The 112,458-nt window shown below is 44.2% G+C and overlaps 4 protein-coding genes across 5 annotated transcripts; all 4 read left to right on the forward strand.

Moving 5' to 3' along the window:
* The first annotated feature begins 6,125 nt into the window (after window positions 1-6,125).
* Window positions 6,126-11,395, forward strand: LOC147006461 (uncharacterized). Its single transcript, XM_085868761.1, has 2 exons — window positions 6,126-6,927; window positions 11,265-11,395. The coding sequence occupies exons 1-2, from the start codon at window positions 6,264-6,266 to the stop codon at window positions 11,393-11,395; spliced, it is 795 nt and encodes a 264-aa protein (XP_085724887.1). The 5' UTR covers window positions 6,126-6,263.
* Window positions 11,396-27,525: 16,130 nt separating this feature from the next.
* On the forward strand, window positions 27,526-29,507 carry LOC147006462 (uncharacterized). Its single transcript, XM_085868762.1, has 2 exons — window positions 27,526-27,538; window positions 27,701-29,507. The coding sequence occupies exons 1-2, from the start codon at window positions 27,526-27,528 to the stop codon at window positions 28,663-28,665; spliced, it is 978 nt and encodes a 325-aa protein (XP_085724888.1). The 3' UTR covers window positions 28,666-29,507.
* Window positions 29,508-42,303: 12,796 nt separating this feature from the next.
* On the forward strand, window positions 42,304-56,795 carry LOC147006463 (uncharacterized). 2 transcript variants are annotated; one of them, XM_085868752.1, is made up of 2 exons: window positions 42,304-42,880; window positions 54,288-56,795. In XM_085868752.1, exons 1-2 carry the CDS (start codon window positions 42,649-42,651, stop codon window positions 56,657-56,659), a joined length of 2,604 nt encoding a protein of 867 aa, XP_085724878.1. In that variant the 5' UTR covers window positions 42,304-42,648; the 3' UTR covers window positions 56,660-56,795. The 2 variants fall into 2 exon arrangements, 1 of the variants encoding a protein (XP_085724878.1); XR_015054820.1 differs by lacking the exon at window positions 42,304-42,880 and adding an exon at window positions 51,713-52,477 and having other exon boundaries at window positions 54,288-54,419.
* A 12,429-nt stretch (window positions 56,796-69,224) lies between these two features.
* LOC147006464 (uncharacterized) lies at window positions 69,225-104,078 on the forward strand. Its single transcript, XM_085868759.1, has 4 exons — window positions 69,225-69,508; window positions 69,754-69,891; window positions 82,694-84,214; window positions 102,036-104,078. Exons 1-4 carry the CDS (start codon window positions 69,373-69,375, stop codon window positions 102,650-102,652), a joined length of 2,412 nt encoding a protein of 803 aa, XP_085724885.1. The 5' UTR covers window positions 69,225-69,372; the 3' UTR covers window positions 102,653-104,078.
* Window positions 104,079-112,458: the final 8,380 nt, after the last annotated feature.

Raw genomic sequence — 112,458 nt, forward strand, 5'->3', positions numbered from 1 at the left:
TTCTAAAGAGAAACAGCTGTTTCCCAAGGGTGTGAAAGCTGTTTTCTCCCAAGGTTTGAATTAAATGTTCAAATTATTAATTAATCCCAAGGTTTGAATTTTCCCAAGGGTAACAGCTTTTTGAAATTATAATTTTTTTTTTTGCGTGTACGGCCACACACGAACGGGCAGCACGCACATACGGGTCTGTGTGTCTGTGTGTCTGTCTGCGACCGCTGTTTCTCGATAACCACTGGTCCGATCTAATTGAAACTTGCCATGTATATTGCTGGGGACCTGAGTATGTGCCTTTTCAAGGTATGATATTAATCGGACAAGTGGTTCCCAAGTTACGGCCATTTATTTGCCAACCAATGACAGGACACGGTGCTATGACATCACGAATGACGTCACAAATCCTTTTTTTGCACGAGTGACGTCACAATTCTTCTTCTTCGTTTGATATGACGTAACAATTGACACTGGAGACCTGAGTATGTGCCTTTTCAAGGTTTGATATTAATCGGACAATTGTTTCCCAAGTTATGGCCATTTATTTATTAACCAATGACAGGACACGGTGCTTTGACATCACGATTGACGTCACAATTTTTCTTTTATTTATTTATTTATTTATTGTTTTTTTCCACCATTGACGTCACAATTCTTCTTCCTTTGATATGACGTCACAATTGACGCTGGGGACCTGAATATGTTTCCCAGGTGTTTCCCAAGTTCTGGCCATTTATGATACGGTTGCTCCGATCTAATTGAAACAATGCCCCAATCCAGTCGTCGTTTACGAGAGCGAAGGAAAAACTCTGCACGTACGGGCACGCACCTACGGGTCCGCACTCGTACCATAAATCTTTCTATAATTCCAGCAATCTCTGTGTGTGTGTCTCTGTCTGTCTGTTTGTCTGTGACCGCCGTTTCTCGACGACCGCCTGTCCGATCTGATTGAAACTTGCCAGGAATATTGCCGGGGCCCCGCAGATGTGCCTTTTTGAGGTTTGATGTCAATCGGATGAGCGGTTCCCAAGTTCCGGCCATTTATCTGTCAACCAATGACAAGACACGGTGCTATGACGTCACAATTAATGTTTATTTATTTATTTATTTATATTTTTTTTTGCATGAATGATGGTTCGATCTGATTGAAACTTGCCAGGAATATTGCTGGGACCCGCGGATGTGCCTTTTCAAGGTTTGATATTAATCGGATAAGCGGTTCCCAAGTTACGGCCATTTATCTATCGAACAATGACAAGACACAGTGCTATGACGTCACAATGAATGTTTATTTATTTTTTATTTTTTAAATTTTTTTGCACGATTGACGGTCTGATCTGATTGAAATTTGCCAGGAATATTGCTGGGGACCCGCGGATGTGCCTTTTCGAGGTTTGATATTAATCGGACGGGTGGTTCCCAAGTTACGGCCATTTATCTGTTGACCAAAATCTGCGAGAGAGGGAGAGGGGGGATGAGAGTGGGGGCGAGAGAGAGGTGCGAGAGAGGATGGGGGAGAGAGGAAGGGCGAGACTAGGGGGGATAGAGGAAGGGAAGAGAGGGGGAGAGAGAGGGGGGATGAGAGTGGAGGGAGGCGAGAGAGAGGGGCGAGAGAGGGCTGCACATACTGCCACTCACCTACGGGCACGCACGAGTACCTCTAAATAAGCGATTTTACTGTGTGGTACTATCCCTTAACTCACTCCAAATCAGCGATTTTAAAGTGTGGTACTATACCTTAACTATCTATACCTTAACTGCTGTGTTAAATTAGGGTTTAAGGCTCGACAGAGAGACCGTGGTCTCTCTGTCTTCTCAAGGTTCATTTCTGGTCCTGCACCCCTCTGCCTTGCTCTGTACGTCCATCCCCGAATTTTGCTCCAAAGGGCTTTCTCGGTCTTCCAGTCACCCACTTCTGTTGAAGCTTCGAAAATCCAGGTTCTTTGCTCTCCTCGACTCATTTTTAACTCCTTTTTAGTGCCTGTGGAACCAATTTCCTCAGACTTCAATCTGACTCTTCCGTCTTCAAGATGGCTATTCACCTCCTCCCCCCAATCCATTCTCATGATCTTTTCCCCTCTCCATGCCTTCCTTTCCTCCCAAAGCACTCTCCAAAATACAAGCCCTCCACAAACCGTCCTCTTCCTTTCCAGATAAATGTGCTTTCCCCCCTTATTCCTCTCCATCTTTTCCTTATGCCATCTCCAGTTTTCCTTTCCCCCTCTTGCTGTGTTTGAGCTTGCATTCAGCTTGTTCACCCCTTTGTCCACCCACCTTCCTCTGATCTCATACTTCCCCATGCCCATTCTTAATCCAAGTGACCCTCCATTGTACCTCCATTCCTGTTGTACTTGGGTCCTCGCCTCCTCCCCCACCCCTTCCACGATGTTCTTTTTGTTCTGTTTTGTTCGGGTCTTTTCTGTGTTCATCGTCTCCCACGAGTGCCTTAAAATAAGATTGAAATTAATGATTGGAAAAGTTGTTTTTGGTTTTGGGGAAATTTTGTGGGGTTTTTGGAGACTTCTCTGTTCAATATGCAGTATTTCTGCATCCAACGGGTGATCATATTCCAAGCGTGTGTCAAAGAAATTCTCAATTCCTCCTTTACATTTGAGTCAATTAAAACAGGAAGAACAAATGCAAACATCGATATGGAGAATCAGGGCAACACAAGCAACACACTCTTTCCCCGTCTCTGCAGCACAGAAACTTTGAATTCTTATGTAGTTTTCAGTGAGACGAGGTCTGTTTCCCCTCCAATTATGCTGATGCCATCGCTGACATGTTGAGGGTTCAGGGAAGATTCACTTGCAGCTTTGTTGCAGCAGCCATCTGGAGGTCAGCTTAATTTTGAAGGGAGAAGGAATATTTATGAACTTAAGGTTGATTTTAGTTTTCAGAGGGGGTGAGATCATCCAACGATGTTTTGATTATCCTCGAGAAAGAATGGCATCAAGACTGCAGCCCTTTGGGTGCTGGGATGGATCATACTTGGCTCCTTGGTCTGGACGTCGGAAAGTCAGCCCTCATTGTAAAGACGAGGGAAAGATTTATAATCTGCTCTGGTGAGTTCATTCCTTGGTTGGTGTTATTGGGACCCAACCAGACCGAAAACAGCTGGGTCAGGAAGAGTTTTAAATCATCCATGTATCGTAGGTGTGTCACCTTTCCTTTTTCTTTGGTTGTTGTTCTCTTGGTTGTGAGGGTGTAACCATGTCTTTGTTGATGAGGTTACTCAGTGGGTCCAGAGCCAGACAAAACAAGAGGGGGGAAAGACTGTCTCCCTGGAAGATCCCATGCCTTATCTTCACATCTGGTATTTCGATATTTCCTTCTGAGTGCTGTACTATCAACGTGGTATTCCAGAGTTCCATTGCTTTCTCAATCAGTTTGATTACTTGGGGATTGATTTTGTATATTTACAAGCATTTTATCATCCATGAATGTGGAACTGTCAATAGCTTCCTTATCGTCCATCCAGGCAGTGGACAATTTGTTTCTTCACATTTTGAAATTTTCAAGTACGGCCTTGTTCAGTAGTGGGTGGTGGCCCTTTTGTTCTCGGTCTCAACCTCCTTGTTGGCTTCGGTGATGGATGATCATTTCTGTCATGACTCCTGTTGGAAGTTTGTTTGTTGTTCGTCGACATATTATTGGCAGGTATTTGTGAGGAAGTTGGTTTCTTCAGATTTTTATGTGAGAAATGTGTTTCCTTCTTCGACCCACTCATGCATTCCTTTTCCTCTTGGATCAGTTGTTTGAATGACCTGTCGTCGTGATTGTGGAGAGCATCAAGGTGTTTCAGCAGAAATTTGCACTTCCATCTGGGCCTGGATTTTAAAGTTTGGTGGCATTTTTTGAAGTTGTTTTAAATTATTTATTTCTTCATCGATAATCACTGGAGTCATTTCCTCGACGTACATGGTGCATCTTCTTTTCCAAGTCCATGATCCATTTTTCTTCATTGTTACGTTCCTTTCGATCTCCAAGAATTCCTTTCCAGAATGTTTCCCCATCTTTTCTTTTTCAGGGGGAGTTGACAAATTCTGCTTTTGTTTCCCTAATTTGTGGAAGAATCTTTTCGGGTAACTCTCAAACATGTGGTTTTGTTTTCTCCTGTGGGTTGCTTCCTCATACGGTGGTGTTTTTTATTTATTTATTTATTTTTAATTTTCTTGCTATCATTTGCAGATTGAGTTTGCTTTCATCACCCAAGCACTCGAGGTCTTTGTCTACAATTTTGTGTTTGTTTTTATCCCCTGCTGCGTGGTGGAAGGGGGATATTGTTGTCACCCAGGTCATCCGTCCGTCCAGGCGTCAACATTTATAGCTTTGAGTGCGATAACTCATAAACTGTTCGCCATATCGATTTGAAATTTGGGTCACACATGTACCACCTGAAAAGGAAGAACGCTATTGATCTTGGGCTTGGCCGGATCCAAGATGGCCGACTAGGGCGGCCATCTTGAAAAAAATGTTTTTTGTAATAAATGGAAAACCGCTTATCTGATATCAATTATTTTTGGTTGCTACGTTCCTCACCACCTGGGGAACTTTTTCGAGATGATGACCAAATGGTGTCTTGTTTCCAATTCACCTCCCTCATTATCTGGAATATGTATGACCTTTTTCATTCAATGGCGGGGGATTCCCCATCTCTGATGGTACATTTATTTTTTGAATTATCTTTTTGAGTTTTGGGTTTCTCTTTCCTTTCCTGAACTGTTGTATTTGTCCAATGTGTTCGGGGTGTCTGTGTGCGTTTGTGTCTGTGTGTCGATGTGTCCACATCTTCATATTTTCACTTTACAAATTGTGTTCTCTGTTTCCGCTTCTCCGATAAATGCAAATTTTTCAACAAAGGAGGAACTTCCGATGGAGAATTTATTTATTCTTTACATTATCGCCATATGTCGCATGCTGTGGCAGCCATATTGAATTGGAGGGAAAATTTGTGTATCATTAACCTCCGCCATCAAAGATCGGAGGTTACTGTTTTCACCCCTTTCTGTTTGTTTGTTTGTTTGTGAACAGTATTACGGAAAAAACTCCTCGACGGATTTCGACGAAACTTAGTGGGGGGATTAGGTATGGTGCAAGGATCATGCCATTAGATTTTGGACTTGGTCCAAAATCCAATATGGCCGCTAAGGCGGCCATTTTGAAATGATATTTTAATTTTTTTTTTTGCATTTCTACATGTTTTAAGTGATTTCCAACCCCCCCCCCCTCAAAAAAAAATTGTAAGAGAAAAACATTTTCTTCGCAACCTTTTTTTCAACAAAATTTCGATTGTTTTTTGCATTTCTACATGTTATCAGTGATTTCCAACAAAAACATGCCATATTTATAATTGCGGCTGATTATGGAACTTCAAGTGGATATACCCACGTAAAATCAATTTCTGTCTCAAGGAATCTCGTTATGACGAATGAATTGAGTCTGTAAAATTTAAAAGTAAAAGGGAAAGTTGCAAACTATAACTCTGCGAGCACTGTTGACGTCAAATTGAATGAATAGGATATCAGGTTCACTTGAGTGACCGAGCAGTATTGTCGGCGGAGGTTTTGCACTCTACCGAGTGCTCCCCCTCTGGTTTTCTCTGAAACCACTCAACGAAAATAATTGAAAGTTTGTGTATGTTATCAACTCCCCATGGGGTGTATCGGGTGATAATGATGAGGTCATCAGTGAAGTCTTCTTCCAGCCATGATTAGTTGAATTGAAATCCTTCTCTGAAAAATCTGAAACTTCAATTATCTGATCTATGAGCAGAATTGAGTGAATAATTAAATTTTTGACGTTCATAACCCATTATAAGAAACAATGTGATATGATGGGGTGGATGGATGATACTACCATGTGGGCCATGATAGTAGTGGGCGATAATTGTTGGGAGTTCAGTTAATAATGGTAATTTGTTCAGAATGAACGTGCAAGGTGAGACTATGTGCTCTACGAGTGCTGTTCAATTGCAAAAGTGATTATTGATGTTTTTGATTCATTCCTAATTTGCAGAGAAAAAATTTGAAACGTCTTCACGTGTCAACTGTTCGTCGTCATTGGACAGAGAAGTTTCTTTCGATCATCACCTGACAGAGACTTTTTGTCAGGATGTTGACAAGTTTAGGGGTGTGTCTTCCCACAACAACAACTGTGACAGGTGTATCAATGTCTTGCAACAGGAGAGCCAAAGAAGTGAGAAGACAAACAATTTTGCTGTTACAAACAAAGACTTTACCTCCTCATCGTGTTTAAAAGGATGTGTTGAAATGTGCACAGGTGAGACGTCACACAGGTGCACTGTGTGTCAGAAGGGATTTGATTATTTTTCATGTCTGTTGACACATCAAACGTTGCACACCGGTGAGAAATCCTGCAAGTGTTCACAATGCAGGAAGGCTTTTTGTTCTTCATCAAATTTATATCGTCATCAAAAAATACATTCGGGGGAGAAACCTTTCAATTGCTCTGTGTGTAACATGGCCTTTGCTTGTTCATCAACTGCATCAACACATCAAAGAATACACACTGGAGAGAAACCCCACAATTGTTCTGTGTGTAACAAAGCATTTATTCAGTCATCAACTCTGTTAGCACATCAAAGAATACACACTGGAGAGAAACCCTTCAATTGTTCTGTGTGTAACAAAGCGTTTTCTTCGTCTTCGAACTTCCATAATCATCAAAGAATACACACTGGAGAGAAACCCCACAATTGTTCTGTGTGTAACAAAGCATTTATTCAGTCATCAACTCTGTTAGCACATCAAAGAATACACACCGGAGAGAAACCCTTCAATTGTTCTGTGTGTAACAAAGCGTTTTCTTCGTCTTCGAACTTCCATAATCATCAAAGAATACACACCGGAGAGAAACCCTTCAATTGTTCTGTGTGCAACAAGGCCTTTCCTTGTTCATCATCTGTATCGCAACATCAAAAAATACATCAAAGGAAACAATTTCCAGGAACAGGTGCGAGGAGAAGATGCCACACATAGGAGAGAAATAACAACGAATCCAGCACCATCGATTGCAAAGAAGAGAAATGAAAAATACAAAAGGATACATCAACAAATATACACCGACAACTGGGAGAACGACAAAAGAGCAGGAAGATTGTAAAAAGATCTTGAAAGAGTTGGGGAGAGAGAAAGAAGGCACTTTGCGGTTGCTTGGAAGACGTCATGTTCACTGGGATGGAGAACGAGTCAGTCCATTATCTATAGAAAGTCCACACCCCCTTTCAAATTTTTCACCTTTTTTGCCTTTTCACCTGCAATTAAATCAGACTTTTTACGACTTTATTTCCACATCGTAACCCACAACTTCCAAGTGAAAAACAAATTATACAAGCTTCATAAAATTAATTAAAAACACCAAACTAGAATATCTTGGTTTGATAAGTATCAAACCCTTATAACGGCAATTGTAAACTAGCTCAGGTGGAACCAATCACCTTTAAAATCACACATTAGGTTAATTGACCTCCACCTGTTTAAATTGTCGTGATTCTGATGATTTCAGACTGAAATCAGCCGTTCCTGTGGGTTTCCACTGCTGGGTCGTGAATTTCACAGCAAATGCTCAACCATGAGCACCGAGGAGCTTTCAAAAGACCTCCGGGAGAAAGTTATAGAAAGGCACAGATCAGGGGATGGGTATAAAAATGTCAAAGGCCTTGACTATTCCTTAGAGCACAGTCAAGACAGTCCTTATTGAGAAATGGAAAGCGTATGGTACCACCAAGACCCTTCCGAGAACAGGCCGTCCCTCCAAACTGAATGACCAAGTCAGGAGACTGATCAGAGGCCGCCAAGATGCCAATGGCAACTTTGAAAGATGTACAGGTCTTCATGACAAGGACTGATCACTGGTGTCCATGTGACAACAATATCCCAAGCACTCCACAAGTCTGGACTCTCCGGTCACATGGCAATAAGGAAGCCATTACACAAAAAATCCGACATTTAAGTCCTGTTTGAGGTGTACAAAAATGCAGTCGAGAGATTCTGAAGCCATGTGGAAAAGTTTTCTGGTCTGATGGAACTTCTGGAAAAATGCAAAACGCTACATTTGATGGAAACCCGACAAAGCACATCAGCCAAAGGACACCATACCTTCTGTGAAGCATGGTGGTGGCAGCATCATGGGATGGGGATGTTTCTCATCAGTAGGGACTGGGGCAGTTTTTATCGTTTTTTTTCACACAAAGTCTACGCTTGTGAAATAACGAATACACAGAAACATATCACAAGGCAGGAGACAAGAAGGAAGTGAGAGGAAAGCACAAAATAGTGGGGGGAAAAGAGGATATCTGTGGAAGGGAGAGGGATGGGATGGGGTAAACAAGACCGTACTTCAGGGACTTTCAGGCAGGAAAACAGGAAATTTGAAGGAGCTGGTTGTGGGGTGGATCAACGTGGGAGTAAATATCAAGATTTTGGATGGGGGAAGAAATGAGATGCTGGTGAACAGCTGATTTGAAGACCTGGAGGAAGGACTGAGATTGAAGAGCGCGTCAGACTTTGTTCCAGAGGCAGGAAAAAAGAGTGAAGGTGAGCAGTGATTCATTATTTTGGCAGTTTCACCCGAAGGGGGTTTGTCAGACCTTGAGTACCCTGAAGAAATATAGTGGGGACAGATTACAGACAGAGCAGGGGCGGGGGCAAGGCCAGGAAGGAGATGGAAAAAGACAGGAAGATTCTCCAGTGAGAGAGAGAGAGAGATTCAAAGACCAAGCTTCATCGCGGGAAATACCAATGATCCTAAAAGCCTTGGTTTCCACAGCGTGAAGTCGAGCGAGGTGTGAGGCATTCACACATCCCCAGAGGGGGGGAGCAGTAATCCAGCAGACTGCGGATGAAAGCTTTGTAAATGGTTCGAATCTCAGGTGTGCCAAGGAAGGACAAAGCACAATGGAGGATGCCAGGTTGGCAATTGACTTTGTAGGCCAGCTTGGAGATGAGGATTTCCTTGAAAAGATCATGGCAGATCGTGAGACCCAGAAGCTTGAATGAAAGGATTTCTTAAAAAGGAATGTTGATAAAGTAGCTTGGTGGTGGAGGGGGGTTCCATGCGGTCCTTTCGGAGAGACATAGTGAGGGTATGAGTTGTCAGGATAGGACGTAAAATGGATGGAGCAAAATACAGAAAAACCAAGAGGAAAACCTGCTGCCCTCTGCAAGAGAACTGAAATTGGTACAGAAGTTCACCTTACAGAATGATAACGACCCGAAGCACACAACCAAAGCCACTCACTCTGCAGTGGCTGAGAAAAAAAACATATCCTTGAGTAGCCCAGTCAGAGCCCCGACCTTAAATTCAATCGAAAATGTGTGGAATGACTTGAAGATTGCTTTCCATCATCGCTCCCCACGCAGCTTGACTGAGCTTGAATAGTTTTGTGTTCAAGAATGGGCAAATATTTCCCAATCAAGGTGTGCAAAGTTGGTAGAGCCCAATCCCAACAGACTCACAGTTGTAATTGCTGTCAAAGGTGTTCCACCAAGTATGAACTCAGGGGGTGGACACTTATCCAGCCAATATATTCTCGTTTTGTATTTTTAATTAATTTTCTGAAATTTGAAGAATTTGTTATTAATTTGGAAGTTTTGGTTCCAGTGGGTAAATGAAGGGGGAAAAAGTCAACTGGAGGTTGATAGGAGTTTTCAGGGGGGGTGAGATCATACAACGATGTTTTGATCATCCTTGAGACAGAATGGTGTCAAGACTGCAGCCCTTTGGGTGCTGGGATGGATCACACATGGCTCCTTGGTACGGAGGTCAGAAAGTCAGCCTGCATTGAAAAGGTGAGGGAAAGATAGAATCATCTGCTCTGGCCAGTTCATTCCTTGGTTGGTGTTCTTGTGACCCAACCAAACTTGGGATTGATTTTGTATATTTACACGCATTTTATCATCCATGAATGTGGAACACTGTCAAAAGCTTCCTTATAGTCAGTCCATCCATGTGGTGGACAATTTGGCTCTTCGCATTTTGAAATTTTCAAGTACGGCATTGTTCAGCCGTGGGTGGTGGCCCTTTTTTTAGGTCATCTCTTCGAGCATGACCTAATAATATGGGTGTCGATGTCCTTCGATCCGTCCGTCCGTCCGTTCACAATGAAGTTGAAGCGGGAGATCTGGTCATTAGTGATCCTGATAGAGGTCGATGAGACTACAGGATGGTATGACTTTCAAGGTCACCGAAGGTCAAGGTCACGAGGCCTTTGAAGTTGCGAAAATGCCGATTTTCAAATTCCATCTCCTTCGCCATTTCTCAAGCGATCTTGAATTTTATTGTGGCATATGAATCTATGGGACAATGTCTAAATTTTGTCGGGCCGGATTTTCAATATTCGCTTTCGTTTTCGTGTCACGTGACTTCAAAGTTGGCAAAAAATTCGAAAATGACAATTTTCAAAATCTATCTCCTCCTACATTTGTCAAGCAATCTTGAATTTGATTGTGGCATATGAATCTATGGGACAATATCTAAATTTGGTCGGGCCTGATTTTCGATATTCGCTTTCGTTTTGGCGTCACGTGACTTCAAAGTTTGCAAAAACTGCCCTACCTTCAGGAGGCTATATATTTTCTCTCAGAGATGACCGTCACTCCCTCACGGGGGTAATTTTTTAGTTTTGTGTTTCTCTGTCCTTTCCTAAACTGTTGTATTTGTCCAATGTGTTCGGTGTGTCTGTGTGCGTTTGTGTTTGTCTGTCGACGTGTCCACATCTTCATATGCTCACTTTAAAAATTGCTTTCTCTGTAATTGCTTGTCCGATCGATGCAAAATTTTAAACATGGGAGGAACTCCCGATGGAGAATGTTTTTATTGTTAACATTGTCGTCATGTGTCACATGGTATGGCAGCCATATTTGATTAAAGGGAAAATCTGCATCTAATTTTCTCTGAAAATTCTCAACGAAAATAATTGAAACTTTGCATATGTTATCAACTCCCCATGGAGGTCAAAAGGGTTATAATGATGACGTCATCAGTGAAGTCTTATTCCAGCCATGATTGGTTGAATTGAAATCCTCTGAAAAATGTGAAACTTCATTTATCTAATCTAAGACCAGACGTGAGTGGATAATTAAACTTTTGACAATTTTGCTGAAGTGAGAAGACAAACAATTTTGCTATTACCAACAAAGACTTCTCCTCATCGTGTTTAAAAGGATGTGTTGAAATCTGCACAGGTGAGACGTCACACAGATTCACTGTGTGTCAGAAGGGATTTGCTTCTTCTTCATGTCTGTTGACACATCAAACGTTGCACACCGGTGAGAAACCCCACAAGTGTTCACAATGCAGGAAGGCTTTTTGTTCTTCATCAAATTTATGTCGTCATCAAAAAATACATTCTGGGAAGAAACCCTTCAATTGTTCTGTGTGACAAAGCGTTCAATCATCTGTCTATAATTTCAGCAATATGTGTGTGTGTGTGTGTGTGTGTGCGTGCGTGTGTGTGTGTTTGTATGTGTGTGTGTGTGTGTGTGTGTGTGTCTCTGTGTGTGTGTGTGTGTGCGTGTGCGTGTGTGTCTGTGACCGCTGTTTCTCGACAACCACTGGTCCAATCTAATTGAAACTTGTCAGATATATTGCTGGGGACCTGAGTATGTGCTTTTTCAAGGTTTGATATTGTTACGGCTATGGAAATTCGCAGAGCACCATAAAGGATATCCCCAATATCAGTTATATCGCTGAGTGTGTGTTCAGTTAGATTTCCCCACCGTTGTTGAAAGGGTCTGATTCGTGTGGACAGGGCTGTGATCTTTGTGTTAGCCGTTATTCTTTGCTATCGTTATTTTGGACCAACCACTCCACCAACCACCTTTTTTACAAGCACCCAACCACACCACTCTCACGACCACCACACAACGCCAACCACGCCACCATTACAACAACCACACCACCAATCACCTTCTCCACACCCACGCCACAACCCTCTCCGCATCAAAAACTGTCTGCAATGGAGAAAGAAGAAGGAGCTCGAACACCACGCATGGGATTTTCCCTCCTGCTTTCCCGCGCTTCGGGACGGGGGAAGGGCAGATTGAACCAGGGGTCAAAGGTGATGTAGGGTGGGGGCCTGTTTTGGGCGAAAAATAAAATAGGGCGCCCTGGACGCAGCGTAGAGAGCTGGGTGGAGAGAACCGAGTCGAGAAGCGAAGGGAGTTGGTTGTTGGTCGGTCGGTGGAGGTCTCGGTCTGGGTGGAGCAGTTGGTCGGTGAAGGTCTCGGTCTGGGTGGAGCAGTCGGTCGGTGGAGGTCTCGGTCTGGGTGAAGCAGTCAGTCGGTGAAGGTGCTTGAGAGGGTCCATCGAGGGTCGCCTGACCACGAGGGTGGAGGTAACCTGCGGCGGCTTCTGGGAGTCCCTTCGGTCAACCAGGCTCCTTGGACATAAAGGCCTACGGGTCCAGTCTGACTCCCTTGCCTTTGAGGGGGTCTTTCTTTGCTTTTATTTGTGTGAATGTTGTAGCACCATGTCCCGCAAGTCGAACAGTGTAAGTGCTTGAAAATAATAATCATCGATGGTTGTAGTGCTTTTACCTTGCTCGTGTCTTGTCCCCTTCCCCCATTCATTGCATCCCTGTTTACGTGTACATTATAGCACGCACCTACGGGCACGCACCTACGGGCATGCACCAGTTACAAATAAATGTCCTTGTGTGAATGTTAACCCGTTCGTCGTGTCCTTTTCCCCCCAATTGAACTGTTATCTTGCTTTCGGAATAATAGTGGGCTTTTTAATAGCCAATAAAAGAATTGGGTCCAGCGAGGTCTCGCGATAATACACCGCTCGGTTATCCCAGAACGGAACGAACCGCTTAAGCGGTTCGTGTCCAAGCAGACCTCGCTGAGCTGCGGTCTCTCGGTTGTCTACCCGCGCAAATACTTAGGTATATCGATAATTCGGCGATTGACTCTGTCGTGCGCGGATAGAGTGTTGACTAGGCCATGGTGTGCGCTTGGAGCACACCCGTGAGCGGTTTTCGGCGTTGTTCAAGAAAGTCGCGACTGAATTGTCCGTCCGGTGGTTGAGACGGCCGCCATTGGCGAAAGCGGCAGTCCGCACGCTGGGCGGGCGGGAGATTCGTAACAATATTAATCGGACAAGTGCTTCCCAAGTTATGGCCATTTATTTATCAAACCAATGACAGGACACAGTCCTTTGACGTCACAATTGTTCCTATTTTTTCTTTGCGTTTTCGTTTTCTTTAAAAATAATTTTTTTTTGCATGTACGGCCACGCACATACGGCCACGCATGTACGGGCACTCGAGAGCGAAGGAACGGCCTGTGTGGTTGTTCTGGCATGCAGTTTGAAAGTTTTTTTTCTCTCTTGTGTTTGTGTTTTTGTAGGCGTGGCCGATGGGGAAGAGATTCTCAGCCACGTTCCCCATTACGGGTTACAACGTACGGACTTACGGATAGTAATGACTTCCTGTATTCCAAAAATTTCTCGATTTCTTATCCGCATTTATCGATAAACACAATGCCCCAATCCAGTCATCGTTTTCGAGAGCGAAGGAACGGCCTGTGTGTTTGTTTGAAAGTTTTTCTTATTTCTTTTTTCTCTTCTCTTCTCTTTGTGTTTTTCCTTGCGACGACATTGCGAAAAGGCGCTAATTGAATCATTGGCCATTAAAACTAAATTGCAAATAATCCTAACTGCGATATGCGAACTTCCGGACAGTGACGACTTACTGTATTCTTTCTCGATTTTTTCTCCATTTTTTCTCCATTTATCGACTTGCTGTATTCTTTCTATCCCGATTTCTGTACTTTCTTGATTTCTTTCTCGATTTCTTTCTCGATTTTCTGAAACACAATGCCCCACCAATCCAGTCGTCGTTTACGACAGCGAAGGACGAAGCTGTGCGTCGTGCACGCGCAATGGAATCTGACGAAGCACGAGCTGCTCGCTTGACACGCGACGCTATGCGCGTGACAAGGCGTCGTGCAGCTGAAACGGATGAAGAACGAACTGCTCGCTTGGCAGACAACACTGAACGCGTGACAAGGCGTCGTGCAGCTGAAACGGCCATGCACGTACAGGCACGCAAGAGCGAAGGAACAGCCTGTGTGGTTGTTTCTGGCAAGCGGTTTCAAAGTTTTTTTTTGTTGTTTTTTTTTTGCACGTACGGCCATGCACATATGGGCACGTACTAGCTTTTCTCACTTTTATGGACATCAAAGGACACACACCGGAGAAAAACCCGGAGACACCTGGGGGAAAAAGGGATTTGGAAGCCGGGACCCCCGTGGGGGAAAAAGCGGCTTGGAACCTGGGACCCCCGTGGGGGAAAAGGGATTTGGAAGTCGGGACCCCTGTGCGGGAAAAAGGGGCTTGGAACGATTCTTCCCCCCTCCCCACCCCCCGAATCCCTTGTCTGTATTTTGCTGAAAGTAAGTCAATCCCCGATAAGGATAAGCATCTGCTCTTTTTCTCTTTTCTGGCATTTTTATTGATTTTGCCTTAAAATTTATTCTTTATTTACCTCATAAAATAAAAAAAATTTCAATTAATTTTATAACTAATAAATGATTTCTCGATTTCCAACCTGTCCGTGTTTGTCCTTTCCTTCCATTGGTTTGGAATTGTCAAAGAGATCAAGAGATAACATTGATGTTTTGCCGAGGGCGCGCTCCCCGCTCAGGTAACCACGTGACCTCCAGTTAAACGGTATAATTGGACGGTGGACACTGGAACTCGTGGTTAACTGGGTGGAGTTCGGTGTTTAAAACAACCCACCGAACCACGACAATTGTGAGCGATGGCCCCAGGTCCGGCTCGACCGAGGACAACCGGGGATTGATCCGCCTGAGTGACAACTGGTGTCTCGGTACCCGTGGCCGCAACAATACATTCCCACATACCTACATATATATATATATATATATATATATATATATATATATATATATATATATATATATATATATATATATATATATATATATATATATATATATATATATATATATATATATTGTTGCGGTATTCGCGCCCGCCGGCGTGCGACGGCCACGTAACTCGAATCGCGGCACGTCGCCCACCGGACGGACAATCCAGTCGTGACCCTCTCGGACTAACGCCGGGAACCAGTCACGGGTGGACCTTTCGGTCTCACCGCGATCGAGCCAATCAGCCCCCGCGTGGGATAGGGTTGCTCGCCAAATTCGACCTACCTAAGTACCCACGCGGAGGGTAGACCGGGCGATCGCACCTCGCCGCAGGTCGACTTCGGACACGGGCCACTTAAGCGACCCGTTCCGTACTATCAGAATAACCGAGCGGTGTTATCGTCGACCCCGACGGTTCGATTAATTATCGGGCGTATTCAGCCCACTACCAACCCTTTACGTGAAGCAAGATGAGGATTCAATGGGAGAAAAAGACGAAGCGAAGCGGGAAACAGTTCAATACAAAGCACATTTATTCGCGGCACACGGGAAGCACACATATTCAATTACACCAAAAGCACACAGAAAAAACACAATTCCATTTACACAAAAAGCAAATATAAAAGCGAAAACACAATGCAGAGCTAATACCGACTACCGAGCACACGGCAACACTTATACAATTCTACTTCACAGACGGCGCCGACAACACATACCCAAAACCAAGGAAAAGAAATCCCCCAAGAATGAGGCGGGCCTGAGGCCGAGACCGGGTCGCGCCTACCCGTCTGGTGATGAGACGCGGAGCGGCGATGGCGCCTCACTCCGCGGGCCTCGCGGACAGTATCTGGCAGGGGGTGGGAAAGGGGCCCCCTTGGTCGCACTATCTCAGCGCGGGGGGAAACAGGAGGGGGTTGCTGATGCTCGGGGTATAGAGGATCTTTATTATCCCTGGTGTGCGTCTCCACCTCGGCCAGGTCGCGCTGCCGGCCTTCCTCGGGCGTGCAGCTCCCGGCACTGTCGCGAGCACCCCTCGTCTGCCTTCGCCGCTGCCGCCTCTCCGCCTCTGGACTCTCCACCCTGGACTCTTCTTTGGGCTCTCCTCGTTCGACTCTCTTCAGCTTCTCCAGCTACTGCAGGCTTCGGGCTCCAGACTTCCACACGGCTCTGACTGACGAACACGGTCCTTTTATCCCCCGTAGCTTCGCCTTTGACCCCCTCCCTTTGACCTTTCACCTCGCTCCCCATTGGCCCGAGAAAAAGTGGGCGTGAAGGCTTTTTGATCCACAAATTTGCATATATCGATCGTTCTGGAGGCGGGGCCAAATCGCCCCTCGCTCACCGATTGGACGGCAAAAAGTGGGCGTGTGTCGTTTTTGATCCGTTTTTGAAGCACAAAATCCGTGATTTTGTACACGCTGTTCAACGTGCGCCCTGCACGAGTCCAACACCGGTACCCACAGCGGGGCAAGAACGGTGGCGATGCTACGGTTGCGAGGTGTGATGTGAAGGTCGTGGCGGTTGTGGTGAAGCGGTGTTGTGGTTGGTGGTTGATGTTGTGGTTGTGGTGGTAATCATGGCGGTTGGTCCAAAATAAAGATAGTAAAAGAAAAACGGCTATCCTGAAGAGTCGCAGCTCGCATAAATGACATGTATTCCTACTAGACAACGGGTTTGGGCCTAACTACACATATACTTGCCGAGATACCTCACTTAAGGGACCTGAATGGTGGTTTGCGAATTTGGTAACCACAACAATATATATATATATATATATATATATATATATATATATATATATATATATATATATATATATATATATATATATGTATATATCTCGGTTATGGAGGGAAGATTGTCGATAAATACAAAAACAGAAAATAAAGAACGTTGTTTGTATCGAGAAAATGATGATCGACGAACTCGGACTCCATTTTCCACTTTCACAACACAATCTGAAACACAAACAATCCGTTAAAACGAAACGTTCAATCCTTGTATTTATTTTAAATCATGGACATGTGATCTGGCGGAAACCAATCAGACACCGCGATCTCCCGGTTCGCTTTTTCCCCAAACAGCTCGCGCTCTTCACTCGGTTACCACAGCGTACCGTCCTTCACCCGACACGACGTGCGGTCCACCATGACCCGAGATCTCAGAGAGAACACCCCGGGACCCACGAGCGGCTCCGATGGAGGGTATGTGGTCGGTCCTGGAGGTTCTCCGGAAGACCGCGGGTCCATGGACGGTTCACCCGAGGATAAGGGGTCCAGACCCGGTACGTGACGTTCACTCCGTACCGAGAACTTGTGTTTCCCGTGCTGATCCGTGCTGTGTACTAACACAGGAACTCATTGATTTAGTGAATGTCACGATGTCTGGAGCGGAGCCGGAATTGAATTGTGAATGGAAATCCCATCCATGACATGTTACCCTCCCTCTTGTACATGTATGACATCATTTTATACCTCATCACTTCATTCGTCATTCAATTCCTTTTTAATCTCGTTTGCAACAAATCAGATGAAGATTTACTTGTGGTGATGGACCTCTCCACCGGCACACAATGGCCTGTTATTGAGGACTGCAGTGGCATCTTTAACCTCCTCGAGGAATCACTGGATGAGAGGACAAGAGACTTACCTTTGCTTTCAGAGGAAGGTATGCTCACTGATGCAACACCTTCCCTGTGCATCATCAGGTTGGAAGTTTATAGCTCGTCCTGTACCAACCTCACTTTAAGCCAAAATATGTTCAATGTTATATTTAAAGATGTGAAGGGTGAACTTAGTTACCACTAAACTAGTCCGCTGTTTGTAAAGCAGAGTTGGTGAGAGTTTATCAGGAAACTAATTCATTCTGCTCGATGGATCGAAGTCACAAGTTCAAGGTCAAAGTTTTACCCAAAAAACATTTTTTTACTAAATTTTAACCTGAAGCTGTGACGTCGACCTTTGACCTGCTGTATGAACTGTTATGAAACCATTGTCACGGGATTGGTGTGTTTGTACCAACTCTGTTTTTCTGTTTTGGTAAAATATAAAGGTATACCTGGTGTTGGTTTAATGGTTTGGGTGGTGGACTTGGTTTACTTGGGTCCTTCGTTCAAATCCACTTGGCTGTTGAATAAATATATATTTTTTAATTTTTACAAATTAATGAAAACTGAAAAGCTTACAACGGGAAATTGTCCGGTTGGAATGTAAATCTTCGCCGCAGTCGAAGGTCTTTTGCACTCTGAAGCAGTTTCTCCTCAAGGAGGAGAAGATTGGGACCATACTCTGTACAGAATGTTGGTGCTGCTGAAGCAGTCAACTTAACTCTTGGGCACAATCCTGGACGGGTCGCCACTCCGACACAGTATACCTGCATGCTGGGACTCACTCTGCCGACCTTGGAAGGATGAACAGGACGAGTTAACCCCACCTGGTATGAATTCATCTGCTGAGTGGGATTTGAACTCAGGACTCTCGGATGCAAAGCCCGGGAACCTTTCCATTCAGCCAACATCAGGCAGGCAAATTCTCAAGGATTTGCTTGTATTTGGCTCTATTCATTGTTCCCTCTATCCTTGCAAGTTTTCCAGTCCCTGCCGCTGAAAAGTATCCCCATCGAATGATGCCGCCACCACCATGCTTCATTGTAGGGATGGTTTTGGATGGGTGAGGAGCTGTGCTCAGTTACTGCCAGATGTAATGCTTTGCATTCAGACCAAAGAATTCCATTTTCGTCTCATCAGACTACAGAATGTTTTGCCTCTTGCTCTCAAAGTCTTTCAGGTGAGTTTTTACAAACTCAAGACTTGCTGTCACGTGGTTTTTTTTTCTCAGGAATGGCTTCCTTTTTGCCATTCTCCCATAAAGCCGAGATTTTTGAAGTGCTGCAGAGACTTCTGTCCTTCCAGCAGGTTCTCCCATCTCAGTAAAAGAACTTTGTAGTTCTGTCAGAGTGGTCGTTGGGTTCTTCTTTACTTCCCTGACAAAGGTCCTTCTTGCCTGGTTGCTCAGTTTGTTCGGACGGCCAACTCTCGGAAGAGTCTGGGTAGTTCATTTTCTTTCCATTTCCTGATGACGGAGCTCACTGTGCTCTTGGGACCTTTCAACACTAGAAATTGAGTTCATACCCTTCCCCAGATCTACGCCTCCTCAAAGTTTTATCTCGGAGTTATACGGACAGTTCCTTGGACTTCATGGAAGAGTTTCTGCTCTGGCCTGCTCTGTCAACTTTGGGACCTCATCTGGAAAGGTGTGTTTCTTTTTCGAAATCATGTCCAATTATTTGAATTGGCCACAGTTGGACTCCAACCAATCAAGTTTTTTTTGTACACATTGTCGAGGCTCGAATGAGAGCGAACACACAACGCACAACAAGGGGGGCAGGAGAGGGAAAGACAAAACAATGAGGAACAGAGACATTCGGAGATCTGTTGTGGGGTGAGGGATGGGGCGAGGAACACGGGGTATACAAGATGGATACACCACAGGAACTTTCAGGAAGGAAAGCAGGCAATTTGAAGGAGTTGGGTTTGGGGTGGATTAACGGGGGTAGAAAAGATCGTAGTTTTGGATGGTGGAAGATAAGAGGTGGAGGTGAACAGCTGCTTTGAAGACCTGGCGGGAGAACTGGGATGGAAGAGAGCATAGGAGTTTGTTCCAGAGGCAGAAAAAAAGAGAAATGAAAGAGTGAAGGTGAGCAGTGATTCTTGAATTTGGTAGTTTCACCAGAAGGGTATTTTTGGCAGACCTTGAGTACCCTGAGGAAATATAGGGGGGGGGGGCAGATCACAGACATAGAATATCAGGTGTGCCAAGGAAGGACTGAGCACAATGGAGGCCAGCTTGGAAATGTGGCTTTCGAGGAAAGATCATGCAGATAGTGAGAACCAGAAGTTTGAATGAAAGGACTTCTAAAAAAGGAATGTTGAGAAAGTGGCTGGGGGTGTAGGGTGGTTTCAGACGCTCCTTTCGGAGAGACATAGTCAACATGAAACGGAAAATGGATGGAGCAAAACACAGAAAAATCCGAGAGGAAAACCTGCTGCCCTCTGCAAGAGAACTGAAATTGGGAGTGTATTTCACCTTTCAGCATGATAACGACCCGAAGCACACAACCAAAGCCACACTGGAGTGCCTGAAGAACAAATAGATATCCTTGAGTCGCCCAGTCAGAGCCCCGACCTAAATTGAATCTAAAATCTGTGGCATGACCTGAAGATTGCTTTCCATCAACGCTCCCCACGCAGCTTCACTGAGCTTGAACAGTTTTGTGCAGAAGAATGGGCAAATATTTCCCAATCAATGTGTGCAAAGTTGTTAGAGACCAATCAGAGCAGACTCACAGTTGTAATTGCTGTCTAAGGTGTTCCAGCAAGTATTAACTCAGGGGGTGGACACTTATCCAACCAAGATATTCTAATTTTGTATTTTAAAAACATTTGTTTGTGATTTGTGGAATTTGTTTTTTTCATTTGGAAGTTGTGGTTACGATTTGTAAATAAAGGGGAAAAAGTCTGATTTAATGTCATTTAATTCCAGGCTGGAAGGCAACAAAATTTGAAAATTTTGAAAGTGGGTGTGGACTGTCTGTCGGCACTTTAAATACCCAACACCAAGGACACTTTAAGAAGATGGCCGGATGGAGTCAATAAGGACAGGTGCAGATTCTGTGATGTAGAAATAGAAAACACCATCACCTTCTCTCGGGATGTAAAAACCTCATCTCAGAACGTCTGCACACACAAAGGCTCAACAAGGTGTCGAGAGCAATCCACCGACACATGTGCAAAAACATCAATATCCCAGTCTCAGAGAACTCTTGCAAGCACGAACCAATTGTGATATCAGGATCTGAAAAAGGAACCTGGAAGTGAAAGAGCGCCGACATTGCAACAGCGATAATCAGAGCAAAGGGAGTGATTCTGCGACAATATAAAAACTAGAACAATTATCCAAAGCAATTTATGAGAAGAGAAAAGAGTGGAATAAGGATCTGGATGGGATAAAATCCCGAAAAAGGAATTGCAAAACATCAAAAGGAAATGCATTGAGGAATCGCCTGTGTTATGATTACATCATCACTTCACGGCATAATTGTTGATACACATTCAGATGGAGATTTCCATTTGATGTTTTATTATCTTGTTGACGATAATAATGTTTTTCATGGAAATTCGGGAATTTCTCTACATTCCAATCGGGAGTTAATATAATGTGGGTCTTCGGGATTTTGCGAACAATCTTTGGCATCACAGGCAAAAAATTCCAAAATGTCTGCCCTAACCTCACGATCCTCTTATCCCAGGGAACGACATGTGAAAGCATCAATCCACAAAAGTGTATCACTGCACCCCTTAGCTGGGCGTGCGGATTCGTTGTGGTTGGAGTAGATGTTGTTGTAGTCGTAGTAGTCGTGGAAATAGTCTTCGAGATTATCCATGGGATTCACAATTTTTGGTGCTTGTTTGGTGTTTGTGCTTCTCAACTTGATTTCGTTGTTTGTTCTTCGATTTTCTTTCCCAGCATGATGAGATGTTCCGCATCTCATGAACTTCTTTGTCATGACGTTTCGAATAATTTTACACAATGACGTCATTATGTGAAAAGTAAAAGTGAGTCATTAAATTTTGGCACCTTTGCCTTGCATTGCACTTCTTGATGCCATAGAAACCAAGTCCGTCACAATCATTAGAATCTCCCACGATGAACCTGAGTCTATGTTTCTCCTCCTCTCACACCGGTGGTCTATCTGTCTTCTCCAGGTTCCTTTCTGGTCCTGCACCCCTCTGCCTTGCTCTGTTCCCCCATCCCGGAATTTTGCTACAAAGGGCTTTTTCGGTCTTCCAATCACCAACTTCTGTTGAAACTCCCAAAATCCAGGTTCCTTGCTCACCTCCACTCATTTGTTATTCCTTTCTCCAGCCTGTGGAACCAACTTCCTCAGACATCAATCTTACTCTTCCGTCTTCAAGATGGCTATTCACAACTCCCTCCCTCCAATCCATTCTCATGATCTTTTATCCCCTCTCCAAGCCTTCCTTTCCTCCCCAAGCCCTCTCCAAAATGAAAGCCCTCCACAAACCGACCTCTTCCTTTCCAGATTGATGTGCTTTCCTCCCTTATTCCTCACCATCCTTTCCTTATGCCATCTCCAGTTTTCCTTTCCCTCTCTTGCTGTTTTTGAGCTTGCATTCAGTTTGTTCACATCTTTGTCCACCATCCTCCCAATGATGTCATTCTTCCCCATGCCCATTCTTTATCCAGGTGACCCTTCATTGTTCCTCCATCTTGTTGTGGTTGTATCCTCACCCCCCCCACCTCCCCCCACCTTCCACGATGTTGTTTTTGTTCTGTTGTATTTGGGGTTTTTCTGTGTCCAAGGTCTACCACGAGTGCCTCAAAAAACTCGAGAAATTAATGATTGGAAAAGTTGTTGTTGGTTTTGGTGAACATTTTGGGGGTTTATGGGTCTTCTCTGTCCAATATGCACTTTTTCTGTATCCAACGGTGATCTTGTTCCAAGTGTGTATTCCAACGGGTGATCTTGTTCCAAGTGTGTGTTGAAGAAATTCTCAATTCCTCTTGTACATTTGCGTCAATTAAAACAGGAAAAACAAATACAAACATCGATATGGAGAATCGGGGCAACACAAACATCACACTCTTTCCCCGTCTCAGCAGTACATAGAAACTTTGAATTCTGATGTAGTTTTCAGTGAGACGAGGTCTGTTTACCCTCTAAACATGCTGATGCCATAGCTGACATGTTGAGGGTTCAGGGAAGAATAACTCGCAGCTTTGTTGCAGCAGCCATCTGGAGGTCAGCTTAATTTTTCAGGGATGAGGAATATTTATGAACTTAAAGGCCCAGTCACACCTTGACGTTTAAGCCAGGAATGGCAACGTATAAAAATGCACGTAAAACGTTGGCGTACGCTGAAGTTTTGAGGTTTTTTTTTTTAAAGTTTTGGTCGTATTCATAACGTGTTGGTCGAATGCATAACGTATTCGTAACGGGCACAGAACGTTTCGTTGTGTTAAAGATAACTTATACCAACGAATGCTTAGCCTGTTGTCGGCGTTCACAACCAATGCCCAACGATAGTTTAACTTAGTCATAGCACGCTGCACGTATCGCCGACGAACTCGTGGCGTTCTCTGTTAAAAACCTGCCGCACGCAGATTTAAATCATAACCGCCTGAAAATTGGAAGTGTCAACATCGCAGTCACACTTTGACGATTTAGCTAGCTTATGCCGACCTATGAAAAATGTGTCTAAAACGCTGGGACACGTCAAATACGGTATGGGTAAGTTGTGTATACGTTAGGACACGATGAAAAACAATGAAGTACGCTGGCATATTACGTGGTACGTCTAGTACGTCGTGAAATTTCAAGCATGCTGAAAATTTTACGACCTAAGTTCTGCATAGTTCTGTTCTGGCTCACAAGTTCTGCATACGCTGGCATAAGTTCTCGGCACGCTCCACAATCGTTTACACACGTCGGCCACACGTTACTTTTAAGTTACTCATAAGTTGAAACACGTCGAGGTAATGTTTAGCATCCCCAAAACTTAATTTTTAACCTACGAGTAACGTGCTTTGAACCTATTAGTTGCGTGCTTTGAACCTATAAGTAACGTGCTTTGAACCTATGTGTAACGTATCTCAAACGCACATTGGCGTATTTAGACGAATTTGATTGACGTCTTCCGGACGACCACAGAATTTACTGAACGTGTTTCTAACTTACAGCTACCGTATAATGGCGTATTGGAAGCGTTTTGGGGAATTGGTATATACAAATGGGCTTCACAAGAGGAACCCGTCAGTGTTCCAGACTCCATGTTGAGTAGATGTCAATGTCAGTAGCAGTGGCAATAGCAGTAGCAGTAGTAGTAGTAGTTCGAGAGAATTTAGTGATGTCGATGTTATTAGTAGTAGTAGTAGTAGTAGTTCGAGAGAATTTAGTGATGTCGATGTTAATAGTAGTAGTAGTAGTAGCAGTAGTAGTAGTTCGAGAGAATTTACTGATGTCGATGTTGGTAGTAGTAGTAGTAGTACTTTCAAGTAACTTGTTGCAAAGTGTGAACAACGTTCGTGTAGCGTGCTAACAAAACGTTACTCCTAGGTTAGAAATAAGTTTCGGGTACGCTAAACATTACCTCGACGTGTTTCGACTGATGAGTAACTTACAAGTAACGTGTTTCAACGTGTGTCAACGATCGCATTACGTGCTTACAACTTATGGCCAGTGGAGCGGAACGTGTGTGTCATACGCCGGCATACATCGTAAAATTTCAAGCATGAAAAAATTCGAGGAAAACCCAAAAGTTCAACGTTTAAAGCCAACGTACTTCCATTTATGGCAGTGTTTTTCAGCGTGGTCTTAACATATACAAAACGTACCCATGACGTATTCGATGTGTACCAGCGTTTTACACAAATTTTCCAAAAATCGGCATAAGCTGGCTAAAACGTCAAGGTGTGACTGGGCCTTAAGGTTGATAGGAGTTTTCAGGGGGGGTGAGATCATCCAACGATGTTTTGATCATCCTCGAGACAGAATGGAGTCAAGACTGCAGCCCTCTGGGTGCTGGGATGGATAACAGATGGCTCCTTGTTCCGGAGGTCGGAAAGTCAGCCCGCATTGAAAAGGCGAAGGAAAGATTTATAATCTGCTCTGGCCAGTTCATTCCTTGGTTGGTGTTATTGGGACCCAACCAGACTTTCAACAGCAAAAACAGCTGGGTCAGGAAGAGCTATAATCATCCATGCATTGTCGGTGTGTCACCTTTCCTGTTTCTTTAGATGTTCTTCTGTTGGTTGTTAGGGTATATCCATGTCCATGTTTGTTGATGAGGTTACTCAGCGGGTCCAGAGCAAGACAAAACAAGAGAGCGGAAAGACTGTCTCCCTGGAAGATCCCATGCCATATCTTCACATCTGGTATTTCGATATTTCCTTCTGAGTGCTGTCCTATCTTTACTCGTTTTGTTCACATTGCTGAGCCCACTTTGGCAGCGTTGGCAGTGTCTCCTCGTGTTGTGGTCATTGCTCTGGCCAGTTCAGTTTTGTTTGGTGTTTTTGTGACCCAACCAGACTTTCAACATCTAAAACAATTCTTTAATCAAAGTGCAAAACAATTATTTAATCAAAGTACAAAACAATTCTTAAATCAAAGTTCAAAACAATTCTTTAATTAAAGTACAAAACAATTCTTTAATCAAAGTACAAAATAATTCTTTAATCAAAGTACAAAACCATTCTTCAATTTAAGTACAAAACCATTCTTTAATCAAAGTAAACAATTCTTCAATCAAAGTACCAAATAATTCTTAAATTAAATTACAAAACCATTCTCAAATCAAAGTACAAAATAATTCTTGAATCAAAGTACAAAACAATTCTTTCATCAAAGTACAAAATAATTCTTTAATTAAAGTACAAAACAATTCTTTAATCAAAATAAAAAAAATTCTTCAATCAAAGTACAAAACAATTCTTCAATCAAAGTACAAAATAATTCTTCAATTAAAGTACAAAAGAATTCTTTAATTAGAGTACAAAACCATTCTTTAATTAAAGTGCAAAACAAGTCTTTAATCAAAGTACAAAACAATTCTTTAATTAAAGTACAAAACCATTATTTAATCAAAGTACAAAATAATTCTTTAATAAAAGTACAAAACAATTCTTAAATCAAAGTACAAAACAATTCTTTTATTAAAGTAGAAAACCATTCTTCAATCAAAGTACAAAATAATTCTTTCATCAAAGTACAAAACAATTCTTTAATCAAAGTTCAAATAATTCTTTAATTAAAGTACAAAACAAGTCTTTAATCAAAGTACAAAACAATTCTTCAATTAAAGTACAAAACCATTCTTTAATCGAAGTACAAAATAATTATTTAATCAAAGTACAAAACAATTCTTCAATTAAAGTACAAAACCATTCTTTAATCAAAGTACAAAACAATTCTTTAATCAAAGTACAAAACAATTCTGAAATTAAAGTACAAAACCATTTTTTAATCAAAGTACAAAACAATTATTTAATCGAATTACAAAACAATTCTTAAATTAAAGTGCAAAACCATTCCTGAATCAAAGTACAAAACAATTATTTAATTAAAGTACAAAACAATTATTGAATTAAAGTACAAAACCATTCCTTCATCAAAGTGCAAAACAATTCTTCAATCAAAGTACAAAACCATTCTTTAATTAAAGTGCAAAACAATTCTTTAATTAAAGTACAAAACAATTCCTTCACCCCATAACAAATAACTTTCACCCACAGCACAATTAAATGTGAAACTGACCCGAAACCTTTTGGTGAAATCACACAATTCATATGTCCGAAACAACAGACATGAATAATTCATGTAATGTGTTTGGGTGATGTAAGAGACTGGGTAAAACGGCCGAAATCCCGGAATGAATTGATCTGTACAACTTTAAACCTTCTTAAACCTTTATTTAAATTGAATGATATACTTGAACACTGCAAAACACAAATCTCCTTCAAAATACTTCCAAGAACCGAGCTGTATATCGATATATCGCATGAGAAGGAGTGGCATGTGGGAAACACAGCAGAATGTTGAAGAAGATTCTGCCAATATGATCTGGTTCCGTCAGTGAACTTGCAGATTTTTTGTTGTTGTTTCAAGGTCAATTTTTATCTTGCCAAAACGAAGTTTTTGCAAGATATGTTAGTCAGCTTGTATGTTTTTCTTTTGTTTTTTTTTTGTTTGTTTGTCTGTAATCACGTATAAAAAATTCTGCAGAGCACAGTTATCATTGGAAATTTTTGTAACTTCGCATATCAGAGGCCTATAGAGGTCCCTTTCAGTGCACAAAATTTTGAAGGTCAAGGTCAAAGGTAAAGGTCACTTTGTCGCAAATCAGGGGAGTCGACGAAACCCTTATTTTTTGAGTAATTTTGATCGGATCGTCTTCAAACTTCATGGGAATATAGTTCATGGTCTGGCGCTCAGCTGATTAATTTTTGGTGGCGATTGGCCTTGACCTTCATGGTCAGCGCCGAAGGTCAAACATATTTGACCCCAAGGTCAAATTTTCAAGTTTTAGGAACCATATCGTGTAGCAACTCAAATTGAACACCTCGATGAGTGCTTTCGAGATATGTCAAGCTTGAGACATTATGTCGTCATTTGTTGACGTTATGAGGCAAAAGCATATTTTTCATGGTTACTCTGTCGAACGATTCTCATCGGAATCTCTCGTAGGCAGATATTCCTCAAGGAGTCGTCCTGGTGGATAGCAGCTCTGTTCACCTCAGTGTGACCTTAAAGAAGTCACACGTGGTCACCTTTTGGCAAGATACGGGTCACCCTGCAGGTGACATTGGTTTATTTTGTTGTCTGTTGTTGTTGATTACCTTGTACAAATGTGTGTGCGACACACTTATCTCGTCCAAATTCCATTTGAATGTCCGCAGAGAACCGTTTTACAAGTCATAGCTGTTCTGTCAATTTTTCGTCATTTGGTGCGAAGAGCTTTAAGTCATCCAGACATGAGTGAATAATTACATTTTTGACGTTCATAACCCATTCCAAAAAACAATGTGATATAAAAGGGTGCATGGATGATACGGGTATATGGGCCATGATAGTAGTGGCCATAATAGTGGGGTGTTCAGTTAACAATAGTAATTTTGTTCAGAATGAACGTGCAAGGTGAGACTATGTGCTCTCCATGTGCTGTTCAAGTTGCAAAAGTGATTTATTGATGTTTTTGCTCAATTCTTAATTTGCAGAGAAAAAATTTGAAACATCTTCACGTGTCAACTGTTCCTCGTCATTGGACGGAGAAATTTATTCCGATCATCACCTGGCAGAGACTTTGTGTCAGGATGGTGACAAGTTTAGGGAGGTGTCTACAAACAACAACAACTGTGACAGGAGTATCAATGTCTTCCAACAGAAAAGCCGAAGAAGTGAGAAGCCAAACAAGTTTTCTGTGACCAACAAAGACTTCACTTCCTCATCGTGTTTAAAAGGATGTGTAAAAATATGCACAGGTGAGAAGTCATACAGGTGCACTGTCGGTCATCATGGATTTGCTTCTTCTTCACATCTGTTGACACATCAAAGGTTGTACACCGGTGAGAAATCCTACAAGTGTTCACAATGCAGGAAGGCTTTTTGTTCTTCATCAAATTTATATCGTCATCAAAAAATACATTCAGGGGACAAACCCCACAAGTGTCCTGTGTGTGACAAAGCGTTTAATCAGTCATCACACTTACCTGAGCACCAGATATCGCACAACAGTAAGAAACCTTACAAGTGTTCTGTGTGTGACAAAGTCTTTTCTAGTTCAGCAACTGTATCGGCACATCAAAGAATACACACTGGAGAGAAACCCTACAAGTGTCCTGTGTGTTACAAAGCATTTAATCACACGTGGAACTTTCAGAGGCATCAAACAATACACACCGGAGAGAAACCTTACAATTGTTCTGTGTGTAAAAAAGCGTTTACTGATCCATCAACTGTCCCTCGACATGAAAGAATACACACCGGAGAGAAACCCCACAAGTGTTCTGTATGCAACAAGGCCTTCATTAATCCATCAACTCTATCAGAACATCAAAGAATACACACCGGAGAGAAACCTTACAATTGCTCTGTGTGCAACAAAGCTTTCAATAATTTATCTAACTTTCATAAACATCAAAGAATTCACATCGGAGAGAAACCTTACAAGTGTCCTGTGTGAAACAAAGTGTTTAATCAAGCATCGAGCTTCCATAAACATGAAATAAGACACCTGAGAGAAACTCTATAATTGTTCTGTGTACAACAAGGCCTTTACTTCATCATCTGTATCTCGACATGAAACAATACATCAAAGGAAACAATTTCCAGGAACAGTTGCGAGCAGAAGATGCCACACATGGGATGGAAATAGCAGCAAATCCATCACCGTCGATTGCAAAGAAGAGAAATGTAAAATACAAAAAGATACATCAACAAAGATATACCGACAACTGGGAGAACGACAAAAGAGCAGCAAGATTGCAAAAAGATCTGGAAAGAGTTGGGGAGAGACAAAGAAGGCACTTTGCAGTGGCTTGGGAGACGTCATGTTGACTGGGATGGAGAACGAGTCAGAGTACAGTGTCTATAGAAAGTCCACACCCCCTTTCAAAATTTTCACCTTTGATGCCTTTTCACCTGAAATTATATATCATTAAATCAGACTTTTTACACCTTTATTTATACATCGTAACCCAGAACTTCCATGTGAAAAACAGACAATACAAATTTCAGGAAAATTCATCAAAAACACAAAACTAGAATATCTTGGTTTGATAAGTGTCCACCTCCCTTGTAACGGCAATTGTAAACGAGCTCAGGTGGAACCAATCACCTTCAAAATCACACCAGGTTAATTGACCTCCACCTGTTTAAACTGTCGTGATTCTGATGATTTCAGAATAAAATCAGCGGTTCCTGTGGGTTTCCACTGCTGGGTAGTGAATTTCACAGCAAATGCTCAATCATGGGTGCCGAGGAGCTTTCAAAAGACCTCCGGGATAAAGTTATGGAAAGGCACAGATCAGGGGATGGGTATAAAATATTTCAAAGGCCTTGAGTATCCCTTGGAGCACAGTCTAGACAGTCATTATTACCTTCGCATTCTGTGAAAGGTTATGTATTGGTCGCTGTGTATTTATTTATTTGTGAATATGTGTGTGTGTGTGTGTGTTTGTTTGTTATTCGCATAACTCAGAAAGTATAAAACCAAATCGCTTGAAATTTGGTGGGATGATGGGTTATTATCCAAGGAACATTTGATTAGATTTTGGGAGCGATCGGGTCAAGGTCAAGGTCACAGAAAGGTCAAATTCGTATTTTTACCATAGCGCGGTCAATTTTGATCTCATTGGCATGCAACCGATGCCAAAATGTTCAGAATTCTTTGCCCAATCTTGTGATGGGCGACATGACACAATTACATCATTACCCTTGTTAGCGGTTTGGGGTCAAATGTCAGTGGGGTCACGACCTTTCAAAATATGCGGTTTTTGTCATAACACAGTCAAACACAGTCAAATCATAACACAGTCAAATCAAAACCGATTTGCATGAAAACAACACCAAATGTTCTCTGTTCTGTTCCCCCCACTCTCATGCCAAGAACAAAAAAGTAGTGGAGGCGAAGGTATGTGCTCTACCGAGTGCCCATTCTAGTAAAGAGATGGAAAGCATATGGATGGTTACCACCAAAACTTTGCCGAGATCAGGCCGTCCCTCCAAACTGGATGACCATGCAAGGAGACTGATCAGAGGCTACCAAGAGGCCAATGGCAACGTTGAAAGAGCTACAGGCCTTCATGGCAAGGACTGATCACTGGTGTCCATGTGACAACAATATCTCAAGCACTCCACAAGTCTGGGCTCTCCGATCAGGTGGCAAGAAGGAAGCCATAACACAAAAAGCCCACCTTGAGTCCTGTTTGAGGTCCACAAAAAAACAGTCGAAAGATTCTGAAGCCATTTGGAAAAAAGTTTTGTGGTCTGATGGAATTTATGGAAAATGCAAAACGCCACATTTGGTGCAAACCCAACAAAGCACATCAGCCAAAGGACACCATACCAACTGTGAAGCCTGGTGGTGGCAGCATCATGTTGTGGGGATGTTTCTCATCACAGGGACTGGAGCACTTTTTATAGTTTTTTGCACACCAAGTCTCGGCTTGTGTAAGAGCAAATACACAGAAACATATCACAAGGCAGGAGACAAGAAGGGAGGGAGAGGGAAGCACAAAATAGTGCAGAAGAAAGACAGGATATCTGTGGAAGAGAGAGAGAGAGAGAGAGAGAGAGAGAGAGAGAGAGAGAGAGAGAGAGAGGGAGAGAGAGAGAGAGAGAGAGAGAGAGAGAGAGAGAGAGAGAGAGAGAGAGAGAGGGAGGAATGGGATGGGGGTAAACAAGACGATACTACAGGGACTTTCAGGAAGGAAAACAAGGAATTTGAAGGAGTTGGGCATGGGGTGTATCAACTGGGGAAGTAAATATCAAGATTTTGGATGGGGGAAGAAATGAGATCGTGGTGAACAGCAGCTTTGAAGACCTGGAAGGAGGACTGAGATTGAAGAGAGCACAGGAGTTTGTTCCAGAGGCAGGAAAAAAAGAGAAATGAAAGAGTGATGGTAAGCAGTGATTCTTGATCATGCAGATAGTGAGACCCAGAAGCTTGAATGAAAGGACTTCATAAAAAGGAATGTTCAGAAAGTAGCTGGGGATGGAGGGTGGTTCCAGACGGTCGTTTCGGAGAGACATAGTCAGGATAAAACGGAAAATGGATGGAGCAAAACACAGAAAAATCCGAGAGGAAAACCTGCTGCCCTCTGCAAGAGAACTGAAATTGGCAGAGAATTTCACCTTACAGCATGACAACCACCCGAAGCACACAACCAAAGCCACACTGGAGTGTCTGAGGAACAAAAATATATCCTTGAGGAGCCCAGTCAGAGCCCCGACCTAAATTGAATCGAAAATCTGTGGAATGACTTGAAGATTGCTTTCTATCAACGCTCCCCACGCAGCTTGACTGAGCTTGAACAGTTTTGTGCAGAAGAATGGGCAAATATTTCCCAATAATGGTGTGCAAAGTTGTAAGAGACCAATCCCAGCAGATTCACAGTTGTAATTGCTGTCAAAGGTGTTCCACCAAGTATTAAGTCAGGGGGGTGGACACTGATCCAACAAAGATATTCTAATTTTGGATTTTTAAAACATTTGTTTGTGATTTGTGGAATTTGTTTTTTTCATTTGGAAGTTGTGGCTACGATCTGTAAATGAAGGGGAAAAAGTCTGATTTAATGTCATTTAATTCCAGGCTCGAAGGCAACAAAATGTGAAAAATTTGAAAGTGGGTGTGGACTGTCTGTCGGCACTTTAAATACCCAACACCAAGGACACTTTATATTAAGAAGATGGCCGGATGGATTCAATAAGGACAGGTGCAAATTCTGTGATGTAGAAATAGAAAACACCATCACCTTCTCTCGGGATGTAAAAACCTCATGTCAGAACGTCTGCACACACAAAGGCTCAACAAGGTATCGAGAGCAATCCACCGACACATGTGCAAAAACGTCAATATCCCAGTCTCAGAGAACTCTTGCAAGCACGAACCAATTGTAATACCAGGATCTGAAAAAGGAACCTGGAAATTGAAGAGCGTCGACATTGCAACAGTGATAATCAGTGCAACGGGAGTGATTCTGCGACAATATAAAAACTAGAACAATTATCCAAAGCAATTTATGAGAAGAGAAATGAGGAGAACAACAATCTGGACAGGTTTGAAATCCTGAAAAAGGGGATAACAAAACATCGAAAGGAAATGCCTTGAGGGATCACCTGTCATTATGCCCTTTCATTATAACTTACATTATATTATACTAGTGCATGCCCGTAGGCTCGGGCCCGTACGTGCGTGCCCGTACGTGCGTGCCCGTACGTGCGTGCCTGTACGTGCGTGCCCATAGTTGTGGGCCGTAATTGAAACTTTCCAGGTATATTGCTGGGGACCTGAGGATGTGCCTTTTCAAGGTTTGATATTAATCGGAGAAGCGGTTCCCAAGTTACGGCCATTTATTTATCGACCAATGACAGGACACGGTGCTTTGACATCACAATCACAACTTTTTTTTTGATATGATGTCACAATTGACGCTGGGGACCTGAGTATTTGCCTTGTCAAGGTTTGATATTGTTCTTTTTCATCCGTTTCAGCTGTTTCTCAAGTGTTTCCCAAGTTATGGCCATTTATGATACGGTTGGTCCGATATAATTGAAACAATGCCCCAATCCAGGTTTTGTTTTTTTTTGGCACGTACGGCCACGCACCTACGGTCCCGCACCTACGGGCCCGCACTAGTAAATAGAAATTTGTCCAACGTCACGACTCTTCCCATCATGCATGCCAATTCACCGTGTCTACATTTAATTTTTATAACTGCAAAATTGTTTCATCATTCTTAACCTTTTACTGCCCCCAGCCGCACAATATCGAAGTATTCGCTTCTTGTTGTTTTGCTTTTCACCCTTTAATCTTGAGGTGACGTCACATTACACATAAGGCAATGCAGAACTACAAGATAGTGCAGTATTCGATGTATAAAGTCTCTCTACATTTCCTTGAGACACTCCACACGGTTTACCTCGTCAACCAGCAACATGGACACGCAGTCGGAAGTAGTTTACTCAGTTAACATCACAATGGTTAAAGATTTAAAAAACTGTTTGTTAAAGAAAACCATGATGTTTTACAAGTGCAGTCCCAGAATCGACGTTTTATACGAAAAAAAAGAAAAGGAACAACGTTGGAGGAGCGAAGCATCCATTGTGTGTGTTATTTAATTTCCTCGAAAACGATGAACCGTTCATGTAAACGTCGACACGGTCATTCCGAGAGGTGTACTGTCTTCTAAAACCACAATATTTACATGGGAACGTGTGGTTGTTTGATTTTGGGGGAAAGAACGCGGTTCGAGGACTTTCGAGATATTAAAATATTTATTTGTGTTCGAGAAACATCCTTTCACAAGCTTTTGAGGCCCTTTAAAGGGAATTAAAATGATGACGTTTTTAAAATTGATTTTCATCTTGAAATGCTCATCAAATCCTGTAATAAAGTAAACTGGCTTGGGCTCGACGGGACGAGAAACAGCTGGAATGTGAGTGTTATGAAGTGAGAAGAGACACAGCGAGTGGGACCCGTAACAGGTGTTTCCAACGACGTCCTCTTTGACTCCATAAAATAAACAATCAAACTTGAGAGCGATGCTGTATGAGGTCAGCCATCGTGCCAAACGGGTGATGTCATTGTTTTGGAGATGGACTGTACAGGGATACACCTCGGGTCCATTCACTTGTTTTTCCCAATGCAGGCAACACATTATTACTTTGGTGTGTGTCATTGGGCTGCGAACAGTCTCGACTTTCTTGTCCGATACTAGAATTCGCCACCACCCTCTGGAAAACCTCCCCAATTTTTCCGTGAAGGTTTGGTAATGGTTCCCCCATTGATCAGACGCAAAGAGTAATAAGGGATTTTACCATGTTGTGCTATACCTTAACGAGCTCCAAATGAAGCATTTTCCTGTGTGGTACTACACCAAACTGTGCATCGTTTGAGTATGTGAAGATCTCTGACCTTGATTTCGCAGATGATGTCGTCATGTTTGTGGAGACTCTGGATATCCCTTTTGGGGTCCTCAAGGTGCTGAATGAGGATTCAGAGCCGCTGGGATGACGGGTTTCCTGGTTCAAAACTAAGATCCAAGCTTTCAATGACATCTTGGATGCTGCTGTCTTGTATGTGTCTGTTTGTGGTGAGGTTGTTGAGGTCGTGGAGAGATTCACTTGCCTTGGCAGTGATATTCATGTCTGCTGGCTGTGTGTCAGAGGTCAACAGACATCTGGGTCGGGACTGTGGAGTCATGGATTCACTGTATCATGGGGTGTGGCGCTGCCGGTGTCTGTGCAGGAAGACACCGGGAGCTCTGACCAGGGATCTGAGACGGAGACATAATTCCTTTGGTACCAGGTCTCTTCGGAGAATCCTTGGTGCTTGCTGTTCGGACTTTACTGTGTGGTATTATAGCTTAACTATCTCCAAATAAGTTATTTTACTGTGTGGTACTAAACCTTAACTATCTCCAAATAAGTTACTTTACTCAGGTCAGGGTCAGGTATGGGAGCATGTGCCAGAACAGCGCGTCGCTGCGTCCACTTTCCGTCGGTACTCCAGGGGCCTCCGTCTGGCCATCCCCCAGGCAGATGCCAGGCCCATCCCCATCTCCTTGAGATGATGGTCAACCTGCTGCAACCATGAGGCACGTGGTTGGCCCACTGGCCTCCTCCACTCATGAGACTCCCTCGCTGAGAGAATCTGGTGAGCAGGATCAGCATCAGGAAAACGAGCCACATGTCCACACAGCCGCAACTGACGCTCACGGACTATGCAGGTAACAAATCTCATCTGAGTCTCTCTCAGCAACCGCTCATTGGACACAAAATCCGACCAGCGATAGCCAAGGATTCTCCGAAGAGACCTGGTACCAAAGGAATTAAGTATCCGTCTCAGATCCTTGGTCAGAGTCCAAGACTCGCACCCATAGAGCAAGACTGGAAGTACCAAGGACCTGAAGACTCGGACTTTCGTCCTCCCGCACAGGTACCGGCAGCGCCACACCCCATGATCCGGTGAATCCATGACTCCCCAGGCCCGACCCAGACGTCTATTGACCTCTGGCTCGCAGCCAGCAGAGACATGAATATCACTGCCAAGGAAAGTGAATCTCTCCACGACCTCAACATCCTCACCACAAACAGACACAGACAGGACAGCAGCATCCAAGATGTCACCGAAAGCCTGGATCTTAGTTTTGACCCAAGAAACCCGTAATCCCAGCGGCTCCGACTCCTCATTCAGCACCTCGAGGGCCCCCAAAAGGATGTCTAAAGTCTCCGCAAAGATGACTGCATCGTCTGCAAAATCAAGGTCCGAGATCTTGACATTCCCAAACGATGCACCGCAACTTGATCTCTCCGACATCCTCCCTAAAATCCAGTCCATACAAGTGTTGAAAAGTGTGGGGGCAAGTACACATCCCTGACGAACTCCAGTAACAACTGGAAAGAAGTCAGAGGTGGTACCACCACACTTCAAAGCACTCTCAGAACCAGAGTAGAGTTCAGACATCAGATCGATCAGTTTTGGTGGCACCCCACGAAGACCAAGAATCCTCCAGAGGACATCCCGATTCACTGAATCGAACGCTTTGCAGAGATCAACATAGGCTGCAAGAAACCCCTGCCGAAACTCTCGTCTGCGTTCGGTGAGGACACGAAGGGCAAGGATACGGTCAATCGTTGACCTCTTTGGTGTAAAGCCTGACTGCTCTGGACGCTGGTGCTCAAGCAGATGGTGGCGAACCCTATCAAGAATTATCCGAGCAAAGACCTTGCCCGGCACTGAGAGCAGCGTCACCCCTCGGTAGTTGTTGCAGTCTTGGCGATCACCCTTCCCTTTCCAGAGAGGGACAACAAGGCCCCTCTTCCAGTCAGTTGGGATGATGCCTGTGTTCCAGGCAGAGCACAAAACTGCATGCAACGACACGAGTGCAGCATTTCCACCAGCCTTGAGAAGTTCGGCATTGATGCCACAGATCCCTGGAGCTTTGCCCCGTTTCAACTGGTTCACCGCAGCCCATGTTTCCACAAGCGAAGGTGGACCACAGTTGATTCGTGGGTCAGCAACAGGGATTGTAACACCCTTGACGTCCAACTCGACAGCTGGGGGATCAGCCTGGTACAACCGCTCAAAGTAACCGGCCCAGCGGGCCTTCACTTCAGACTCCTCTGTCAAGAGCCTACCACTCTCTGCTCGAACTGCAGTGCTCCGAGGGATGGGCTTGGATGAACGTAATGCGCGAATTCCCCTGTAAGCGGGACGAGAATCACCTGTCCACAGGTGATGCTCTACCCCCTCACAGATTCCTCGCACATAGGCCTCCTTGTCCACCCTCAGTGCACGAACAGTTTTACGCCTCAGCTCCCTGAACAGCTCAGCTCTGCCATTCAGCGTGGCCCTGCGACTCTGTTCAATGGTATCCAGTGTCCCTTGAGAGACAAAATTCTTCTTTGCCCTGCGGTGAGTTCCAAGACATCCACCGGCAACATCAAGGACCGTGGTCTTGAAGGCGCTCCACAACTCTTCAGGACCACCCAAAGCACCCAGACCCCCCAAGTGTCCACTCAGCCTGTTCGCAAACTCCTCAGCTATTCTCTCATCCCTGAGCTTGGCAACATCCAGCCTAGGCTGGGATGGTACCATTCTCCAGGATTTAAGGTGCAGCTTTAGAGTTGCTACAACAAGCCTGTGGTCAGTATTGAGGAACTGAGCACTCCGGTAGATCCTGCAGTTCTGGATCATCCTCCAACGACCATCAATGAGGACATGGTCAATCTCCTTTGCCACACCGCCAGCGTTGGAATACCAAGTCCAGCGATGAGCTTGTGGGCGCTGAAACCATGAACCAGCCACCCTAAGTCCATGACTTCTTGCAAAGTCAAGGAACTTAGTGCTATTCTGGTTCATAGTTCCTGACCCATGGGGACCAACACACACCTCATAACCATCCCTATCAGTTCCAGTCGATGCATTGAAATCCCCCAAGACTAGAAGTGTATCTCGTCTGGGGCACTGATCAACCACAGACTCGAGTGTGGCGTAGAATGCATCCTTCACGGTGAGATCACTCGCCTCAGTCGGAGCATAAACAGAGACCAGGGAAATGACACCTAAGGAGTGACGAATCCTTAATCTCATAATACGCTCGTTGACCGGTGTTACCTCAATTATCATTGGGGTCAGCTTATTGGACACAGCTACAGCAACTCCTTGGGTATGATAACCATCAGAGCGACCAGACCAATAGTAGGTGTAACCACCCACCATTATCTCGCCGCAATCCGGTCTCCGAACCTCAGAGAGAGCTGCAATCCCGATGTCCAAACGCTTGAGCTCAGATGATAACAGAGACAGGTGATCATCCTCTCTTAGGGATAGGACATTCCAGGCACCCACCCGAAGGGACCGCCTCAGGTTAACCCAAGGAGACCGCCGTCTGGTGGACGACACCTCAGCACCACTCCGACACACTCTCCCGCAATCTGACCCAGGGATGTTACCACGTGGTTTCCCTCCTATCAAAGATTGGGGGTCCCGAAGGCTTTGCCCCAATCCCGTCATCCGGTGAGCTGCCCTGCGAAGGGAAGCTGCACAGGAGGTACTCCCACGGAGTGGGTTTTCAGATTTTTTTGCGTTTTTGCGTTTTGCGGAATGAAGGGTTTTACGGTGGCCGGAGTGCAAATCCTGCCACCAACCTCCTAATAAGAAGTGACCCAACTGCAGGAAGACGTCCGCAGACACAGTTGGGCACTAGATATGGATGGCCGTTGGCTCACAAGGAGCTCCTCCGCCCTTTGACAGGTTTTGTTTTTAATCCTGCTGGGTGTCCATATCCAAACACCCCCCTCACCAGAAAACCTGGTGGGGGAGACGGTTTAGTCACCGACAACCCGACCATGGAACAGGTTAGTACAGGTTTACATGGTACCTGTAGCAGGTCACAGATCGAACCTGACCTGACATTACTTTACTGTGTGGTACTAAACCTTAACTATCTCCAAATAAGTTACTTTACTGGGTTGTACTAAACCTAAAATATCTCCAAACAAGTTACTTCACTGTGTGGTAATATACCTTAACTATCTCCAAATAATCGATTTTACTGTGTGGTATTATACCTTAACTATCTCCAGATAAGCGATTTTACTGTGTGGTATTATACCTTAACTATCTCCAAATAAGCGATTTTACTGTGTGGTACGATGCCTTAACTATCTCCAAATAAGCGATTTTACTGTGTGGTATTATACCTTAACTATCTCCAAATAAGCGATTTTACTGTGTGGTATTATACCTTAACTATCTCCAGATAAGCGATTTTACTGTGTGGTATTATACCTTAACTATCTCCAAATAAGCGATTTTACTGTGTGGTATTATACCTTAACTATCTCCAGATAAGCGATTTTACTGTGTGGTATTATACCTTAACTATCTCCAAATAAGCGATTTTACTGTGTGGTATTATACCTTAACTATCTCCAAATAAGCGATTTTACTGTGTGGTATTATACCTTAACTATCTCCAAATAAGCGATTTTACTGTGTGGTATTATACCTTAACTATCTCCAAATAAGCGATTTTACTGTGTGGTATTATACCTTAACTATCTCCAAATAAGCGATTTTACTGTGTGGTATTATACCTTAACTATCTCCAAATAAGCGATTTTACTGTGTGGTATTATACCTTAACTATCTCCAAATAAGCGATTTTACTGTGTGGTATTATACCTTAACTATCTCCAAATAAGCGATTTTACTGTGTGGTATTATACCTTAACTATCTCCAAATAAGCGATTTTACTGTGTGGTATTATACCTTAACTATCTCCAAATAAGCGATTTTACTGTGTGGTATTATACCTTAACTATCTCCAAATAAGCGATTTTACTGTGTGGTATTATACCTTAACTATCTCCAAATAAGCGATTTTACTGTGTGGTATTATACCTTAACTATCTCCAAATAAGCGATTTTACTGTGTGGTATTATACCTTAACTATCTCCAAATAAGCGATTTTACTGTGTGGTATTATACCTTAACTATCTCCAAATAAGCGATTTTACTGTGTGGTATTATACCTTAACTATCTCCAAATAAGCGATTTTACTGTGTGGTACGATGCCTTAACTATCTCCAAATAAGCGATTTTACTGTGTGGTATTATACCTTAACTATCTCCAAATAAGCGATTTTACTGTGTGGTACGATGCCTTAACTATCTCCAAATAAGCGATTTTACTGTGTGGTATTATACCTTAACTATCTCCAAATAAGCGATTTTACTGTGTGGTATTATACCTTAACTATCTCCAAATAAGCGATTTTACTGTGTGATATTGTTGCGAATTCGCGCCTGCCGGCGTGCGGACGGCCACGTGACTCGAATCGCGGCCCCTCGCCCACCGGAACTGACAATTCTGTTATGACCCTCTCGGAACAACGCCCTGGGAGCTAGTCACGGGTGGGGGTTTAACCCCACCACGACCGTGCCAATTGCCCACCCGCGCAGGATAGGGTCGCTCGCCAAATTCGATCTACCTAAGTACCTGCGCGGATGGTCGACCGGGCGATCATACCTCGCCATAGGCCGATTACGGACACGAACCGCTTAAGCGGTCCGTTCCGTGCTATAGTGATAACCGAGCGCTGTTATCGTCGGCCTCGACGGTTCCGATTCATTATCGGGCGTATTAAGCCCACTACGAACCCTTTACGTGAAGCAGTATGGAGGGTCAATAAAGAAAAGACGAAGCGAAACGGGAAAACAGTTCACACAATGCACATTTATTACGTGACACACGGAAAGCACACATGCACAGCCAAACAGTCAAAATGCACCTCGAGCAGTAAAACAAAAGAAACAATGACGCAGAGTTACGACCGAATACGCTTACACACGGCAACACTTATACAGTTCTACTTTACAGACAGCGCCAACACACATTTACTCAAAAGCAAAGGAAAGAAGCCACCCTCATAGACACGGGGGCAGACGGGCCTGTAGGCCAATATGCGAGCGTGACCTGAAGGAGCGGCCAGGTCCGCGAGACCGGATGGGTCCTACCCGCGTCCTCGTGTTGCATTGGCAGACGAGCCGCAGATGTGGCTGCGTGGCTGTGCCCCGACTCCGTGCTCCTTGGCGGGTTTCGTTGGCACGATGTTTGGAGTGGGGTGGGAACTTTCCTCCTTTCTTGCAATGCAATGTTGCATTCTCCTTTGAGGGAGAATGGCTGGCTGGCTTGGGTCCCGCAACGAGCGATCTCCCACCGCGACCTCGTCGCCGACCGCTGTCCTTCTCGCCTCGGACCCGAGCTCCTTGGCCTCTTCCCACAACTCTCCTCAGCCGATTGCAGAACCCAACTCGATGCCTTCGCCACCCGACTCCACTCTCTGCCACACTCTGTCGCTGCAACACTCTGCCGCTGCCACACTCTGCTCTCCAACCAAAAACTGACTCTGCCACGATTGGCCTTGCGCTCGCCGTTTTATAGGCCGGCAGGAGAAAACAATATGCAAATTTCCGGATCAGAATGACCTCGGGGGCGGAGCCACGCTCGCCAATTGGACGGAGGAAAAGTGGGCGTGAACCTCCCCTGATCCGAGAATTCGCATATATGGATTTCATACAGACGCGCCTGGAGGCGGGGCCAAGCCACTATGTGCTTGCTAATTGGACGGATCAGAAGTGGGCGTGTAGCGTTCTTGATCCGAATTCTCCCTCGGAAAGGCCGCTATTTGCACTCGCGGCTCGGTGCGTATCTTGAACGAGCCCAAGACAGCCCGATGCTCAGTGTTCACAGGTGGTGCGGGAATGCCTGTTGAAGGAGAGAGGTGAGGGTGGTGGAGGGTTTATCGGTGGTGGTTTGATGGTTATGGCGGTTGAGACGTGGTTGGTTCAAAATATAGAGAGAGAACAGAAAAACGGCGATCTCAAAGCTTCGCAGCCCGAATGAATCACATAAATTCCCTCGAAGCAACGGGTTTGGGGCGAACTACACATGTACTTAGAGTTATCTCACCTACGGGCCCTGAATGGTGGTTTGCGAATTTCCACAGCCGTAACACTACCCCCTCCCCTTTTTACAGACTCGTCCCGAGTCGTCAAATTTTCGTGTGCCATCATGTGTAGTTCTCCCCTCGTACGTTTTACCACGAACCAAAAGGGGCTTAGAACCCGGGACTCCCATGTGGGAAAAAGGGGCTTGGAACCCGGGACCTCCGTGCGGGAAAAAGGGGCTTGGAACTCGGGATCCCCGTGGGGTAAAAAGTGGCTTGGAACCCGGGGCCTCCGTGGGGGAAAAAGGGGCTTGGAACGATTCTTCCCCCCCCCACCCCCGAATCCCTCGTCTGTGTTTCGCTGAAAGTAAGTCAACCCCCGATAAGGATAAGCATCTGCTATTTTTCTCTTTTCTGGCATTTTGATTGATTTTGCTTTGAAATTTATTCTTTATTTTCCTCACAAAATAAAAAGTTATTTTAATTTATTTATTTTATTATTAATAAATCATTTGTCGATTTCCAACCGGTTCCTGTTTGTCCTTTCCTTCCATTGGTTTGGAATTGTCAAAGACATCAAGAGATAACATTGATGTTTTGCCGAGGGCGCGCTCCCCGCTCAGGTAACCACGTGACCTCCAGTTAAACGGAATAATTAGACGGTGGACACTGGAACTCGTGGTCAACTGGGTGGAGTTCGTGGTTTTAAAATAACCCACTGAACCACAACGTTAATTGTGAGCGATGGCCCCGGGTCCGGCTCCACCGACGATAACCGGGGATTAATCCCCCAGAGTGACGAGCTGGTGTCTCGGTACCCGTGGCCGCAACAATACATACCCATATAGCCATATAACCACAAACCCATATTCCCACATTCCCACACAAACTCCGTTATAGAGGGAAGATTGTCGATAAATACAAAAACATAAAATTAAGAACATTGATTGGTGTCGAGGGAAAAATCATCGACGAACTCGGACTCGATTTTTCACTTTCACAACACAATCTGAAACACAAACAATCGGTAAAAACGAAACGTTCAATCTTTGTATTTATTTTAAATCATGGACACGTGATGTGGCGGGAACCAATCAGACACCGCGATCTTCCTGTTCGCTTTTTCCCCAAACAGCTCGCGCTCTTCACTCGGTTACCACAGCGTACCGTCCTTCACCCGACACGACGTGCGGTCCACCATGACCCGAGATCTCAGAGAGAACACCCCGGGATCCACGAGCGGCTCCGATGGAGGAAACGTGGTCAGTCTGGGAGGTTCTCCGGAAGACCGCGGGTCCATGGTTGATTCATCCGAGGACAAGGGGTCCAGACCTGGTACGTGGCGTTCACTCCGTACCGAGAACTTGTGTTTCCCGTGCTGATCCGTGCTGTGTACTAACACAGGAACTCATTGATTTCGTGAATGTCACGATGTCTGGAGCGGAGCCGGAATTGAATTGTGAATGGAAATCCCATCCATGACATGTTACCCTCCCTCTTGTACAAGTATGACATCATTTTATACCTCATAACTTCATTCATCATTCCATTCCTCTTTAATCTCGGTAACAACAAATCAGATGAAGATTTACTTGTGATGGGCCTCTGCACCGGCACACAGTCGCCTGTTCTTGAGGACTGCAGTGGCATATTTAACGTCCTTGAGGAATCACTGGATGAGAAGACAAGAGACTTACCTTTGCTTTCAGAGGAAGGTATGCTCACTGATGCAACACCTTCCCTGTGGATCGCCAGGTTGGGAGTTTATAGCTCGTCCTGTAACAATCTTATTTGAGGCCAAATTATGTTCAATATTGTATTTTAAGATGTGAAGGGTGAACTTAGTTACCACTAAACCAGTAGGCTGTTTGTAAAGCAGAGTTGGTGAGAGTTCACCAGGAAACTAATTAATTATGCTCGATGGATGGAAGTCACAAGTTCAAGGTCATAGTTTGACCCCATAATTATTTTCACGAAATTTTGACCTGAAGCTGTAACCTCGACCTTTGACCTGCTGTAAGAACTTTTATGAAACCATTGTCACGGGATAGGTATGTTTGTACCGACTCTTTATCTGTTTTGGTAAAATATCATAAAGGTATACCTGGTGTTGGTTTAATAGTGAGGGTGGTGGGCTTGCTTTACTTGGGTCCTGCGTTCAAATCCCACTTGGCTATTGAATGAATACCAGATGGGGTTGACTGAACTTGTCATCCTTCTGAAGTTGGCAAAGTGATACCAGCTTGCTGGGATGATTGAGCCGTTTGAGTATCCTGTGTCAGAGTGGTCACCTGTCCAGGATTGTGTCCAATAACCCAGGAGACTGCTGTCGCAGCATTGATGCTCTCTCTGTACAGAGTGTGCTCTTCATGGATGGATCATAAAGGACACGCTTAACAACATTACCCATCACTGAGGGTCAGGGACTTGAACTCTCATGAGCACCTCATTAATTAAAAAATTTACAGTTAATCACAACCTCTATTAATTGAGGAAAGTGTGAAAATGTAATGTATAAAGCTTAATTCATGTTTGTTTACTTGTTTACCAGCAAATACTCCCTGTCGCTTCGCTGTTGTGAATATTCAAGGGAAGAGGGAGAGGAGGGAGGGGAGAAGGTTAAGGAGGGAGGGGACGAGGGAAATTTGGGATGGGAAGGATAGAGGAGAGGAGGGAGGTGTGAGGGGAAGAGGGAGACAGGAGGGAGGTGAGAGGGGAAGAGAGAGAGAGAGGAGGGAGGGGAAGGATAGAGGAGTAAAAGGGGTAGGAGAGAGAGAGAGAGAGAGAGAGAGAGAGAGAGAGAGAGAGAGAGAGAGAGAGAGAGAGAGAGAGAGAGAGAGAGAGAGAGAGAGAGAGAGAGAGAGAGAGAGAGAGAGAGAGAGAGACAGAGAGAGATCGGGCGAGGAGAGAGAGGCAGAGGGAGAAGGAAGAGAGGGAGGAGATGGGGGAAAGTTTGGAGGGGAGAGGAGGGGCCATCCGGTTAGATATGACGCCGAGTTTAACACCCATCTGGGAGACAACACACACATTTATGAATAACCCTGCCTGTGAAACACCGGGGTGACAGTATTTAGCTGGGTCGGGATTCAAACCCAGGCGAGACAGCTGAGAGCGAGCATGTGTTCTTCTCGGCTCTCCTGCCGTGATCTGGTAATTCATTGCTGTTGAGGGAGGGAGGCGGGATGAGAGGAGGGGGCACAAGGGGATGGGAAGGCAGCATGAGGGGGAGGGGAATCGTGAGGAGGGAGGCAGCTTGAGGGGAGGAGAAGGTTGCACAAGAGGAGCAGAAGGCAGCATGAGGGAAGGGGGATGTTTCATTTCACTCATTTCATGCAGAGGTTCAAACCAAAGCAAACAACAATGAGCTTCGCAGCGAAGTGGAGGTGATTTTTGCTCACGCCATCTGCAGATGTTCGCAGCAAGGATGGTGAATAACGATGATGTCAGCTGACTTCCAGGCAGAGGGAAGATGATCCCGGTAAAATGGAGTGAATGGAGCAGAATGTTTGTAAGTGCAGCATGCCGTCATTTGATTATAGCCGTCCCGGAAGCGACGGGTACTTCTACTGGTGGAATACATAAAGCTCAATTATTATCTTGCCAAAACGAAGTTTTTGCAAGATATGTTAGTCAGCTTGTGTTTTTTTTTATTGTTTAAAAAAAAAAATTTTGTTTGTCTGTAATCACGCATAAAAAATTCTGCAGAGCAAAGTTATCATTGGAAATTTTTGTAACTTCGCATATCAGAGGCCTATAGAGGTCCCTTTGAGCGCACAAAATTTTGAAGGTCAAGGTCAAAGGTCAAGGTCACTTTGTCGCAAATCAGGGGAGTCGACGAAACCCTTATTTTTTGAGTAATTTTGATCGGATCGTCTTCAAACTTTATGGGAATATACTTCATGGTCTGGCGCTCAGCTGATTAATTTTTGGTGGCGATTGGCCTTGACCTTCATGTTTTTTTTATTATTTATCTATTTTTTGTTTGTCTGTAATCACGTCTAGAAAATTCTGCACAGTTATCATTGGAAATTTTTGTAACTTCGCATATCAGAGGCCTATAGAGGTCCCTTTCAGCGCATAAAATTTTGAAGGTCAAGGTCAAAGGTCAAGGTCACTGTCGCAAATCAGGGGAGTCGACGAAACCCTTATTTTTTGAATAATTTTAATCGAATCGTCTCCAAACTTTATGGGAATGTAGTATATGGTCTGGCACTCAGCTGATTCGTTTTTGGTGGCGATTGGCCTTGACCTTCATAGTTAGCACCTGAGGTCAAACATATTTGACTCCAAGGTCAAATTTTCAAGTTTTAGGAATCATATCGTGTCGTACCTCAAATTGAACACCTCGATGAGTGCTTTCTAGATATGTCAAGCTTGAGACATTATGACGTCATTTGGTGACGTTATGAGGCAAACACATATTTTTCATGGTTATACTGTAGAACGTTTCTCATCGGAATCTCTCGTGCGCAGATATTCCTCAAGGAATCGCTCCTGGTGGTAGCAGCTCTGTTCACCTCAGTGTGACCTTAAAGAAGTCACACGTGGTCACCTTTTGGCAAGATACGGGTCACCCTGCGGGTGACATTGGTTTTATTTTTTATTTTGTTTTTTTTTTTTGTTTCCGCACGCACACGAAGCGAAAGGTGGAGTTAAGCAGTTTGTTCACTTTGTCTGTCCATCAGTCTGTTGAGAAACATCAGTTTATGTTCGAGGAACAACTCTATTTCAGTTGAAAGTTATATTTTGAACATTAATCGGAAAACGAACCTAAAGTTTGTCATCACTTTGGTTTTGAATCCGTCCTGATCTCACATGCACGGAGAGGATGAAGATAATCGTTTTAATCTCCCTGCAAAATTGAAACGAAATTGAAAATAATTCCAAACAGGAAACTTACTGTTTTCAGGATGTTATAAAGGACACAAACAACAGTGTTCCGTCTCCACCTCGAGGCACTGAAGCGAGTGCACCAGTTACCCACCCGGAGGATGTCACGGCAGAAAGAAAATAAAGACACCAATGTGCCCTTTGTCGTGTTTTATGGGTGAAACCGACAAAGCCTTCATCAAGTATTCACACCCCTCGACTGTTTCACATTTTGCTGTGTTCCAGCCTGACTTCAAAATTTATTAAATTTAAATGTTTTGCACTCATCAACACAAAATACCCCATAATGACAAAGGGAAAACATTTTGAAATTTTTACAAATTATTTAAAACTGAAAAGCTGAAATGTCTTTCGTCAATGCGAATTCAATCCTCGAAGTCAATACTTTGTCGTGTTGCAGTGTTGCTTTGGCTGTATACTTGGGGTAATTGTCCCGTTGGAATGTAAATTTTCGCCACAGTTGAAGGCCTTTTACACTCTGAAGCAGGTTCTCCTTAAGCAGGAGGAGATTGGGACCATACTCTGTGCAGAGCGTTGGTGCTGCTTCAGCAGTCTCCTTGGCTGTTGGGCACAATACTGGACGGGTCGCCACTCCGACACAGTATACCAGCATGCTGGCACTCACTTTGCCGACCTCGGAAGGATGACAGGCCGAGTTAATCCCACCTGGTATTCAACAGCTGAGTGGGATTTAACTCAGGACCCCAGGATCCAAAGCCCAGCACCCTAACCATGAACCCAACATCAGGCAGCCCACTCCTCTAGGATTTGCTTGTATTTGGCTCCATTCATTGTTCCCTCTTTCCTTGCAAGTCTCCGAGTACCTGCCGCTGAAAAGCATCCCCATAACATGATGCCGCTGCCACCATGCTTCGCGGTGGGAATGATTTTGGATGAGTGATGAGCTGTGCGCAGTTTCTGCCAGATGCAGTGCTTTGCATTCAGACCAAAGAGTTCCATTTTCGTCTCATCAAACCACACAATGTTTTGCCTCTTGCTCTCAAAGTCTTTCACGTGCCTTTTTTACAAACTCAAGACGTGCTGTTATGTGCCTTTTTCTCAGGTCTGGCTTCCGTCTTGCCATTCTCCCATTAAGCCGAGATTTTTGAAGTGCTGCAGAGACTTTTGTCCTTCCGACAGGTTCTCCCATCTCAGTAAAATAACTCTGTAGTTGTGTCAGAATGGTTGTTGGATTTATTCTTTACCTCCCTGACAAAGATCCTTCTTGTCCGGTTGCTCAGTTTGTTCGGACGGCCAACTCGAGGAAGAGTCTGGGTAGTTCATATTCTTTCCATTTTCTTATGATGGAGCTCACTGTGCTCTTGGGACCTTTCAACACTAGAAATTGATTTCATATCCTTCCCCAGATCTACGCATCCTCACAATTTTATCTCAGAGTTATGCGGACAGTTCCTTCGACTTCATGGAAGAGTTTCTGCTCTGACCTCCACTGTCAACTGTGGGACTTCATCTGGAAAGGTGTGTTGCTTTTTCGAAATCATGTCCAATCATTTGAATTGACCACAGGTGGACTCCAATCAAGTTTGTTTTTTTTTTGTACACATTATCGAGACTCGTATGAGAGCGAAGATACAATGCACAACAAGGGGGGCAGGAGAGTGAAAGGCAAAACAATGGGGAACAGAGACATGAGGAGATCTGTGGTAGGGTGAGGATGGGGCGGGGAACACGGGGAATACAAGATGCACACTACAGGGACTTTCAGGAAGGAAAGCAGGGAATTTGAATGAGGTGGGTTTGGGGTGGATTAACTGGGGTAGAAAAGACAGTGGTTTTGGATGGGGGAAGATAAGACGTGGTGGTAAACAGTTGTTTTGAATACCTGGAGGGTAGAGTGGGATTGAAGAGAGTGTGGGAGTTTTTTCCAAAGGCGGGAAAAAAGAGGAATGAAAGAGTGAAGGTGAGCAGTGATTCTTGGTTTTGGCAGTTTTTCCAGAAGGGGGCTGTTGGCGGACCTTGAGCGCCCTGTGGAAATATGATGGGGTCGTCGAGACCGGAGAGGAGACGGGAGAAGGCAGAAAGACCACTGGCCTGCCTGCGGTGAGAGAGAGAGAGTGTGAGGCCCAAATACTCAGCCTCACCGCGAGAGATGGCAATGATCCTAAATGCCTTGGTTTCTACAGCGTGAAGCCAAGAAAGGTGAGAGGCGGAAGCACCAGCCCTGAGAGGAGAGCAGTACTCCATCAGGCTGCGGACGAAAGCTTTGCATGTGGTCAGGAGCTCAGGTGGGCCGAGGAAGGACTTTGCACGACGGAGGATGCCCAGTCGGCGACTTGCTTTGGAGGCCAGTTCGGAAATGTGACTTTCCCTGGAAAGATTATGGCAGATAGTGAGACCCAGAAGCTTGAGTGAAAGGGCTTCTTCCACATGATTGTTTAGAAAGTAGATTGGGGGGGGGGGGGTCCAGACTGTCCTTTCGGAGAGGCATCATGAGAGTGTGAGATTTGTCAGGATTGAAAGACATGTTCCACGTGTTGGAGCAGTTTGTGATTTTTATCCAGATCTGCAGAGAGCGAAGAAGCTGTGGCTTGCCAGTCTGAGGGATGACAGATGGTACGTTAGAGGGTGGAGTCATCAGCAAAGAGATAAAGAGGATTTTCCAGAGAGTCCGAGAGATCATTGATGAAAACCAGAAAAAGAACAGGGCCCAGAATGCTGCCTTGAGGAACTCCAGCCTGGACAGGAAGAGGGGATGAGAGAACTCCATTTTGGGCCACATGTTGACTGCAACAGGAGAGGAAGTAGAGCGAGATGTCTGGCTGTCATGAGAGAACCACAGAACATTGACAAGCATGTGGGCAGATGAACCGATTGGAGCGAAGGAAGAACAACAGATATTTTCAGGGAAATTGGTCGAAATCAGATTCAGAAGAGATGGAGGCCCGTTGGTTGAGATCCTGGTTGGGAAGTTGACCGATTGAGTCAGTCTCAATGAGTCGCAGGTATTTTTCTGAAGTATCATGGCAGGTGACGGAGGTACCCAAATCCAACCAACTGTCAAGATGGCAGTTGAAGTCACCACATATGAGGAAGAGAGAGTTGGGATGAGAGGATATAAGTTGGTCCATGTTTTCGGAGAGTGAAGTGTAAATGGAGTCATCACTGTTTTGGTGGACGGAACAACACACATATATTGTTGTAGGCCGGGGTTCGGTGCTGATAAACGACCACGAGGGGGAGCAGTAGACTCGTCTCCACCGAACACCCCGGAATTTAGGTCGTGACTCTCGGATAAGTCCGAAAGGTCACAGTTCCCTTAGCGGACCGTGGTCGCCAATATTTCGACGGCGTGAGGTGGGGTCCACTTGTATATTCCAATTTACCGAAGTACTCTCGCCCTCTAACTACCGTTGAAACCACACCCTCGGCCGACTCTGTCCGAACCGAGTCGCATGTACCGATTCGGGTCTGGCGTACCGAGCGGGAGTTACCAGAGCCGCGCCGGTCCCAATGACAACTTACGGCACACAGCCTCCCTAATTCCCAATACGCACAGTGCTAAACCAATGAAAGAAGGTGACAGACAACGAGCTGGTACATTGAACAATTGGGGGGGGGGGGGTTATTTATAATGGGGCAGGGGAGCACAGAGAGCAGAGTTGTCACGACTATAAGAAATGCAATTTACAATGTACAAGGCACTTTAACAGTTTCCACTTACAGGACGGCGCCACACACAAACACACACACCCAAAATAAATGGACCCCGTTTGGTCTTTATTTGGCCTTTCAGCTCGGAGGGAAGGCGAGCTGAGGGCAAGAGCCGACACTTGCACCTGTCCGCCTCATGCGGTCTGGCCGAGCTTGTCCGGTGGCGGGACTCGAACCCACCGCCACAACGCAGCACCAGGGACGAGGGAAAGAGTGACGGACGCCAGCCAGCACTTCGGCAGACGAGGCGAGAGATGACGAGGTGACCGGCGATCAAGCCCGAAAAAGCTTCCCCTGATCAGGCGACACCAGGCTAGCAGACCCAGACCACCAGACAGAATCTCAGGTGTGCCAAGGAAGGACTTTAGCACAATGGAGGATGCCAGGTTGGCGATTGACTTTGGAGGCCAGCTTGGAGATGTAAGATCCAGAAGCTTGAATGAAAGGACTTCTTCAAAAGGAATGTTGACAAACTCGCTGGGTGGTGGAGGGGGATTCCAGGCGGTCCTTTCGGAGAGACATAGTGAGGGTGTGAGTTGTCAGGACAGAACGCAAAATGGATGGAGCACAACAGAAAATTGGAGAGGAAATCCTGCTGTCCTCTGCAAGAGAACTGAAATTGGGACAGAATTTCACCTTTCAGCATGATAAACACCCCCAAGCATGCAACCAAAGCCACACTGGAGTGGCTGAGGAACAAAACGATATCCTTGAGTTGCCCAGTCAGATCCCCGACCGAAAATCAATCGAAAATCTGTGGTATGACTTGAGTATTGCTGTCCATCAACGCTCAGGTCTGGTCAGGGTCAGGTATGGGAGCATGCGCCAGAGCAGCGTGTCCCTTTGTCCACTTTCCGCCGGTACTCCAGGGGCCTCTGTCGGGCCACCCCCCAGGCAGATGCCTGGCCCATCTCCATCTCCTTGAGATGCCGATCAATCTGCTGCAACCACAAGGCACGTGGTCGGCCCATTGGCCTCCTCCACTCACGAGACTCCCTCGCTGAGAGAATCTGGTGAGCAGGATCAGCGTCAGGAAAACGAGCTGCATGTCCATACAGCTGCAGCTGACGCTCACGGACACAAAGTCCGACCAGGGATAGCCAAGGATTCTCCGAAGAGCTCTGGTACCAAAGAAATTAAGTCTCCTTCTCAGATCCTTGGTCAGAGTCCAAGTCTCGCACCCATAGAGCAAGACTGGAAGCACCAAGGTCCTGAAGACTCGGACTTTCGTCCACCAGCACAGGTACCTGCAGCGCGACACCCCATTATTAAAGTAAATCCATGACTCTCCAGGCACGACCCAGACATATATTGACCTCTGACTCACAGCCAGCAGAGACATGAATATCACTGCCAAGGTAAGTGAATATCTCCACGACGTCAACATCCTCACCACAAACAGACGCAGACAGAAGAGCAGCATCCAAGATGTCACTGAAAGCCTGGATCTTAGTTTTGACCCAGGAAACCCGTAATCCCAGCAGTTCCAACTCCTCATTCAGCACCTCGTGGGCCCCCAAAAGGATATCTAAAGTCTCTGCCAAGATGACTGCATCATCTGTGAAATCAAGATCTTGACATTCCCAAACGATGCACCGCAGCTTGATCTCTCCGACATCCTCCCTGGAATCCAGTCCATACAAGTGCTGAAAAATGTGGGGGCCAGTACACACCCCTGATGAACTCGTCTTCTTCTTCTTTCGGCTGCTCCCGTGAGGGGTCGCCACAGCAGATCATCCGTATGATCCGCATAGTGATTTGGCACATGTTTTACGCCGGATGCCCTTCCTGACGCAACCCTGGTCGCCTCTTACGACACAGGGATATGGTACACCTATTTTAACCGGGGTATACACCGGCCCAGTACACTGGTACTCATTTCGCCGACCTCGGAAGGATGACAGGCTGAGTCAACCTCTTGGTGTATTAATTCAGTGGTTCAACGGGGATTGAACTCAGGACCTTTTGGATCCCAAGCCGTTGCCCTAACCACTGTGCCAACACCAGGCTCTCTGATGAACTCCAGTAACAACTGGAAATAAGTCAGAGATGGTACTGTTACGAATCTGGAACCCATCGCACACAACAGCCAGGGTCCCAATGGAACAGTTATATCCATAAACCGTGTATCTAGTCAGGGTTCCTTCCCCTTTGTTTAATGGGTGAATAATTGTACGTGCGCTGTGAATTATTTCATAGTTAGACCTTTTGTTCCATCAACTACTACAACAACAATATCCTCCGTCGTTTCTCGTCCCAGCATCATCCATCGGCACCATTAAACACGTGCGTGTCAGCACGTACATGGGTGGAGTTTCCTCGGCCACCAGAGCTCTGACTCCGCCCCAGAGAGATGGAATGTTCCCCGCGACCAATTAGAGGTGAGACGTCTCAGACACCGATTTTCCTACGAACCCCGGACAAATGGGAGGCGAGACGTCTCAGACGGCGATCCTTCCCACGACACCCCAGCCCACAGGAGAAATGCAATACAAGGAACGCCAGGGCCTTGGAAACGGCGTCAGGGTTGGGCGATCGGGTTCGAGGTGCCGGAGATCGACTCGTCTGGTCTGGTCTGGTCGGCTTGGCAGCGATCGGGTTCGAGGTGCTGGAGATCGACTCGTCTGGTCTGGTCGGCTTGGCAGCGATCGGGTTTGAGGTGCCGGAGATCGACTCGTCTGGTCTGGTCTAGTCCACTTGGCAGCGATTGGGTTCGAGGTGCCGGAGATCGACTCGTCCACGTATCGTGGGTGAGTCAACTTTCCTGTTTCTTTGGATGTTCTTCTATTGGTTGTTAGGGTGTGTCCATGTCCTTGTTTGTTGATGAGGTTACTCAGTGGGTCCAGAGCAAGACAAAACAAGAGGGTGGAAAGACTGTCTCCCTGCAAGATCCCATGCTATATCTTCACATCTGGTATTTCGATATTTCCTTCTGAGTGCTGCATTGTCAACGTGGTATTCCAGAGTTCTATTGCTTTCTCAGTCAGTTTGATTACTTGGGGATTGATTTTGTACATTTACATGCATTTTATCATCCATGAATGTGGAACACTGTCAAAAGCTTCCTTATAGTCCATCCAGGTGGTGGACAATTTGGTTCTTGCACTTTGAAATTTCAAGTTCGTCCTTGTTCAGTCGTGGGTGGTGGCCCTTTTGTTCTACCTCTGAACCTCCTTGTTGGGTTGGGTGATGGAACATAATTTCTCTCAAGATTCCTGTTGGAAGTTTGTATGTTGTACGGAGACATGTTATTGGCCGGTAATTGTGAAGAAGTTGGGTTTCTTCAAATTTTTAGATGAGAAATGTGTTTCCTTCTACGAACCACTCACACACTTCCTTTTCCTCTTGCATCAGTTGTTTGAATGTCCTGCTGTTGTGATTGTGAAGAGCATCAAGTTGTTTCAACCAAAAGTTTGTCATTCCATCTGTGGCTGGATTTTAAAGTTTGGTGACATTTTTTGAAGTTGTTTTTAATTATTTATTTCTTCATCAACAATCACTGGGGACATTTCCTCCACCTCCATGGTGCTTCTTCTTTTCCAAGTCCACGATCCATTCTGCTTCCTTGTTATGTTCCTTTCGATCTCCAATAATTCATTTTCAGAATGTTTCCCCATCTTTTCTTTTTCAGGGGGAGTTGACACATTCTGCTTTTGTTTCCCTTATTCGTGGAAGAATCTCTTCTGGTCACTCTCAATCATGTGGTTTTGTTTTCTGCTGTTGTTTGCTTCGTCATACGGTGGTGTTTTTATTTATTTATTCATTTGTCTTTCAAGCTATCATTTCCAGATTGTGTTTGTTTTCAACACCCAAGCACTCGGGGACTTTGTCTCCAATTTTGTGCTTATTTTTTTACTTTTCGAATTCCTCTTTTTAGTTTTGGGTTTCTCTTTCCTTTCCTGAACTGTTGTATTTGTCCAATGTGTTCGTTGTGTCTGTGTGCATTTGTGTCTGTCTGTCAATGTGTCCACTTCTTCAGATTCTCACTTTAAAATTTTCTCTGTTTCCGCTTGACGATGGATGAGAGATTTTAAACATAGGAGGAACTCCCGATGGAGAATGTTTTTATTGTTAACATTGTCGTCATATGTCACATGGTATGGCAGCCATATTGAATTAAAGGGAAAATTTGAATGTCATTTTCTCTGAAACCGCTCAACGAAAAAAATTGAAACCTTGCATATGTTATCAACTCCACATGGGGTATTTCGTGTGATAATGATGACATCATCAGTGAAGTCTTCTTCCAGCCATGATTGGTTTAGTTGAAATCCTCTGAAAAATCTGAAACTTCATTTATCTGATCTATGAGCAGACGTGAGTGAATAATTAAATTTTTGACGTTCATATCCCATTCAAAGAAACAATGTGATATAATGGGGTGCATGGATGATACGAGCTGGTGGGCCATGATAGTAGTGGCCATAATAGTGGCGTGTTTAGTTAATAATGGTAATTTTGTTCAGAATGAACATGCAAGGTGAGACTATGTGCTCTCCGAGTGCTGTTCGAGTTGTAAAAGTGATTTATTGATATTTTTGCTCCATTCTTAATTTGCAGAGAAAAAATTTGAAACGTCTTCAAGTGTCAACTGTTCCTCGTCATTGGACAGAGAAGTTTCTTTCGATAACCTGACAGGTACTTTTTGTCAGGATGTTGACAAGTTTAGGGGTGTGTCGACAAACAACAACTGTGACAGGTGTATCAATGTCTTGCAACAGGAGAGCCAAAGAAGTGAGAAAACAAACAATTTTGCTGTTACTAACAAAGACTTCACTTCCTCATCGTGTTTAAAAAGATGTGTTGAAATATGCACAGGTGAGACGTCATACAGGTGCACTGTGTGTCAGAAGGGATTTGATTCTTCTTCATGTCTGTTGACACATCAAACGTTGCACACCGGTGAGAAATCCTTCAAGTGTTCACAATGCAGGAAGGCTTTCTGTTCTTCATCAAATTTATATCGTCATCAAAAAACACATTCGGCGGAGAAACCCTACAAGTGCTTTGTTTGCAACAACGCGTTTAATCAGTCATCACACTTACATGAGCACCAGATATTGCACACCAGAGAGAAACCCTACAATTGTTCCGTGTGTAACAAGACGTTTGCTCAAACATCAACTGCATCGGCACATCAAAGAATACACACCGGAGAGAAACCTTACAATTGTTCTGTATGTCACAAAACGTTCAATCATTCTTCTAACTTTCATAAACATCAAAAAACACACACCGGAGAGAAACTTTACAAGTGTTCTGTGTGTAACAAAGCGTTCAATCATTCATCTAACTTTCATAAACATCAAAAAACACACACCGGAGAGAAACTTTACAATTGTTCTGTATGTCACAAAACGTTCAATCATTCATCTAACTTTCATAAACATCAAAAAACACACACCGGAGAGAAACTTTATAAGTGTACTGTGTGTCACAAAGCGTTTAATCAATCATCTAACTTTCATAAACATCAAAAAACACACACCGGAGAGAAACCTCACAAGTGTTTTGTGTGTCACAAAGCGTTTAATCATTCATCTAACTCTCATAAACATCAAATAATACACACCGGAGGGAAACCTTACAAGTGTTCTGTGTGTCACAAAGCGTTCAATCATTCATCTAACTTTCATAAACATCAAAAAACACACACCGGAGAGAAACTTTACAAGTGTTCTGTGTGTAACAAAGCGTTCAATCATTCATCTAACTTTCATAAACATCAAAAAACACACACCGGAGAGAAACCTTACAAGTGTTCTGTGTGTCACAAAGCGTTTAATCATTCATCTAACTCTCATAAACATCAAATAATACACACCGGAGGGAAACCTTACAAGTGTTCTGTGTGTCACAAAGCGTTTAATCATTCATCTAACTCTCATAAACATCAAATAATACACACCGGAGGGAAACCTTACAAGTGTTCTGTGTGTAACAAAGCGTTTAATCATTCATCTAACTCTCATAAACATCAAATAATACACACCGGAGGGAAACCGTACAAGTGTTCTGTGTGTCACAAAGCATTTAATCATTCATCTAACTCTCATAAACATCAAATAATACACACCGGAGGGAAACCTTACAAGTGTTCTGTGTGTCACAAAGCGTTTAATCATTCATCCAACTTTCATAAACATCAAAAAACACACACTGCAGAGAAGCCTTACAAGTGTTCTGTGTGTAACAAAGCGTTTAATCAAGCATCGAACTTACTCACTCATCAAAGAATACACACCGGAAAGAAACCCTTCAATTGCTCTGTGTGTAACAAGGTCTTCTCTCATCAATCAACTTTATCGAGACATCAAAGAATACACACCGGAGAGAAACCTTCCAAGTGTTCAGTGTGCAAAAAAGTGTTTAATCAAGCATCGAACTTACATACTCATCAAAGAATACACACCGGTGAGAAACCTTACAAGTGTTCTGTGTGTAACAAAGCGTTTAATCAAGCATCGCACTTGCTCACTCATCAAAGAATACACACCGGAGAGAAACCTTACAAGTGTTCTGTGTGTAACAAAGCGTTTACTCAAGCATCGCACTTGCTCACTCATCAAAGAATACACACCGGAGAGAAACCCTTCAAATGTTCTGTGTGTAACAAAGCGTTCAATCACTTATCAACTGCGTCGGCACATCAAAGAATACACACCGGAGAGAAACCTTACAATTGTTCTGTGTGTCACAAGGCGTTCAATTATTCATCTAACTTTCATAAACATCAAAGAATACACACCGGAGAGAAACCTTACAAGTGTTCTGTGTGTAACAAAGCGTTTAATCAAGCATCGAACTTGCATACTCATCAAAGAATACACACCGGAGAGAAACCCTTCAATTGTTCTGTGTGTAACAAGGTCTTTTCTCAGCAATCAACTTTATCGAGACATCAAAGAATACACAACAGAGAGAAACCATAAAATTGTTCTGTGTGTAACAAAGCCTTCACTCATTCATCAACTCTATCGATGCATCAAAGAATACACACTGGAGAGAAACCCTTCAATTGTTCTGTGTGTAACAAGGCCTTTTCTCATTCATCAACTCTATCGATGCATCAAAGAATACACACCGGAGAGAAACCCTTCAATTGTTCTGTGTCACAAGGCCTTTACTCATTCATCATCTGCATTGAGACATCAAAGAATACACACCGGAGAATTACCCTTCAATTGTTCTGTGTGCAACAAAGCGTTTAATAATCCATCACCTGCATCGAGACATCAAAGAATACATCAAAGCAAAATAATTTCCAGGAACAGGTGCGAGTATATGATGCCACACATGGGATGGAAATAACAAGGAATCCAGCGCCATCGATTGCAAAGAAGAGAAATGAAAAACACAAAAAGATTCATCAACAAATATACACCGACAACTGGGAGAACGACAAAAGAGCAGGAAGATTGTGAAAAGATCTGGAAAGAGTTGGGGAGAGACAAAGAAGGTACTTTGCAGTGGCTTGGAAGACGTCATGTTAACTGGGATGGACAACGAGTCAGGGTACATTGTCTGTAGAAAGTCAACACCCCCTTTCAAAATTGTCACGTTTTGATGTCTTATCGCCTGAAATTAAATATCATTAAATCAGACTTTTTACATCTTTATTTACACATCGTAACCCACAACTTCCAACTGAAAAATAAATTATACAAATTTCAGAAAATCAATTAAAAACACAAAACTAGAATATCTTGGTTGGATAAATGATGACCCCCCTTATGACGGCAATTGCAAACGAGTTCAGGTGTAACCAATCACCTTCAAAATCACACACCAGGTTAATTGACCTCCACCTGTTTAAATTGTAGTGAATCTGATGATTTCAGAATAAAACAAGTGGTGCCAGGCACAACAAATTCCGCCCATTTAAGGCATAAAGTTATTTTGGGGGATCAAATTTAAATTTGATACATCCTTAACCTGAATGTTGATTATAAGGAATAGAATAAGGAATATTTTAGTCTTAGTTTGAAGTCAATTAAACCACTTTTGACGAAGTTATAACTGTAAAATGATTTTGACCTTTCAAGGCCACGTCAGGTCAAAGGTCATGGTGTCAAATGAAAGCCAATAAATGACTTGATATATGTCTTCCACAGTAAACACGCATATTCCTAACCTTTTTATCCCGCCCCCCCACCCCCCGAAGGGAGGGAGCGGGATATTGTAATCGTCCGGTTTGTTTGTCTGTTTGTAACTTGGCGAAATCTTCGATTTTGTCAAGTATGTTGGTCTGTTCCGTTTGTTGGTTTGTTTGTTTGTCCGGTCGTCTACAGCCCAAACGGCTGGACCAGTCGTTCTTAAATTTTTACACCTGATAGGCAATCCAACTGAGACGGTCCGCGTCCAAACCCCGTCTCAATCGGACTAAACGTCACGACGTGACGTCACAACGTGAAAACATATTTTTGGACATAACTCAGTGACCGGAAGTCGTAGCGACTTTATTAAACTTTATTCAAATATCTAAATGATTACTAAATGCATATTATTACAAATTACGCATAGTTTTCGCAAGCGTATGACGTCAAAGTTTTTAGCTATTGGCATGATTTAAAAAAAATTCTATTCGTTCTTCAGGTCACAATTCTTAACCGATTTGGATGAAATTTTAACAGCTGATAGAAATCCACAGTGCAAAAAGATATATGACTTTTGATGATGTTCAAGATCAGGATCTGGATTCTACATCACTTTATATTATCGCCCATTATAAACCAATGGGTAATTTTGTGAATTACACATGACTATTTCTCAAACAGTTTTGCACTTATATTGAAACGTATACTGTCTATTTATGCATGTAATATTAACGTGTACAAAGTTTGATCTAAATTGACCCAAGGTCAAGGTCAGGTCACCGAAAACATGAAAAACACACATATAAAATAGATATTTTTGTTTTCCAACATATTTCAAACCTGATAACGGGATCGTAAAGTTGGTTGAAAAGCAATGTTCCTTGGTATTTTCAAATATTTTCTTCGATCAGAATGAAGGCAACAAGCACCGATGATAAGTTGTTGAATGTCACATGGTGGCTTTAAATGAGTTGTGAAAATTTTCAATCTGCTGCCGTTACCATGACAACGCATGCCTGATAATTGTTATTTGTGACGTCGCGTCATTTTATTAATGTACGAACAAATAACCACACATTCCATGACATTACAGCTTGGACCACCACACGGAAAGGTCAACTAATTCGCCAAGTGTCATGCTAAGCACGATTTTTCATTTGTCTGTCTGTCTGTTAGCAACTTTACGGCAAAACGGCTTTTGAAAACACTATCAAATTCAATCCACAGGTGGGCAATGAACCTTGGACGACCCCACTAACTTTTGGGTCCAATTGGATCAAAGGTCAAGGTCACGAAAAGATCAAAATCGTTTTTCGCTCATAACTTCGTCAAAAATCATCTGATTTACTTCAAACTAAGCTTATAGTGAACCTTATTGTATTTGTCACTTATAATCACACCCATTGCTACAGCGAAAAATGCATATTTGTGAAGATCGGTATGGTCCGAAGTTTTGGGGGTCATGGTCATCGGTCAAAATTACATATTTTCCATGACAACTAAAACATGGTTATGAAAATACAACTTTATGAGAAAACAGCTGGCTCAAACACTGTCAAATTGTATCCACAGGTGGGTAATGAACCTCAGACGACACCATTAACTTTTGTGTCCAATTAGGTCAAAGGTCAAGGTCAGGTCACGAAAAGGTCAAAATCGTTTTTCGCTCATAACTTCGTCAAAAATGGTTTAATTGACTTCAAAATAAGACTAAAAAAAAATATTCCTTATTCTATTCCTTATAACCCACATTTAGGTTGAGGATGTATCAAATTTAAATTTGATCTCCAAAATAACTTTATGCCTTAAATGGGGGGGGGGGGATTTGTTGTGCCTGGCACCACTTGTTTGATTTATAATCAAACAAGAAATCTTTAGATTTCGTAAGTAACAAACAGTTCCGGTTCCGGTTTTGAGCGGCAAGAGGTCTCCTTCGGGGCTCCCTGCTGACATTCTCAAAGTTAAGTTCCGGTTGTTATTTGTCCCGTTTTAACTGTTTAATTTTCTCACCTACATGTTAATGTGTGTTCCTAGTTCGGTTTTGTTTCAAAAATCGTGCTATTTTGTGAGTATTTATGTCGACGTTCTTACTTGGTGTTTGAGGCCTAGTCCTAGGTTTGAGGCCTACCGGTTCCACTCGGTGTTCGATCGTTTTTTGTTTGTTTTTCTCCCCATTACCTTCAATTTCTATCCTCCCCATTACCTTCAATTTTCATCCTCCCCACTTTCCAAACATCCCCCATTCTCCCAACTAATCTCTTTCTTATCTCAAAAAAAAAAAAAAAAATATACCCAACAACAACAACAACACGCTCACCTTCTCCCGATTCTGCTACTTCTTCTTCCTCTTAACTTCCTCCTCGTCTTCCTCGATTTCTTTTTTTTTTACACTTCCATAACCTAATCTGTTGAACTCTCTCATACATTAATATTAACAACAAAAACAATCTTATAATGCTTCATCTTCCTCTCTCACACATGTGGTACTCTTTACTGTTTCACAATGCACTTCTCTTCTGCTATTTTAACAGACTGCTCTCATTTCGACCTCTCCTTCATTCCTTGCCTAAAAAATCCAACTATTACAGCGCTTCTTCTCTCCATGCTCTGAATTCGCCTTCATTGCATCCATCAAGAATTGTGTTAAATCGCATCTCTGACCTAAAACTTTTAAAAACCACAGTTTGCCATGGATGCTCGCTTTCCATCAACCATTCTTTTTTTCCAACTTCAGTGCCAACTCACCCCCCTCACCCCTCACTCTCACTCTCAAAGCAACCATCCCACTCTTCTCCCTCCAAGCCTCCCTCTCACCTCTTTCAAAAATTCCCCCCTCACCTTTCTCCCACCTTTCATCCCCCTCACTCTTCCTTCTCTAAGTTGCCCCCTCTCATCCACCACCCTGCCTCCCTCCACTGCCCTCTCACCTCCATCTCTTCACTCCACCTCCTCAAATCCTCAACTGCCATCTTCCTTGTCTCTTGTCCCCCCTCTCTCCCAGCACCACAGAGCCTTTTCTCCTCCTCATTCGGCCCCCCTCCCCTCGCTATTCTGCAATACCCCACACTCCTTCAGCAACCCTCCTTACCTCCTCCCTCGTCCCTCGTCCTACCCTCCCCCGCCCCCTCCACCTCCTGCACCCAAAGCCTCCTCCCCTACCTCTTCATTAAAAGTGTGGACCTCAAATATCCGGGGCCTTAGCTCAAACCTTTCAGATCTTTCCATGCAGGTTGCCACTGACAAACCAGACATTATCTGCCTAACAGAAACTTTCCTCTCCCAAGACGTGTCTGACTCCCAAGTATCACTCCCTGGTTACTCCCTCTTACGGTATGACAGACCTGAGCCTCGTCCTGGTGGAGGTGTTGCTCTCTTCATCAAAGACTCTATTCCTCACTCTCCCTGCACTGCTCTCACTCCCCCACACCCCCAGGAATACCTCTGGCTTCGGCTTCCCCTCCACTCCCACCTCATGTTTATATGCGTACTGTACCGTCCACCGAACAGTGATGACTCCATCTACACCTCACTCTCCGAAAACATGGACCATCTTCTATCTTCTCATCCAAACTCTCTCTTCCTCTTATGTGGCGACTTCAATTGTCATCACGCCAGTTGGCTAGGTGTGGGTACCTCTCTCACCTGCCATGGGACATCAGCAAAAGCTTTCTGTGACTCATTGGGACTGACTCAATCGGTCAACTTCCCGACCCGGATCTCAACCAATGGTACTCCATCTCTTCTGGATCTGATTTTGACAAATTTCCCTGACAATATCTGCTGCTCTTCCTTCGCTCCAATTGGTTCTTCTGACCACGTCCTTGTTAAAGTGGACATCTCTCTGGCTGTCATCAGAGAACCACCTCACCGCCGTCGAGTCTGGCATTTCAATCAAGCCGACTGGCAGGGTCTCCGAGCAGCCATCAGACTTACAGACTGGTCTCCTATCACTACTTTCTCAAACATCAACTCATCCTGGGAATTCTTTCAAAGAAACTTGCTCTCCCTCATGCACAGATTTATCCCCTCTCGTGTTCAGTTGTCTTACCCTTCCTCCCGCCCTTGGTTTACTGAAGCTTGTGGTGAGGCAGTTGTCCTGAAACAACTTGCCTTTGCCTCATGGAAAGCAAACCCAACTGAGGGCAATCTCAGTTCTTTCCACAAAGCTCGGAACAAGTGTGTATCTACCCTCAGGAGAGCCAGAAAACAACATCTTTCTCATCTCAAGTCTGAACTCTCAAACCTCTCTCCCTCCTCAAAATCCTGGTGGCGTTTAATCAAATCTGTTTCTGGTGTATGTTCCCCCTCCATCCCCTCCCTTACCTCAAATGGCCGCACTGCTGATTCCACACGTGATAAAGCTGAATGTCTAAACTCGGTGTTTGCAGCTAAATCTTGTGTCCCAAACCCATCACTATCTCTACCCACTTTACCCAGTCGCACCCAACTGTCCCTGGACTCTGTATCCTTTTCTCCTGACAAGGTGGAGAGCTTGCTTTCAAACCTCGGGTCAGATTCTGCAACCGGTCCAGACGGCATCAGCCCACGTGTCCTCAAAGCCTGCTCTTCTGCTCTTGCTCACCCTCTCTCTGTTCTATTCACCCTCTCATTTTCCCAAGGTCATCTGCCATCTGCTTGGAAATCTGCTAACATCACTGCCCTGCATAAAAAAGGTGCAAAAACAGATCCCTGTAACTACAGACCAATCAGCCTTCTCCCAATCATCAGCAAGGTTATGGAATCCATCATTGCTTCAGACATGAAATCCTTCCTCTTCTCCAATGGCTTGATTTCCAATCATCAATTTGGTTTCAGACCAGGTCACTCTACCCTGGATATGCTGCTACTGCTCTCCCATCAATGGATGGAGGTCCTCAATGCCAGACAGGAAATCCGAGCCGTATCCCTGGACATATCACGTGCTTTTGACACAGTCTGGCACCCTGCCCTACTCACCAAACTCTCTTCCCATGGTATTCAAGGCCATCTCCACTCATGGCTCGCAGACTTCTTCTCCTGTCGCAGTCAACGTGTGGCCCTAAATGGAGTTCTTTCATCCCCTCTTCCTGTGCAGGCTGGAGTTCCTCAAGGTAGCGTTCTGGGCCCTGTTCTTTTTCTGGTTTTCATCAATGATCTCTCGGACTCTCTGGAAAATCCTCTATTTCTCTTTGCCGACGACTCCACCCTCTTCCGTACCATCTGTCATCCCTCAGACCGGCAAGCAGCAGCTTCTTCGCTCACTGCAGATCTGGATAAAATCACAAACTGGTCCAACACGTGGAACATGTCTTTCAATCCACACAAATCTCACACTCTCACTATGTCTCTTCGAAAGGACCCTTTACAAAACCCCCCCATCCACTTTCTCAACAATCCTCTGGAAGAAGTCTTTTCTTTCAAGCTTCTGGGTCTCACTATCTGCCATGACCTTTCCTGGGAAAGTCACATTTCCAACCTTGCCTCAAAAGCCAGTCGCCGACTGGGAATCCTCCGTCGTGCAAAGTCCTTCCTCGGCCCTCTTGAGCTCCTGACTACTTACAAAGCTTTTGTCCGTAGCCTGATGGAGTACTGCTCTCCCCTCTGGGCTGGTGCTCCTGCCTCCCACCTTTCTCGACTTCACGCTGTCGAAACCAGGGCTTTTAAGATCATTGGCATCTCCCGCAATGAAGCTGAGTCTTTGGGCCTCTCACTCAATCACCGCAGGTTGGTCGGTGGTCTTTCTGTCTTCTACCGACTCCTCTCCAGCCTTGCCCCCCCTGCTCTCTCTGCGATTTGTCCCAACCACATTTCCACAGGGCGCTCAAGGTCCGCCAACAACCCCATTCTGGTAAAACTACCAAAATCACGAATCACTGCTCATCTTCACTCTTTCATTCCTCTTTTTTCCCGCCTTTGGAATAAACTTCCTCACTCTATTCTTTCCCATTCTTCCCTCCAGGCTTTCAAAACAGCTGTTCACCACCACCTCTTATCTTCCCCCATCCAAATCCTCGATCTTTTCTACCCCCGATAATCCACCCAAGCCCACTTCCTTCAATTCTCCTGCTTTCCTTCCTGAAAGTCCCTGTAATGTCCATCTTCTCCTCGCCATGTTCCCCGTCCCATCCCCATCCCTCTCCCTTCCACAGTTCACCTGTGTCTGTTCCTCAATGTTTTGTCCCTTCCACTCCCACCCCTCTTGTCTCATGCCTCCTTGCTGTGAGTTGTGTGTTAGCTCTCATACGAGCCTCGACCAAGGTATACAAAAAAAAAAAAATAAATAAATAAAACAGACAAACAAACCGGACGATTACAATATCCCGCTCCCTCCCTCCGGGGGTGGGTGGGGGGGATAATTAATGATTGGAAAAGTTATTGATTTGGAGGGGGGGTTGGGGTCTTCTCTGTGCAATATACAGTATTTCTGTATCCAACGGGTGATGTTGTTCCAAGCATGTGTCGAAGAAATTCTCAATTCCTCCTGTGCATTTGAGTCAATTAAAACAGGAAAAACAAATAGAAACATCAATACAGAGAAACGGGGCAACACAACAACACACTCTTTCCCCGACTCTGCAGTACAGAGAAACTTTGAATTCTGATGTAGTTTTCAGTGAGACGAGGTTTGTTTACCCTCCAAGCATGCTGACACCATTGCTGACATGTTGAGGGTTCAGGGAAGAATCACTTGCAGCTTTGTTGCAGTAGCCATCTGGAGGTCAGCTTAATTTTGAAGGCATAAGGAATATTTATGAACTAAAGGTTGACAGGAGTTTTCAGAGGGGGTGAGATCATCCAACGATGTTTTGATCATCCTCGAGACAGAATGGGGTCAAGACTGCAGCCCTTCGGGTGCTGGGATGGATCAGACATGGCTCCTTGGTGCGGAGGTCGGAAAGTCAGCCCGCATTGAAATGGCGAGGGAAAGATTCATAATCTGCTCTGGCCAGTTCATTCCTTGGTTGGGGTTATTGTGACACAACCAGACTTTCAACAGCGAAAACAGCTGGGTCAGGAAGAGCTTTAAATCATCCATGCATAGTAGGTGTGTGTGTCACCTTTCCTGTTACTTTGGATGTTCTTCTGTTGGTTGATAGGGTGTATCCATGTCCATGTTTGTTGATGACGTCACGCAGTGGGTCGAGAGCAAGACAAAACAAGAGGGGAGAAAGACTGTCTCCCTGGAATATCCCATGCAATGTCTTCACATCTGGTATTTCAATATTTATTTCTGAGTGCTGTATTATCAACGTGGTATTCCAGAGTTCCATTGTTTTCTCACAAAGTTTGATTACTTGGGGATTGATTTTGTACATTTACAGGCATTTTATCATCCATGAATGTGGATCTCTGTCAAAAGCTTTCTTATAGTCCATCCAGGCGGTGGACAATTTGGTTCTTCGCATTTTGAAATTTTCAAGTACGGCTTTGTTCAGTAGTGGGTGGTGGCCCTTTTGTTCGAGGTGTCAACCTCCTTGTTGGCTTCGGTGATGGATCATCATTTCTGTCATGATTCCTGTTGGAAGTTCGTGTGTTGTTAGTAGACATATTATTGGCCGGTATTTGTGGGGAAGTTGGGTTTCTTCAGATTTTTCGATGAGAAATGTGTTTCCTTCTTCGACCCACTCATGCACTTCCTTTTCCTCTTGGATTAGTTGTTTGAATGTCCTGGCGTCGTGATTGTGGAGAGCATCAAGTTGTTTCAGCCATAAGTTTGGAATTCCATCTGGGTCTGGATTTTAAAGTTTGGTGGCATTTTTTGAAGTGTTTTTAATTATTTATTTCATCATCAATAATCACTGGGGACATTTCCTCCACCAACATGGTGCTTCTTCTTTTCCAAGTCCACGATCCATTCTGCTTCCTTATGTTCCTTTCGATCTCCAAGAATTCCTTTCCAGAATGTTTCCCCATCTTTTCTTTTCAGGGGGAGTTGACACATTGTGCTTTTGTTTCCCCAATTCGTGGAAGAATCTCTTCGGGTTTCTCTCAAACATGTGGTTTTGTTTTCTCCTGTTGTTTGCTTCCTCATACGGTGGTGTTTTTTGGTTCAGGAGCGCCAGCAGAGTGACCACTATATTCATTATGTCTGTGTGTCTGTCTGTTGGGTCCCAATCGATCTCGTCGAAATTTTTTTTTTTTTTTTTGAGATTTGTTCTACCCTTATAATCAGAATTTAAAATGGCGATTTCAGTTAATACAATGGCGATTTCGATGAAACTTAGTTGGTAGGTTCATACTATGACCCAGTTGTGTGCAAATGAGAACCGTTGCTATGGACACCACCGTTGCCTTGCAACGGGACTTTTAAGTTTTTGAAAAAATCATAAAAAATTATTTTTTCGAAAATCAAAAATCGGGCCACGAGCGACCGTGGGCAGTATATTCAGCCATATTGTCAAAAATTTCCAGCCGGATCCTATGAAAACTGTCGGAGAAGATAGACTTTGAATGAACCCTGGTCGAAAACAATAAAAAAACGAAGTTCGTTATATCTTAGAGACTATGAGTCAGACAAGGCGGTAGGCGGACATGGGTAGTCGACTACCCAATATAACCTGACACGATGGGCCCTTTCGATGGAGAATGACCTGAGGATTAAGCACAAGAAAATTCAAGATTCTGGCTTCAAGGGTTGATGCTGCAGATTGTTTTTTCGTTAAAATACCCCCACATTTAGAGGTTTTTCGGCCGTTGCTAGGCAACGGAGGGGTCCAGAACAACGGTTCTTTCTCACACATAACTAGGACATACCATGAACCTACCATACCAGTTTCATGTATATCTGACTCATAGTCTCTGAGATATAACGAACTTCGTTTTTGGGTCTACGATCAAGTCGAAAAAAATGTTTTTTTTCAAAAAATTTTGTTTTGGAGATTTGTTCCACCCTTATTATCAGTATTTAAAATGGTGATTTCAGTTAATACAATGGCGATTTCGATGAAACTTGGTTGGTCGGTTCATACCATGACCAAGTTGTGCGCAAATGAGAACCGTTGCTATGGGCACCACCGTTGCCTAGTAACGGGACTTTGAAAAATCATAAAAAAAATTATTTTTTCGAAAATCAAAAATCGGGCCCCGAGCGACCGTGGGCAGTACATTCAGCCATATTGTCAAAAATTTCCAGCCGGATCCTATGAAAACTGTCGGAGAAGATAGACTTTGAATGAATCCTGGTCGAAAACAATAAAAAACGAAGTTCGTTATGTCTCAGAGACTATGAGTCAGATATATATGAAACTGGTATGGTAGGTTCATGGTATGTCCTCGTTATGTGTGAGAAAGAACCGTTGCTATGGACCGCTCCGTTGCCTAACAACGGCCGAAAAACCCTAAATGTGGGGGTATTTTAACGAAAAAAAACAATCTGCAGCATTAATCCTTGAAGCTGGAATCATGAATTTTCTTGCGCTTAATCCTCAGGTCATTCCCCATCGAACGGGCCCATCGCGTCAGGTTCTATTGGGTAGTCGACTACCCATGTCCACCTACCGGCTTGTCTGTGTGTCTGTCTGTCCAGAGCATAACTCTGTGGACGTTGATCCGATCTTGATGAAGCTTGGTTATGTGTTCGATATCAATGTCCAGTTATGTTTTCCTGGATGGGGGCGTGCTGCGCCCATTTTGGGTGGAGCCATGCCCCAAAAAATAGCCATTTTTAGGGGGTAGTCGGATTAAAAATCTATCTTCTCCTTGGGAATTGACTGAATGGAATGGGTTCTTTGGTATTTGAATCGCAAAATGAATTATCGAAAACTTGTCGTCCGATTTTTCATTTTCGTCCCAAGGTCACAAGGTCAAAAACTTAGAAAATTGCGAATTTTGACATAAAAATCGTACGACCGCCCAAACTTTGAAAGCCAGGATGACAATATTTTTATGCATAATCATGAGGTCATTCTCCACCAAAAGTCTTGAAACCATTTTGCTCTATCTCGAACACCTTGCCCATGGCGCCCCCCTTCAAGTTTGTTTTTACGCTGATTTCATCAAAGTATGGATAATCCGAGGAGTGCGAAATGCCATATCGCCGAAATGACGTTATATTGTTGTTCCCACATCATGTTGATCATTTTTATAACTTTGTCAAAAATTATCACATTGTCTCATCCTTGACTTCTGAAACAATCGACATCGTCAAATACCGATCGTGAACCATTGTCGTCTTCAGACTTGTTTATTATCTTGCCAAAACGAAGTTTTTGCAAGATATGTTAGTCAGCTTGTATGTTTTTTTTTTGTTTGTTTGTTTGTTTGTTTGTTTGTCTCTAATCACGTATAAAAAATTCTGCAGAGCACAGTTATCATCGGAAATTTTTGTAACTTCGCATATCAGAGCCTATAGAGGTCCCTTTCAGTGCACAAAATTTTGAAGGTCAAGGTCACTTTGGCGCAAATCAGGGGAGTCGACGAAACCCTTATTTTTTGAGTAATTTTGATCGGATCGTCTTCAAACTTCATGGGAATATAGTTCATGGTCTGGCGCTCAGCTGATTAATTTTTGGTGGCGATTGGCCTTGACCTTCATGGTAAGCGCCTAAGCTCAAACATATTTGACCCCAAGGTCAAATTTTCAAGTTTTAGGAACCATATCGTGTAGTACCTCAAATTGAACACCTCGATGAGTGCTTTCTAGATATGTCAAGCTTGAGACATTATGACGTCATTTGGTGACGTTATGAGGCAAAAGCATATTTTTCATGGTTACTCTGTAGAACGATTCTCATCGGATCTCTCGTAGGCAGATATTCCTCAAGGAGTCGATCCTGGTGGATAGCAGCTCTGTTCACCTCAGTGTGACCTTAAAGAAGTCACACGTGGTCACCTTTTGGCAAGATACGGGTCAGCCTGCAGGTGACTGGTTTATTTTATTATTAATAAATCATTTGTCGATTTCTAACCTGTCCGTGTTTGGTCTGACATTGGTTTCCTTCCATTGGTTTGGCATTGTCAAAGAGATCAAGAGATAACATTGATGCTTTGCCGAGGGTGTAATCGCTGCTCAGGTAATCACGTGACCTCCAGTTAAACGGAATAATTGGACGGTGGCTAATGGAACGCGTGGTTAACTGGGTGGAGTTCGTGGTTTTAAACCAACCCACCGTACCACAACGTTAATTGTGAGTGGTGGCCCCAGGTCTGGCTCGACCGAGGACAACCGGGGATTTATCCCCCCTGAGTGACAAGCTGGAGTCTCTGTACCCGTGTCCGCAACAATACATTCCCATATACCCACATTCCCACACACTCATATACTCCGTTATGGAGGGAAGATTGTCGATAAATACAAAAACATAAAATAAAGAACGTTGTTTCGTGTCGAGGAAATGATCATCGACGAACTCGGACTCGATTTTCACTTTCACAACACAATCTGAAACACAAACAATCCGTTAAAACGAAACGTTCAATCTTTGTATTTATTTTAAATCATGGACACGTGATGTGGCGGGAACCAATCAGACACCGCGATCTCCCTGTTCGCTTTTTCCCAAAACAGCTCGCGCTCTTCACTCGGTTACCACAGCGTACCGTCCTTCACCCGACACGACGTGCGGTCCACCATGACCCGAGATCTCAGAGCGAACACCTCGGGATCGACGAGCGGCTCCGATGGAGGATACGTGGTCGGTCCGGGAGGTTCTCCGGAAGACCGCGGGTCCATGGACGGTTCACCCGAGGACAAGGGGTCCAGACCCGGTACGTGACGTTCACTCCGTGCCGAGAACTTGTGTTTCCCGTGCTGATCCGTGCTATGTACTAACACAGGAACTCGTTGATTTAGTGAATGTCACGATGTCTGGAGCGGAGCCGGAATTGAATTGTGAATGGAAATCCCATCCATGACATGTTACCCTCCCTCTTGTACATGTATGACATCATTTTATACCTCATCACTTCATTCATCATTCGATTTATCTTTACTCTGGTTTGCAACAAATCAGATGAAGATTTACTTGTGATGATGGGCCTCTCCACCGGCACACAATGGCCTGTTATTGAGGATTGCAGTGACATCTTTAACGTCCTCGATGAATCACTGCATGAGAAGACAAGAGACTTGTCTTTGCTTTCAGAGGAAGGTATGCTCACTGATGCAACACCTTCCCTGTGCATCACCAGGTTGGGAGTTTATAGCTCGTCCTGCACCAACCTTATTTAAGGCCAAATTATGTTCAATATTATATTTAAAGATGTGAAGGGTGAACTTCGTTTCGACTAAACAAGTCTGCTATTTGTAAAGCAGAGTTGGTGAGAGTTTACCAGGAAACTAATTAATTCTGCTCGATGGATGGAAGTCACAATTTCGAGGTCAAAGTTTGACCCCAAAATTATTTTCACGAAATTTTGACCTGAAGCTGTGACCTCGACTTTTGACCTGCTGTAAGAACTGTTATGAAACCATTGTCACGGGATCGGTGCGTTTGTACCGACTCTGTTTATCTGTTTTGGTAAAATATCGTAAAGGTATACCTGGTGTTGGTTTAATGGTTCGGGTGGTGGACTTGCTTTACTTGGGTCCTGAGTTCAAATCCCACTTGGCTGTTGAATTAATACCAGGTAAGGTTGACTCAGCTTGTCATCTTTCTGAGGTTGGCAAAGTGATACCAGCTTGCTGGGATGATTGAGCCGTTTGAGTATCCTGTGTCAGAGTGGTCACCTGTCCTGGATTGTGTCCAATAACCCAGGTAACTGCTGTGGCAGCACTGATGCTCTCTCTGTACAGAGTGGTCTTCATGGATGGATCACAAAGGACACGTTTTACAACATTACCCATCACTAAGGGTCAGGGACGTGAACTCTCATGAGCACCTGACAAATTTAATAATTTATCGTTAATCATAACCTCTTTTAATTGAGGGAAGTGTGAAAATGTAATACAGTATATATAAAGCTTAATTCGTGTTTTTTTATTTGTTTACCAGCAAATACTACCTGTCACTTCGCTGATGGGAATATTCAAGGGAAGAGGGAGGAAGGGGACGAGGGAAAGGAGGGATGGGAAGGATAGAGGAGAGGAGGAAGGGGAAGGATAGAGTAGGAAGAGGGGTAAGAGAGAGAGAGGGGTCGGGTGAGGAGAGAGAGGGATGGGATAGGAGAAAGCATTAGGTATTAGGGAGAGGAATAGGAATGAGAGAGAGGGATCGGGGTGGGATAGAGAGGGATAGGGGTGAGAGAGGGAGAAGGGAGAGGAAGAGGAGAGGTGTTAAAGTGTGGCGGGGGAGCGGAGGGGGGATCCAGGCAGATGTGACGCCGAGTTTAACACCCATCCGCGAGACAACAAACACATTTATGAATCACCCTGTCTGTGAAACACCGGGATGACAGTTTATAGCTGGGTCGGGATTCAAACCCAGGCGAGACAGATCTCTTGGCTTCCCTGCCATGATCTGGAAATTAATTGCTGTTGAGGGAGGGGGAGGCGGCACAAGGTGATGGGAAGGCAGCATGAGGGAAAGGGGGGCATTGTGAGAGGGGAAGGCAGCTTGAGGGGAGGAGAAGGTTGCACAAGAGGAGCAGAAGGCAGCACGAGGGAAGGGGAATGTTTCATTTCACTCATTTCAAGCAGAGGTTCAAACCGAAGCAAACAACAATGAGCTTCGCAGCGAAGCGGAGGTGATTTTTGCTCACGCCATATACAGATGTAAGCAGCAAGGATGGTTAATAAAGATGATGTCAGCTGACTTCCAAGCAGAGGGAAGATGACCTCGGGAAAATGATGGAGTGAATGGAGCAGAATGTTTGAAAGTACAAAGTGCCGTCGTTTGATTCAACCCGTAAGGGAAGCGACAGGTACTTCTGCTGGTGGAATACATAAAGCTCAATTATTTTTTGTTTTGTTTTTTTGTTTCTACACTCACACGAAGCGAAAGGTGGAGATAAGCAGTTTGTTCACTTTGTCTGTCCGTCAGTCTTTGGCTTTGAATCCGTCCCGATCGCACCTGGTTGGAGAGGAGGAAGATAATAGTTTTAATCTGCCTGCAAAATCGAAATAAAATTGAAAATCATTCCAAACAGGAAACTTACTGTTTTAATGGATGTTGTAAAGGACACAAACAACAGTGTTCCTTCTCCACCTCGAAGCACCGAAGTTACCCACCCGGAGGATGTCATGGCAGAAAGAAAATAAAGACACCAATGTGCCCTTTGTCGTGTTTTATGGGTGAAACCTACTATCCCTTCATCAAGTATTCACACCTCTCGACTTTTTCACATTTTGTTGTATTGAAGCCTGACTTCAAAATGGATTAAATTTATATGTTTTGTCACTGATCAACACAAAATACCCCACAATGAAAAAGGGAAACATTTTTGGAAATTTTTACAAATTATTGAAAACTGAAAACCTGAAATGTCTTTCGTCATTGCGAATTCAACCCTCTAAGTCAATACTTTGTTGTGTTGCAGTGTTGCTTTGGCTGTATACTTGGGGTAATTGTCCCGTTTGAACGTAAATCTTCACCACAGTCGAAGGTCTTTTGCACTCTGAAGCAGGTTCTCCTCAACGAGGAGGAGATTGGGACCATACTCTGTGCAGAGCGTTGGTGCTGCTCAAGCTCCAAGGTGCTGCGTTGGCTATTGGGCACAATCCTGGACGGGTCGCCACTCCGACACAGTATACCAGCATGCTGGCACTCAGTTTGCCGACCTCAGAAGATTGACAGGCCGAGTTAACCCCACCTGGTATTAATTCAACAGCTGAGTGGGATTTATGACAGGCCGAGTTAACCCCACCTGGTATTAATTCAACAGCTGAGTGGGATTTGAACACAGGACCCGAGGATCCAAAGCCGGGCACCCAAACCATAAAGCCAACATAAGGCAGTCAACTCCTCAAGGATTTGCTTATATTTGGCTCCATTCATTGTTCACTCTATCCTTGCAAGTCTCCCAGTCGCTGCCGCTGAGAAGCATCCCCGAAGCATGATGCCGCCACCACCATGCTTCACGATGGGAATGGTTTTGGATGGGTGATAAGCTGTCCTCAGTTTCTGCCAGATGTAGTGCTTTGCATTCAGATCAAAGAGTTCCATTTTCGTCTCATCAGACCACAGAATGTTTTGCCTGTTGCTCAGCAAAGTCTTTCACGTGCCTTTTGACAAACTCAAGACGTGCTGTCATGTGCTTTTTCTCTCTGGTGTGGTTTCCGTCTCGCCATTCTCCCAGAAAGACTTGATTTTTGAAATGCCGCAGAGACTTTTTCCTTCCGACAGGTTCTCCCATCTCAGTAAAAGAACTCTAGTTCTGTCAGAATGGTCGTTGGATTCTTCTTTACCTCCCTGACAAAGGTCCTTCTTGTTCAGTTGCTCAGTTTGTTCGGACGGTCAACTGGAGGAAGAGTCTGGGTAGTTCATCGTCTTTCCATTTCCTAATGATAGAGCTCACTGTGCTCTTGGGACTGTTCAACACGAGAAATTGATTTCATACCCTTCCCCAGATCTATGCCTCCTCACAATTTTATCTCGGAGTTATATGGACAGTTTCTTCGACTTCATGGAAGAGTTTCTGCTCTGACCTCCACTGTCAACTGTGGCACCTCATCTGGAAAGGTGTTTCTTTTTCGAAATAATGTCCAATCATTTAAATTGGCCAAAGGTGGACTCCAATCAAGTTTTTTTTTAACACATTATCGAGGCTTGTATGAGAGCGAACACACAACGCACAACAAAGGGGGCAGGAGAGGGAAAGACAAAACAATGGGGAACAGAGACTTTTGGCGATCTGTGGTAGGGTGAGGATGGGGCGGGGAACATGGGGAATACAAGATGGACACTACAGTGACTTTCAGGAAGGAAAGCAGGGAATTTGAAGGAGGTGGGTTTGGGGTGGATTTACGTCGGTAGAAAAGATCATGGTTTTGGATGGGGGTAGATAAGAAGTGGTGGTGAACAGCTATTTTGAATACCTTGAGGGAAGAGTGGGATTGAAGAGAGTGTGGGAGTTTGTTCGAAAGGTGGGGTAAAAGAGGAATGAAAGAGTGAAGGTGAGCAGTGATTCTTGGTTTTGGCAGTTTTCCAGAAGAGGGTTGATGGCGGATCCTGGGCGCCCTGCGGAAATATGGGGAGGACACATTGTAGATCAAGCGGGGCTGCGAGACCGGAGAGGAGACGGAAGAAGACAGAAAGACCACCAACCTGCCTGTGGCGAGAGAGTGAGAAGCCCAAATACTCAGCCTCACTGCGGGAGATGCCAATCATCCTAAATGCCTTTCCAGACGGTCCTTTCGGATTACTGTGTGATATTATACCTTTACCTCCAAATAAGCGATTTTACTGTGTGGTGCTATACCTTAACTATCACCAAATAAGCGATTTTACTGATTGATATTACACCTTAACTTCCTCCAAATAAGCGATTTTACTGTGTGATATTATACCTTAACTACCTCCAAATAAGCGATTTTACTGTGTGGTACTATACCTTAACTATCTCCAAATAAGCGAGTTTACTCTGTGGTACTAAACCTTAACTATCTCGAAATAAGCGATTTTACTGTGTGGTATTATACCTTAACTATCTCCAAATAAGCGATTTTACTGTGTGGTACTAAACCTTAACTATCACCATATAAGCGATTTTACTGTGTGATATTATACCTTAACTACCTCCAAATAAGCAATTTTACTGTATGGTATTATACCATAACTACCTCCAAATCAGCGATTTTACTGTGTGGTACTATACCTTAACTATCTCCGAATAAGCGATTGTACTGTGTGGTATTATACCTTAACTATCTCCAAATAAGCAATTTTACTGTGTGGTATTATACCTTAACTATCTCCAAATAAGCAATTTTACGATGTGGTATTATGCCTTAACTATCTCCAAATAAGCGATTTTACTGTGTGGTACTAAACCTTAACTATCTCCAAATAAGCGATTTTACTGTGTGGTACTAAACCTTAACTATCTCCAAGTAAGCGAATTTACTGTGTGGTATTATAGCTTAACTATCTCCAAATAAGCGATTTTACTGTGTGGAACTATACCTTAACTATCTCCAAATAAGCCATTTTACTCTGTGGTATTATACCCTAACTATCTCCAAATAAGCGATTTTACTGTGTGGTATTATACCTTAACTATCTCCAAATAAGCAATTTTACTGTGTGGTATTATACCTTAACTATCTCCAAATAAGCGATTTTACTGTGTGGTACTAAACCTTAACTATCTCCAAATAAGCGATTTTACTGTGTGGTACTAAACCTTAACTATCTCCAAGTAAGCGAATTTACTGTGTGGTATTATATCTTAACTATCTCCAAATAAGCGATTTTACTGTGTGGAACTATACCTTAACTATCTCCAAATAAGCCATTTTACTCTGTGGTATTATACCCTAACTATCTCCAAATAAGCGATTTTACTGTGTGGTATTATACCTTAACTATCTCCAATTAAGCGATTTTACTGTGTGGTATTATACCTTAACTATCTCCAAATAAGGGATTTTACTGTGTGGTATTATACCTTAACTATCTCCAAATAAGCGATTTTACTGTGTGGTATTATATCTTAACTATCTCCAAATAAACAATTTTACTGTGTGGTATTATATCTTAACTATCTCCAAATAAGCGATTTTAATGTGTGGTACTAAACCTTAACTATCTCTAAATAAGCGATTTTACTGTGTGGTACTCTACCTTCACTATCTCCAAATAAGCGATTTTACTGTGTGGTATTATACCTTAACTATCTCCAAATAAGCAATTTTACTGTGTGGTATTATATCTTAACTATCTCCAAATAAGCAATTTTACTGTGTGGTGTTATACCTTAACTATCTCCAAATAAGCGATTTTATTGTGTGGTATTATACCTTAACTATCTCCAAATAAGCGATTTTACTGTGTGGTATTATACCTTCACTATCTCCAAATAAGCGATTTTACTGTGTGGTACTAAACCTTAACTATCTCCAAATAAGCGATTTTTCCTGTGTGGTACTAAACCTTAACTATCTCCAAATAAGCGATTTTACTGTGTGGTACTCTACCTTCACTATCTCCAAATAAGCGATTTTACTGTGTGGTACTATTCCTTAACTATCTCCAAATAAGTAATTTTACTGTGTGGTATTATACCTTGACGATCTCCAAGTAAGTGATTTTACTGTGTGGTACTATACCTTAACTATCTCCAAATAAGCGATTTTACTGTGTGTTACTCCACCTTAACTATCTCCAAATAAGCGATTTTACTGTGTGGTATTATCCCTTAACTATCTCCAAATAAGCGATTTTACTGTGTGCTATTATACTTTAACTATCTCCAAATAAGCGATTTTACTGTGTGGTATTATACCTTAACTATCTCCAAATAAGCGATTTTACTGTGTGGTACTATACCTTAACTATCTCCAAATAAGCGATTTTACTGTGTGGTACTAAACCTTAACTATCTCCAAATAAGCGATTTTACTGTGTGGTACTCTACCTTAACTATATCCAAATAAGCAATTTTACTGTGTGGTATTATCCCTTAACTATCTCCAAATAAGCGATTTTACTGTGTGCTATTATACTTTAACTATCTCCAAATAAGCGATTTTACTGTGTGGTACTCTACCTTCACTATCTCCAAATAAGCGATTTTACTGTGTGGTACTATTCCTTAACTATCTCCAAATAAGTAATTTTACTGTGTGGTATTATACCTTGACGATCTCCAAGTAAGTGATTTTACTGTGTGGTACTATACCTTAACTATCTCCAAATAAGCGATTTTACTGTGTGTTACTCCACCTTAACTATCTCCAAATAAGCGATTTTACTGTGTGGTATTATCCCTTAACTATCTCCAAATAAGCGATTTTACTGTGTGCTATTATACTTTAACTATCTCCAAATAAGCGATTTTACTGTGTGGTATTATACCTTAACTATCTCCAAATAAGCGATTTTACTGTGTGGTACTATACCTTAACTATCTCCAAATAAGCGATTTTACTGTGTGGTACTATACCTTAACTATCTCCAAATAAGCGATTTTACTGTGTGCTATTATACTTTAACTATCTCCAAATAAGCGATTTTACTGTGTGGTACTAAACCTTAACTATCTCCAAATAAGCGATTTTACTGTGTGGTATTATACCTTAACTATATCCAAATAAGCAATTTTACTGTGTGGTATTATACCTTAACTATCTCCAAATAAGCGATTTTACTGTGTGGTACTATACCTTAACTATCTCCAAATAAGCGATTTTACTGTGTGGTACTAAACCTTAACTATCTCCAAATAAGCGATTTTACTGTGTGGTACTCTACCTTAACTATCTCCAAATAAGCGATTTTACTGTGTGGTACTATACCTTAACTATCTCCAAATAAGCGATTTTACTGTGTGGTATTATACCTTAACTCTCTCCAAATAAGCGATTTTACTGTGTGGTATTATACCTTAACTATATCCAAATAAGCAATTTTACTGTGTGGTATTATACCTTAACGATATCCAAATAAACGATTTTACTGTGTAGTACTAAACCTTAACTATCTCCAAATAAGCGATTTTACTGTGTGGTACTCCACCTTAACTATCTCCAAATAAGCGATTTTACTGTGTGGTATTATCCCTTAACTACCTCCGAATAAGCGATTTTACTGTGTGCTATTATACTTTAACTATCTCCAAATAAGCGATTTTACTGTGTGGTATTATACCTTAACTATCTCCAAATAAGCGATTTTACTGTGTGGTACTATACCTTAACTATCTCCAAATAAGCGATTTTACTGTGTGGTACTATACCTTAACTATCTCCAAATAAGCGATTTTACTGTGTGGTACTAAACCTTAGCTATCTCCAAATAAGCGATTTTACTGTGTGGTACTCTACCTTAACTATCTCCAAATAAGCGATTTTACTGTGTGGTATTATACCTTAACTCTCTCCAAATAAGCAATGTTACTGTGTGGTATTCTTCCTTAACTGTCTCCAAATAAGCGATTTTACTCTGTGGTATTATACCTTAACTATCTCCAAATAAGCGATTTTACTGTGTGGTACTAAACCTTAACTATCTCCAAATAAGCGATTTTACTGTGTGGAACTATACCTTAACTATCTCCAAATAAGCCATTTTACTCTGTGGTATTATACCCTAACTATCTCCAAATAAGCGATTTTATTGTATGGTACTATACCTTAACTTTCTCCAAATAAGCGATTTTACTGAGTGGTCCTCTACCTTAACTATCTCCAAATAACCGATTTTACTGTGGTATTATCTATCTCTCATTCCAGCAATCTCTGTGTGTCTGTCTGCCGGTCTGCGACCGCCGTTTCTCGACAACAACTGGTCCGATCTGATTGAAACTTGCCAGGAATATTGCTGGGGACCTGAGTTTGTGCCTGTTCAAGGTTTGACATCGTTCTTCATCCGTTTCAGCTGTTTCCCAAGTGTTTCCCAACGTTTGAAAGCTGTTTTTTCCCAAGGTTTTAATTAATTGCTCAAATTATTAATTGATCCCAAGGTTTGAATTTTCCCAAGGCATGCAGCTGTTTCCCAAGGGTTTGAAAGCTGTTTTTTTCCCAAGGTTTGAATTAATTGTTAAAATTATTAATTAATCGCAAGGTTTGAATTTTCCCAAGGGAAACGACCGTTTCCCAAGGTTTGAAAGTTTGGTTTTTTTTGCAAGTACAGCCATGCACGTACGGCCACGCACGTACGGGCATGCGAGAGTGAAGGAACGGCCTGTGTAGTTGTTTCTAGTACGCCGTTTGAAAGTTTGTTTTCCACGTACGGCCACGCACGTACGGGCACGCGAGAGCGAAGGAACAGCCTGTGTGGTTGTTGTTTCTGGCACGCGGTTCGAAAGTTTTTTTTTTGCCCCCCTCTCTCTGAAAATGTATTCAAAAATGTCTCCCAAGCACAACAATTAATTCAAACCTTGGGAAAAAACACAGACACAGACAGACAGACAGACAGACACACAGAGATTGCTGGAATTATAGATAGATAATAATAAATTATATAATTATAGCGAACATATTATGAAATAAAAATAAATTATACAATCATTAGAACGAACAGCACAGCATAATTGTTGATCCAAAATCATATGGACATTTCTATTTGATGTTTTCTTGTCTTGTTGACTTCATTAAAAGGTTTTGTGTGGGAATTCGGGAATTTCACTGCATTCAAATCGGGAGCGATTATAATGGGGGTCTTGGGGATTTTGCGAGCAATCTTATGCACCTCGGGCAAAAAAACTCACAAAATGTCTACCCCAACCTCACGATCCCCCTGTCTCAGGGGAACGACATGTAAGAGTATCAATCCTAAAAAGGGCATCACTGCACCCCTTAGCTGGGCATGCAGACGAGTCGTAATGGTAGATGTCGTCGCAGTCGTCTTTTCGCGTTCAGGATTTTCCATGTGATTCCAATTTTTTGGTGCTTCTTTGGTGTTTGTACTTCTCAGCTTGATTTGATTGCTTGGTCTTCGATTTTCTTTCCAGCACGATGAGATGTTCCGCATCTAATGTACTTCTCTGATGTACGGTTTGTTTGTGCAGTAATTTTATGAATGATTTTATACAAACAATAACATCATAATGTAAAAAGTAGAAGTGGTTCATTAAATTTTGGCACCCCAGCCTCACCTTTCACGTCTTGATGCCAGAGAAACCGAGTCCATCACAATCATTTGAATCTCCAGCGATGAAGCTGAGTCTGTGGTTCTCTTACTCTCACACCGGTGGTCTCTCTGCTCTGTCTTCTCAAGGTTCATTTCTGGTCCTGCACCGCTCTGCTTTGCTCTGGAACCCCATCCCTGAATTTTGCTCCAAAGGGCTTTTTCGGTCTTCCAGTCACCCACTTCTGTGGAAACTCCGAAAATCAAGGTTCTTTGCTCTCCTCCACTCATTTTTTACTCCTTTCTCCAGCCTGTGGAACCAACTTCCTCAGACTTCAATCTGACTCTTCCGCCTTCAAGATGGCTATTCACCAATACCATCCCCCAATCCTTTCACATGATCTTTTCTCCCCTCTCCATGCCTTCCATTCCTCCCCAAGCCCTCTCCAAAATAAAAGCCCTCCACAAACCGTCCTCTTCCTTTCCAGATTAATGTGCTTTCCCGCCTTATTCCTCTCCATCCTTTTCTTTTGCCATCTCCATTTTTCCTTTCCCCCTCTTGCTGTGTTTGAGCTTGCAATCAGCTTGTTCACCTTTGTCCACCCACCTCTATCTGATGTCATTCTTCCCCATGCCCATTCTTAATCAGTGACCCTCCATTGTACCTCTATCCTGTTGTACGTGTGTCCTCGCCTCCCCCCCACCCCCTTCCACAATGTTCTTTTTGTTCTGTTTTGTTCGGGTCTTTTTCTGTGTTCATAGTCTCCCACGAGTGCCTGAAAATAAGATAGAAATTAATGATTGGAAAAGTTGTTGTTGGTTTTGGGGAAATTTTGAAGGGTTTTTGGGGACTTCTCTGCACAATATGCAGTATTTCTGTATCCAACGGGTGATCATATTCCAAGCGTGTGTCGAAGACATTCTCAATTCCTTCTTTACATTTGAGTCAATTAAAACAGGAAAAACAAATACAAACATCGATACGGAGAATCGGGGCAACACAAGCAACACACTCTTTCCCTGTCTCTGCAGCACAGAAACTTTGAATTCTTATGTAGTTTTCAGTGAGACGAGGTCTGTTTACCCTCCAAACATGCTGATGCCATCGCTGACATGTTGAGGGTTCAGGGAAGTATCACTTGCAGCTTTGTTGCAGCAGCCATCTGGCGGTCAGCTTAATTTTGAAGGGATAAGAAATATTAACGAACTATAGGTTGACAGTTTTCAGAGGGGGTGAGATCATCCAATTATGTTTTGATCATCCTCGAGACAGAATGGCGTCAAGACTGCAGCTCTTTGGGTGCTGGGATGGATCACACATGGCTCCTTTGTCTGGAGGTCGGACAGTCAGCCAACATTGAAAAGGCGAGGGAAGGATTTATAATCTGCTCTGGCCAGTTCCTTCCTTGGTTGGTGTTATTGTGACCCAACCAGACTTTCAACAGCTAAAACAGCTGGGTCAGGAAGAGCTTTAAATCATCCATGTATCGTAGGTGTGTCACCTTTCCTCTTTTATTTGGATGTTCTTCTATTGGTTGTGAGGGTGTAACCATGTCTTTGTTAATGAGGTTACTCAGTGGGTCCAGAGCCAGACAAAACAAGAGGGGGGAAAGACTGTCTCCCTGGAAGATCCCATGCCATATCTTCACATCTGGTATTTCGATATTTCCTTCTGAGTGCTGTACTATCAACGTGGTAATCCAGAGTTCCATTGCTTTCTCAATCAGTTTGATTACTTGGGGATTGATTTTGTATATTTACACGCATTTTATCATCCATGAATGTGGAACTGTCAATAGCTTCCTTATTGTACATCCAGGTGGTGGACAATTTGGTTCTTCACATTTTGAAATTTTCAAGGTCGGCCTTGCTCAGTAGTGGGTGGTGGCCCCATTTTTTCTCACTCAACCTCCTTGTTGGCTTCGGTGATGGAACATCATTTCTGTCATGATTCCTGTTAGAAGTTTGTATGTTGTTGGCAGACATGTTATTCGTCGGTATTTGTGAGGAAGTTGCGGTTCTTCAGATTTTTAGATGAGAAATATGTTTCCTTCGACTAACCACTCATGCATTCCTTTTCTTCTTGGATCATTTCTTTGAATGTCCTTGTGTCGTGATTGTGGAGAGCATCAAGTTGTTTCAACCAGAAGTTTGGAATTCCGTCTGAGCCTGGATTTTAAAGTTTGGTTGCATTTTTTGAAGTTGTTTTTAATTATTTATTTCTTAATCAATAATCACTGAGGATATTTCCTCGACCTACATGGTGCTTCTTCTTTTCCAAGTCCATGATCCATTGTGCTTCCTTGTTATGTTCCTTTCGATCTCCAAGAATTCCTTTCCAGAATGCTTCCCCATCTTTTCTTTTTCAGGGGGAGTTGACACATTCTGCTTTTGTTTCCCTAATTCGTGGAAGAATCTCTTCGGGTTTCTCTCAAACATGTAATTTTGTTTTCTCCTGTTGTTTGCTTCCATACGGTGTTTTTTTTTGTCTTTCCGGCTATTATTTCCAGTTTGAGTTTGTTTTCAACACCCAAGCAATCGACGTCTTTGTCTCCAATTTTGTGTTTTTCTTTTATTTTTTGAATTCTCTTTTTCAGTTTTGGGTTTCTCTTTCCTTTCCTGAACTGTTGTATTTGTCCAATGTGTTCGGTGTGTCTGTGTGCGTTTGTGTGTGTCTGTCGATGTGTCCACGTCTTCATATTTTCACTTTAAAAATGGTTTTCTCTGTTTCCGCTTGTCCGATCGATGCGAAATTTTAAACTCGGAAGAACTCCCGATGGAGAATGTTTTTATTGTTAGGATTGTCGTCATATGTCACATGGTATGGCAGCCAGATTGAAATAAAGAGAAAATTTGGATATAATTTTCCCTGAAACCACTCAACGAAAATAATTGAAACTTTGCATGTTATCAACTCCCCATGGGGTATATAGGGTGATAATGATGACGTCATCAGTAACGTCTTCTTCCAGCCATGATTGGTTGAGTTGAAATCCTTCTCTGAAAAATCTGAAACTTCATTTATCTGATTCCTGACCCGATGTGAGTGAATAATTAAATTTGTGACATTCATAACCCATTCTAAGAAACAATGTGATATAATGGGGTTCATGGGTGACACGAGCATGTGGGCCATGATAGTAGTGGGCCATAATAGTGGGGTGTTCAATTAATAATGGTAAGTTTATTCAGAATGAGCGTGCAAGGTGAGACGATGTGCTCTCCGAGTGCTGTTCAAGTTGTAAAAGTGATTTATTGATGTTTTTGCTCCATTGTTAATTTGCAGAGAAAAAATTTGAAAGGTCTTCAAGTGTCAACTGTTCCTCCTCATTGGACAGAGAAGTTTCTTTCGATCATCACTTGACAGAGACTTTTGGTCAGGATGTTGACACGTTTAGGTGTGTGTCTGCAAACAACAACTGTGACAGTGGTATCAATGTCTTGCAACAGGAGAGCCAAAGAAGTGAGGAGACAAACAATTTTGCTGTTACCAACAAAGACTTCACCTCCTCATCGTGTTTAAAAGGATGTGTTGAAATCTGCACATGTGAGACGTCATGCAGGTGTGCTGTGTGTCAGAAGGGATTTGCTTCTTCTTCATGTCTGTTGACACATCAAACGTTGCACACCGGTGAGAAATCCTACAAGTGTCCACAATGCAGGAAGGCTTTTTTTTCTTCATCAAATTTATATCGTCATCAAAAAACACATTCGGGGGAGAAACCCCACAAGTGTTCTGTGTGTAACATGACCTTTGCTCGTTCATCAACTGCATCAACACATCAAAGAATTCACACTGGAGAGAAACCTTACAATTGTTCTGTGTGTAACAAAGCGTTTAATCAGTCATCAACTCTCTCAGCACATGAAAGAATACACACCGGAGAGAAATCCTTCAATTGTTCTGTGTGTAACAAAGCGTTTAATGAGTCATCGAACTTACATCGACATCAAAGAATACACACCGGAAACAAACCTTACAATTGTTCTGTGTGTAACAAGGCCTTTGCTCGTTCATCAACTGCCTCAGCACATCAAAGAATACACACCGGAGAGAAACCCTTCAAGTGTTCTGTGTGTAACAAGGTCTTTGCTCGTTTATCAACGGCATCATCACATCAAAGAATGCACACTGGAGAGAAACCCTTCAATTGTTCTCTGTGTAACAAAGCGTTTAATCAGTCATCGAACTTACATCGACATCAAAGAGTACACATCGGAGAGAAACCTTACAAGTGTTCTGTGTGTAACAAAGCGTTTAATCAGTCATCAACTCTCTCAGCACATGAAAGAATACACACCGGAGAGAAATCCTTCAATTGTTCTGTGTGTGACAAAGCGTTTAATGAGTCATCGAACTTACATCGACATCAAAGAATACACACCAGAAACAAACCTTACAATTGTTCTGTGTGTAACAAGGCCTTTGCTCGTTCATCAACTGCATCAGCACATCAAAGAATGCACACCGGAGACAAACCCTTCAAGTGTTCTGTGTGTAACAAGGTCTTTGCTCGTTTATCAACGGCATCATCACATCAAAGAATGCACACTGGAGAGAAACCCTTCAATTGTTCTGTGTGTAACAAAGCGTTTAATCAGTCATCGAACTTACATCGACATCAAAGAGTACACACCGGAGAGAAACCTTACAAGTGTTCTGTGTGTAACAAAGTCTTTACTCATTCATCATCTCTATCCACACATCAAAGAATACACACCGGAGAGAAACCCTTCAACTGTTCTGTGTGTAACAAGGTCTTTGCTCGTTCATCATCTGTATTTCGACATCAAACAATACATCAAAGCAACGAATTTTCCAGGAACAGGTGTGAGTAGAGGATGCCACACATGGGATGGAAATAACAACGAATCCAACGCCATCGATTGCAAAGAAGAGAAATGAAAATTACAAAAAGATACATCAACAAAGATACACCAACAAATGGGAGAACGACAAAAGAGCAGGAATATTGTAAAAAGATCTGGAAAGATTTGGGGAGAGACAAAGAAGATACTTTGCAGTGGCTTGGGAGACGTCATGTTAACTGGGATGGAGAAGGAGTCAGAATACAGTGTCGATAGAAATTCTACACTCCCTTTCAAAATTTTCACCTTTTGATGCCTTATCACCTGGAATTAAATACATTAAATCAGACTTTTTACACATTTATTTACACATCATAACCCACAACTTCCAAGTGAAAAACAAATTATACAAGTTTCAGAATATTAATTAAAAACACCGAACTATAATATCTTGGTTTGATAAGTGTCCGCACCCCCTTATAACGGCAATTGTAAACTAGCTCAGGTGGAACAAATCACCTTCAAAATCACACACCAGGTTAATTGACCTCCACCTGTTTAAATTGTCGTGATTCTGATGATTTCAGAATAAAACAAGTGGTGCCAGGCACAACAAATCCCGCGCATTTAACGCATAAAGTCTTCGGACCCTACCGATCTTCACAAATACGTATTTTTCACTCGAGGAATGGGTAGGATTATAAGTGACAAATAGGATAAGGTTCACTACAAGCTTAGTTTGAAGTAAATCATATCATTTTTGACGAAATTATGAGCGAAAAACGATTTTGATCTTTTCATAACCTTGACCTTGACCTTTGATCCAATTGGACCCAAAAGCTGATGGGGTCGTCCAAGGTTCATTGCCCACCTGTGGATTAAATTTGATAGTGTTTGCTAAAGCTGTTTTGCCGTAAAGTTGCAAACAGACAGACAAACAAACAAGCAGTCATAGACTGGTACTTACGATCACTGGTCCTTACTGGTCAGCGCTAGCCATCACCCTCTTGAATCACGTGGTGTAATTTGACATTGGTAGCTTCTTCCGTTCTTGAGTTACCGCGGATTAACTAACGTAATGGTCACACTCGACGCCGCCCCCCCCCCAACTCGAAAGGACGCCGGGAGGAGCGCGATGACGTCAGCACGCACAAACAAAACCTTTACGTGACTCAACGACGCGTCTGCTCGAGCGAGCTGCGCCACGTGACGCCGTGGGTGATATATTTTTATACAATCTTAAAACGTCTCCAAAACTTCCGATTTTACCAGAATTTCGACAACCAAGTGTTAAGCGTCCTAAGTGATCGCAAAAACCGAAGACAAAATTATAATCGAAGTTAAAACGAACTCGTAACTTCGACCGAAGCAAAAATACTCCATTTCTCCAATTTACGGAAATATTTAATATTATTTTATCAAAGTCATAAAACCGTAATATTCGGCCATCCACAAACAATCTTAACACCATCCGACGGCTTAGCGAGTCAGGCATGTGACGATAAGCTTTATTGGGATGAAAAATGACTTTTAAACACCATCTTTATCGAAAACACAACGTGGCCTACAACGAGACAAGGCGTTCTGCGCCATGGGCGCTAACACTGACAATTTTAAAACAGCCGTAACTCGACGAATTGACACACAAATTCCGCTGAACTTACCTCTATCTTCCAAGCTCACGCTCCGTCAACAATACCTGCGGTAACTTTTTTCGAGTTATCATGTTTTGGATGTTTTACCTCACTGTGACCTTGACCTTTGACCGATTTTGACCAAAATCTAATCAGCGCTAGCCATCACCCTCCTGAATCACGTGGTGTAATTTGACATTGGTAGCTTTTTCCGTTCTCGAGTTATCGTGCCTACAAACAAACAAGCAGTCATCGACTGGTACTTACGAAATCGTCAACTTGACCTCTGACCTTGTTTCATAAAAGCTGTCTCTAGAGAAGGTAACGACGCAAACCAGAAGTTTCTACGATGATTTTGTACCAAACCATCAAAAATCGTAACGTCGACCGAAGCAAAAATCTCCATTTCTCCACGCAATTATTTAATATTATTTTATCAGTCACAAAACCGAAATATTCGGCCATCCACCAACAATCTTTAAAAAATCCGACGGCTTAGCGAGTCAGGCATGCGACGATAACCTTTATTGGGATAAAAAATGACTTTTAAACATCATCTTTATCGAAAACACCGTCAGCGCGCACACGCAAAACCTTTATGTGACTCAACGACGCCTCTGCTCGAGCGTGCTGCACCACGTGACGAGCCGTGACGCGGCGAGTGAGATATTTTTTATACAATCTTAAAACGTCTCCAAAACATCCGATTTTTACCAGAATTTTGACAACCGAGTTTTAAGCGTCCTCGGCTATCGTAAAAACCGAAGACAAAATTAAAATCGAAGTTAAAACGAACAAGTAACGACGACCGAAGCAAAAATACTCCATTTCTTCACGTGAATTTACAGAATTATGTTTGACCTTACTGTGACCTTGACCTTTGACCGATTTTGACCAAAATCTCAGCAGTGCTAGCCATCACCCTCCTGAATCACGTGGTGTAATTTGACATTCGTAGCTTCTTCCGTTCTCGAGTTATTGTGCCTACAAACAAACACACACACACACACACACACACACACACACACACACACACACACACACACACACACACACACAAACAAACACACAAACAGAGGACGGAAGTCATCAATATACTTACGAAATCTTTAGATTTCGGAAGTAACAAGCAGTCATAGACTGGTACTTACGAAATCGTCAACTTAACCTCTGACCTTGTCGAATAAAAGCTGTCTCTAGAGAAGGTAGCGACGCAAACCAGAAGTTTCTACGATGATTCTGTACTAAACCATCAAAAATCGAATGTTTGACCTCACTGTGACCTTGACCTTTGACCGATTTTGACTAAAATCTAATCAGCGCAAGCCATCACCCTCCTGAATCACTTGGTGTAATTTGACATTGGTAGCTTCCTCCGTTCTCGAGTTATTGTGCCTAAAAAAAAAACACACAAACAGAGGACGGAAGTCATCAATATCAGATTTCGTAAGAAACAAACAGAGGATGGAAGTGATCAATATACAGTACTTACGAAATATTTAGATTTCGTAAGTTACAAACAGACAAACAAACCGGACGATTTAATTACAAAATCCTGCTCCCTCCCTATGGGGGGCAGGATAATCAACCGTTCCTGTGGGTATCCACTGCTGGGTCATGCATTTCACAGCAAATGCTCAACCATCAGTACCGAGGAGCTTTCAAAAGACCTCCAGGATAAAGTTATGGAAAAGCACAGATCAGGGGATGGGTATAAAAATATCAAAGGCCTTGAACATCATTTGGAGCACAGTCAAGACAGTCATCTATCTATAATTCCAGCAATCTATGTGTGTGTGTGTGTGTGTGTGTGTGTGTGTGTGGGTCTGTCTGTCTGTCTGTCTGTCTGTATGTGTGTCCGTCTGCGACCGCCGGTCCGATTGGATTGAAACTTGTCAGGAATATTGATGGGGCCCCGCGGATGTGCCTTTTCAAGGTTTGATGTCAATCGGACGAGCGGTTCCCAAGTTAAGGCCATTTATCTGTCGACCAATGACAGGACACGGTGCTATGACGTCACAATTAATGGGGTTTTTTGCAGGATTGACGTCACAATTATTCTTCTTCGTTTGGTATGACGTCACAATCGACGCTGGGGACCTGAGTATGTGCCTTTTCAAGGTTTGATTTCGTTCTTCATCCGTTTTAGCTGTTTTTTTTTTGTTTTTTTTGTATACCTTGGTCGAGGCTCGTATGAGAGCTAACACACAACTCACAGCAAGGAGGCATGAGACAAGAGGGGCGGGAGTGGAAGGGACAAAACATTGGGGAACAGACACATTAGGTGAACTGTGGAAGGGAGAGGGATGGGGATGGGACGGGGAACATGGCGAAAAGAAGATGGACATTACAAGGACTTTCAGCAAGGAAAGCAGGGGAATTGAAGGAAGTGGGCTTGGGTGGATTATCGGGGGTAGAAAAGATCGAGGATTTGGATGGGGGAAGATAAGAGGTGATGGTGAACAGCTGTTTTGAAAGCCTGGAGGGAAGAATGGGAAAGAATAGAGTGAGGAAGTTTATTCCAAAGGCGGGAAAAAAGAGGAATGAAAGAGTGAAGATGAGCAGTGATTCGTGATTTTGGTAGTTTTACCAGAAGGGAGTTGTTGGCGGACCTTGAGCGCTCTGTGGAAATGTGGTGGGGACAAATCGCAGAGAGAGCAGGGGGGCAAGGCTGGAGAGGAGTCGGTAGAAGACAGAAAGACCACCGACCAACCTGCAGTGATTGAGTGAGAGGCCCAAAGACTCAGCTTCATTGCGGGAGATGCCGATAATCTTAAATGCCCTGGTTTCGACAGCGTGAAGCCGAGAAAGGTGAGAGGCAGGAGCACCAGCCCAGAGGGGAGAGCAGTACTCCATCAGGCTACGGACAAAAGCTTTGAAAGTGGTCAGGAGCTCAAGAGGGCCGAGGAAGGACTTTGCACGACGGAGGATTCCCAGTCGGCGACTGGCTTTTGAGGCGAGGTTGGAAATGTGACTTTCCCAGGAAAGGTCATGGCAGATAGTGAGACCCAGAAGCTTGAAAGAAAAGACTTCTTCCAGAGGATTGTTGAGAAAGTGGATGGGGGGGTTTCTAAACGGCCCTTTCGAAGAGACATAGTGAGAGTGTGAGATTTGTCTGGATTGAAAGACATGTTCCACGTGTTGGACCAGTTTGTGATTTTATCCAGATCTGCAGTGAGCGAAGAAGCTGCTGCTTGCCGGTCTGAGGGATGACAGATGGTACGGCAGAGGGTGGAGTCGTCGGCAAGAGAAATAGAGGATTTTCCAGAGAGTCCGAGAGATCATTGATGAAAACCAGAAAAAGAACAGGGCCCAGAACGCTACCTTGAGGAACTCCAGCCTGCACAGGAAGAGGGGATGAAAGAACTCCATTTAGGGCCACACGTTGACTGCGACAGGAGAGGAAGTCTGCGAGCCATGAGTGGAGATGGCCTTGAATACCATGGGAAGAGAGTTTGGTGAGTAGTGTAGGGTGCCAGACTGTGTCAAAAGCACGTGATATGTCCAGGGATACGGCTCGGATTTCCTGTCTGGCATTGAGGACCTCCATCCATTGATGGGAGAGCAGAAGCAGCATATCCAGGGTAGAGTGACCTTGTCTGAAACCAAATTGATGATTGGAAATCAAGCCATTGGAGAAGAGGAAGGATTTCATGTCTGAAGCGATGATGGATTCCATAACCTTGCTGATGATTGGGAGAAGGCTGATTGGTCTGTAGTTACAGGGATCTGTTTTTGCACCTTTTTTATGCAGGGCAGTGATGTTAGCAGATTTCCAAGCAGATGGCAGACGACCTTGGGCAAATGAGAGGGTGAATAGAACAGAGAGAGGGTGAGCAATAGCAGAAGAGCTGGCTTTGAGGACACGTGGGCTGATGCCGTCTGGACCGGTTGCAGAATCTGACTCGAGGTTTGAAAGCAAGCTCTCCACCTTGTCAGGAGAAAAGGATAGTGTCCAGGGACAGTTGGGTGCGACTGGGTAAAGTGGGTAGAGATAGTGATGGGTTTGGGACACAAGATTTAGCTGCAAACACCGAGTTTAGACATTCAGCTTTATCACGTGTGGAATCAGCAGTGCGGCCATTTGAGGTAAGGGAGGGGATGGAGGGGGAACATACACCAGAAACAGGTTTGATTAAACGCCACCAGGATTTTGAGGAGGGAGAGAGGTTTGAGAGTTCAGACTTGAGATGAGAAAGATGTTGTTTTCTGGCTCTCCTGAGGGTAGATACACACTTGTTCCGAGCTTTGTGGAAAGAACTGAGATTGCCCTCAGTTGGGTTTGCTTTCCATGAGGCAAAGGCAAGTTGTTTCAGGACAACTGCCTCGCCACAAGCTTCAGTAAACCAAGGGCGGGAGGAAGGGTAAGACAACTGAACACGAGAGGGGATAAATCTGTGCATGAGGGAGAGCAAGTTTCTTTGAAAGAATTCCCAGGATGAGTTGATGTTTGAGAAAGTAGTGATAGGAGACCAGTCTGTAAGTTTGATGGCTGCTCGGAGACCCTGCCAGTCGGCTTGAGTGAAATGCCAGACTCGACGGCGGTGAGGTGGTTCTCTGATAACAGCCAGAGAGATGTCCACTTTGACAAGGACGTGGTCAGAAGAACCAATTGGAGCGAAGGAAGAGCAGCAGATATTGTCAGGGAAATTTGTCAAAATCAGATCCAGAAGAGATGGAGTACCATTGGTTGAGATCCGGGTCGGGAAGTTGACCGATTGAGTCAGTCCCAATGAGTCGCAGAAAGCTTTTGCTGAGGTGCCATGGCAGGTGAGAGAGGTACCCACACCTAGCCAACTGGCGTGATGACAATTTAAGTCACCACATAAGAGGAAGAGAGAGTTTGGATGAGAAGATAGAAGATGGTCCATATTTTCGGATAGTGAGGTGTAGATGGAGTCATCACTGTTTGGTGGACGGTACAGTACACATATAAACATGAGGTGGGAGTGGAGGGGAAGCCGAAGCCAGAGGTATTCCTGGGGGTGTGGGGGAGTGAGAGCAGTGCATGGAGAGTGAGGAATAGAGTCTTTGATGAAGAGAGCAACACCTCCACCAGGACGAGGCTCAGGTCTGTCATACCGTAAGAGGGAGTAACCAGGGAGAGATACTTGGTAGTCAGACACGTCTTGGGAGAGGAAAGTTTCTGTTCGGCAGATAATGTCTGGTTTGTCAGTGGCAACCTGTATGGAAAGATCTGAAAGGTTTGAGCGAAGGCCCCGGATATTTGAGGTCCACACTTTGAATGAAGAGGTAGGGGAGGAGGCTTTGGGTGCAGGAGGTGGAGGGGGAGGGTAGGACAAGGGACGAGGGGGGGAGGTAAGGAGAGTTGTTGAAAGTGTGGGGTATTGCAGAATAGCGAGGGGAGGGGGCCGAATGAGGAGGAGAAAAGGCTCTGTGGTGCTGGGGGAGGGGGGACAAGAGACAAGGAAGAAGGCAGTTGAGGATTTGAGGAGGTGGAGTGAAGAGATGGAGGCGAGAGGGCAGTGGAGGGAGGCAGCTTGGTGGATGAGCGCGGGGGGCAACTTTGAGAAGGTTGAGTGAGGGGGATGAAAGGTGGGAGAAAGGTGAGGGGGGAATTTTTGAGAGAGGTGAGAGGGAGGCTTGGAGGGAGAAGAGTGGGATGGTTGCTTTAAGAGTGAGAGTGAGGGGTGAGGGGGTGAGTTGGCACTGAAGTTGGAAAAAAAGAATGGTTTTTAATGAGGTGCCATGGCAATGAGGTCCCAAGTGTTTCCCAAGGTTTGAAAGCTGTTTTTTTTCCCAAGGTTTGAATTAATTGTTCAAATTATTAATTAATCACAAGGTTTGAATTTTCCCAAGGGAAAGAGCTGTTTCCCAAGGGTTTGAAAGCTGTTTTTTCCCAAGTTTTGAATTAATTGTTGTGCTTGGGAGACATTTGTGAATACATTTACAAAGAGAGGGGCGAGAAAGGAGGGGGAGAGAGGGGGGCAAGAGAGGACCTGCGAGACTCGGGGATGGAGAAGGGGGGCGAGAGAGAGGGGGCGTCACAAATCTTCTTCTTCGTTTGATATGACGTCACAATTGACGCTGGGGACCTGAGTATGTTTCCCAGGTGTTTCCCAAGTTATAGCCATTTATGACATGTTGGTCCGATCGAATTGAAACAATCCCCCAATTCAGTCGTCGTTTACGAGAGTGAAGGAACGAAGCTGCACATACTGGCATGCACCGAGGGGCACGCACCTATGGGCCCGCACTAGTTATTAAGAAATGGAAAGCGTATGGTGCCACCAAGACCCTGCCGAGATCAATCCCTCCCTCCAAACTGGATGACCAAGCAAGGAGACTGATCAGAGGCCACCAAGAGGACAATGGTAACTTTGAAAGAGATACAGGTCTTCATGGCAAGGACTGATCACTGGTGTCCATGTGACAACAATATCCCAAGCACTCCACAAGTCTGGGCTCTCTGGTCAGGTGGCAAGAAGGAAGCCATTACACAAAAAATCCCACCTTGAATCCTGTTTGAGGTGTCCAAAAATACACTCGAGAGATTCTGAAGCCATGCGGAAAAGTTTCGTAGTTTGATGGAACTTATGGAAAAATGCAAAACGCTACATTTGGTGCAAACCCAACAAAGCACATCAGCCAAAGGACACCATACCAACTGTGAATCCTGGTGGTGGCAGCATCATGGGATGGGGATGTTTCTAATCAGCAGGGACTGGGACACTTTTTTATTGTTTTTTTGCACACAAAGTCTATGCTTATGAAAGAGCGAATACACAGAAACATATCACAAGGCAGGACACAAGAAGGGAGGAAGGGGGAAGCACAAAATAGTGAGGAAAAAGAGAGGATATCTGTGGAAGGAAGAGGGATGGGATGGGGGTAAACAAGACGGGACTTTCAGGAAGGAAAACAGGGAATTTTAAGGAGGTGGTTGTGGGGTGGATCAACGTGGGGAGTAAATATCAAGATTTTGGATGGGGGAAGAAATGAGATGCTGGTGAAGAGCTGCTTTGAAGACCTGGAGGGAGGACTGAGATTGAAGAGAGCATCAGAGTTTGTTCCAGAGGCAGGAAAAAAGAGTGAAGGTGAGCAGTGATTCATTATTTTGGCACTTTCACCAGAAGGGGGTTTTGTCAGACATTGAGTACCCTGACGAAATATAGGGGGGACAGATCACAGACAGAGCAGGGGCGGGGGCAATGCCAGGAAGGAGATGGAAAAAGTCAGAAAGATTCTCCGGTGAGAGAGTGAGAGATTCAAAGACTCAGCTTCATCGCAGGAAATACCAATGATCCTAAAAGCCTTGGTTTCCACAGCGTGAAGTCGAGCTGGGTGTGAGGCATTCGCACAACCCCAGAGGGGGGAGCAGTAATCCATCAGACTGCGGATGAAAGCTTTGTAAATGGTTAGAATCTCAGGTGTGTGCCAAGAAAGGACTAAGCACAATGTGGGATGCCAGGTTGGCAATTGACTTTGGAGACCAGCTTGGAGATGTGGCTTTCCTTGAAAAGATCATGGCAGATAGTGAGACCCAGAAGCTTGAAAGAAAGGACTTCTTAAAAAAAGGAATGTTGATAAAGTAGCTTGGTGGTGGAGGGGGGTTCCATGCGGTCCTTTCGGAGAGACATAGTGACGATGTGAGTTGTCAGGATAGAATGTAAAATGGATGGAGAGTTGAGACATCTTTTCTTTTTCAGGGAGAGTTGACACATTCTGCTTTTGTTTCCCCAATTCATGGAAGAATCTCTTTGAGTAACTCTCAAACATGTGATTTTGGTTTCTCCTGTTATTTGCTTCCTCATGCGGTGGTGTTTTTAATTTATTTATTTCTCTTTCTGGCTATTATTTCCAGATTGAGTTTGTTTTCAACACCCAAGCAACTCGAGGTCTTTGTCTCCAATTTTGTGTTTGTTATTTATTTTTTGAATTCTTTTTTTCGTTTTGGGTTTCTCTTTCCTTTCCTGAAATGTTGTATTTGTCCAATGTGTTCGGTGTGTCTGTGTGCATTTGTGTCTGTCTGTCTGTGTGTCCACGTCTTCATATTTTCACTTTAATAATGGTTTTCTCTGTTTCCGTTTGTCCGATCGATGCAAAATTTTAAACTCGGAAGAACTCCCGATGGAGAATGTTTTTATTGTTAGGATTGTCGTCATATGTCACATGGTATGGCAGCCATATTAAATTAAAGGGAAAATTTGGATATTATTTTCTCTGAAACCACTCAACGAAAATAATTGAAACTTCGCATATGTTATCAACCCTTGTCAAAGTGGACATCTCTCTGGCTATTATCAGAGAACCACCTCACCGCCGTCGAGTCTGGCATTTCACTCAAGCCGACTGGCAGGGTCTCCAAGCAGCCATCAAACTTATAGACTGGTCTCCGATCGCCACTTTCTCCAACATCAACTCATCCTGGGAATTCAAAGAAACTTGTTCTTCCTCATGCACAGATGTATCCCCTCTCCTCTTCAGTTGTCCTACCCTTCCTCACACCCTTGGTTCACTGAAGCTTGTGGCAAGGCAGTTGTCCTGAAACAACTTGCCTTTGCCTCATGGAAAGCAAACCCAATGGAGGGTAATCTCAGTTCCTTCCATAAAGCTCGTAACAAGTGTGCATCTACACTCAGGAGAGCCAGAAAACAACATATTTCGAAGCTCAAGTCTGAACTTTCAAACCTCTCTCCCTCCTCCAAATCCTGTTGGCATCTTATCAAATCTATTTCTGGTGTATGTTCCACCTCCATCCCCTCCCTTACCTCAAATGGCCGCACTGCTCACACCGCACGTGAAAAGGCTGAATGCCTAAACTCGGTGTTTGCGTCGAAATCTTGTGTCCAAAACCCATCGCTTTCTCTGCCCACCTGACCCAGTCACACCCAACTGTTCCTGGACTGTGTCCTTTTCTCCAGACAAGGTGGAGAATTTGCTGTCAAACCTTGACTGAGATTCTGCAACCGGTCCAGACGGCATCAGCCCACGTGTCCTAAAAACCTGCTCCTCTGCTCTTGCTCACCCTCTCTCTGTTCTATTCACCCTCTCATTTGCTCAAGGTCATCTGCGATCTGCTTGGAAATTTGCAAACATCACTGCCCTGCATAAAAAGGTGCAAAAACAGATCCCTGCAACTGCAGACCAATCAGCCTTCTCCCAATCATCAGCAAGGTTATGGAATCCATCATCACTTCAGATATTAAATCCTTCCTCTTCTCCAATGGCCTGATTTCCGATCATCAAGTTGCTTTCAGACCAGGCCACTCTGTTGCGTTGCCGGGACGTCGGCCGCGGGCACGACCGCTGGGTGGAACCGCAAGTTGGCTCGACCGATCCCCTGGAATTCAGATTGTCGCCCCGGATAAGTCCGGAGTCGACCGGTCCTTTGTTTTGGACCGTGAAGGGTCAATATTTCCACCACGTGGTACAGGGTAATTTGCCAAATCTTCAAAATACCTTGAGACCACGTGGCGATCTACCCACACCCTCGACGGAACTCGTACGGAAACAAGCCGCTGGGCACGCTCATTCCGTGTGCGATTCCTAGCGGTTTAATCGCCGAGAACCGTCGGTCCCGATTGTCCCGTTACAACGGCCATGGCAGTGGCTTTGCTCATTTTCCCCAGCATGCGACACGCTAAGTCAATAAAGGAATTGACACGAACGAGCTGAAACATTCAACAAATAGGGGTATTTATTTACAATTGGCAGGGAGGGAACACAAAGAGCAGAACGAAACCGAATAAAGCAAGGCAATGACATACAGTGAGAAAGCACTGAAACAATTTACTACTTACTGGCTGGCGCCACAAACACACATTTGCACACACCCAAAAATGGTCGGACCAGGTGGTCTTTATTGAGACCTATCTTGGACCTGCCCGCCTCGTGCGGTCTTCAAGCACCAGGTCCTCGGGGCCAAACTGGACCCCCAGCACAATCCGGATGACCCAAGCGAGCGAAGTCAGCAGAGCGAAGGCTGGCGGGAGAAGACCCTCCATGCGCAGACACTTTCCAGATCTCGTCAGGTCAGGTCAGGTAAGGGAGCATGTGCCACAACAGCGCGTCGCTGCGTCCACGTTCCGCCGGTACTCCAGGGGCCTCCGTCTGGCCTTCCCCCAGGCAGATGCCAGGCCCATCCCCATCTCCTTGAAATGCTGGTAAACCTGCTGCACATCATGAGGCACGTGATCGGCCCATTGGCCTCCTCCACTCACGAGACTCCCTCGCTGAGAGAATCTGGTGAGCAGGATCAGCGTCAGGAAAACGAGCCACATGTCCATACAGCCGCAACTGACGCTCATGGACTATGCAGGTAACAAATCTCATCCGAGTCTCTCTCAGCAACCGCTCGTTGGACACAAAATCTGACCAGCGATTGCCAAGGATTCTCGAAGAGACCTGGTACCAAAAGAATTAAGTCTCCGTCTCAGATCCTTGGTCACAGTCCAAGTCTCGCATCCATAGAGCAAGATTGGAAGCACCAAGGACCTGAAGACTCGGACTTTCGTCCTCCCGCACAGGTACCGGCAGCGCCACACCCCATGATCCAGGGAATCCATGACTCCCCAGGCCCGACCCAGACGTCTATTGACCTCTGACTCACAGCCAGCAGAGACATGAATATCACTGCCAAGGTAAGTGAATCTCTCCACGACCTCAACATCCTCACCACAAACAGACACAGACAGGACAGCAGCATCCAAGATGTCACCGAAAGTCTGGATCTTAGTTTTGACCCAAGAAACCCGTAATCCCAACGGCTCCGACTCCTCATTCAGCACCTCGAGGGCCCCCAAGAGGATGTCTAAAGTCTCCGCAAAGATGACTGCATCGTCTGCAAAATCAAGGTCCGAGATCTTGACATTCCCAAACGATGCACCGCAGCTTGATCTCTCCAACATCCTCCCTAAAATCCAGTCCATACAAGTGCTTAAAAGTGTGGGGGCAAGTACACACCCCTGACGAACTCCAGTAACAACTGGAAATAAGTCAGAGATGGTACCACCACACTTCACAGCACTCTCAGTACCAGAGTAGAGTTCAGACATCAGATCGATCAGTTTTGGTGGCACCCCACGAAGACCAAGAATCCTCCAGAGGGCATCCCGATTCACTGAATCAAACGCTTTACAGAGATCAACATAGGCTGCAAGCAGCCCCTGCCGAAACTCTCGTCTGCGTTCGGTGAGGACACGAAGTGCAAGGATACGGTCAATCGTTGACCTCTTTGGTGAAAAGCCTGACTGCTCTGGACGCTGGTGCTCAAGCAGATGGTGGCGAACCCAATCAAGAATTATCCGAGCAAAGACCTTGCCCGGCACTGAGAGCAGCGTCACCCCTCGGTAGTTGTTGCAGTCTTGGCGATCACCCTTCCCTTTCCAGAGAGGGACAACAAGGCCCCTCTTCCAATCAGTTGGGATGATGCCTGTGTTCCAGGCAGAGCACAAAACTGCATGCAACGACACGAGTGCAGCATTTCCACCAGCCTTGAGAAGTTCGGCATGGATGCCACAGATACCTGGGGCTTTACCCCGTCTCAACCGGTTCACCGCAGCCCATGTTTCCACAAGCGAAGGTGGACCACAGTTGATTGGAGGGTCAGCAACAGGGATTGTAACACCCTTGACGTCCAACTCGACAGCTGGGGGATCAGCCTGGTACAACCGTTCAAAGTAACCGGCCCAGCGGGCCTTCACTTCAGACTCCTCTGTCAAGAGCCTACCACTCCCTGCTCTAACTGCAGTGCTTCGAGGGATGAGCTTAGATGAACGCAATGTGCGAATTCCCCTGTAAGCGGGACGAGAATCACCTATCCACAGGTGATGCTCTTCCCCCTCACAGATTCCACGCACATAGGCCTCCTTGTCCACCCTTAGTGCACGGACAATTTTATTCCTCAGCTCCATGAACAGCTCAGCTCTGCCATTCAGCCTGGCCCTGCGACTCTGGTCAATGGTATCCAGTGTCCCTTGAGAGACAAAATTCTTCTTTGCCCTGCGGTGAGTTGCAAGACATCCACCGGCAACATCAAGGATGGTGGTCTTGAAGGCACTCCGCAACTCTTCAGGACCCCCCAAAGCACCCAGACACCCCAAATGTCCACTCAGCCTGTTCGCAAACTCCTCAGCTGCTCTCTCATCCTGAGCTTGCCAACATCCAGCCTTGGCTGGGATGGTACCATTCTCCAGGATTTAAGGTGCAGCTTTAGAGTTGCTACAACAATCCGGTGGTCAGAATTGAGGAACTGAGCACTCCGGTAGACCCTGCAGTTCTGGATCATCCTCCAACGACCATCAACGAGGACATGGTCAATCTCCTTTGCCACACCGCCAGCGTTGGAATACCAAGTCCAGCGATGAGCTTGTGGGCGCTGACACCATGAACCAGCCACCCTAAGTCCATGACTTCTTGCAAAGTCAAGGAACTTAGTGCTATTTTGGTTCATAGTTCCTGACTCATGGGGACCAACACATGTCTCATAACCGTCCCTATCAGTTCCAGTCGATGCATTGAAATCCCCCAAGACTCGAAGTGTATCTCGTCTGGGGCACTGATCAACCACAGACTCGAGTGTGGCGTAGAATGCATCCTTCACGGTGAGGTCACTCGCCTCAGTCGGAACATCGACAGAGACCAGGGAAATGACACCGAAGGAGTGACGAATCCTTAATCTCATAATACGCTCGTTGACCGGTGTTACCTCAAGTATCATTGGGGTCAGCTTATTGGACACAGATACAGCAACTCCTTGAGTATGGTAACCACCAGACCAATTGTAGGTGGAACCACCCACCATTATCTTGCCGCAATCCGGTCTCCGAACCTCAGAGAGTGCTGCAATACCGATGTCCCAGCGCTTGAGCTCAGATGATAACAGAGACAGGTGATCATCCTCTCTTCGAGATAGGACATTCCAGGCACCCACCCGAAGGGACCACCTCAGGTTAACCCAAGGAGACCACCGTCTGGTGGACGACACCTCAGCACCACTCCGACACACTCTCCCGCAATCTGACCCAGGGATGTTTCCCCATAGTTTCCCTCCTTTCATCAAAATTGGGGGTCCTGAAGGCTTTGCCCCAATTCCGTCATCCGGTGAGCTGCCCTGCGAAGGGAAGCTGAACACGAGGTACTCCCACGGAGTGGGTTTTCAGATTTTTTTGCGTTTTTGTGTTTCACGGAATGAAGGGTTTTACGGTGGCCGGAGTGTAAATCCTGCCACCAACCTCCGAATTAGAAGTAACCCAACTGCAGGAGGACGTCCGCAGACACAGTTGGGCACTAGATATGGATGGCCGTTGGCTCACAAGGAGCTCCTCCACCCTTTGACAGGTTTTGTTTTTAATCCTGCTGGGTGTCCATTTCCAAACACCCTCCTCACCAGAAAACCTGGTGGGGGAGATGGTTTAGTCACCGACAACCCGACCATGGAACAGGTAAGTACAGGTTTACATAGTACGTGTAGTAGGTCACAGATCGAACCTGACCTGACATCTCGTGCGTGACCAGAACAACAGGAGAACCAGCAGAGAACGACAGGAGAACAACTGCACACCACGCCAGACCCAGAACCAACTCGCACGAATGCGTAGACCGCGCCTATAATTATACCCCCTTTTCGGAAAGGGGGGCCTCCTCGCGACCCTCCCTCTCTCACTGGCTGGTTTTGGTGCGCTAAGTTGCTCTTCCTCTCTCTCACTGGCCAAAACGGGCAGCAAGCCCCTTGATTGGCCCGGGGGCGTGGTGACGTCACGCGGAGCCCTTTCCTCCTGTTGCGGGCCCTGATTGGCTGAGTGGCGGTCATCCCACCAGCTGCACGCCGATTGGTCGAGGGCCGCTTCGCGGCTCCTCCCGAACTCCGCCTTCTTCCAAAGGACCGCCCCTCACACAGTCGGGGAAGTTGAGCCACATGTTTCTGCAGGGGCTCTGCCCACCCTGACGCCGGCCAGAGCGAGGTGAAGGAAGCAAAGTGAAGGTGACATGGTGTCGTCGGCGTTGATGTCAGTGGTGTAAAAATAAACGAAAAGAAAACCTGACGATTAAAATAACTCCACAGCGCAGGAACATTTAAATACCCATTAGACTCGGGTCGGGACCCGAACTGGAAACATGTGCTGACCGATATAACTGATCTGAAGGACCTGTATGTTGTGTGCGATAGCTTTCAAAATCCGCAACAACTCTACCCTCGATGTGCTGCTTCTGCTCTCCCAACAATGGATGGAGGTCCTCAATGCCGGGCATGAAATCAGAGCCATATCCCAAGACATATCGCATGCTTTTCACACGGTCTGGCACCCTGCCCTGCTCACCAATCTCTCTTCCTGTGGTATCGAAGGCCATCTCCACTCATGGCTCGCAGACTTCCTCTCCTGTCACAGTCAACGTGTGGCCCTAAATGGAGTTCTTTCATCCCCTCTTCCTGTCCAGGCTGGAGTTCCTCAAGGTGGCGTTCTGGGCCCTGTTCGTTTTCTGGTTTTCATCAATGATCTCTCCGACTCTGGAAAATCCTCTTTATCTCGTTGCTGATGACTACACCCTCTGCCGTACCATCTGTAATCCCTCAGACCGGCAAGCAGCAGCTTCTTCACTCACTGCAGATCTGGATAAAATCACAAACTGGTCCAACACGTGGAACATGTCTTTCAATCCGGACAAATCTCACACTCTCATGATGTCTCTCTGAAAGGACCGTTGAGAAAAAAACCCCCATCCACTTTCTCAACAATCCGATGGAAGAAGTCCTTTATTTCAAGCTTCTGGGTCTCACTATCTGCCATGATCTTTCCTGGGAAAGTCACATTTCAAACCTCGCCTCAAAAGCCAGTCACCGACTGGGAATCCTCCATCGTGCAAAGTCCTTCCTCGGCCCACCTGAATTCCTGACCACAAACAAAGCTTTCGTCCACAGTCTGATGGAGTACCGCTCTCCCCTCTGGGCTGGTGCTCTCCTGCCTCCCACCTTTCTCGGCTTCACACTGTGGGAACCAAGGCATTTCGGATCATTGGTATCTCCCGTGATGAGGCTGACTCTTTGGGCATCTGGTCGGTGGTCTTTCTGTCTTCTCCCGACTCCTCTACAGTCTCGCCCCCCGCTCTCTCTGCGATTTGTCCCAACGACATTTCCGCACGGCGTTCAAGGTCCGCCAACAACCCCCTTCTGGTAAAACTACCAAAATCGCGAATCACTGCTCACCTTCACTCTTTCATTCCTCTTTTTCCCGCCTTTGGAATAAACTCCCTCACTCTGTTCAATCCCATTGTTCCTTCCAGCCCTTCAAAACAGCTGTTCACCACCACCTCTTATCACCCCCCATCCAATTCCTCGATCTTTTCTACCCCCGTTAATCCACCCAAGCCCACCTCCATCAAATTCCCTGCTTTCCTTCCTGAAAGTCCCTGTAATGTCCATTTTGTATACCCCATGTACCACACCCCATCCCTCTCCCTTCCACAGATCTCCTCATGTCTCTGTTCCCCACTGTTTTGTCCTTCCCACGTCGGCCCCTCTTGTCTCATGCCCCCTTACTGTGCGTTGTGTGTTTCCTCTCATTCGATCCTCGACAAGGTATACAAAAAAAAAAAAATGGGCTATATCGGGTGATAATGATGAGGTCATCAGTGAAGTCGTCTTCCAGCCATGATTGGTTGAATTGAAATCCTTCTCTGAAATTCTCTCTTCATTTATGTGATCCATGACCCGATGTGAGTGAATAATTCAATTTTTGACGTTCATAACCCATTCTAAGAAACAATGTGATATAATAGGGTGCACGGATGATATGGGTATATGGGCCATGATAGTAGTGGGCCATAATAGTATAGTAGGGTGTTCAGTTAACAATTATAATTTTGTTCGGAATGAACGTGCAAGGTGAGACTATGTCCTCTCCGAGTGCTGTTCCAGTTGTAAAAGTGATTTATTGATGTTTTTGCTCCGTTCTTAATTTGCAGATAAAAAAATTGAAACGTCTTCAAGTGTCAACTGTTCCTCGTCATTGGACAAAGAAGTTTCTTTTGATCATCACCTGGCAGAGACTTTTTGTCAGGATGTTGACAAGTTTGGGGTTGTGTCTACAAACAACAACTGTGACAGGTGGATCAATGTCTTGCAACAGGAGAGTCAAAGAAGTGAGAAGGCAAACAATTTTGCTGTCACCAACAAAGACTTCACCTCCTCATCGTGTTTAAAAGGATGTGTTGAAATGTGCACAGGTGAGACGTCATACAGGTGCACTGTGTGTCAGAAGGGATTCACTTCTTCACATCTGTTGACACATCAAACGTCGCACACCGGTGAGAATCCCCACAAGTGTTCTGTTTGCAACAAAGCATTTAATCAGTCATCACACTTGCATGAGCACCAGATATTGCACACCGGGAAGAAACCCCACAATTGTTCTGTGTGTAACAAGGCCTTCACTCGTTCATCAACTGTATTGACACATCAAAGAATACACACCGGAGAGAAACCCTACAAGTGTTCTGTGTGTAACAAGGCCTTCACTCGTTCATCAACTGTATTGACACATCAAAGAATACACACCGGAGAGAAACCCTACAAGTGTTCTGTGTGTAACAAGGCCTTTGCTCATTCATCCTCTGTGTCGAGACATCAAAGAATGCACACTGGAGAGAAACCCTCCAATTGTTCTTTGTGTAACAAAGCGTTCAATTATTTATCTAACTTTCATAAACACCAAAGAATACACACCGGAGAAAAACCCTTCAACTGTTCTGTGTGCTACAAAGCGTTTAATAATTCATCATCCGCATCCAGACATGAAAGAATACATCAAGGCAAAAAAATTTCTACGAACAGGTGCGAGTAGAAGATGCCACACATGGGAGAGAAATAATAGCAAATCCAGCGCCGTCGATTGCAAAGAAGAGAAATGAAAAATACAAAAAGATACATCAACATATACACACCGACAACTGGGAGAACGACAAAAGAGCAGGAAGATTGTCAAAAGATCTGGAAAGAGTTGGCGAGGGACAAAGAAGGCACTTTTCACTGGCTGGAAGACGTCATGTGAACTGGGATGGAGATCGAGTCAGAGAACAGTGTCTGGAGAAAGTCTACACCCCCCTTTGAAAAATTTCACCTTTTGATGCCTTATAATCTGAAATTAAATTCCTCAAATCAGACTTTTTCACCTTTATTTACACATCGTAACCCACAACTTCCATGTGAAAAACAAATGATACAATTTTCAAAAAATTGATCAAAAATACAAAACTAGAATATCTTGGTTGAATAACTGTCCACCCCCCATTATAACAGCAATTGTAAATTAGCTCAGGTGGAACCAATCACCTTCAAAATCACACACCAGGTTAATTGACATCCAGCTGTTTCACGTGTAGTGATTCTGATGAGTTCAGAGTAAAATCAGCCGTTGTTTTGGGTTTCCAGTGCTGGGTAGTGCATTTCACAGTAAATGCTCGATCATGAAACCCGAGGAGCTTTCAAAAGACCTCTGGGATAAAGTTGCAGAAAGGCACAGATCAGGGGATGGGCATAAAAATATTTAAAAGGCCTTGAATATTCCTTAGAGCACAGTCAAGACAGTTATTATTAGGAAATGGAATGCGTATGTTACCACCAAGACCCTGCCGAGATCAGGCCGTCCCTCCGAACTGGATGACCAAGCAAGGAGACTGATCAGAGGCCAATGGCAACTTCGAAAGAGCTCCAGGCCTTCATGGCAAGGACTAATCACTGGTGTCCATGTGACAATTTCCTCAGCACTCCACAAGTCCAGGCTCTCCGGTCAGGTGGCAAGAAGGAAGCCATTACACAAAAAACCCACCTTGAGTCCTGTTTGAGGTCCACAAAAAACACTCGAGAGATTCTGAAGCCATGTGGAAAAAAGTTTTGTGGTCTGATGGAACTTCTGGGAAAATGCCAAATGCTACATTTGGTGCAAACCCGACAAAGCACATCAGCCAAAGCACACCATACCAACTGTGAAGCCTGGTGGTGGCAACATGATGTTATGGGTATGTTTCTCATTATCAGGGACTGGGGCACTTTTTATATTTTTTTGGATACCAAGTCGAGGCTTGTGTAAGAGCGAATACACAGAAACATATCACAAGGCAGGAGACAAGCAGGGAGGGAGAGGGAAGCACAAAATAGTGTGGAAGAAAGACAAGAGGATATCTGTGGAAGAGAGATGGATGGGATGGGGTAAAGAAGAACGTACAACAGGGACTTTCAGGAAGGAAATCAGGGAATTTGAAGGATGTGGGTTTGAGGTGGATCAATGGGGGGTTGTAGCACGAACGTACAACAGGGACTTTCAAGAAGGAAATCAGGGAATTTGAAGGATGTGGGTTTGAGGTGGATCAATGGGGGGTTGTGGCACGAAATGGCGGACGAGCTCGAAATGGCGGATGAGCTTAAAATGGCAGGCAAGCACAAAAATGGCGAACGAGCTCGAAATGTCGGACGAGCTCGAAATGGCGGACGAGCTCGAAATGGCAGACGAGCATGAAATGGTGGACGAACTCGAAATGGTGGACGAGCTCGAAATGGCGGACGAGCTCGAAATGAAATGATGGACGAGTTTGAAATGGCGGACGAGCTCGAAATGGCGGGCGAGCTTGAAATGGCGGGCGAGCACGAAATGGCAGACGAGCTCAAAATGGCGGACGAGCACGAAATGGCAGGTGAGCTCAAAATGGTGGACGAGCTTGAAAGGGCGTAAGAGCTCGAAATGGCGGACGAGCTCGAAATGAAATGATGGACGAGTTTGAAATGGCGGACGAGCTCGAAATGGCGGGCGAGCTGGAAATGGAGGATGAGCTCGAAATGAAATGACGGACGAGTTTGAAGTGGCATACAAGCTCAAAATGGCGGACGAGCTCGAAATGGCAGGTGAGCTCACAATGGTGGACGAGCTTGAAAGGGCGTAAGAGCTCGAAATGAAATGATGGACGAGTTTGAAATGGCGGACGAGCTCGAAATGGTGGGCGAGCTGGAAATGGAGGATGAGCTCGAAATGAAATGACGGACGAGTTTGAAGTGGCATACAAGCTCAAAATGGCGGACGAGCTCGAAATGGCAGACAAGCTCGAAATGGTTGGCGAGCTCAAAATGGCGGAAGAGCTCGAAATGGCAGAAGAGCTCGAAATAGTGGACGAGTTCGAAATGGCAGGTGAGCACGAAATGGCGGATGAGCACGAAATGGTGGAAGAGCTCGAAATGGCCACCGAGCTCGAAAACACCACTTTGAGAGTCCACCAGCTTCCCTGCACGTTACTGATTTGTCCTCACCAGCCAGCCAGCCTGCTATCCACGTTTAGTCTTTTTAGCCCAGACTCCCATAAGAGAATGAATAGGAACATGCGATATAGAATTGGATTTGAAGGTATTCCAAAGATATTTGACCACTGTCAACAAATGACAAACATACTTTAGGAGCAACTCAACAAAACTAATAGTCTTCAATTAATTATATATATATATATATATATATATATATATATATATATATATATATATATATATATATATATATATATATATATATATATATATATATATATAATCCAAAATTAGCCTTTATTATCCATAAAATGCATTCATCAATGATAAAGACATAGCACGTTTACAAGTCCCACCACACACTGCGGCCATTCAGAGGCACTCAAGGTCTCAGAGCAGACAATATTATCATGAGGAAGTCGTAATCTCGATATAATCACAATCTCTAAATAGAACCAACTCGGATAACGGACTCATGTTCACGAATTCGACGTAAAGAAATATTTGCATCGACTGTTGCAGTTTATTGAACAACAGTACACCATTGCGACAAAATGATCATAATTATTGAACAAAATGCAGAAATGTTTTTTTTTTTTTTAAATCGAAACATGCGGTTTTAATTCTTAACGGGTTAACTGAAACGGATGACCATAGCGTCCCATGCACGACAATTTATAGCATAAATATGACGTCAATTCCCCGGAAGAGTACATCTTGCACCCCTAAAAGGTGCGGTTTCATCGATATTCCGGTAATCCCCTCGACTCCCAAAGAAGTACTTCCCTTCAAAATTAGTTATTTCTTGGATTTGCGCAACCCCCCCGCGACAAAAAGCCGTCTCGACCCCAAGCCGTCAAGGAACACATTGAAAAACCATCCCAGGACTGATCATGTGGGCTGGCGGTGTCCTAGTTCTCTAAATTAGTGATAACACATTCAAGGAGCCTCTATAAAGAAGGCTTGTGGTTTGAAAGTATGGAACTCTTTCCGGAAATTGCGTTAAAAGCGCAGTTAATGGATTAAAACCAGTCAATCCCCACTCACTGCTGTGGATGAAAGGACTAAACATGGATGCTGAGCAGACTCCGCGATGCGGACAATCACCAGCTGCCGATGACTTCTCCAGTGGTGTTATGGAGCTCGGTGTCATGAATGGGGGTCCCGAAGGGTACTGAATTAACTTTTTCCTCCAAACTTGATGGAATCAATCGGAACTTGCACAGACACAATGTCGGGGTTCTCTCATTAATGCCTGAAAGTTTCAGCTTCCTCGGTCGAATCCTCCCAGAGGAGTAGATGGTACATACCCACCTACATACCCACATACCCATATATAACTCCGTTATGGAGGGAAGATTGTCGATAATTACAAAAACAGAAAACAAAGAACGTTGATTCGTATCGAGGGAATGATCATCGACGAATTCGGACTCGATTTTCCACTTTCACAACACAATCTGAAACACAAACAATCCGTTAAAACGAAACGTTCAATCTTTGTATTTATTTTAAATCATGGACACGTGATGTGGCGGGAACCAATCAGACACCGCGATCTCCCGGTTCGCTTTTTCCCCAAACAGCTCGCGCTCTTCACTCGGTTACCACAGCGTACCGTCCTTCACCCGACACGACGTGGGGTCCACCGTGACCCGAGATCTCAGAGAGAACACCCCGGGATCCACGAGCGGCTCCGATGGAGGATACGTGGTCGGTCCGGGAGGTTCTCCGGAGGACCGCGGGTCCATGGTCGGTTCACCCGAGGACAAGGGGTCCAGACCCGGTACGTGACGTTCACTCCGTACCGAGAACTTTTTTCCCGTACTGATCCGTGCTGTGTACTAACACAGGAACTCATTGATTTAGTGAATGTCACGATGTCTGGAGCGGAGCCGGAATTGAATGGTGAATGGAAATCCCATCCATGACATGTTACCCTCCCTCTTGTACAAGTGCATCATTATATACCTCATCACCTCATTCATCATTCGATTTATCTTTAATCTCGTTTAGAACAAATCAGATGAAGATTTACTTGTGATGATGGGCCTCTGCACCGGCACACAATGGCCTGTTATTGATAGTGTAGTAGATAGTAGAGAAATCGTGCAAATTATGATACAAGCATCAAATTTGGCATTTCTGTTCAAATCTGCCCGACTGGCCATTTGAAAATCCAAATTTTGAAAAATTTGCAAAAAAAAAAAAAATATTCAAAGAAATTTGAAGTCACAGCTGGCTGAAATTCTTGAAGCGCAAGTGAACATCCCAGACAGAGAACCAAGGGGAGATGGAGTCATCATTGATGGCTCAGCACTTATCAATGCCCGACCTCCACGCACTTCAAACATATTTGATGACTTGTGCTTAAGAAGACATCATCCCAAAGGTGGAATCCTATGGTTCCAGGTACGAGAGATTGGACGTAGTGTTTGATGTGTACAAGAAGTCAAGTCTGAAGTCCGAGGCAAGGTCGAAAAGGGGGCAAAGAATCAGAAGAAGAGTGACAGCAACCAGTAAGACCCCAAGTAACTGGAGAAGCTTTCTTCGAGATGACAGCAACAAGACTGAGCTGTTTCACTTCCTTGCGGAAAAGATGTGTGAAGTACAGACGACAAGCGCAGTCATTGTCACAAAAGGAGAAGAAGCCATTAGAAACACAAGGAAGTCACTGGATGCTGTGTCTCCATGTTGTCATGAAGAAGCTGGCACTCGAATATTTGTACACGCCGGGGATGCAACGACGATGGTAGTAAGTCCATGATCATTAAGGCTAATGACACGGACGTACAAGTCATAGCAATATCTGTACTGCCATCCTTACAGGAACTAGGTCTTGAGAACATGTGGATTACCTTTGGCCAACGAGCCAAGGTGCGATGGATTCCAGTCCATGAGGTAGTTTCTGCACTTGGGCCTGAGAAATCTCGAGGAATTCCATACTTCCATGCGTTCACTGGATGTGACGTCGTCTGCCTTCTGCGGTAAAGGGAAGAAAACTGCATGGCAGACTTGGAACGTCTTTGATGATGTTTCTGAAACATTCACCAATCTCAGCCAGCATCCAACATTGATTCGTGATCTTGAGTTTTTTGAAGTTTTTTTTATTTTTTCTTCAAAATTTTCGAAATTTGGATTTTCAAATATCCAATCAGGCAGATTTGATTAGAATCCCCTGGAGATCAAATGTGCCAAATTTGATGCTTGTATCATCATTTGCACGATTCCTCTCAAAAATTGCTGTTATCTGCCCCCACTATGAGGACTACAGTGGCATCTTTAACGTCCTCGAGGAATCACTGGATGAGAAGACAAGAGGCTTACCTTTGCTTTCAGAGGAAGGTATGCTCACTGATGCAACACCTTCCCTGTGCATCACCGGGTTGGGAGTTTATAGCTGATCCTGTACCAACCTTATTTGAGGCCAAATTATGTTCAATATTATATTTAAAGATGTGAAGGGTGAACTAAGTTACCACTAAACTAGTCGGCTGTTTGTAAAGCAGAGTTGGTGAGAGTTTACCAGGAAACTAATTAATTCTGCTCGATGGATGGAAGTCACAAGTTCAAGGTCAAAGTTTGACCCAAAATTTTGACATGAAGCTGTGACCTCGACCTTTGACCTGCTGTAAGAACTGTTATGGAACCATTGTCATGGGATAGGTGTGTTTGTACCGACTCTGTTTATCTGTTTTGGTAAAATATCACAAAGATATACCTGGTGTTGGTTTAATGGCTCGGGTGGTGGACTTGGTTTACTTGGGTCCTGAGTTCAAATCCCACTTGGCTGATGAATTAATACCAGGTGGAGTTGACTCAGCTTGTCATCCTTCTCAGGTTGGCAAAGTGATACCAGCTTGCTGGGATGATGGAGCCGTTTGAGTATCCTGTGTCAGAGTGTTAACCTGTCCAGGATTGTGTCCAACAACCCAGGAGACTGCTGTCGCAGAACTGATGCTCTCTCTGTACAGAGTGTGGTCTTCATGGATGGATCATAAAGGACACGTTTAACAACATTACCCATCACTGAGGATCAGGGATTTGAACTCTCATGAGCACCTGACTAATTAAATAATTTACAGTTAATCATAACTTCTTTTAATTGAGGAAAGTGTGAAAATGAAATATTAAAAGCTTAATTCGTGTTTGTTTACTTGTTTACCAGCAAATACTACCTGTTGCTTCGCTGATGGGAATATTCAAGGGAAGAGGGAGAGGAGGGAGGGGACGAGGGAAAGGAGGGAGGGGACGAGGGAAAGGAGGGAGGAAAAGGATAGAGGAGAGGGACCAAAAGGGATGAGGGAGAGGGATAGGGATCAGAGAGATGGATAGGGGTGAGAGAGGGAGAAGGGAAAGTGTGGAGGGGAGAGGAGGGGGGATGCAGGCAGATGTGACGCCGAGTTTACCACCCATCGAGGAGACAACACACACATTTATGAATCACCCTGCCTGTGAAACACCGGGATGACAGTTTATAGCTGGGTCGGGATTCAAACCCAGGCGAGACAGCTGAGGGCGATCATGCATACCTCTCGGCTATCCTGCCGTGATCTGGTAATTGATTGCTGTTGAGGGAGGGGGAGGCGGCATGAGGGGCAGGGGACATCGTGAGGAGGGAAGGCAGCTTGAGGGGAAGAGAAGACAGCACGAGGGAAGGGGAATGTTTCATTTCACTCATTTCAAGCGGAGGTTCAAACCGAAGCAAAAAACAATGAACTTCGCAGCGAAGTGGAGGTGATTTTTGCTCACGCCATATGCAGATGTAAGCAGTAACGATGGTTCATGAAGATGATGTCAGCTGACTTCCAAGCAGAGGGAAGATGACCCCGGGAAAATGATGGAGTGAATGGAGCAGAATGTTTGTAAGTACAACGTGCCGTCGTTTGATTAAATCCAGAAGGGAAGTGATGGGTTCCTCCACTGGTGGAATACATGAAGCTCAATTGTTTTTTATTTTTATCTTGCCAAAACGAAGTTTTTGCAAGATATGTTCGTCAGCTTGTATGTTTTTTTTTTCTTTTTTTTTGTTTGTCTGTAATCACGTGTAAAAAATTCTGCAGAGCACAGTTATCATTGGAAATTTTTGTAACTTCGCATATCAGAGGCCTATAGAGATCCCTTTCAGCGCATAAAATTTTGAAGGTCAAGGTCAAAGGTCAAGGTCACTTTGTCGCAAATCAGGGGAGTCGACGAAACCCTTATTTTTTGAGTAATTTTGATCGGATCGTCTTCAAACTTCATGGGAATATAGTTCATGGTCTGGCGCTCAGCTGATTAATTTTTGGTGGCGATTGGCCTTGACCTTCATGGTTAGCACCTCAGGTCAAACATATTTGACCCCAAGGTCAAATTTTCAAGTTTTAGGAATCATATCGTGTCATACCTCAAATTGAACACCTCGATGAGTGCTTTCGAGATGTGTCAATCTTGAGACATTATGACGTCATTTGGTGACGTTATGAGGCAAAGGCATATTTTTCATGGTTACTCTGGAGAACGATTCTCATCGGAATCTCTCGTAGGCAGATAATCCTCAAGGAGTCGCTCCTGGTGGATAGCAGCTCTGTTCACCTCAGTGTGACCTTAAAGAAGTCACACGTGGCCATCTTTTGGCAAGATACTTGTCACCCTGCGGGTGACATTGGTTTATTTGTTTGTTTGTTTGTCTGTAATTACGTATAAATCACTCTGCAGAGCACAGTTATCATTGGAAATTTTTGTAACTTCGCATATCAGAGGCCTATGGAGGTCCCTTTCAGCGCATAAAATTTTGAAGGTCAAGGTCAAAGGTCAAGGTCACTTTGTCGCAAATCAGAGGAGTCGACGAAACCCTTAATTTTTGAGTAATTTTAATCGAATCGTCTCCAAACTTTATGGAAATGTCGTATATGGTCTGGCGCTCAGCTGGTTAGTTTTTGGTGGCGATTGGCCTTGACCTTCATGGTTAGCGCCTGAGGTCAAACATATTTGACCCCAAGGTCAAATTTTCAAGTTTTAGGAACCATATCGTGTAGTACCTCAAATTGAACACCTCGATGAGTGCTTTCTGGATATGTCAAGTTTGAGACATTATGACGTCATTTGGTGACGCTATGAGGCAAAAGCATATTTTTCATGGTTACTCTGTAGAACGATTCTCATCGGAATCTCTCGTAGGCAGATATTCCTCAAGGAGTCGCTCCTGGTGGATAGCAGCTCTGTTCACCTCAGTGTGACCTTAAAGAAGTCGCACGTGGTCACCTTTTGGCAAGATACAGGTCACCCTGCGGGTGACATTGGTTTATTTTGTCTTTTTTTGTTGCCGCACGCACACGAAGTGAAACTTGGAGTTAAGCAGTTTGTTCACTTTGTCTGTCCGTCAGTCTGTCGACAAACATCAGTTTATGTTCGAGGAACAACTCCATTTCAGTTGAAAGTTATATTTTGAACATTAATTGGAAAACAAACCTGTAGTTTATCAGTACTTTGGTGATGAATCCGTCCCGATCGCACACGCACGGAGTGGAGGAAGATAATCGTTTTAATCTGCCTGCAAAATTGAAACAAAATTGAAAATCATTCCAAACAGGAAACTTACTGTTTTTTGAAGGATCTTATAAACTCTGGGCCTTCCTGTCAGCCCACCAGACCAGTTGTGTGTGCCACATCACTGAACGAGACGGTCTGCATTTCGATCAAGGCCATCGTCGGCTGTTGCGGACACTCCACAAGTATATATATATATATATATTTATATATATATATATATATATATATATATATATATATATATATATATATATATATATATATATATATATATATATATATATGCAGGCACCAAAACCCTCAAAGTTGGAATAGCCCGAAAAGGAGGGAGCTTCAAATGGCACGTCCCATGATCCTGGATCGATTGGCCTCGTTTTTTTTTTTTTTCACACACTCAGCTGGCCAAATTTTGTTTGTGTGCCCACACTAAAATGTAGATGAAACGACTGAAACCACCGCCCTTGACCTTGAGCGATCATCGGGATTGATGGAACCCACACCGGCGAGGACAATGCAACGAGGCCCATTAGACTGGCAAGTTGCTGTGTGGTGGAAGAGCTCAGAATAAGCTTTCCACAGTAAACCCTCATCCAATACGGGGGTTCGGTTCCTGGAAAACTACGCATTTCGCAAAATCGTACCGTGCTATCTTCAGGCATCATGGGAGGAAATAAACCGCCCCAGGGATGGAGGAGAAAGGGAGACTCAAGGAGGTTGACACCAGATTGGAGTCAAAAGTGGAGTCAACTGCACATGGGGAGTTGGGGAGGTGTGATAAGCTGAGCAAAGATTCTCTGGCCTCGGGCCGAGAGGTACGCACACCCGCCGCCT

This window comes from Eptatretus burgeri, unplaced genomic scaffold (genome assembly GCF_056783735.1).
Source record: "Eptatretus burgeri isolate ZD-2024b unplaced genomic scaffold, Ebu_testis_v1 Ebu_testis_scaffold_3172, whole genome shotgun sequence".
Lineage (NCBI taxonomy): Eukaryota > Metazoa > Chordata > Myxini > Myxiniformes > Myxinidae > Eptatretus > Eptatretus burgeri.

Coding starts and splice junctions, on each gene's coding strand:
- LOC147006461 (XM_085868761.1), top strand. CDS start 6,264: ATGTGCACAGGTGAGACGTCACACAGGTGCACTGTGTGTCAGAAGGGA. Junction 6,928..11,264: donor TTCATCATCTGTATCGCAAC/ATCAAAAAATAC, acceptor GTCTGTTGACAC/ATCAAACGTTGCACACCGGT.
- LOC147006464 (XM_085868759.1), top strand. CDS start 69,373: ATGACCCGAGATCTCAGAGCGAACACCTCGGGATCGACGAGCGGCTCC. Junction 69,509..69,753: donor GGACAAGGGGTCCAGACCCG/GTACGTGACGTT, acceptor GCAACAAATCAG/ATGAAGATTTACTTGTGATG. Junction 84,215..102,035: donor ACATCAAACAATACATCAAA/GCAACGAATTTT, acceptor AAATGTGCACAG/GTGAGACGTCATACAGGTGC.
- LOC147006463 (XM_085868752.1), top strand. CDS start 42,649: ATGTTACCCTCCCTCTTGTACAAGTATGACATCATTTTATACCTCATA. Junction 42,881..54,287: donor ACCTTTGCTTTCAGAGGAAG/GTATGCTCACTG, acceptor CTTAATTTGCAG/AGAAAAAATTTGAAACGTCT.